Below are 144,179 nucleotides of genomic sequence, written 5' to 3'. Positions count from 1 at the left end.
AAGCTGGACCAGTGTCGCATTTATCAAGCCAATTTCAAAGTGCTCTCGGACTGCATGGGTACTACAACAGTGCCAATATTAATAAACAGCAAGAAGTGCTTCTAATTGGATCCTATACTCACCTGCAACGTATGATGGATGACTGTAAGAATCAAGGAAAAAAACTCAAGAGGCAGTATAACAATGGACTTAGGTTAATGCAACATGTTCAGCAAGTGCTTAGTGAACTGCCCAATTCTCTTGATGCTGCTCCCCGTTAAGTGTATGCGCTTTATTGGTCATGTAATTATGTCGAATGGGTATGTAATTATGTCGAATGGTCATCAGTATGGGCTGGTTTTGTTTTGTAATCGGCTATATCCTGTAATTTTTGTTCTTCTAATATAATTCACCAACGCCCCCCTTTATGGAAAAAAAAGAAAATATTGTCGAGTTACATCCACTTGCCTTTCTATGCAAATGGGCTACTGACCACTGCACGCCAGAGCTCCAGCCCTTGCGGGCTATCTAACAAAAACTCCAACGAGTTTGGATGGCTGTAGGGGGTGAATTTTTATGTGGGCTTTTGCCTTGCCCTTTGTACCAATAGTAAGTACAGTGGGTCTGTACCCCTAGATGATGTGGTCTATGGGGACACCATCTTAAACCTTCACCAGAAGGATGAAAAGATGCCCTTCAATAAAATTTTGAATGAAGTTTAGTTATGAGCCCTTACAATCTCTTCATTAAGAAAGGCAGGTTCAATCCCTGTAGTACCTCTACCAAAGTTGGGGAGGATGTGTGTATATGTGTGTGTGTGCACTTGCACGTGTGTGTGTGATTTCTCCACATAAATAGAAAATAGCTGTAAGGCAACATTAACAAATTAGTTAAAAATTTAAGATGGTCTGCCTTTAATATTAATTAAAATTAAAATCGAAAAGGAAAAGTAAAAAAGTATTAAAGAAAAGAAAAGGGTCTCAACTCTCATCGTACTCTTCCCTCCCTAGAGTCTAGAGTGCTATATTCTCTTCTCCACTGGTTTATTGAAATTTAATATAAAATTCAAAGTTTTTTCTAAAGAATTTGGATTCACTGCTGAATTTGAGACTTAATATCACAAGGAAGTTTTGGACATTTTCCCCTGTGTGAAAGAGGCCTCCTTCCCTTATGTTCCCCTAATAGTGAAAGAGGCCCCCTTCCCTTATGTTCCCCTAATAGTGTTCAACATCATGAGCTTATGTAGGACCTAGCTAGGTGCAGTGGGGGGCGCCACTCTTGGGGCCTCCGACGGCTGCCCCCCACTGCACCTAGCTAATTTTGAAAATGGGAAATTGCCCTAAAACTTCGTGTGCATTGGAAGGCCAATTTTGAAAGTGGTCTGTCAAGGAAAAAAAAAAGCCTTCTGGAGAAAAGAAAATGTACCGTGAATAGTCTGTGTGGGAAGTCCAGTATTCCTGAATGCCAGAAAAACTCCTCTCAAGCATCCGAAAATCTTACAAATCAACGCGCGTACAGTTGTTGTGAGATCTCTCAGGTTTAGAGACGCCATGCTTGGATGCGCCAAAGCTTAAAGAAATGTTCTATAAACTAGACTCATTGTTCGGAAAAAATGTGTGTCAGCTTAATATCGTGCCGTTTTCAATTTCAAAAATGCTGTTGAGGGCGAGGCGAAAAGGAGATATTCCGCCCCAAAAGAGAGAAAAATAGTGTAAAAATCTGGAAAAACAACCTAATTTTCCAAAATTTCCTCTTGGCAAATTCAAGGAAAGGAATTTTGTATGTTTGGAAAAATCATTTTTCCCAAACATTGACGCTATTCCACCCATGCTAACTGGCCAAGTAACTCCATTGGGATAGCCTCCGCGAAGACCACTCAAATTTTAGGGACATTTAAGGAGTGCGCGTGTGTGTGTAGACTACAGAGTTTTGTAAGCTCTTCGCTTCACCACGATATGAGAAGCAAATTGCCATTTTTGGGGGGCTATTCTCTATATATATCAAAAAAATCTGTAAATATAACTAAAAGCTATGGGATGTTTTTCCCTTCTCATAAAAATATGAACACATTCTTATAGGACATGGAAATTATTTCTAAGTTATAAGTTGAACTCATAATCCCAAGTTTTGCAACAAGGCTAAGTGACACGAAGCTTTTACTGAGGCTCCATAGTGGGATCAATGGTGGAGAAGTGAGGCTCCTATCTCAAGAGAATCAAGGTAGTCCGATGTAGTTGTAAACTAGAACAAGTTTACAACTTGTAAACTCATGTGTGCCGAAAAACTGAGAAAAATGGTTGAAATCTTCAAGAGTGTGCATAAAGGCCTTTTAAATAGATGGCCTTCACAATATGGTGTGTTATGCTACTGGTAAGTGTTGTCATTTGGATAGTGGGTGCTTGTGTTCGAGACTTGACTGAATAATTACATAATCCTTTGTGTATGTGTATGTGTATCTGTGTTTTGTTGATGTTATTGAGTGTGTGTGTGTGTGTGTGTGTGTGCGCGTGCGCACGCGCTCACGTGCATGAGTGTGTGTGAGAGGATAAATGTGCATGAGTGTGTGTAAGCTAAGGAGAGCAAAAAAAAAAATCTATAAGAGAAGAGAGAGCACTGAACCCAAACCCCCACATATAAGACATTGAACCCCAACCATTACATTACATGCTCCAACGTGACAAGTGCTTCAAAAAAATATATGGCAGTTTTTCCCTTCTTTCTAGCATGTGGAAGCCCACATGGCGCCTGGCCCCTCATTTTTGGCATGCCCTAGTTTACAAAAGCATGACTAGCTGCAACATCCTCTTGGGATTGGAGCCCTCACTTCCTCTCCAGTGATCCCATTACATGGCTTTGGTGTACCTTCCGTGTCACTTAGCCCTGAAGGATTAGATTGGGTTAGAAAATAGTGGTTGAATCGTCAAAATTATTAATATGATAAAGAAATATTTGAATGGATGTCTAGGAAATAGTGGTTGAATAATCAAAATTATTAATATAAATAAGAAATATTTGAATGGATGTGTGGAAATGCCGAATGATTAATATACTGTTAGGATTTAATATTTGCTTCACCATACCTTGTGATTTTCCATTTTCTCTCTCTCTTAACAAACACACTTTCTTTATCCATAGCTAGATTCATCACAATCATTGAGAGAAGCTTAGCACCCCACATCTTTCTATGTAACATGTCTTTTTGGTCCCATAGTGCATGTACTTGACCTCAGTGGAGAATAATAAAGTCTCTCTCTCTCTCTCTCTCTCTCTCTCTCTCTCTCTCTCTCTCTCTCTCTCTCTCTCTCTCTCTCTCTCTCTCTCTCTCTCTCTCTCTCTCTCTCTCTCTCTCTCTCTCTCTCTCTCTCTCTCTCTCTCTCTCTCTCTCTCTCACACACACACACACACACACACACACAAACAGAGAAACAAACAAACACACACACACACAAATACAAACACACTCGCTTAATGAGACTCTAACCTCATTGGAGATGAAGGCTCACCTCATTTTCAACAACAAAATTGTTGGAGGATTCCAGGTGCACAGGTCAATAAAACAGGGATGCCCCCTAGCCCCTCTTTTGTTTGCAATAGCATCTCACCCCCTAATATGTCTATTGGAGAAAGAAGCCAAAAAAGGAAATATTCATGGTCTCAAGCTTTCAAATAACAAGCAACTTTTGGTGAAGCCTTTTGTTGACGATCCTCTACTCTTTCTTCAGGCTAATTATGAGAGTCTAAGGAATGCCCTCCAATGTGTCCAAGTATTTGCTACAGCGTTAGGGTCCCGATGCAAAATAGAAAAGTCTAGGTTGACCTCTCTAATTGAAGGGGATTCATTTGATCAATCCATCATCTTAGGGAGAGGAAATAACAAAGGAAACATTTTCAGACACCTAGGGGTACCTTTGGGAGTCCAAGTAACTAACAAGCAGAGAGCTTCTTGGGTTTTACACAAAATCAAAGACAAATGCAGGAGATGGAAATACATTTTGTTACCTTTTCAAGATAGATTCAGAACTGACAGCACTTTTCTTATACCTTTTATCTCCTCTGTATCTCCAATCTTAAAAATTGCCAAGGTGCATTGAAGGAATTTCTAAAACTAGTTAGAGACTTACTTGGAGGAACAATACAAGGACTATCAAACCTTGGCATTGGTGTATCTAGGAGAGAGTTGCTTATCCCAAAGTTTGGGGAGGCATGGGGATCATCAACCCGATTAAACATTATGAAGCAATGTCTACTAAATTCCTTAGTACTCTAGCAAAAGAACAACAAGAATGGGCCATCATGGCAAACTATATGATTAGTCTAGCATCACTAACATCAAAAGGGGGAAAATACATGTATCTCCAATCTTAAAAATGGCCAAGATGCATTGGAAGGAAAGTCTAAAACCAATTAGAGACTTACTTTGGAGGAACAGTACAAGGACTAGCAAACCTTGGCATTGGTGTAGCTGGGAGAGAGTTGCTTGTCCCAAAGTTTGGGGAAGCCTGGGGATCATCAACCCGATTAAACATTTTGAAGCAATGCCTGCTAAATTCCTTAGTACTCTAGCCAAAGAACAACAAGAATGGGCCATCAGGCCAAACCATATGATAAGTCTAGCATCACTAACATCAAAAGGGGGGGAAATGGTATAATCTCACAAATCAGAGACAAAATGCTTGCCCCTTAGTGGACACATATTAAAACTTCAAAATGTACAAGTGAATTAATTAGGACTCCACTTGGCTATCAAATGAAAGTAGCTAGGACACTTTGAAAACTCAAGAATCAAGAGACCACATACTTTGAAAACCCACTATGCCAATGGTCCCCTTGGCTATCAAAGCTTAGAGTGCAACTGCAAAATGAAACATGGATTGAAATAGCCAAGTGTCTTAACAATAAAGGGATCACCCACATTGATTTCTTTTGGAACTCCACTCATAAACAATGGAAGCAAATGCAAGAGTTGAAGCTTCAAGTCCACCTTTCTCTCAATGAAGAAGTACTCAAGAATAGAGTGTTAACAGCCCTAGACAAGTACCACCCCCCACTCTCTATCACTAAAGTCAATTGGAATAGATGGAGATGGCCTTCTGATGTACCCTTCCATTTACCAAGAACTCAAGAGATTTATGTATCTCTAACATTCCAAAATGATTGGCATAAAGCCTTTAACAAGGAATGGAATATTGGTTGGCCACAAAATAGGTGGACCAATATATTGACCAGTCTATGGAATTCCAAAATATCTTTGCATATGGAAACTTTCATTTGGAAGGTACTCTCAGGGGCCATCCCATATGGTATAAAAGTTGTAAAAAGAGGAGTGGGGGGAGGTAGTTGTCCAAGATGTGACAAAGCTCTTGAATCGTTGAGTCACGTTTTCCTTGAGTGCAAAGCAATAAAAGCTCAAATCTGATGTTTAGTTCAATGGCTCAGAAATGATTTGGGATCAAAGTTTCAGCTAGAAACTTGATAATCGACAATGCATGCAAAGTTTCACTACCCGAAGGAGATGTTCTTTTTTTCACACAGTATTGGTGCATGCATGAGTGTTGGTTACACATAAATCACTATCTTTCTAACCAGGTAATTTAATTTGATAGTCAAGCCATGTATGGCCCATTCTACAGTGCACTGCTCAGATTTTTGAAAGACAATAACTATGAAAATGAATGCCAAATGAAAGTTTAAAAAGTACCTATGTTTTGTTGCCTGCCTATGGAGCTCACCTCTTTGCTCAGTAGCTACATCAATTAAGAATCATCATACCTTCAGGATTACAGGGTGGCAGTACATTGGAGAAAAGAGCACTTCATCAACATGATCAGGACTTGGGGAATCGGGCAAAAAGGCGACAAGGAAGAAGTAAAGAAGAAGCCATGCATGCAAGAGGGTGCATGCATGCAAAGTAAATGAAGACAGTGGAGTTGGTGGGATGGGATGTTAAGCCCAAGAGTTGAGCCCTCATTATGATTGTAAATATGTACTAATGTTTTTATTTTTTTGGTAATGCAAGGCCAGGTGGCACTTGTAAAAATAAAAAAGATTCGAGCCTCTCTTTAGTGATATATATAGAAATAGGAATGAACTAGAGAGAACAATTAAAGACTAAAAATAAATTCTTTTTTTTTGTTGCAATTGGGTCAATAATGATTCATGTAATCATGGGAAGCAATCACACTCACACATGTTCTCCCCATGTTTTAACATCATTCAGAGTAAACTCTACAGTGCTTAAACCCTCGACCTTGATGACACTATTCAAGAACCTTACCAACTAAGCTACTACCGCAATGATAAGACTAAAAAGAATTAACCATTCATTTAATTGTAAGAAAAGAATTGTAATACTAGGTGATACAGATAGTAAACTACAATTGAATACTTCACTTTTTTAATAAATATAATTAAAAATAAAACAATAGGAAGCATTACCAAATACACTTGGCAAGTTGTTTTTCTTTATATGATTAAGAAGTTTAACAAAAATCAAAAGATGCAGGGGAGAGGAGAGCTTGAGCTCTTGCAAGACACACACACATAAAACCCTAGAATAGAGTACACAAGGTGAGAAGCTAGAAACGTGCTTTTCTTCTTCTTCTTCACTAAAAGAGGTCTACAAAAGAGATAACATAAAAGACTCTCACACTAGAATATATACAAGGGGTCCATAATGTGAACACGATAGAATGAGGAGAGTAGATAGGATTAGTCGGTGTAGTCCAGCTGTAGAATCTCTGGCGAAAGATATATCTCATGTTGAGGTTGACATATCAACAAAAAAACAATAAATATGAGAAATTAAGATTAATAATAAGAGAAATAAAATTATTAAATGATACACTTGCTACAAAAATCCAAGAAAAAAGAGTACCAAGATAAAAAAACAAATAGAAAGATACCAAGGAGGAAAATAATAAATGAAAACTCATGATTAAAATCAAGCAAACATAGAAATTACTCAAATAGTAGAAAAGTAAAACACATTTCATGAAAAACTCAAAAGTGAAAAGAAAAGGTTTGGGGAATTAAAAAAGTGAAAATGGAGCAAAAATGAAGGTAAAATGGAGCAAAAATAAAGGTAAAATGAGGCTCTCAAAAAGTATGCAAGGCTTGGTCAAAATGTTTCAAATATCTCCTAAAGTGAGTGAAAGTCACATACAATAATCCACAATAAAAGAAGATAAAAATACCAAGGATTAGTCAAAAAATGAATAATACACTCAATAGTTTGCATGAAGCACAGCCACATGTGAGAAAGTAATCAAGTCAAATCTCCAATGTCAATCAACGAAAAGCTTAAAGTTTATTGCTTTAATGAAAATTGCAATTGAGAGACCTCCTCAAAACCGTCAACCTTAAGCAAAGATGAACTTCCTTTTTTTGAATGTAATGAGATGCTACACTCTTGTTGCTGGTGATTTTCATAGGGTTGTCTCTATGGATTTAATTTCATAATCCTATCAATTACTTTGAAGCCTATGTGCCTCCCATATGAACTTTTCCACCAAACTAGTACGATTTACTTGAAACCAATGTGATCCGGAAAATAGAATCATGTTCCTTCCTTCCCAAATGACTTGTATCACTCTTGCTCTAGTGTATCCCATATGATCTTCAAATCTGGGTTCATTCTACCTTTAATACCCAACAGATTTTGTCTCCAATTGAATTTATCTTGAACTCCACAAGTGTTAAGTATAGTAGTAACTCTCTTCCAAACTTCTCGAGGATATGGAGATTCCCAAAAACTAAGGTAACAAGATTCCACTTTGTTCATGCAAAATGGGGGTTGTTAAAAGCCAAGTTTTTAATAGTGAGCTTTCTAAAAGCTTGCCAAAAAAACTAGTACAATGAGCTCATTCCTTAACAAGGCTGGCTTCTAGTGACATTGACACATCAGCATCATATTTCCACATCAACATGACACATCATGGGGCTTTTTTTCTTGCGAACATTTCCTAGTGAGCGCTTTTTTGGCATCGGGTGAGCAAATTCTTTAAAGATTCATTTTTTGTTGCATGTCCTCTCTCTCTCTCTCTCTCTCTCTCTCTCTCTCTCTCTCTCTCTCTCTCTCTCTCTCTCTGTGACTATCTCCCTCTCTTTCACACACACACTCTCTCTCTCTCTCTCCCTCTCTCTCCTTTGATCTCTCTCTCTGCTCAAGAAGATGCATGAAGCACGTAAACAAGGCAAATGGGCAGTCTACCGAAGTGGCAAAGCAATCATCCAGGAATTTCAAAATCCTAAGCCGGTTATCCCCTCATTTGAACCCCCTTAGGTTTTGTTCTCTCTTTTATTTACTTTACCCTCTTGATGGACCCTCGGTCCTTAACTGATATGGATCACGCCCCACTCTAAGAAAAATTTGTTGTAGTGCTCCTTTTTGGTCCCATGGGTCATATATGACCTCCATGGACAATAATTCAATCTCTCTCTCTCTCTCTCTCTCTCTCTCTCTCTCTCTCTCTCACACACACACACACACACACACACACACACACATAAACACACTAATTGCATAGAAGATAGTGTAAAAGCACTTTCTATTTCCATTAATCCATTAACATTATAATTAAATTTGGAGAGAATACTTATTTTTTTAGCACACACATGAACTTGAAGGAGATTGTGAAGATTCATCATTTTTTAAAAAATAATTTTATTGGATGTTCTTTCATCTAGCATGTTATTGTTATTATTCACCATGCTTGAAGGAAGATGGTAAGAGTAAGCGTAAGGGATACTGTAAGTGAAAGTGTAAGGGCGAACAAGACCTTGAGAGAGTGAGTGATAGAGAGTCTCCCTCTTAGCGTGATTCAGTGAAGAATGTTAAGGTAATTGAGTGAGGAAAGCCCTCTATTTATAGGTTATGTGAGAATTAAAAGACGCAAAAAAGAAATATTTGATTCTAGATTGGATGCTACAAGTAATATTGATAGTGGTTAAATTATCAAAATTTCTACAACTACAACTCTCTCTCTCTCTCTCTCTCTCGTCTGCCATAAATCCAAAAAACATTTCCTTTTCACATCCATGACCTCATTGACACATTCCCAAAATAGGCATTGTGCGTTCATGTCTTCCTCTTTCATCTCCTCACAAGTTGCTATAGTATGGGGGGGATGTTTTTTTGCAAGCATTTTCTAGCAAACACTTTTTTGCATTTGGCCAAAAATTTCTTAAAAGATCCCTCTCTCTCTCTCTCTCTCTCTCTCTCTCTCTCTCTCAAAGGGATAGAGAAGGAGAGATCTTGAGCCCTAGCAAGCACGCCATTCATAGGGGGGTTTCATCATCTCATCGTAACCGCCTCACCATATCGCCCATAATGTCTTCGGGTCCGCTCCCATCTGATAGAATCATACACCAGTAGGATCGCCATGTGTGAGGAAGGGGGAGATGGAGAGAGTTGGCGCTTGGCAGTTAGAGAGAGGGCGTGAGAGAAGAAGAGAAAGAGCACGAGAGAGACGAAGAGAGACACAAGAACTTGCTCAAAATCTTCTACTTCTTCTTTTTCACACTAAGAGGATAAGAACGGTCTACAAACATAAAGGAGAGTACAACATAAATAGATAGTGTGTACAATGGTAAATGTGAAATCGCTAATAAGTGAGCTGGCAAGATAAGTGTGTCATCACTCTTGATAGGTAGACTTGTCGATGAAGTGTACTTGTAGTATCACTAGAGAAGATCCTTGCATCTACTATCACGTGTCAATGATAAATGTAGGTTAGAAGTCATCCCAACGAACCACGTGTTGAGCTTGATATCTCAAGACTCCTCCTCAAGATCAATGCCATCTCTCGTACTCCAAGCATCACATGAAATCACTACAGATTCTCCGCTCCAAGGGCATTCATGAAGATATCTGCAACCTCCTCCTCTGTCCTCACGTATGAAGAGGTCTACGTCACCAACTTAGAGCCTCTCCCTAATGAATTGATAGTGCACCTTAATGTGCTTCATCCTTGCATGGAACACTAGGTTCTATGCCAATTGTATGCTATTGAGGTTGTCACAATAAATGACAACCCATGTCTATACATGTATCCTCGCATCTCCAAGTAGCATCTGCAACCATGCTACCTCTCATGCCGCGATTGCAACACCCGTGTACTCTGCCTCTATACTCGATAATGCAACCATAGGCTACTTCTTGTTTCTCCAAGTGATAGTAGCACTCCCAAGTGAAAACATAAACCCACTGGTAGCTCGACGATCACAAACACTACCATCCCAATCTGCATCTGTGTAACCATACAACTGCAACTTTGTGCCAGCCTCATAGAAGAGTGCATAATCTAAGGTAGAACTCACATAGCACAATGTGTGTCTCACTACATCCAAGTGTGGCTTCTTGGGAAGCTGCATAAACTAGCTCTCCAAGCCAACTACATAACTCAAATTCGGTTGTGAGATAGTCAACTAGATCAAGCTACCCACAATCTTTCGATACATGGTAACATCCTCAAGCACTTGACCCTCATAAGTCCTCAAATTCAAATTATGATCTAGGGGCATATCAATAGACTTACAATCAACCATAACATATTTGGATAACATATCCAAAGCATATTGTCTCTGTGACAACCATATGCCCTCTTTCATGCATACAATCTCAATGCCCAAAAAGTATCGCAGCTCCCCCAAATTCTTCATGTAAAATTCTTTCTTCAAGAGAGTCTTTACGTGCTCTAATTCAATCTCATTATCATATCCAAAAATCAAATCATCCACATAAATGCAAATGATGACAATACCAATATCATTCTCCTGCACATACAATGAGTGATCCACATCAGCCATACAAGAACCAATGGATACTAAGCATGCCACAATTCTTGCATGCCATGATCTTGGAGATTGCTTCAATCCATACAAATATTTCATAAGCTTACATACATAACCTGGATGACTCACATCCTCATATCCCTGTGGCTGCTCCATATACACCTCTTCTTGCAAGTCACCATACAAGAATGCATTCTTCAGGTCCATTTGATGCAACACCCAGCCTTTTGACACAGCCACTACAAATAATGGCATGAACAATAGTCATCTTAGCTACAGGGCTAAAAGCCTCCTCATAACGTATCCCATAAGTTTTCACATATTTTTTTGCCACCAATCTAGCCTTGTACATGTTAACACTCACTTGAAGCCAATCACATTCTTGTCTTTTGGTAATGGTACCAAATTCCATGTTTCATTTGCATCAAGTGCAGCCATATCCTCATCCATGGCTTGCTCCCACTTTGCATCTCCAAAACCATCATCAAAGCAAGTGGGTTCTACATCCTCTACAATCTTCACCATATATGCGCAATGGCGAGCCACACAGCTATCATACGTCAATCGTTGCATAGGATTCCTCACTCTCCCAGATCTACATGGTCCTGGATCACTTCTTGATACCTTGTTACCCACTTGTGACCTTCTTACAACTGGTGTCTTCACAGAGGATATGCCAAACTCCTCATCAAGACTATGCTCAAAACCACTGAATCTCCATCTACATAAAAAATTTGCATATGATGACTAAAACTTTTTCCACATACGAATACAAGGTTTCAATAGGTTGATTTATATATATTTAACTGGTGAACCATATATGGAATACAATTCTTTGTAGTGTTTTCTAAGATTTACATTAAGGTGATTTTTTTTCAAAATTGAATGTTAAAGCCCTCTTTCCAGCTATGAAAATGGCTCTTTTTGGTGTGATAAAATTCAAATGAAGATGATAGTTTGTACATCTAAAGTGCAAATCACATTCTAGCTTTTACGTCTTAAGTTTAAGGTGTGTTGTAGCTTTTATGTTTGGCAAGAGAAAGGTAAGGTACATTGTGAATGCATGGGAGAGAGACAGGCAGGAACGAGAGAGAGAGAGAGAGAGAGAGAGAGAGAGAGAGAGAGAGAGAGAGAGAGAGAGAGAGAGAGAGAGAGAGAGTTCCACAACAAGCTTACACAATGTTGTGAATGGAGGTCACTTCCTATGCAAGAGGGAGGGGTTTTCTCAACATACAAGTGTGTCAGGCCGGTCTACCGACTAGCCTGGCACACTCTTTTTTGTTCCCGCTTCTCAATCACATTGTAATGTAGGCTCTCACATTAGTAGAATACATAGTTGTCTCATATGATGAAGACAACTATTCCCCCCCCCCCCCCCCCTCTCTCTCTCTCTCTCTCTCTCTCTCTCTCTCTTTCATGGTACCAGAGAGAGATAGAGAGAGAAGCTTTGAAGACCTCACGTATTTTGTGGTGTTGATCAAGGATACAATCTCAAAGGAGGTAGCTCAAAGAGCATGGTATCAATATGTCCCCAAAACCCAACCTCTCCTCTCTTTATCTATTTTAGTCTTATCTACTTTGTTTGTTGCACATCCCAAGGGTAGAGATGCCTAGAGTTGGACATTGAAAGAAGATGCTATGCTCCCCCCCCCCCCCCCCCCCCCCCCCGCCCCCAAAGTTTTTGCAGTGTTATTTATGTTGTGAACTTTGGTGGACATATATGTGTATATGTATGTGTATGTTTACTTATGTAAATGTACTTAATTATGCATGCACACCTACATGCATACATATACACTCATAAATATACAGATGATATCCATAAAATAAAAAATGGTTTATATATCATTGTATCACATACCAAGATGTTTAAACATTCCAATCCAAAGCCATAGATAATCGATCAAAGTGTCCAATCAAAAAAAGATACATGTGCTTGTAAGCCTACCTTTCATAAGCAACTCACTCATATATCTCTGCACTGATAATATGTGTGTGTGCGTGTCTTTATATATATATATATATATATATATATATATGTGTGTCACCCTTTCGCCTACATGGCATCCCTCTCCTTTCAGATTTTAAATTTTGGGAGTAGGGCTAATTGCCCTAACAAACGCTGCCCTACTAAATTCATTAGGCTATAAAGAAAGAATAATGTTTTGATACAACCTCTCTAATTGTAAGCTCTAAGTTCAAAATCATTACTTTGATATGTTGGCCTGCTCTAATTAATCGTAGTAACATGTGATGGTATGATGCAAATATGATAAATGAGGTGCTATTTTAAAACTCAACAATATTTGATCCCTCTTGTCTCTATCTTGATGAAGCTAGAGTAAATATCCTGCTTCTTGTACGTGATTGGGCACACAAGTAAAATTCACTGCCCTGATAATATGTTTTAAGACAAAGAAATGAATAAACGTGGTAACACTATCTCTAAATATGTTGACGAATACAACCTTTGTAAATGCTCTAAAATTGTCATGAAAAAAACTAAGATTTTCTTTTTGAAGGTGGGACTATGATGATATATCTCAAAAAACAAAGTGGGCTCATAGACCCTTTACCTCTGGTTGGTTGAGCATTTGGGGTCCAATGCAATGCATGTTTTGGCAAGAATTTCTTATATGTAATTTTGAATGGATGGTTTGTAATCCTTTGGTGTAATTCTAACTTAAGTAGTACACTCTCGTTCTATTCAAGAATGGTAATTTTTTCAAAGATGAGGTATTTACCTTGTCTTATAATACTATGCAATGTCTTTTCGTAATTATTTGACTAACCTAAGTATAATTTAACTTTATGCCTTGGGCAATGGGAATACAAAGGACCTCATCCCTTTGGGTTGAATTACTATTGGGTTCAAAGGTTATTGATATGGCATCTTTGTATGAAATGTATTCATGCATGTGTAGTTGGTGTATTGGATGCAATGTTGTTCTTTCTTCCTACAAAAAGTTAATATACTACTCATTAATAGGGGTGCTTTTTTAGTTGCTTTATCACTACTCCTATATGGAGATAGAGATACTATTATCTTTTGCTATGAATATCTAGCATCATATGAGTGGAGTTAAGTGACTTTTTTGACCTATCACTTGGTAATGGTATTTATAGTGATACTTGGATTAAGAAATATGTTGAGCATTGTATATTGGGGTAGAATTGATTATGTTGGTATGTTTTTCTTGACTATGTACCAAGTCTTATAGTACATATGAAACTACAAGCCTCTTGTCAAGTATACTATCTCTTACTCTTTTTGGCTATATTGAAGATTCCCTCCTGTCACGTATACTATCTCTTACTCTTTTTGGCTAGTTTGTGAGAGTAATAGTTGATCCATCTTATCTAGTAGTTTTTTACGATTGTGGTAGTTTGGCAAATGGTTACTAGTAACTTCTCCTTTTATCATAACATGTGTTTCCAGCATAGGGACATAATGGCTCAATGGGAGTTTGCTATTGAAAGAATGGGGCTACTACCCTTTTTGACATTTATCCTCTCTTTAGGTTGAGGAGATAGTGCTTTGTTAGGTATTTGATCTTAGCAGTATTAATATGCTTGATAAGCTCATGATAGATGTTATCGTCTTCTTATTCCCCTCTTGATTCCATATGAAGTATTGGTGGTTCTTTAGGATTGGCTGATGGTAATCCTTTTATATATGCTACTACCACTATTGTTTGATGGCTGCTATGATGCAATGTAGAGATTTTAGGCTATGATTTTCAAACAATTAGCTCTATTTGGTATTGCTTCCGCTATAGCTGATTGATGCTATGGTAACTATCAGCATATTGGCTACTCATTATTTTTCAACGGTATCTTGTATGTTCAACATTTTTTATAGTATATAGGTTTGATCTACTAGTAGAGGTTCCTTACATATTATTGGTATACTCCTTGCTCTGTTCATTGATCTACTACCAAAAGTATATTTGGGAAGATAGAAGGGTTGAATGGTGTTTGAATCAAGGTAAATTAAAACCCAAAATGGGTTGATTGCTTTTCAGTAGAGTACTACAGCCTGGCTCATACTGGGAAATAGCCTCAATAGATTATTGTGGATAGTTGCCTATGATAACCTTGCTCTGATTTTTGTTAGTTGTAGGTGGTTGCTTATTTGGATTGGAAATATACACACTAGATTGGGTGTATTCTATCTATCTATGAGAGGTATTTCCATAGATTGAGCTATAGCCGTGGAATCTCTAATAAATGTTTTTTTTCTCTGCCTTGTCCTTTTGTTTGACTGCAGAATTAGAACATGGCTTACTTCTTGATGCTCTTTCATACAATATAGTTGGCATGTAGTTGCAGGTAGAGATAGAATGGGCGCTAACTAGGTAGTATTTCTTTATTTTAAATAAGCATATTGCACGTTTACATGTTGAAGATTGTCTTGATGCACCTTTATTGGTATAAAATATCATATATTGATAAGCTTGACTCTAACCATATGTTGTTTTGATTGGTGCCACCCACTTATAGTGCATTTTTCGGTGCATGTTGAGTCCATATGCTTATCCCTAGCAGGTTTTGGCCCTGAACTTTATCTTGATAAAAACTTTTGGGATGTGAGTAACCCACCCACTAAAAAATATTTTTTGCTCTCTTTTGCTTTATACATGATAATGCACTATACGGTGTAATTGGATTCTGCATGGTTACCTTTGAGAGGTTCTAAAATAGAACTATACTTTGTTGTATGGTTTTGGAGCTCGAACCTAATATAATTTGATATAAGTTTTTAGGTTGGGAACAAGTAGCCTATGTAGTTTGCTTCTTTGGTTTTGTAATATACATTTTTATCATACACTATGTCATATATTGTTCACCTATTTGGTCGACATCTATGACACATGAAGGAGATCTATGACACATATAAAATACATTAGAGCTAACATCTTTGTTTGTTCTTCTATATGGATGTAGTTAACAAGGATCTCCTTACCATATAGGTTTTCAATTGTTTGATTACAAAGCAAGTCCTAGTAAATATATTAGGAATCTCATTATTTGAACATTTGTGGGACAATGCTCCCTGATTTTTCAATACTTGTATATTTACAATGACTAAATGTACCATATATGTTTTCAATTGTTTGACTACAAAGCAAGTCCTAGTAAATGTACCAGGAATCTCATTATTTGAACACTTGTGGAACAATGCTCCCTGATTTTTCAATACTTGTATATTTACAATGACTAATGTATAAATTTTTACCACTTGCTTGTTGGAATTTTTAGGTTTTATGATTTAATGACATATGTGTATATGATCATGTAATCAGTTAAACAAGGATGCACACACACACACACACACACACACACACACACACAATACCACTTTTCATATAACATTTTTACCTTTTATCTAATTATTAGGTTAACACCTACATGTCCTTGAAAGTTAGCACCTTTTAATTATAAAGGACAAATATCCCACCTAAATCTAACCATGTAAGAACCTCTTTATGGAACATTCAACCCATATGCTTTGTTTGGGTATTTTTTAATGGCATGGAAATGGATGGTTGCAGAGTTTGGGCACCAATACGAGTGGTTCTCTACGGACCAATGCAATGAAAAAGATCTCCAAATCTGGAGAGCTAAACTTATATGAAGAGGTGAGTGATTTAGGTAACTCACTTAGATCTTTGCCCTTGATTTATAATGTCTTAGTGTTGAACCATAAGGTGCACCACTCCCTAGGGTTTACACTAAGGTTTATGGGAGCCATGAAGAGTCACCTTGAGGGAAGTGCCAAGAGGCATGAGAAAGTTATAAATGTGAGCCTTGTTGTAAATGGAGGATGAATCACTAATGTGAATCAATGGAACTCCTCCTCGTGCTACAGAGATTTTGCCAAGATGTTCCTGCAAATCTGCAGGCAAAAGAAGTTTTCCCCACTTGCGCGATAGGGGATATTGAACCCGCACAATGGTGCATAGAAGCCAGGGAATAACCACCTCAAATGCATCATCTACGCTACGAGGCAAGGCTTTTCATGCGCTCGAATAGGGTAGCAGCACATCACCAAACACTGCACGTGAGGCTATGTACTGTCATCGCAATGGTTCGACTGGCTACGTGTCCTTAATTTGTTCATAGTTTGCAATTTACAGTAATTTTGTTTGATAAAGTTCCGCAGGACGATCAAGGTGAAGCATTTTGAGCAAGTGTGGAGAGACCATGCTGCACAATAGTTACAAATTTTGGGCATAACAAGATATGCCCAGGTTTCTTATTCAACATCTGGGATAGGCGTCGAATTCAATCCGTGCTTTGGTAATAGAAAATATAAAATTTCACAATGAAAACCTATTTTTGTTCTCATTTAAGGGAATTGAATTATTATGAAGAGTTTGTTCACACATAGATATAGAGGGAAATATTCCTCGCATTTGGAACAAAGCTTGTTTTGACACAATTTCAGGAAATTTGAATGCACATATTACATATTTGGAGTGCACTATTGATGTAAAATGATGGCATGGGGAAAAAATCCAAGCCACCTTGTATTTTTTGTTGAGAGTGTGACCATAATTGTGAAAAATGTTCTTGCAAACCGTCAATGCAATGTGATCATGAGAGTCATAAAAAGAAGCATTGCTCATTAGTACTTTTGGAGAAGTACTATATTCTTGAGCATGATATTGCATGCAATTGTTTGCATAAACCCAAAGCATGGGTAGAAGACTTTGCCAATGCAGTAGAGAAAGCTTATGTATGGTTTTACAAGCATGGTAGAAACACATATAATGTCTATCTGCATTGGATCTCATTGAAGAGTTGCAACAAAACACTCAAAAGTTGCATGAGTTGTTTCATAGAAGCAGATTTATTAAAAAATTATTGAGAGCATGGCATATTGTAGCCGAAAAAGGGGATGAAGGTTATTTTAGTCAAGAAAATGATGACGATCGTATGAACATGGGAATGGTGAGAATGGGATGGAGATTGGAGTGAGAAGAGAGGACCCTATGAGCCAACAGAGCCAAGGAGAGTCCCCAAGTAGCCCCATACTCACATCTTGCACCATACATCAACCAAAACATTGTGGGTCAAATTCCATCGGTTTTTGATGGTGGATTGCATAGTTCTGATGTCGTAAATGATGAAGATGACATCGACTTGTTTGTTGATTATCATGAGATGGATCAAGAAAATAACGTTTGCAACTCTAAAGAATGTGATTGCTTTGATGAACTTTTTGATCCAACATTGAAGACAACTCATGATGAAAATGAGGAACTTTCACTTCTTATTGACGAAGAAAATGATGTGATCAATGCTTTTTTTGAATTCTCTTGCACTAGGAGAAAATTTTTGTGTTGCTCATGATGTTGAAATGGCAACTAACCAAAATGAAGTTCTTCTTGATGAAATGTCCAAACATGAGAAACAAATTGTGATGTGTTTGAAGCAACCTATTTCACAAACTGAGGCTATGTTAAATGAATGTTTGCTTGAGGCAATGTTGTGTGATGGAATATGTGTATTTATCCACACAATTGGTGCCTATGTAAAGCATGATGGGGCTTGTATGCTTATCCATGCCAAGAAAGGTGATGATGGTGTGGTTTTGGGCAATCTAATGCTTATTTTTGTGCATGATGATGCAAAGATCTTATGGCTTTTTCTCATTGTAAGCCTAGAAGAAGATCATGTTTGGTGTCTTGAAGTCCAAATTTCATCAAAATGGAGTTTCTCTTTGCACAAATAACATGGAGATAATGTTTTTGGATTTTAATGTGCTTGTTGAAAGCATAGCTTTACAAATTGCAACCAAAGCTCACAATCTTTTTGAAGAAGTGTTTGTCAAAGCAAAGGATTTTTGGTTGAAGAAATTTGATCCTTGTTTGCAAAACAATGAAGCTTATTTTGAAGTGATTGGCTCAAAGATGGAATCTACTCAATGGAATGGAGATTTTCTCATTACTTTATGGTTCTACAAGTTTGTTTTGTATGAGCTCTCATGGATGTTGATTTAATTGATGGGTTCCCAGCCCTGGCATGTTGCCAATAAATGGTGCACTTGTATTCATATTTTTGGTGAGAAGGCACACTATACTTGGTTTGGTGATTGTAATGCAATGAATAGCTTTAGGGAATGTATTTGTGCATCTTGGATTAAGTTCCAGGCATTGTGCTTTGCATTTTCTAAATGCTTGGGGGGTAAAAGGGCGGTGTTTCAGTGTTTATTGTGGTGTATATGTGTACCTTGGAGTAGACTCCAGGCACTGCACTTTGCATCATAGTATTCTATGAGCAATGAACAAGGGATTCGTGGGTATCGAGTCAAAAGTTTTTGTCTTTGAAAAAACTTTCTACCACCGGACTGTGCGAGGTGTTGAACCATAAAGTGCACCACTCCCTAGGCTTTACACTAGGGTTTATGGGAGCCATGAAGAGTCACCTTGAGGGGAGTGCCAAGAGGCATGAGAAAGTTATAAATGTGGAGCCTTGTTGTAAATGGAGGATGAATCAATAAAGTGAATCAATGAGCAAGTTATCGTGTCTCTCTTCCTCTCTCTCATGCTCTTTCTCTTCTTCCCTCATGTTAACCCTCACTCACATTCCTATCACCTATGACGAACATTGTATTATTTATTTGGTAGAGTCAGGTACCGGGCTTGTCAGTCCAATAGGAAAAGGGTAAGAGTGATCACCGATGAGAGGCGCACTCTAACTGGAACATTCAAGGGATTAATTGGCTAAGCATGGGCGCCCAAGTGTGAATGGGGCGAGCTCATATAAAAGTCAACTAAACCTAAAAATCACTCATTCTCTCATTTGTGCAATTGAAGAGTGTTCTTGCTCCATCTCCATCTTCTTCTTCTTCATCTCCTTGTGTGTGTGTGTGTGTATGCGTGAGAGAGAGAGAGAGTGCGATCGAGCATTGTGGCGGCACGACGGCGACGAGGCGGTTGAGCGCGGCGTAGCGGCATCTCCCTCTTCTTCGCGGCGAGGAATCCTCCACGACAAGAAGCGTAGAGCGATGAGTGACACACCAACGCCATCTTTGAGCTTAATAGTTTATGCTTGTTGTGTGCTCGGAGCCATTTGTGGCTCGCACGCAGTGTATCGGCAAGTTCCTTGCATTTGACACGTGCGACATACGCGCACATTTTTGGCGCAGTTGCCGGGGAATGCCATACACTAAGCTTGAACGCCACTCTGTGCTTCTTTTGTGGTGCAATTTCAATTGTAGTAAGGGTAGGCAAGGAGGGTGTGTGTGTTGAGAAGAAGGATTTTATGTTGCTACTGTGTATTTCTTTGTTAATGGAGTTTTCAAAGGTACTGTGTTTTTTTCTCTGTGTAAGGTGTTAGTATTAAGGTTGTTAATTCTGTGTAATATAAAGTACAGTAAGTAGGAAGTAGATCTGTGAGAGATAATGAAGTGTGTTAGTGTGTAACAGTAGGTGTATTAGTTGTAAGTAGGTAAGTAGAGTGTGTCTGTGCTCGTACACAGGCCGCGACGACCTCCTTAAATTTTTTATTTGTTTTTAAACTTTTTTAAAAAAAAATTAAAAAAAAATTAAAGGTAGGACCGGGATTGGGAATATCTCCCAGATCTAAGCCCAAGCTCACGCTCAGGCTTAGGCATCTATTGCCCTTTAAAATTACGAATTTTAGCTTCACACGTAGCTAAAAATTGACTTTTTGGAGGACCAACGGAGCTTCAGGTGACTGAACGTTGTGTTGTAAAGCACACCGCGACCCTCTGAGTGATATGCTCATTTTGAGCTATCACACACTTTAATAAAAAAAAACGATCGTTAAAAAACATTTAAAACATTAAAAAAAAACGAGTGAAAACGGATGCCTAAAAAAGTAAGCGGTTAACCTTCGAGGCTATTCGCCAACGCTTGTAGGGTGCCAAAGACACATGCATCTGCGCTCTGGTCATGTGCTAGAGACAGAGCAACTAGAGAGAATTTTGACTTACGCGAGTTCTCATTATCCACCTACCTTAGGTTCCGGGCCCATGGCGGGGACCCAAGGTAGTACAAACCAAGACCCGAACATAGCGGCTAGTGACTCTTCCTCTGACTACGACGTCATGGAGGGTTTCTTAATGCCTAATCTCAATAGCTCAAGCCAAGACATGCATGCCATGGGCCCACGGTTTGGGCCGAGCATGCTTAGCTGCTTGAAGGAAACCTTTAGTAGAGCCACTCGCTCCGAACATGGGGCTAATGATGTAAATGAGGGGGGTGGGGAAGTAAATTCTCCATTCATGACCAACATAGACCCTATGCCCTTAGAGAATGTGCACGTGAATACTTCATTCACTGCACCTCCTGACTCTTCAGAGTTATTCCCCTCCGAGGTCATATTACCCGATGGTAGAAGCCTTGCCGAAGTGCAAGAGGTTGAGCGATATATCATTGCAGCTAGGGAAAAGGAAGTCAAGAGCTTACGCAAGGTGGAGCAACTAAGAGAGTTAAAATCAAAAGCTCCTATGTCAATATCTTTGCTAGGAGAGCAATCGAGTGCTCCTGACTTAGCAACCGCTAAGGGCCAACCCCTTGAAAGCAACATTGCATCTAGTTCAAAGGACACCCCTAGCACCTCAATCCTAGATGGAGCGTTCTTAAACGAGAACTTGGAGTACGAACTACAAACGGAAACTCTAACCGACCTATACATAGGTCACACCTATCACGTGGGTTGGTTAGATGTCCTACAATCCACAATGGGTGCTACTAGTGTGGAGGATCAACACCAAAGAGTTTGTGAGGTCATCCACAGGGTCATTGAGTTAGAGAGACAGAACAAGTGGATCAACATGCCTTCAACGGGTCTCATGAGATTTTGAGATACAGGAAAGTCTAAACAACCGACCTTATCGCAAATGGAGACTCCCTCGGTAAGTCCTATGGATCCTCCATATGTTGTTTCTCCAGGGGTCTCAATGCAATCTGAGCCCACAAGTGATAGCTTTACCTTTCCAAGTCTAGCTCATCTTTCCCTTGATGACACCATGGCTACCATGCCTACCCCAATGATGGGCATGCCAAGAAACACGCCATGGACCTCATTTGTTAGTAAAGCACCACTACATGGTAGCTCAATGCCTGCGATAGTACCTACAAGTGTGTACCAATCGTATACACCCATGGGTCATCGTACTCATGTAGTCCCTACTCCTCCCATTTTTTCAACTACCTATGCTCCACAACCACAACACCCAAGCTCTTATTTCCATGGGACTATACCGGCTAGCATTAGCATGTCACATCTGACGTCTGCTATGCCTAGGGCCACACATATGAACTTTGGACCGCCACATGGCACAACACCGTACCCAACGTGGAACCCAAGGGCTTCCTATGCACCAAGCCCAATGCCAATACCTACTCCACATGTAGTCTCTGGAGCGCCTTCATCCACGGTTCCTGCTCACTTAGGTGACTTGGCAACATTTGCTCAAGCTATTGGTCGATCTATTGCTGAGAATATGTGTAACATGCCTGATAGAGAGCCTAGAAGTGAGGCAGTACAAATAGCAAAGCTCACACAAAAATCTAGTGGAGATGGGGATGTGAGAAAGCATATCGAAGTGTTTGAACAAATATGCGATTCTCTAGGAGAACACAATGACCTGCATAAGAGCAATGCTTTAAGCCTAACCTTAAGTGGGAAGGCAGGGGATTGGTATAGAACCCTAAGGGTGGAAGAAAATACGATTTACCCTACTCTTAGGAGACTGTTCTTGAAAGAATACATACGAGAGGGAGTGATTTGGGGTGTAGCCTCTCAGCTTCAGAAAGCCCAACGAGAGGAAGGAGAGTCGGTGAGAGACTTTATTAGTCGCTTGAAGCGTTTGAATTCTCGTTGTAATCCAAATGAGCGCTTCAAAAATAATCAATTGCTTGATAGATTCATTAGGGGTTACGACATGAGGATATCTACAATGGCCTAGTCATTAGAGGTATCACCACTTGGGAAGCAGTCACCACCAATGTGATCCAATTGGAGGATAATTTAATGATTCAAGGAGAAAGAGTGTCTGTTGAGCCTATATCTATTAGCTCGCAAGCATCAGGGCATCAGCCAATGACCCTAAAGCCTATTGCTAAAGAGCCAAAGATATCTAAGATGACTTTAGCAGATCTCACCAAGGCTATTAGAGAGTCTTAGAGACAATCGTGCTCCGCAAAACAATCATATGTATCCAAGAAGGGAGCAACAATGGTGCTCGGTATGCTATGGACCGCATAGTACTAGTGAATGCCCTATGTTTAGAGTAAAATTCAATGGAAACTGCAATGCCTGTGGGAGGTATGGTCATCAAGCTAAGGATTGCATAGTATTTAAGCGCGCGATGGCCAATAGACCAACCTTAGCATGGACAGACACACCTCGAGTGCCTGCATTGATGCCGGCCCCACCTCTTGAACAAACAACACAACACATGGTCCCTAGGGCCCAAAATGTTGTTCAAACAACACCCTTACCACCTCCAGTGCTAGGATCGCAACCACCACATCCGAGAATCACTTCTATGAATCAAGTGGGTTGTGAGTCATCTATTGCTTGTTTGGAAGGCTGTGAGGAAGATATAGATCCTAATATTGCCTATGGGATAGATGTACTTGAAGAAAGTCCACAATACTACATGGAGGACTATTGGGGACAAGTCAAACCTGTATATCAAGTAGCTGCTCTTGCGGCAAGAGGCCAAAATATCAATTACATTGCTAAGAGACCACCTCTTCAATGCTATGAGTGTGGAGGTCCACATCGTGTAGCCAAGTGTCCTATTAGGCTACAAAACAACGCCACACTAATGCAAACCAATCAAGCGACCACGTCTACAATGCCGATACTCATGTGTAACCAATGTCGCATAGCTCATTTGATTGCCCAATGTGCAAATAATCCAAATGCACCGAAGATCACGCCATTAAACTTGATTGAGGTTATCGAGGAGCTATCACAAAGTACACTTGTTGTACCAGTAAACGTACTCACACGATCGATGCTCTAAAAACAAAATTATATTCTTGAGGAAAGAGACACGGCATCAATTGCCCAATCTCAGAAGAAGTAGAAAACTCGAAGAAAGAGATCGCAAAAAGCAGCGAAGTCAGACCCCAATTCAAAGACCAACATAGGGACTGGTGACGACCCCGTATATATGAACGACGCTGAAGAGGTTTCTGATTCAGGTGAAACCGTGGAGACCAAAACGACCACTAAGATAGAAACCAACAAGGAAGATCTTCATGAGCCACAATGGCCAGGATCCAAGAAGAAGATAGCAACTTATCCAAACTCTACAGAGGAGATTGCGTGAGTCAAGCAATTAAGGAGTTTGGTAGAAGATACCCAAAGGGATCTAGAACCAGCACCCAGGCAGATCCACATTACAGACACCGTGTTCCCTACGCAACAACAACCTCACCAAGTCCATAGACCCTTAGCCATACCTAGTGTCATCCAAGAAGAAAGTGACTTAAAGTCATGGGAAAGTGGGCGTACTCACTTCTTGATGGAATGAATGTTTACAGAGGGACTACTTGATCCTATCGAAGAAATGGATCTCCCATCTTCCCCACGTCAAGGGACTCAAGGCCAAAAGGTGTCGTTAAACATTGCCAAATTGATGGATTTCATGTCATCAGAAGTTAGAACCACCATCATGTCCAAACTATATAAAGACCATGAGCTAGTCTCAGCTCTTCGAGCCTTCCTCAATGGAGAACTAAAGTTTGGGCTACCACAATTTGCACAGATGGTGGAGCTGGGGAGATGCCAATAGAGGAGGAACACTTAGATCCACAACCCAACTTAGATGAGAACCTTGTTATAGAAATACCTGTTAACAAGTTGGGACAATACTTTGAGGGTGATGAATCCAATGCAACCATACCAATCACTACTAAGGGATTAACTGTGAAGGGAATCCTTGATGGTAGCATTGGGGTTAGCATTGTGACTAAAAATTGCTGGGAAACTATGAGAAGACCTCACCTTGTGACCACAACCATAATAGTGAAGATGGCCAATGGGTCTATCGTTAAACCTATTGGGATGCTAGAAGATCTCAAGATCAAGGTCTTTGGACATAAAATAAGGATTACCTTCATTGTTATGGATTTCTCCAAACACACTATGGCATCGGAGATGATCTTAGGACGTCCTTTCATGAGGGAAGCAAAAAAGGTGCATGACTGGTCTAAAAACCATGTCTACTTGCAGTTCCAAGATTCTGTCATTCGAGTGGATCTTGTTACTGGTTGAGCACATCCTCTAGGAAACACGTTTATAATTGATCATAGATCTGACACAACAGTTCACTCGGCCCCATTGCAGTATTGTTACACGTGTAAAGCGGACACTGATGTTGGGGAAGATTCTCCTTATATGGATGTACTACTTGGGATGACTGAGTCAGACAATGTGGATTGGGTCCACCTAGCAGCAACCATATACACTTGGGGGAATAGGGGGACGACGTGGGTAACACCTGAGGGGGATGAAATGCCACCACTCATACCCTTAAATATGCTAGAAGCAATGCATATAGCTTTTGATGAAAGTTTGACTGGCATTGGAACCAGTAGCGCCTCACAAGACTATAGCCCACACGATTTGGGGTCAGAATCATCAATTGAAATTGACTCTGAGGATGAAGAATCTGAGTTAAATCTTAGTGCAAATGTGGGGACAAACCATTCAGGGCCCAGTGGTAACTTAGATGACAATCTATCCAAGGGAGCAGAAGACACAAGTAGTGATTCATCTAGTGACTCTTCACTAGAGATCGGCCGTAATCGAGAATAAACAAGAAGAGTAAGAGATATAAGAGGCGACGATATCGAGCAAATGTGCGTGCTAGAATAAATGAAAAGAAATCTACCACAGAATGGCTTAATTATATAGGGGAATGTGATGCTCATCAAAAGTTGGTAGATAACTGGGGTGAATACCTTCAAAGCGTTATGTGGTGTAGTCCACAACCCATTGACATCGCACAACTAGAGGCTACAGAGAAGCCAAAGTTGAGCAGTACTGTAAGGAGACGACAAAATCCAGAGTTAGCTCAACAACAAAAGGAATCGGAAGTGAAATCACAGTCCACAGAACAACAGGACTCCACAGACTTACACCCTACACCTGAACATTTCAAATCCTATACCACAGAGGAACATAAGGTTGTGTATACAAAGGCTCAAAGAAAACCTATCGATGGGAGCAATGGAGTCTATGACGGTCCAGTGATAGTTAAGGAAATAGAGTTAGCAGACCCAGGAGAGGAGTCTAAACCTGTTTTTATTGCCAAGATTTGACCGAGACTGAGGTATGTACTTAAAGAACTTCTCAAAGAATTCAGGGATATATTTGCCTGGACATATCATGATATGAAAGGTGTTCCACCTTCTGTGGTGCAACACACAATCCCCATGAATAGCATGGCTAAACCAGTTCAGCAATGACCCTACCCAATGAATCCTAAATATACAAAAATCGTTCAAGAAGAGATTGAAAAGCTTGTGGAATGCGGATTCATATACCCTATTGAGCACTCAGAATGGGTGTCTCCAATAGTGATTGTGCCAAAAAAGAATGGGAAACTCAGAGTGTGCGTGGATATCAAGAAGGTCAATGCCGCCACTAGGAGGGACCATTACCCCTTGCCATATTCAGACCATGTGCTTGAAAGAGTTGCAAGGAAGGAAGCTTATAGCTTTTTAGATGGGTACTCTGGATACAATCAAATCACAATTGCGTTGGAGGACCAAGCTAAAACAGCCTTTATAACCAAATTTGGAGTGTTCGCATTTTGTGTTATTGCTTTTGGCTTAACCAATGCCCCTGCTACCTTTCAAAGATTAATAAACACTGCTTTTAGAGAATATTTGAGGGAGTTTTGTGAAGCTTTCTTAAATGACCTTTGTGTTTATTCCTCTTGGAAAGAACATCTATCATGCTTACGAAAAGTGTTTGAGAAGTGTAGATTGTATCGCATCTCCTTAAACCGTTTCAAATGCCAATTTTGGGTTAAACATGGAGTCATTTTAGGGCATATAGTGTCCAAAAATGGGATTTCCATAGATGAGAGCAAAATTAAAGCCATTGCTGAATTGCCACCACCTACAAACTATAAAGGAGTTCAAAGGTTCATGGGCCATGCTGGTTATTACCGACGGTTTATTTTAAACTTTGCCGAGATAGCTTGTCCTTTGTACAAGCTTCTTATTGAGTTTCAATGGACCGCGGAGTATGACCATTCTTATGAGTCATTCAAAAAGACCTTGACTAGCGCTCCTATTCTACAAGTACCCGATTGGAATGTACTTTTTCATGTGCATATTGATGCATTGAACTTTGTTATTGGGTGTGTTCTAACTCAACCAGGAGAACATAAACTGGACTACCCCATTAGCTTTGCAAGTCGTCAATTGAATGATGCCGAGAGAAACTACACGACTACAGAGCGAGAAGGTTTAGGTATGATTTATGCAGTGAAGAAATTTTGCTACTACCTTCTGGCCAACAAGTTTGTGTTCTATGTTGATCATCAAGCCTTGTTGTATCTAGTAAATAAACCATGTTCCACGGGAAGAATTACACGATGGTTGTTAATTCTCCTTGAGTTTGATTTTACCGCTATGGTGAGACCTGGTAAAAGACATGTCATGACGGACAATTGTCTCGCATACCCAATGGTGAAGCCCCTACTGGAGTGGATGATGAGTTGCCCGATACTTCTCTATTCCCATACCTGAATGGAGTGAGAAGATTGTGAACTTTCTAGTTAATGGTTTTCCACCCAAAGAGCTTCGTAAAGACATAGCTCGAAAACTATTAAAAGAATGCGAACCTTACTCTCTCATTGGAGGAACTCTCTACAGGCTAGGGGAGGATGATATTCTTAGACGTTGTGCCCGTGAGGATGAGTATTTATACATACTACAAGAAGCCCACATGGGTATAGCCGAAGGGCATTTTTCAGAGGAACTAACAGCTAGAAAGGTGTTGCAATCAGGTTATTGGTGGCCAATCATATTTAAGGATGCATCACTTTTTGCAAAAGGATGTGATAAATGCCAACGTTACAAGATCACACAACAAAAGGATAGGATGCCCTTACACCCTGTTAAAGTGACTCAACCATTTGAAAAATGGGGTTTGGACTTTGTAGGCCCAATTAGTCCGGCAGCTCGTAGCACTCAATCTCGATATATTATCGTTGCCATTGACTATGTGACAAAGTGGGCGGAAGCCAGGGCGACACATAAGGCCGATGCGAGGTCAACTGCCAAGTTTCTCTTTGAGAATATTATTACAAGATTTGGTTGTCCCTTTGAGATTGTGAGTGACAATGGTACTCATTTTATAAATGGAGTAATAAAAGAACTCACTACCAACTTTATGATAGCTCACCATAAGTCCACACCTTATTATCCACAAGCAAATGGCCAAGCTGAGAGCACCAACAAGACCTTAATCTCTATCTTGACCAAAATGGTGGAAGCTCATTGCACAGATTGGGATTTAAATCTTACATCAGCTCTATGGGCTTATCGTACTGCGTACAAAGTTGCCATTAACTCCACACCATTCAAGATGGTGTATGGCCAAGAAGCGGTTATACCATGGGAGTTTGTCGTTCCTAGTCTTCGAGTAGCTTCTCAAGAAGGTTGGGATGGTAACCCCTTAGTTGAGCGATTATATATCCTTGACAGGCTAGATGAAGAGAGGCAATTAGCTGTGCAAAATGCACTTGTGGAGAAAGATAGGAGGAAGAAATGGTTTGACCGTCATCTAAAGAACAAAGATATCAATGTTGGTGATAAAGTCCTTACGTATGGAGTGAGTAACGAAAAGAAAAAGTTGAAATATACAGGAAAAGGACCGTATAGAGTATGTGAAATCACCCCACAAGGAACCATTCGTATGGAGACTCTTGATGGAGTTGAAACCATTGGATTCCTCAATGGGAGAAAATTTAAAAGATACTATCATCCTTTAAGCCAAGAGGAGCTACGTGCCATCCATACCAAAAAGGCAGCCAAGGCACAAACAAAATTGAAGAAGATATAAGCTCAAGCTGAGGCTAAGGAGCGACACAATGCATAAGACAAAAACGAGAGGCTAACCTTGGAGTCACACATGCATTCCACCTTGAAACCTACAAGGATTGGTTGGACTCTGACACACCTCTATGATACCCTATCGAGCTAAACAGCACCTATGAAAAAGTGCTATATAACGCCTTATTGGACATAGGTGCTAAATATAATTTTCTATCATATGGGGTGTGGTGTCAGTTAGCGAAGCCACCTCTATTTGAGAGTATTATCCAAGTCAAGGGTGTCAACAAGAAAAAAACTTCGGTTTTTGGAATCTAGCACACGTCTGTCAGTTATGACAATGCGGTTGTAGCTCAAGACTTTTTGATCATGCATGTTGGAACTATGGAAGGTAATATAAATCTAGGATGCACATGGATGATAGCCACCAAATGCACTATTGATTGGGGGACAGGGGGTGTCACAACACAAAAACCAACTCTTAGCCCTGCCACGCAAGCCATAGTCCCTGAGATATTGCCTTTTAAGGAAATAAAACCCAAAACATTGCATGTCCAAGAGGTTGAACCATATGTCCCCATAGCCCCACTCTTTAGAGCTTCAACTGATGTAGTTGAAATAAACCTTGAGACACACAAGACCCATCCCAATATAACAAAGAAACATACAAGTGTGTCCCTAAAGCTTCTTTAGGGACCATAGCTAGTGCTAAAAGGAGGAGCCCGGTAAGAGACGTCCCATTCGCCCCAAGAAATGTAAAGAAACGTGGCGTTGGATTCCTAAAAAAATATTGGAAGCCCAAGGCTACTATGAAGGAACTGATCAAATCTGGGTGCCAAAATGTAAATTGTGCTCTTACTTGTCACCGTGCCCATGTGAGCTCAATCCTGTGGCTCCAAAACAAATTGAAGATCGCAAAAAGGAAAAAACGACATCATTCCAAAAGGTATGATCTACCCAAGGAAGGGGGGAGTGTTTGCTGACAGTCATCATTCATTCACTCCCCTCTCAACCTCCTCCCTGACCTCTCAATCTCCCAATCTTAGGGAATGTATATATAAAGCCTTATACTCACAAAAAACAAAAATAATAAAGCGCAAGAGCAATTGGCAAATGAGTATGCACTATAAAAGTCAAAACATTGACCCAGACCTACACATTCACATCCGATACACTGAAACAGAAACCTATGTCATAAAACACCCTTGATCCTCATCACTCGAGTGATGGAGGGTAGATAGAATTAGTACAATAGGAGTGTTTCTGTTTTAGAGTTGATTGATTAGTAAAGTACCTTTTCCCACTGATGTGCCTCCTAGAGGTATTCTTTGTGTTTCCTAGTGTGTATTGGAACGTGTTGCTGTGGTTAGGATTTGGACCTTCATGGGATCTTTCTCTCGTTCACACTTCAAATCAAGCGCGACCATCAACACAAACAAGTATTTCTTGTCCATTAGCATTGTCCCTTATCTTTTTGCATCCATGTTTGTCTGCTTTAATTGTAATTGGTAGCATAATATTGAGCATTTGCTTGGTATCAAACATTAAATTCGATGTAATTTTTTGTCATAATCACTTGTCTAGGTTTAAAAATCAAGCAGTCCGACTAAGCTAGTTGACCAAGCTAGGTGTTAGAGATCTTCTCTTAATACCATAGGGAATGCCTTCCTAATAATTAATGGTTACTTAGGTTCTTAATCCGATTTAGGCAGCATTGTGTAAAATGTACTAGGGCTTTCTAGTGGGCTTAGTCCCTATTGACCTTTAGCTTAAGTATTATAAAGGGAGTTTACTAGTGTGATGAGCCTGGGGAGGGTAACAGTGTTATATGATCCCCCAAAGTTACAAAATGAAAATGTTGAAAACGTACAAGAAAAAATAAATCAAAGTGCCACAATGTAAAATCTAAAGCGGAAAGAGAAATCCCAGCTTGATTTGGTACTTCACTCACATGTATCGCCTATGGTACTAGAGCCATAGAGGTTCCCAGTGTGGGTGCTTTTCCTTGAAAAGCAAAAAACCCAAGGCATACAAAATAAGCACACACATCAAAATTGAATCACTATGAAAAGACTTTGGAGGGTCAAAGAAAAGGTAATCAGTCAGGCGATGATTTCATGAGAAATTCCTTTTAGCGTAGCTTAACTACAAGGTCTTCTAGGTATAGCCTCTAGTCAACCCTCGAACATGAAACACTTGGCTCTCGCGATTAAACAACTTAATTGACCAAAGAAAATTAAGAAGCTTACCCATGGTATTAATAGTCGATCTTTAGTGCCTTTTGACCGTTAAATTAGCAACCCCATACTTGTTTAATTTTTTACCTTTACAGTTGTTTATGCGTTTGATTATATTGAAATTTAATGTTTATTGCTGACAAATGGTTTAAAATTCTTTTACCAATCAAATTTTTGGCCTACAACTGCAAATGCTTTTTAATTTCTTATGAGAATGCAATTACTGTGCCAATGTTGTTTGATTTTGTAGTGACTGAAGGAGGCTAAGGACATTCATCTCAAAAGCTCTTCCACCTCGACGAACGAGCTTCAACTCAATAGCTTCCGAGGACGGAATCTACATCAGGAAGGGGGGCATGTTAACCCTCATGCACATTCCTATCACCTATGACGGACATTGTATTATTTATTTGGTAGAGTCAGGTACCGAGCTTGTCGGTCCAATAAGAAAAGGGTAAGAGTGTTCGCCGATGAGAGGCACACTCTAACTGGAACATTCAAGGGATTAGTTGGCTAAGCATGGGCGCCCAAGTGTGAATGGGGCGAGCTCGTATGAAAATCAACTAAACCTAAAAATCACTCATTCTCTCATTTGTGCAATTGAAGAGTGCTCTTGCTCCATCTCCATCTTCTTCTTCTTCATCTCCTTGTGTGTGTGTGCGTGAGAGAGAGAGAGAGAGAGTGCCATCAAGCATTGCGGCGGCACGACGGCGGCGAGGCAGTTGAGCGCGGCGTAGCAGAGTCTCCCTCTTCTTCGCGGCGAGGAATCCTCCACGACAGGAAGCGTAGAGCGATGAGTGACACACCAACACCATCTTTGAGCTTACTAGTTTATGCTTGTTGTGTGCTTGGAGCCATTTGTGGCTCGCACACAGTGTATCGGCAAGTTCCTTGCATTGACACGTGCGACATATGCGCACACCTCACGCCCTCTCTCTAACCGCCAAGCGCCAACTCTCTCCATCTCCCCCTTCTTCACAATTAGTGTTTGTTACCACGAGTGTGCGTTCTACTCCCTCTCACGTGCATCATCCCACTTTTGTAATTAATCAACAATGATTTGACATCATGTATTGAGCACTTCTAGTCTAGTTTTTTTTATCTAGCTTCTCTACTTAATATGATTTGAATTCACTATGGTGAACTTTATGATCATGAATTAAAAAATCACGTGATCACTCAAAATGGCATCAGAGTGAACATTTTAATGAGAATGTCAAATATTTAATAATATTGACAAGTTGATGGATTTTAATTTGTAGAAAATGTAGGTAAAAACTATTTTTGAAAATTTCAAATTCCTATAGTTGTTAACGTTTCTTAATGCTTTATGATCACGTAAAAATTTTGAGTGATCATGTAAATATACAGTCCATGTTTATGATGTTGAATTCAGATAGCTAGATGTTGGCTTATATGCAGTGTTAGAAAAAAACCAGGGTCTAGTGTATTTTAACCGGCTGAAATTATAAAATCCCGGTTAGATTTTGAGCTTGCCTTTAAGAAAAACGGCAAATTTACACAAGTATTCCCTTATTTTGTTCGGTTAGGAAAAATGTAATGTTTCTAGCCCTGCAAGTTATATGGTGTACCACTCTCTCTATGTAGAAATAAATGTTTAAGGGTGAGTTGTTTTTCTTTTCAATCTTATGATACACAATAATAAATGTCATAATAATTGATGTGACTTGAATATTAAATCTTTCTTACTTCCATGAAGGTACTTAATGCGGTACCCTCCACACGATTAGGTAATAGGCAATATAATACCCATCAAAAGGTTTTCTAAGGTATAAAAATTGTCCTATAAGAATTTAATGATAAATTTATATAAAAAATATTTTTGTTGCAAAAAAATTCATCAATAGCATAAAGACTAAATACAATCAAGAGAGCTCCAAATATAATATGTATATTTATATAAGTTTAAAAAAAATAATGGGGGCAGCCCACTTTGAGTGCACAACCCTTATAATCTATAAACATATTCATGCATCTTTCAGCACCATTTGGTTAAATTATGGGTATTTGTTTTTATGCTAGTAGATGGTAACTAATGTGTATTAAAAAACTGTTGTTTGATGCTTAGAGTGCTGCCAATATGATATTGCTACAGTTTGGATGTAGATAGATATACATACTTAACATCTCTCTCTCTCTCTCTCTCTCTCTCTCTCTCTCTCTCTCTCTCTCTCTCTCTCTCTCTCTCTCTCTCTCACACACACACACACACACACACACACACACACACACACACACACAATGTTTAACTTCTGTGTTAGCCACAATTTGGAGTAGCTCTGTGATTAAATATGATGAGATTTGCATAAATTTAAATGCAGATAAACTTCTCTAAGCATACTCTACACATGGATTTTTTGAAATAAATCTCTATGATTAATGTAGGCCCAAAGAATAAGGATGGTAAACTATTAGTAATTATGCTACTCTGAACAGCCTAGGGTGTTTTGATATTGATTACTTAAGCACGATGATAGCATAAATATTTATAAATACATGTGAAAAAAAGTTTCATCGGAGATCGCTGACCATCCACCACTTTTGAGGTGCGATGGGCTCCTTGAGCCTCCCTTGCTTGCCTCTATTGGCTCCCCATGTATGGATTGTCATCAATAAATGTACGAAACTTAATCAAGAAATCATTGTCACACCACCTAGGCCTCCCTCTCTCTTTACTCACTCTATCATATAGCTTTGATCACCTACCATGCGTGATCTTTGCCATCCTCTTTAGTATTCTTCTAGTGTCAAATTGCTTATCGTGAGGCTAGGGAAACTAGTTGTATAGGAGTTATATGATATAATTCTTCCACTCATCAAGTTGTCATCCCATTTAAGGAAGACATCTGAATGGAAGTTAGTAAAGAGGTAGTCATACATTTTCTGAATCACCTCCTTCCCCTGCCTATTTTCTATAATGTCCCCCAAGTTATTACATACATATGAGTGTCCAAGGGGGTTTGTGTGGGGTCATCAATCCCTACCCGTCTATAGCCTAGGGATCCAATAAAATATTGTCTCTAACATACTGGAGGGCAAAAACAAAAATGCCCAAAAAATTTATAGCCATGTAGTACAAAGGGTAGGAGTGAATTACCCTAACTCATTGGTATCTTCCACATCAAAAACCTCTACAATAAGCGGTATATAACAATTGTATACAAGTCTTTTTTCCCTATGACCATATGCCATGAGTAGCCAACATGCTCCTCTGAAAAAATCAAGTGCTCCTCAAGTGGATTTGGGTGAAAATAGTGTGAAAGAACTAACTCCTAGACATTAGAGCAATTATCCATCTGTTTTAAAAAAAAAGAAAAAGGTATTAAAATGCACACTATATCTCTCCATCTAACACACACACACACACACACACGCTATTACACGAGTCGTTTCTCAAGTGTCACCACTTTATTTAGTTTGAAGGAAACTTGGTTTTTTCCACAAAAAAAAACCCTCCTTGCTCTTCACTTTTACATGTTTAGTAGACCATCCATGACATGATCACACAAACAGCTGTCACAGTAGAAACAGTTGTTTGGACGTTCTGACAAAGGTAGGATTCGAGTAGATAAGAGTACACCACACTCCAAGGTTCGTGGTGTGATATTGAAATACCCTCTGAGTGGCTGGCCATAATTGCGATACAAAAAAATCTTTCGACATGGAAGAAACTGCGCTAGCAGATATAATCGTTCTGAAAAACCTCGCTTCATTGAATATTCTACATAATAGTATCATGGCCCTATACCCATTGCTTCAGTTACCATCGCCAGACGAAAGTTATTCCTAAAATGTTCTCTACCCCAAAGTGTCACCCTGGTCACTCGGTTCTGATATGTCCACCACTTCGTCTGAGTCACATATGTGCCTAACTGCGGAAATAAAAGCCGTTCATAACGGAGGAGTGTGGCTCGCTTAGTAGACTCACTTGACTGTTGAAGATGTGCAATAGATATTTCTAAAACCTGTTCCTCAGTATGAGCCATAACAGATAAATATGTAGAATACACCCAATGACAATGTTAGATGTTTACTTTTAACTCGCAATTAGCTACTCTCAACAGCTGCTATACACTGGTTTGTTAAAGAGATGCTCGTCTTATATAGACTGATTAATGACTGAACCCAATGGTTGTGTTTAACAAGAAGAAAAGCACTTTACTTTGTAGGCCTCGTCTAGTTTTGCTTTAGCTTCTGTCTCTAAATCTGTCCTAATGGACGGAGCTTTTACCTTAGACTCTGAAGGGATAAGATGTTATGGATTACTGGCGGTTTGTATCCAACCAAGATTGAGAGCACTAGCTCGTATAAAGACCGTATATCGGTTTTTAAATATATGGGCTTACATACACTTGCTATCTATTGCCACTTGCAAGTTAACACATAAATTGGTTTGATAGTTTGTTATAGTGTGTTATTGTGAATGTGGGACCACCTTATACATAAAGGGAAAACATTCCTTGTATAACTCTCACCGTATGAGGTTTTCGTATTCTCTGTAGTACCCGATTGTGTGTACCGTGCACTGGCGTTCTGCCGCTTGTAAGGAATTCCCTTGCTTTGCTGAGCTGAGACGTTTCGTGAGCTCTCTTCTGGCTTCTCACTCCCAGATTTTGTGATGAGTATGATCCCGGAGTGAATGGTCTTTAAGGCCGGCCTCGATGGGGAAGCGTGCAGTTTTCATGCCCGTCTGTAGCGTGACATAAGCTCGCCTATAAATGGATCATCAGGTGAGCGCCTATGCTCACTTAGCACTGTGATTTGTGACCTCTGTGTTGCTTTCAATTCTGCGTTGCTGTGTGACTTCATCATGCCGAAAAAAAGTGATAAAGCTATCATGGAGGCTTCTGCTTCAAACTTACAGGTTATATTTCTGTTGGTTTCTAAATTTTAAAAAAAGAGGAGATATTGTAGATCGGATTCTGCCTGTTTGCTTAACGGGAAGTCATGCTTCAAATTTATGATTGATATATTAGTGAACATTGGTAAAATGTAACTGCTCTTGGATCTGATGCTTGAGGAATTGTTTGGACTGGGTACTGGATGAATTTTGAAAATTATGGCTGGGGCATTTGGCTACCGGATGATTATGACTCTAGAAGTTTACTGTTGGGCAGCCGAATGGGGTGTAATGTGATGAGGATGTTGATGGTATGCATATCATTAAATGGTTGGTGATTTGAAAGCATTTAAAACTGAGAAATTTTAAAATCTTGAAAATATCTGCTGACATGGATTTTTTGCCGGGGTTGTTGCTTACTAAGGTATAATTTGCGGGTTATATTTCTGTTGGTTTCTAATTTTAAGAAAAAGGGGGGATACTGTTAATCGGATGCTACCTGTTTGCTTGACGGGAATTAATGCTTCAAAATTATGATTGAGATATCAGTTAACATTGGTAAATTTTAAACTGCTCTTTCAACTTGATCTGGTGCTTGAGAAATTGTTCGCACTGGTTACAAGATGGAATTTTGGAAACTGTGGCTGGGGCATAGTGTTACCGAATAACTGTGACTCGAGCAATTTACTGTATGGCAGCCTAGTGGGATGTAATGGGATGAAGATATTGAAGTTATGCATATCATTAAATGGTTGTTGATTTGAAGCATTAAAAAATGTCTGATGACATTGCTTTTTGCCAGGGTTGTTGCTTACTAGTTGTAATTTGGAGGCCAAAATGAAACTTTTTAGGAATTGTTGTAACTCACCAAAGGTAAGAAACCCTAAAAATGGTTAGCTCAAGGGTGACTTACTCCTTCTCGCTTGGTTCTGTACTTGGAATTATGAGTATTTACCAGCATGGCTATGGATTTTTTACTCTCTCTAGCTTACTATACGGACTGAAGGTAAGTAGTCTTGTTTTAATTTTTTTAATAATAAACCCGGTTCTGGAACCGATTTATCTGATATAGGGAAAGATGGTATTTGTTTACCTCTGGACTGTTGGAAGATATGAGCCTCGTAGACTAAAGTTGAAGATTCCCGTTTTATAAACATTTTGAAAGAACAAATTCTTGGTTCTATAAATCACGGTATTTTTGGGATTTTATAAATATGACTCTGTTGGATTGGAAATGACAACTCTCTTGTCGATATATATGTATGGCTGTATTATGGTTTGGAAGGCATTCTGTCTATTAAGGAAAGGGTAGTTCTGACTGGCTGAGGATGCCGATTTCTTGAAGAAGGTAAGTATGAATCACTTAATGCAGGGATTTGAATCGGGCTGATGGTTTTATAAAAATATATATAAAATATGTATTGCTCAAAACTGGGAGCATAGATTGTCGGATTCCCTGATAAAGTTGTAAAACTAAAGGTTCGGTTTACAGCCCGATATCTCGTATTTATGTGAACTTTACTTGGCCTACTGGTATGCAATATCTACCACTGGAAGTTTATAGATGTTCTTGGCTTGATACGTTTACTTCGATTATATTTTGAAAATTGTCTGGACTTGCTCTATTGACTGAGCTATCTAAAAAACTATTGTATGATGTCTGGTTTTATTACGAACTTTGACAAAAGTTTGTCAGTCATTGCATAATGACAGTGGCAGTTTTTTATAATATTTTGGATTATAGCTTGAAAGGGCTTAGATTTGAAAAGTAGTTAAATATCTCTGGTTTATAAAAAATAGATATATACTTGGAAATTTTTTTGGATTAAGATCTGGTCCGTAAGTCGAATTTTTTTTTTTCTCATTTCGAATTAGGTGCTGTCCGTAACTGAAATCTGGCCTTTAATGGCAGTTAGTTTGTAGTTCTCTCTAGTCGTATTAAGAAGGTAGTTCGTGTCTGGCTTGGATAATCTGCCCAAAAAAACCTACTAAGGTTTTGAATTTTTTTAAAGTTTTTAGATCCTAAAATTAAACAGCTACACTATGATGAATTCACTTTCTGTATTGGATTGGCAATAATCCATGGATCTTTTTTATTTTAAACAAGATACTAGATAAGAACTGTGTTTTTTTAAAAGTGACATGGATAACAACTGGGATGCCCAGCATCACCTGTGTACAGTCACGTCCTAACGAATTGTTTTCTTGTGGCTATGGGTGCAGGTGAGGGCTACCTTCTTTTAAAGCATTCAGTTCTAAGTTATTGATGACTATGGATGTTCGCTTAACTTGAAGCTACATTACTCCGAAGTTGGGGACGGCTTCACCCCATGATTTACATTGATATCTTTACTACCTTGTACAAATTTTATTTTCAACTGCAAATAGATTATTGTACAATTCCATTGTATTGTCCTAGAATTAGTGGTCTGTGAACTGTAGTGTTCGTTTGCGTATATATAGGTTTATATATATATTTAGAACTACTACACACTATATCTCCCAATCTAACACACACACCCTTTCTCTCTCTCACACACACACACACACATAGATACCCAAACATTTTTTCAAATTTATACATTGTAAGGAGTTTTTAAAAGATCATAAAATGGTAGTGACTTATTAATAGAAATTCAAAGGAATATTAGATATTGCATTTCACATTTAACAAAATGTACAACACAATGATTATGCACATATTAAATTAAAGTGAATCTTACTAAACTATAGCCTATGTATTTTAAGGCATTTGTCACTTAAAAACAAAAGATCCCACAGCATGGGTAATGTCAAACATAAACCACATTGCCCAAAATAAAGGGCAACAATCTACATAATTTAAAGTAACACTCACTAAAATAACAAATGAGCCACAACATAGATACTACCAAACAATAAACCACATGGCCTTGTACGTGGATTAAGCATCTCTCTCTCTATCACATAGGAATCAACTTTACACAGTCACACACATTCTTTTAAGCCCATTTGAAAATTTATTAAAAAAAAGGCACTTACTAAATAAACGTGGAACTTTATTATTGTGGCATGTCTAAATAGACACACGTACAAATAAATGTACATAACATGTGAAGAAAGAGAGAGAGAGAGAGAGAGAGAGAGAGAGAGAGAGAGAGAGAAACACACACATACAAGCAGAGTAGGGATTTAAGACATGGAAATTGATTGAAAAATGTTAGATTGTAACATATTAAAAAGACATAAATAATAGAAAAACACACTCATGATTTCAAAAGATAGAGACATAATAGAAAAATACACTCAAGTAAATTAAGCAAAGTATTGATTCAACTCCGACTTGAAGATAATGAGCAGAAAGGCTGCTAAAATAGACTGAAGGTGATGACACTTAATAGAAAAGAATAATGAATCTACAAAAAAAAGATGAAAAGAACACTCAAGGAACTAAAATGAAAATTTTTATAAAATAAATTAAAGTATCCATAAAGCATAAGAGGAGCAGGTGTTAACAAAACCTGCTAGCCCATGAAAATTATAGGTGGTAGCTTACAATATGGGCCACAACTTCCCTGGATCCTGTAACCCTCATGGTGTTGTAATTTCTAAAAGGTTTGCTTGGGTTTTTTTTTTTTTTCCTAATAAATGAAGTCTATTGAGAAAACCATTACTTTATTTATGCAATTATTGACCCATGGGTTTCAACCGTCCCTTTAGGGAAATACATGTGAGTGTTCATTGGACACACAGACACACACACACACACACACACACACACACACACACACACACACACAGGAGGAAGGGAGGGAGGGAGGGAGGGAGGGAGGGAATTACCCAAAAAAAACAACACAAATAGAGAAAGGAAAAGAGAACATACTACATATACTTAAGGTGGATATTGGACTACTGTCATGGGCCACCTTTCCCTCCCTCAAAATATTATCTCTCTTCCATTATCATCTTCTTGTGTGATGCCTCTAAACGTCACAATGTAAGAATAAACACTTGCATCTGAAGACAAATATAACTTAACTTCACATCCTTCCAAGCGTGCTACATTAAATTCTTTAAATTGCAGGTGTGTGAATGTGTGCTATCATTTCTATCACCCTACACTATTAGTTAAGAAAGTTGGCATTCAATGTGCTATGTATTTGAATCCCACTCACATCAGCGAGGTAAATGCGATATCATTATATGTGCAGGCTCTCTATGTTATGGTTCCTATGCTACTAAATCCTCACAAAGATGACATGTTTTTACAATGGTTTGTTGATGAAAGGATCAAATACTCTAACCAACTTGAGCAGATTACTTCTTAACTGGCGCAACAAACAAGTGACAACCCATTGGCGTTTTGGGACAGAGAAGAATATTGGATCTCTTTGCCGGGTGATCCTAAGCCAACAAGGCTTAAGGCTACACATCTTGGTATGTCTCTAGAAGATTTAGTGTTATGCCATGAAGAGATTGATCGTCTTCTTGCGGATGGTTTAATTGCTCCATCCAACAATGAATTCGCAGGTCAGGCATTTTATGTAATAATCACTCTAAACAAAAAAGACGAAAAAGAGATTGGTGATTAATTACAAACCTACCAATGACTAGCTGGAACACAAAAGATTTCCTTTGCCCTAAAAGATGAATTGCTATGAAGAATAAAGAATAGTCGGGTCTTTTCCAAGTTTGACATAAAGAGTGGCTTCTCGCAGTTCAAGATCAAACCTCAGGACAGATACAAAACCAGTTTTGTTGTTCCCCAAGGTATGTACGAGTGGAATGTGCTTCCTATGGGACTTAAGCCAGCTCCTTCTCTATGTCAAGAATGGATAGAAATTCTCTTTGCTAATTTTAAAGAAGTTATAGAAATTCTCTTCTCTAATTGTAAAGAAGTTCTACTTCTCTATATTGATGATATCTTGTTCTATTCTAGAGATGTTCAGAGCCTTGTCAAGCACCTTTAACTCTTTATACAAAAGCTGCACAAGACAGGGTTGGTACTGAGCTTAAAGAAGATAGAGCTCTGTAAGCCACATGTAGAGTTTTTGGGAATTGAGATTGTTGTAGGATGTATTAAAATGCAAGAACATGTACTGCACAAGCTACAAAGTTTTCCCAATCAACTCAAGGATCGTAAAGATGTGCAATCCTTTATTGTATGTTTATAGTGGATTGCTCCTCATTACCCTCAAGTGGCCAAGGACTTATTACCCTTCAGAAGTCTTGAAATAAGTAAACATTTCTTTTCGTCTGATGAGCTATCACAGGCAATGATGAAGATCAAGCAAGTTTGCCAGAATCTTCCTCCCCTCAACTGTAAAGAATGAGAATGCAAGAGAGCTACACGACAAGCACAAAGCACACAGAGATGGAAAGCTTCTTCTTCTTCTTTTGCACAGAAAAGAGAGTACAAAATGACTAAGTGCTAAAAATGAAAAGTAGCACATATGTACATGCGGTCACTAAGTGTGAACTCGCTAGAAGCGTACTAGGCTGGCACTATAAGTGTAGTCCAGATGTAGAATCACTGGCAGATATCTTCCGTGTCGGTCACCTAACGCGCCAGTGAGTAAATGTCGTAAGCCGCCAAGACCCGTAGTGGATGCCAGCTCAAGATGTAGAGCTCGACATCTCAACACTCCCCCTCGAGCTCTGCATGTTGCAAAGTCCAAGCATAGTCCGGAAACATTGAAGCTTCTCAGCTCCAAGGGCCTTGGTAAAGATATCCGCTATCTGCTCCTCTGTGCTGACGTAGACCAAGTCTATGTCACCCGCCAACACTCGCTCTATAACGTAGTGGTAATGGACCTCTATGTGCTTGGTCCTGTCATGGAACATTGGGTTCCTAACCAACTGCATGTTGCTGAGGTTGTCACAATGGATGACAATCTGCTGGTCCACCTGCACTCCCAAGTCCTCAAGTAATGTGCGTAGCCAAGCTACCTTGCACACTGCAACTGCTGCACCTCTGTACTCGGCCTCTGTGCTCGATAAAGCAACCGTAGGCTGCTTTTTGCTGCTCCAAGTAACAGCAGCACTCCCAAAAGAGAGCATGAAGCCACTCGTAGATCTCCTATCAACAATGCTACTTGCCCAATCTGCATCTGTATACCCATACAATGCTAATGGCGTATCTGCTGCATAGAACAATGTGTAGTCAAGAGTCCCTTGCACATACCAAAGTGTGCATCGTACTCCATCCAAATGTGGCTTCCTCGGAAGCTGCATGAACTGACTCTCCAAGCCTACTGTGTACTCAAGTCTGGCCTCGTGATAGTCAAGTAGATTAGACTACCCACAATCTTCCTGTACATCTTGACATCCTCAACAACATCACCCTTCTCTGCACTCAGCTTTGCATTCACATCCAAGGGAATAGAAATTGGCTTACAATCAGCCATACCATGCTTTGACAACATGTCCAAAGCATATTGTCTCTGTGACAGCCATACACCCTCTGGAGTCTTGATCACCTCAATGCCAAGAAAGTAGCACAACTCGCCCAAATCTTTCATTTCAAACTCCTGTTTGAGAAGACCCTTCACATGGTCAATCTCCATAGCATTGTCACCCACAATAATAAGGTCATCTACATATATGGTAATGACCACAATCCCCACATCACTCTCACGTACATAGAGTGAATGATCAGCATGAGCTCTCCTAAACCCAATACTGACAAGATACTTGGCAATCCTGTCATACCATGCTCTAGAGCCCTGCTTCAAACCATACAAAGCTTTGAGAAGTCTGCATACATAATCTGGGTAACCTGGATCGACATAACCAGGTGGCTGATCCATATACACTTCCTCTTGCAACTCACCATTCAAGAAGGCATTCTTTACATCCATTTGATGCATAATCCATCCTCTAGATGCAGCCACTGCTATGACAGCTCTCACAGTCGTCATCTTTGCCACTGGAGCAAAGGTCTCCTCATAGTCTATGCCGTACGTCTGTGCATAACCCTTTGCGACCAGCCTTGCCTTGTGACGCTTAATGTTACCATCAGCCTTATGCTTGGTTTTATACACCCATTTACAGCCAATAGCTTTCTTGCCACTTGGCAATGGCACCAACTCCCATGTGTCGTTTGCTTCCAATGCAGCCATCTCTTCATTCATTGCATCATCCCAATGCACATTTCCAACTGCATCCTCAAAACATGTGGGCTCCACATCCTGTATCACCTTAGCCATGTAGGCTTGGTGATGCGCTAAATACCCATCATAAGTCAATTTTTGAACTGGATTTCTAACTCTTTTAGATCTGCGCGGTCCTGGGTCACTCTTTTGCCCTCTAGCATCTTCTTGTACTTTCCTTACACTAGGTGTCCTGACAGCCGGAATTCCAAATTCCTCATCAAGACTTTGTTCAGAACCATCTGAATCCATGTCTACATGTGAAGAACCTGATGATGCATCAGCCATAAAGGGAGGTTCATCAACCTTTTCCTTCCCTTTTCGTGATACATTCCCTGTACCTGCTGGTGGAGTGACCTGTGTACGTAGTCTACCATTCCATGGCTTCTCAACAGATCCACGAGAAGAGGACTCTTGTGGTCCACTCAAAACCTGTGTCTATGGCCTCACATTTTGTACAACCACATCATCTTTTACATCAGCCCCAATAGTGCCATGTGCAGTACTGTACCAACTACTCATCTCATCAAAGATTTTATCTCTGCTCACTCGTAATTCTCGTGTAGTAGGATTGTAGCACCTGTACCCCTTTTATTCAACTCATTTGGTACATGCACGTAAGCTATGCATCCAAACACTTTCAAGTGTGCCAAATCAGGCTTTGTACCTGTAAACTTTTCCTCAGGTGTTACATCATGCACCGCAGCTGTAGGTGTCCTGTTCATAATGTACACAGTTGTATTTACAGCTTCAGCCCAGAAATGATGAGGCATGTTCTTCTCATTCATCAATGCACGTGCAACCTCTGCAATGTGTCTGTTTTTCCTTTCTGCGACCCCATTCTACTGTGGAGTATATTTGCATGTAAACTGTCTGCATATACCATGCATTCGCAGAAAATCTGAAAAATCGTTGGAGAAGTACTCTCCCCCTCCATCTGACCTCAATGTCTTGATTTACATATCTGTCTCCTTCTCAATCATGACTTTGAAGTCCTGAAAGTGACCAAACACATCACTTTTGTTACGCATGAAGTAGACCCATACTTTCCTTGTATGGTCATCAATGAAAGAGACATAATACCTGCAACCATGTATACTTGCAGTATCGGTTGGACCCAAAACATCTATGTGCACCACCTCAAGTGGCTTTTTACATACATTGCGCTCATGTGGAAATGAGCCCTTTGACTGTTTTCCAAACTGGCATGCTGCACACACTTTATGCATACCATCCACCTTGAATTTGGGCAAACCTTTTACAATCTGTTTTGATTGCATGCTGCGCAATCTCTGCTCATTGACATGGCCAATGCGTTTGTGCCAAATGTCAACATCAGCCATAACACCTGTGCCCTGTGAAAATAATGCATCTTTTACCTCAGGCATGTCTACATTCAGCGTAAACATTCTGCCCACACATTTGCCCTCTGTGATCAGCTTACAGCCATTCTGGAAATCTTCTACATAACAGCCATTTGGATTGAAGCGAACCTGCAAACCCTGCTCAACCATTTTTCCAACAGAAACAAGATTCTTTGTAATGTTTGGGACATGAAGTACATCTGCTAAGTACTTTGATTTCCCACTCTTCGTATTTAGAGGTATGTCCTCTACATGAGCAATGGGGTGAGTTGTGTCATCTCCTATCTGCACATAGCCTGACACATCTGGTTTGCGCATATCTCTAAACCACTCTCCACGAGACGTCATGTGATTAGAGGCACCTGAATCCACATACCAAACATCATCTTGGGTGGAATTCTCTGCAGTCATTGTATTCATTACATGTTGCATAACAAACATGCGCTCGTTTTTGCTGTCATCTGCATCTCTGCTAGTAGATGCATAGTTGCCTTGTTCTCTCTTTCCACTTGCTTTTCCCTTTGGACAGTCACGTCACATGTGACCTCTTTCACCACAAGTCCAACATTCTCTGCTATCTGCAGTATGTTGTTGCCTGCTTGATCCTGCACCATGACCTCTTTGACTCCCCCTGCCTTGAGACTGGTTTCCCCTACCACTTGTATTGTTTTGATTTGATTGACCTTCTTGAAATTAGCCCCTGCAACCACTTGGGCCTCGACCACAACCTCTACCTCTACCTCTGTTGGAGTTAGAATAGAAGACCTATTCATACCTATTTCTGCCACGAGAAGAAGACGTGTCAAGACCAAGGTTCTTCTCCTCAAGTATAAGCATAGAAATTAAATCTTGGAATACGGGGATGTCGTCTCTTGTATTCATGGAAGACCTAAAATGTACATACTCATCTCCTAGACCATCCAAGCATGCACGGACAATGTCATCGTCTTCCACTGAGACTTTAATAGATCCAAGAGCCTCAATGATACTCTTGATCTTCAAAGCATAATCATTGATGGAGAGGTTGTTCCTCTTAACTTGATTTAGCTCCGACTTTAGTTGAAGCTTCCTGGCCTTGGTGTTCACCTCGAACACTCTGCCTAAGTTTTTCCATGCAATGGCGGGGGTTTCAGCATCCTGTAGTAGATAGCCCATCATGCCATCTGTGATGCTCATAGAAAGCCAACACATCACTTTGCTCTGGTCTTGTTGCCAGTCCCTCAAAGCTTTCCTTTGTTCTGCTGTAGCATTTGCCTCGGAAATCTCTGGTTCCTTTTCATTGTCTCCTTCTACATAGTCCCAATAACCTTTTCCTTTTAGGAAATTTGTTATTCTGAACTTCCATGCAGGGTAGTTATTTTTCTCAAGCTTCTCAGTAACAATCTGACTGAAACCGTCAAACATCTTGAAGCACTAAGACAAAATAGCTGCAATCTGCAAAAACTTGCAAATCTGTTGAACCTGCTATCGTGGTACGTGTAACGCTTTCTACACTCAACGAGTGTCCACAATCAAGTGTACATACAACCACTGTACTTGTACAATAAATCTCTGTGTACTGCACTTTGGAGACCTATTTAGAAACTTGTACGAAAAACCCCTAAAGGGATTGTGGATTGCGAACGAAGGGATTGTGATGCTCTTGCTCTCTTAGCCTCTCTTGCCTGCACCAGGCTCTGATACCATGTAAAGAATGAGAATGCAAGAGAGCTACACAAGACAAGCACAAAGCACATAGAGATGGAAAGCTTCTTCTTCTTCTTCTGCACAGAAAAGAGAGTACAAAATGACTAAGTGCTAAAACTGAAAAGTAGCACATATGTACATGCGGTCACTAAGTGTGAACTCGCTAAAAGCGTACTAGGCTGGCACTATAAGTGTAGTCCAGCTGTAGAATCACTGGCAGAGATCCTCCGTGTCGGTCACCTAACGCGCTAGTGAGTAAATGTCGTAAGCCGCCAAGACCCGTAGTGGATGCCAGCTCAAGATGTAGAGCTCGACATCTCAACATCAACATCCCTACTGATAAACCTCTTATCATTTATTTCGATGCGTCTAAAGAAGCATGGGGTGGCATTGTCTGCGAAGATCATAATGGAACCCCCATAATATGCCGATGGGCTTCAGGGCGCTTCAAGGATGCAAAGATCCAGTATCATTCTATTCAAAAAGAACTTCTAGTGGGAGTCAATGCTGTTTTATCCTTTCACCTATTCCTTATGGGAATTCCTTTTACACTTTGAAGTGATGTTGGACGGGAGAGACTCACACACCCATGAAGTGCATGCAAACACTACCTAGATCAACATAATGTCAATCGAGGACATAGATGACACGATAGGCACACGGAGGAAATCTTTTAAGCTTGTCAGGCTGAGACCATCCTACACATACAACACTCTGGAAGGCCAACTAAACCACAATCAAGAACCTCACTGCTCTCAACTACACCACCTAACCACATACACACACACCGAAGGTTACTCACCTAATCATGCCAGATTCGTAGGAAACTTAAGGAACACCATCCCCTCACTAGGATACACCTGTCCCTAAGCTTCTACACTCAAAACCCTCACTCTAAACCCATCTGCAGAAAACGCGTAGGATGACCGAGCTGAAATTTGAAAGTGCCCGAAACTGAAATTTATGAGTACCTATGCGTAGCTTATGTCGCCACGATTCTATAGACTACTAGCACGCAGAAAACAGACATCGTTTGATACACTTACGGCCACAAATAGCTCGTAAATGCGTCGGCGTGTGCGCTTCGTCTCGCGTGGAATGCTTGGCGTTGTCGCGTAGCTCTCCTCAAGCCTACAGCAATGGTGCAATCGGATCTCCAATGCATTGAGTGAGCCGGCCGTAGCGGGAGGATGAAGCTCACACTCACTCTCTTTCTCTCTCACACACAGTAGACGGCAGCGCTAAAGTTTGATTATGATCAAAGTCTTTTTACAAAATGACCTAGGTACCTTATATACTAAGGCTACCTTAGGTTTAACCAAAAAATGGGGTTGAAAAGGTCAAATGGCCTAGTATTTACAATCTGGAAGTGCCATTGCACCTCGGCTTCTGAAACTAGAATAACTACTCATTACAAATGACGTTTATAGCCATAATCCGCAGCATTTCATAACTCGCAGAAGATAAGACTTTGGTACGAAACTTGAGTTATGTTGTGTTGTTGACCCAGCGGTCAACATCCCCCCCTTCCGCGTTCATGTCATCCCCGACATGACCTGATTGTCGATGGCGATGTGGTCTTTGCTGACGTTTTGTTGTTGTAAAGAAAGTATAGACTATAGCCTTTGCAGTAGCTTGTCTTGTTCGTCCAATCCGATGTACATAGTCTTCACATGATTCAGGAAAATCATAATTGATGACGAACTTTATGTCTTTCACATCCACACTCCGAGCTGCAGCATCTGTTTCTGTCATTATAGGTCTACTGCCAGATCTAAATTCAAAAAGAATCCAATGTCGTTTAACTTGACTCTTATCATCATGGATAGAGAAAGCTCCATCCATCACTTGCTCCAGCAAATCTGTCAATTCGAAGTATTTGTGATTCTCAGAAACAACTTCTACAATCTGTAGAATTGAGTGACTGGCTTTCTGATCTTGTGAGCCAATGACAACTTTGTAAGGATTTTGTAGAAATTGTATGGCTAAACCCGTAACTTCTTTAGGCCAAGTTGCACTCCAATGCAAAGTCTGTCTGTCAGGCCGAATCCAGGACTTAATTATGCTAATTTGAGGTTCAAAACCCTACCGAGCATTCGATGCGCATTATCAAGGACAAGCTTTTGAGATCCTCTGATTACCCTTATGTCTGCTCTTTGTCATTGAGGACTTCTTTGTTCTTGAGTTATGTTGTGTTGTTGACCCAGCGGTCAACACTTTGCTATTGTTTTGGCTTCATCTGTTGCACTGCTTGTATCTTTGTCGAACCACAACAAGAACTATGATCCATTAGAGCGGACGTCTATCATCGTAACCATTCATCTTTTGCGATCCTCTGATTGCTTTTATGTCTGCTCTTCTTCATTGGGGACTTCTTTGTTCCTGTGCAATCATGTTGTTAGTGTTGTCTGCAGCTTTGTCATTGTAAGCCATTCTTCGACTCGCCATTGAGGAGAAGTATGCTATGATCAGAAATTGGTGCTCCAATTCATTTGTCAATTGATTTGAGTAGTATTTCTTTATTGTTGATGTAGAAGGAATATGTACAAGAGGATGGTGATAGGTGTCTTTAGATTAGGGTCTAAAACCAGGATGACCAAAGGGAAAAAACCCGGTGGGAAAAAAAATGCCTTTGGTATACGCTCTTATTGGAGTTGAGCAGTTGAATGTGAAGTACATGTTCATGAAAGGTGAGTGCTTGGGTGAAACACGGAAAGAGTGCCTGATGCAAGTGCCAATTATGAGACACTCTATATGCATATGAGAAATTTGCCAACAAAAGCATGCAATGTGAAAGAAGGAGATGATGGGTGTTTCGAGGAATAAATGTAGCACATGTGACATCAAAAGATGTCTCAATAGCTTCCACCTTTCCAAGAAGGGTTTTCGATGTAGAAGTTTCTCCACTCGTATCTCATTGTGCTCAGTACATGAGTGTCTTTTGGACCTTCTCCTTCACTTTATTAGACTTAAGTACTTAGACTTCGACTCTTTTGCTCACCTATACCAGCATGAGCGACACAACGTAAATATGCTCAACTCTTCCAGCTTGAGCAGTACCTAGAATAGCTAAGACGCTTAGACCACAGATAATATTACTTGAAGCTTTGAGACTAACACCTCACGCATTTTGTGGCTTAGCTACTCGACTCTGACTTGTATAACTTGTCGGTTGCATGTTGACACTGCTTTGTGACAAGTTCTTCGGCTGTTGTAGTGGCTGCTGAGACATACTTCGTGAAGTTTCATCGTTTCCCTATACCTTCTTCTCTTTGTAGTGCTCAGGCCTCTCATCAGTCTTTTCTTCATGTGGATTATGGATTTTTTTATTTTTTCTTAATAATAAACAAAGAAAATCTTAAAACAACTCAAGCAAAAGAAAAATCATTCAAATAGAAATCTAAATGCTATGTACACTGTACACATGTCCCTAGGGGCTCATATATGGATTTTGTCCCCATACTCCTCTGTAACACTACTATGAGGGCATATACTCTAAATTTTGTCAAAAAATTATCACAATAAAACGCAAAAATTCAATGCACCTCACAAAACATTGCCCTCTAATAGTCATAATGTTAGGTCCGCATTCAGAATGCCTCCCCCCTTCCTATTTGGAGTCATCCTTTACGACAGGGTATCGCAAAGGGTATGTCATGTGCTTGGGCAATTAAAAGTTGTGCCTATGCAGGCCTTGTAATGTAGCCCTATTATGCATACACAGTCAATGCATGGAAAAGATTTATGTTGTGCAAGATGTGGGTATAAGCAATTTGCTTATTGGCATTTGTTGGCGAGGCTTCCTATTCTAAGCAATGTAATGGTATTTGAAGCTCCTGTATCGTTGCTTGATTGAAGCGACTTGCTCTCTTCTAACTGTACTGTAATCGTAGGAAGAATTGTAAGAATTCAAGCGGCGATGCACTGACAGCAGTTTTGTTGTTCTTCTTTGGGACCCATTTCTTTGCGATTATCGGCTGTTTTGTTGCTGGCTCTCGTTTGGGAACCCATACTTGCCCGTGCTTCGTTTGTGTTTGAAGAGACTTCTTTGGGATCCACCTTTTTGTTGTGTGAGTCAACAGTGGTATTTGCTTCAGCCCTTGTACGCTTGGTTGGTGACGGGATTCAGGCTTTGAAAGTTGATACTGTGGTTGTTTTGGAATCCAAATGAATTCCTGAGTTTTTTGTGCTTGAATCAACTTCTTTGGAGCCCATACCTGAGTTGTGAAAGCTTGCGATTTTGTGATATTCTTACCCGTTCGTGCACGCTTTCCTTGTTTTTGTTTTGGTGTTGGATCTAGTGATTTGTCATTAGAGATCTTTGTCTTCTTGATCCATATCTGTTTTTGGCCGATCTAGCTTTTTGGTATCCAGATTTGTCTAGATTTTTGGCTTTGACTTGTTGTCCTGTTCTTTTGACCTGTCATGGTTGTTGCTGAAGGGGTTGGTGATAGTGATGGCCTGAGTTGATGATAGGGGATGTCGTAAGATTCATCACTATCACTACCATCCTCAGCAAGGTTGACTTCTTGTACTTTCCCTTGATTTTTTGGCTGGTAGTGGAAAGTTACTGTCTATTTGCTCGTGAGTGGTAGTTTCTTGGAGGACTTTTCTAGCCCATTGATTAGAGCATTGTTAGCTCGTTGCTCTGGTCGTATTCCTCCTAGCTGAGTCTTTGCATCCTTATTAGGAGCCATGTATGAGGATGCTTGTGGTGGCTGTGTCTTCACCGAGGACTTTGGAATCCACTTTTGATGCACGTTATTCGTGTAGCGATGACATTGATTCCCGGGTCGTTGATCTTCTTGAAGCTCGAAATGTTCTACAGAGTCATAGAACTCGTCGTCTTCTTCATCTTTTGATTCTACACATTTCTTTGTTTGCTCCTTATTTCGAGATCTTGTTGATGTCTAGTTCTCTTCGTTTTCGTGGATTACACTCACTGCAAAATAAGGAACGACATCATAGCCATTTTCATCACAAAACTTTGTTGTGGGAGCATCCTCCACGACGCACACGTCCAGAGTAGCCAAGATGTGTTCCCATCCAAAAGGCTCTAACTCTTCTTCAGGAAATGGTTCTGGGATATAGTCCTTATCCTCTATAACCCGCTCTAAGATATATTCCTCACGTTTCAAGCTGCCGCATTGTGAAGCTCCACACATCCACAGTTCTTTAGGCTTACCTAACCAACCTAGAAGTTCTGATCCTACTACTGTGGCGGAATCAAACTCCTCAACCGGTGTTCTCGTCACATCCCTATAGCTATGGTCCCTCAAGTTTATCTTTGTTATGGTTTCCATATGTCTCGGGTATATATGGTCATAACCCCAATCTTGGACCATTTTCAATTGACGCATGAATGGTCTTCCCAGAATGATTTCATAGTTGTTCTTCTTGCCAAAGTCAACAACAACAAAAGTGTGTTCATATTCAATGCCACAAGAAGTAACAAGTACTTTTTCTAGCAGTCCTAGGGGCTTTTCCTTGTGTCCGTCTGCAAACTGCAGGGTCATTCGTGTGGATATCAAGGCAGGTTTTCCCCATTTTTTCCAAACCTCTTTGGTTGCAATGGCCACACCAGCTCCACTGTCAAGGATTGCCATGTTTTTTACATTATTGAATTCCACAGGAAGTGTGGTGTTTCCATCTTCTCCCTCATAATACTCGCCTACCTTGTTTAATGGCACTGGCCTAGTATTTAGTTGAGGCATTTCAAGCTCTTTGATGCCTTCCTCGATTTGAGTCATTGTGGTTTTTACACCAAATGTCTCTAGACATTTACCCACATTAGCCCACATGTTTGGTCTTATTCTGAGCAACTCGGCTAACATTATTGTACAGGTGACTGGGGCAGATAGAATATCTACTAGCCCCTTTGAATCGATGGCCTTGTTGGGAGACAGTCTCTGTGATGGGACTGCAACCACATCTGACTTGGTCTCGTACTCTCCCATGTAGGATGGTAGTGTTCTTAGCGAATGGGGTTGACTATCCATAGATTGTACAGATCCTTTCTCGCCCCAATTCGATTGCACGTCTAGATTCATTTGAGATCCAGTCTCAAATTCCTCTATTGGTGGTAGAAACACTCCTCATTCATCACCAATCTTGTCTACTAGTCTTCTTAGGTCATCGGCTTCATTGGCCTCTCTGACTTGTTTCCACAATTCGTTAAAACCATCTATCTCTTTACAATCCTCAGGTATAGCTTGGTGAAATCCCTCAGAAGAGTTATCCGTGGTATTCAGTACTATCCTTGGTTCTAATGTTGGGTCTTTGAGGTTTGGTCTGTGCTCATGACTAGAATTTGGCTCTTTTAGTCCCTGGTTTGGTGGGATTACTTGTGTAGGCATGACACGGATCACATCCTCAGGTTTTGCAACTGGTGGTTCTAGTAAAGCTTGGGTTGTTTGAATCATTTTCTTGCACATTTCAAACCTTTGCTTTTCTAGTCCCGCATAGGGATATGTCATCCACCTGTGTTCTTGGGTTTGGTTGTTTTTAAGCCTCACATCATAGGCTTTCAAGAGGGCATCTAATGTCTCATTAACCTTCTCTGCCAACACAGATCCTCCTGAACTAGCACTTCTCGGTTTCTCATGCGTGGATGGTTCTTCTAGAAGTTTAACCATCTGTGTAAGAGAAGGTGCCTCCTTTTCCTCATGTTGTTTTATCTTCTTTTCAGCTTCAGTAAGCTTCTCAACTAGGGATTTTTGCTCTCGTTCCCTGCGTGCTTTCATCCTAGTCTTTCTAGCTTTCCAACTATTTTGTTTGCTCTTGGTTTTCTGACTAGGTGCGTCTGTCTTTGGTCCATCATCTGTCTTTGGACTCATGTCACTTTCCGTGTTCTTTGTTTCTGGATTCTCATAAGCTTTCTTTTGAGCTTGTGCTCTCGTAACCACTTGAACTGGTATGACATTCTCATTTTCTGAGCTACTAGGGAGCTGAACAATCCCTGCTACATTTGTCGTGATTTTCCTAATTTGGTTTGGTTTTTTCGGGCAATCGGGGATCAAGTGAGTGATGCCACACTCGAGACAATAGGCATTTACTTCAATGATCTCCGTATGAGGACATTGTTTGACCAAGTGGTTGTCACGACTTTTGTGACAATCTGTCTCTGGTTGAGGAGATTCTTTTAGCATTTCCTCTTGGCTATAAGCAAGCTTTGACCTAGATAAGCAGCTATTTGCAATGAATCACAATGTCCTTTCGTCCATTTCATACCTTCTTTCTTTCGACTGAAACCCAGGAGGTGGAGGTTGTACCGGCCTCACCACTCCATGTGTTTCTCTCACATTTTGTTGCTCCGAAGGGTAGTACTCATTTTGGTTGCTATACCACATTGTAGCTGGTACTGGCGTTAGTTTATTTGATGCTTCCATCATTGGCATGTATCTCATGTCTTCCTGCATTCTAGCACCTCGCAGCGGAGGTTGTTGTCCGAAGGCAAGCTGTGGCCTTAAAACTCCTACTAGTCTTGGCGCATTCCCCGTAATGTATCTAGGTGGAGTAGGTGCTTCTGGAACAAGTTGTACATACCTCTCCCTAGAATTTTCCATGCTATAATAGCACTCTTCTCCCGTATGGTTCGTACATTTTCTCTCAATTTCACACCACTTCGGCTCTCCCGAATCAGACCTTACAAGAGGAATGAACCTCTTGACCAAGTCGTCGATAAGCTTTTCTTGATCAATAGGTGCCATTGGCTTGGCAATGGACTCACTTATCTGTGAAACACTGTGCTGAGAGGATGTGTCATGTCCTTGAATCTTTAAGTCCTTCTCTTTGTATGCCTCACAGTTATCCACTAGATAAAGAGCTTCTTTGATCAACTCGTTTAGCGTCATCCTCCTTATCATATGCAAATCCTTCTGAAGGCCTGCATGTCTCATTCCCTGGATAAAGATCAGCATCAGTCGTGCTTGCGTAGGTAATTCCGCTCTCGGACAGAGCTTAACATATCTCTTGAGCCGTAATGATGCTTTGCGTACTGATTCATTCTCTTTCTGTTTGAATTTATGGATTTGCGAGACCGTGTTGTGAGCAATGCCTTTTGGCGAGAATTCTTCAATAAACTCCTCAAATAGCTCATCTAGGGTCTCAAAATCCCATTTTTCCACCGAGTCGAACCATGTAGCTACATCATCTTCTAGAGTCAATTCAAATCCCGCAAACTGTGTCGCAAAATCTGAAACTTCCTCTTCTCTAATCACTCTTCTAAAAGCCACTACGTGATCTCTCGGATCTTTATCTCTGGAGTATCTTATGTTTACCCATTTCTGGACTTGGGATGGTCTAACTCGTTGAATTTCTACAAGTCTAACCAGAGACTCTCCCAATCCTTCTCTCATTATTGCTCTTGAAGGGAATCTTGGTGGCTCTCTTCTTGGAATTCCTATAGGAATTCTCGTGTTTGGTGGAGGCATTTGTGGTCCTTCATTGACCAAATATCCACCTCTTTCTAGTACAGTATGTGGATTTGTGCTTTCTACAACTCTGTATTCTCATCCATACTTGTCGACAACTATAGATCTCCATTGACAGTCGACTCCATATGTGTAGACATATAAGAGCTTGTAATCCGTTATCTCTTCTAGGTATGGATCTGAGCACCTATAAAGATTGACCTCATCCTCATTGTCGTCAATGTATCTATATAGTCCTTCACTCTCATGACCAATCATCCAAACTCTCTCAACAAGATGGGTCTTTATCAATTGCAAGTTTGGAAGATCCATTATGGGAGGATATTCCTCTATCGTCGGGATCTCCAAGCTTGTGTAAGATGCGTTTGAATCTAGGGTAGACATGATTTCTGGGCTTAAGAGCTTTTGCTTGGTTCAAGTAGACTTAGTGCACTATGTTCAAGTGCTTTGGTTAGGGAAGAGTCGAAACTATGTCCAAAACCGCATCCGTTTCGTCACAATTCTCGCAAATTGTCGCTTTTAGACACCCCTGACTTCCGGATGAATTTTGAGGCCTCAAACGATGATTTTTTCAAAGTTGAACTAAGTGGTTGCCGTGGGCATATGTACAGTTCAAGTTTTGCTCTAAGATCTGTAGAGCCGCTCTCAGGCTACGTTTTGATATAAAAACTTTTCTGATCCGATACCGTTTGTGAAAGTTATGGCCAAAACAGTGAATTGCAGTTTAGAATGGTCAAAATGAGTCCAAATTCAATTTTGAAAAAAGATTTGGGATCTCTGTGACACTGTGAACACTTATGAATGGTCAAAAGCACAGTTGGACCCTAAAACTGGCCTAGAGACATCCTACGCGTAGGATGTCTATATGCTCAGAATTTAACAAAATTTGGTCCAGAGACTCCCCTTAAGTCCAGCAACACAATGGTAGGCTCAGATTTTAATTTGGACCTAAAAATGGCCTTGAGACATCCTACGCGTAGGATGTTTTTTTGCTCAAAATGACTTGAAATTTTCACCCCAGCTTCTCCTTGATGTGCTGATCAGAGTGGTGTGCTCATAGGTTGGTTTGGAGTCCTAAATCAAGCTGGAGACATCCTACGCGTAAGATGTCTAACTGCTCAGATTTTGTCCAAACTTGCACTGTAGCTTCCCCTTGATGTGCTAAGCTCACAGGTATTTTTTCTTTTTGATTCTGACACCTATAGGTTGGTCAAATGATCAAGAATCTGCTCCAGAAGCCTGATGTCTATTCTGATGAATTCCCAAGTCAAATCAACTCCAAATTGGACCAAATTTGCCTAGGAGGCTTGCCTAAGGCTATACAACAGCCTGCTATGTCCACAATTTGAATTTGGCCTCTAAATCATGCCTTAGACATCCTACGCGTAGTATGTCTAACTGCTTAGAATTGCTCCAAATTTGAACCACAGACTCTCCTTAAGGTGTTGATCATTGGGGTATGCTCAGAATTTTGTTTAGAGTCCAAAATCACACAGAAGACATCCTACGCGTAGAATGTCTTTTTGGTATGCTTAGATTTTAATTTGGATGTCAATAGACCCCAAAACTAGCTATCCTTGCCTTTTTCAGTCAAAAATGCTAAAGTCTGTTCAATCTTCCTTTCACTGACCCAAATGAGCTGAAAACTCTCACATGCACTCAAAACATCATGTATAACATGCACATGAAGTCACCCTATGGTTTGGTCTCAAAATTTATGCCTTGGGCACAATTTGGGTAGGATGTCTGGCAATTTTCGTCTTTTGGTCTTATCCTGACAAGATATGGTCAAATTTTCACTTTCCAGGTGAAAATAGGGTAAAACCTACCTTCTAAACACACTGGTAACCTCAAAATTTCAAAAAAGTGCCCAGATTACCCTGTAGACATCCTACGCGTAGGATGTCTACTGCTGATTTTTTGAGACTGAAGTGTCCCTGATGCTTCCTTATGCTCTCAGCAAGTGCAAGTATGCTTCACAATTGCAAAAACATGCAAAAATCACTCAATTTAAGCCTTTTCTGAAAGTTTACGTTTTCTGACTCCACCTTTTGGCTTTTGGTCAACAAAAATAGGGAAAAACACCCAAGTCAATATGTTACTAGGGTAAAACCTACCCTCTGAACACAATGGTGCAGTCAAAATTTTCAAATTTGGTCTCCAGAACCCCCTTGAGACATCCTACGCGTAGGATGTCTATGTTTACAAAATTGCAGGTTTTCTTCACAGAACCCTTGCAAATGCTCTTTTATATGCACAGCATCAGTCAGTCATACAAAAATATCCACAAAAGCTTGTTTAATACATTTTTACCCTCAAAAGCACACTTTTTCATGATTTCAAATGCAATCATGCACTTTAGCAAATAAGTCAATGTTGAATAGCTCTAGATCAAAATCGGATCACTTACCTAAAGCTACTCCTACAAATCATATGGGGTTTTGCATCTATGAGTAGAAAAATGCTTCACTGCCACACACGGACTAGTAAACGCTTTTATCACCTCACAAATCACTCGACCACCAACAACTACTCTAATCCACAGATCCTAACTAAATTTATCTAGTCGCAGACCCTCGGCAAGACACACGCTTCTTGGCTATCCACTTGATCGCGAAATATCCTCTTCCGGATCCACTTAAGAAAAACGCTTTCTTTAGCCGTAACTAAATCAAGCAACCATCACACGAGTGTTAGTAGGAAACCTACTTAGGTCCTTGAGTCCCCGGCAGCGGCGCCAATGTTGGACGGGAGAGACTCACACACCCATGAAGTGCATGCAAACACTACCTAGATCAACATAATGTCAATCGAGGACATAGATGACACGATAGGCACACGGAGGAAATCTTTTAAGCTTGTCAGGCTGAGACCATCCTACACATACAACACTCTGGAAGGCCAACTAAACCACAATCAAGAACCTCGCTGCTCTCAACTACACCACCTAACCACATACACACACACCGAAGGTTACTCACCTAATCATGCCAGATTCGTAGGAAACTTAAGGAACACCATCCCCTCACTAGGATACACCTGTCCCTAAGCTTCTACACTCAAAACCCTCACTCTAAACCCATCTGCAAAAAACGTGTAGGATGACAGAGCTGAAATTTGAAAGTGCCCGAAATTGAAATTTATGAGTACCTATGCGTAGATTATGTCGCCACGATTCTATAGACTACTAGCACGCAGAAAACAAACATTGTTTGATACACTTACGGCCACAAATAGCTCGTAGATGCGTCGGCGTGTGCGCTTCGTCTCACGTGGAATGCTTGGTGTTGTCGCGTAGCTCTCCTCGAGCCTACAACAATGGTGCAGTCGGATCTCCAATGCGTTGAGCGAGCCGGGCGTAGCGGGAGGATGAAGCTCACACTCACTCTCTTTCTCTCTCTCACACAATAGACGGCAGCGCTAAAGTTTGATTATGATCAAATTCTTTTTACAAAATGACCTAGGTACCTTATATACTAAGGCTACCTTAGGTTTAACCAAAAAATGGGGTTGAAAAGGTCAAATGGCTTTGTATTTATAATCTGGAAGTGCCATTGCACCCCGGCTTCTGAAACTAGAATAACTACTCATTACAAATGACGTTTATAGCCATAATCCACAGCATTTCATAACTCGCAGAAGATAAGACTTTGGTACGAAACTTGAGTTATGTTGTGTTGTTGACCCAGCGGTCAACAAGTGACCTCAAACACTTTGATAAATTTCTAAAAGAAAATAATGCTGGTAAAGTGGGGAATGCTCAAATTTACTAATGGGCCTACAAGCTCAGTCACTTCGATATTTCCTATGGATATATTCCCGAGCATAAAAATAATATTGCAGATCTTCTCTCTAGAATAAAAAGTGACCAAAGCATTGATCTCATACAAAAGGAATAAAGCAAGATCAGCAAGATGTAAGCAAAACCCACTACTATAAAAAAACACTTGACCTAAGAATGTAACACGTCGCCTCGCGTGAATATCACGCAAGTGCCCAATCCTCTATAAAAAGGAGGCCTCGCGTCATTGTAAAGGGAGATGTTTTTGAGCGAGCTTACTAGCCTTTGGTAACCATCTCCATAGCCCTCTGGCTGTTATCCATTGTAACTATTTTCCGACCATTGTCAATATAAGTATCTTTAAGGTTTTACTGTGTATCCATTGTCTCTGTGTTCTCTGTATCGTCTCTTGTCTTCAGTGCAACAAAATTGGTATCAGATCCATTGGTGTTTATAGATTATGATTAACCGTGTGAGGTATTACTAGCAAACTCTGAGTGCTCGTGAGGATTGCCTAGAATTTGTGGTTGGAGCTTCCTTTGTTGTTTAGTTACCGTCGCTAGGCTTGGTGCCGCTTAGACACAAACATCATCAGCTCTTTCAGACTCCTTTTATCCCACTATCTAGTGCTCTGCATATCCGCAATCCATTGACACCCTAGAGAGCTAGCCACTTCTTTGGCATAATCCAGTATTCAACATGGCAATGATCATATCCTCCTTCAAAAGACTCCTCTTTGACAACGTCGAGATTGAAGAAGCCAACCCTACCAGTAAATGGAGTTTACCTAAGGTTTCTACTTCTCAGGTATATAAGCATAACAAAGTTCTTGCTCTTTCTCCTAACACCCTGTACCATGAAACTCATGGTTAACTAACCATTAAAGATAGTGATACTGATAATCGCATAATCCATATGTTCAAAGAACTCTCTGAGTTTAGGAAGAAGGCATTAAGCAAAGGAAGTCAGTTTGTGCACATAGGCTATATTGACGTGGGCATAATACCTTTGTTTCAAAAAGGCCTTAATGCTTCTTGTGTAGGAGCTCTACTAGATACTAGGCATAGAAACTTACCTGACCAGACAATTAGTGTCTTATAGGGAAGCTTGTCTAATGGGCCAATCTACATAGAATGTTTTCCTAACTTTCCTTGTAGTCTCACTGACAAATATTTTGATGAGGTGATCTCTCTCCTCATTCAAACACATGGTTTAGATCTGAAACATAACTCTGACCATCTTCAGATAGCCTATCGCATGATAATCCGCACTATAATTACTTGTCTACCTTCAGTATATAACTTTGGTTATTTGCGGGATAATGATTCTCAAATCCGCGGTCAAAATATTGTTACAAAGGTGGACGATACAACTTTAGGCAGTTTGCCTGAAATGGTTAATTGGCAAGAAGTTGAATTCCCTGCAAAATGGAAATTGGATATCTCTAAGACTCTGCTCAATGAGGTACAACAACCAGTAGCTTTAAATATTCAACAGCTTGGATCTATTGCACAATACAAAGTCTTAGGCAAATCCAAATCCAAAAAAAAAAGCTTCTGTCATTGAGAAACTAGTATACCAAAGATCCTTTGGATCATCTAAATATCCAACTAGTCAAGCCTCTGCTTCAACTTCTCATAGGCGCCATTCTCCTCCAGCATTGGCATGTATTCATCCACAAACCCATAAAGGTTATGAAGGGCTGTTTCAATGCAAACTTTGTAATCACATCATGGCCTCTGAATTTGTCTCTAATGGCATTGATCTCCTTACAAAGTCGTCGACAAAAAGGATCTTACTCACAGTCTTCCTTTTATCGTCCCGTCTCCGAATACTCACCTGCAACCATTAGAGTCCACTTCTAATTAGCATACCAATGCCCAGAAAGAGATCGCACTCCTGCAAAAGTGATATGCAGCAGACAACTTTGCAACAAGACATCAATTTTGGTGGTGGCTCGCAACATAAGGATTTTCCTCGCATGTTTTCCATAGTGTTAAAAGAACCTGTGATTACTTTTGTCTCTAGCTTCTCTCCAGACATGTCGCCTTTTATTGCAGAAGACATTGAAGATGGGTTTAATCCCTATCACCGTTGGGGAAGAAATGTTGAAATACAACCATGGCAGCAAAGGCATGCAATGGGCGAGTAGTCATAACTATCCTACCTGAAGACATGCAATGGACAATTTTTCAAGATGACAGTTGCGTTGATTATGAAGAGAAGGAATTGGATGAACTGGACATAATCATTCCTCACATATTCCCAACTCCAAAAGAATCTTCTGATAATTCTTCAGACATCAGTTTTGAAGATGAAATTTGAATTCTGAATTCAGTCGAAATACAGACTGAGGATGCCAAGATTGAAACCCCTTCATCATCCTCTTCTACGACTCTAAAAGGAGTTTCCAAGATTGGAGATATGACCACTCTTGACATTAATGGATTAAATCAAGATCAGGTATGGAAAGTCTTTGAATTCATCTATAACTCTGCACACTACAAAATTCATTACAAAGATTTGATGCAAAGCAATTAGTATCTATGATCATAGCAGGATTCCAAGGCATGCTGAGAGCATGGTGGGATGATCTAAGTGCAGATAGCAAAGCCTACATTATGCAAGGAGGTCCTGATGGTCATGAAAACTTTGACAATGTTATTTCACTATTCTTTGCAACTTAAATAGTCATGCAGTTCCTTGGGTCAACCAACCAGATTCAAGAAAGGAGCAAAGAAGCCTTCTTCAGAAGCAAGCTATGTGACTTAACTCAGATAAAAATTATAAGCAACATATGACTCATTTGATGTACTAGTTCCCTGACAGATACTTGAAATCTGAATACAAGTAGTATTATCTGAATTCTTTCCCAGAATCATTTACAAATTTAGTAAAAGAAAGAATCAAAGTAGATGGTTTACATATGAACAGAAATATTTCCATAGCTCAGATAAATGATTTCATTGATGAAGTTATTGATCTAGAATGTGCCAGAATCAGAATGAAGAAGGATATCAAGCAAGTGAAAGGATTTAGCTCTCACTTTTGCGACAAAGGTGAAGACGTTTGGCTGCAGAGATAAAAGTAAATGCAACTGCAGGATTAAGCCCAGACAAAACAAATATGGAAAAAGATTCAAAGTAGCACGCCGCAAGCGCAAGCTAAGAAAAGAAGAAAGAAAGCAAGTGAAGTGCTACATTTGCAACAAGCAAGGGCATATCGCCCCAAAATGCCCTCAAAGGAAAAGAAAATTTGGAAATGCAGTATTGAAAGATAAATATGAGTATGAAGTAATCTACTGCAATACTCTGCTATAGAACGACATTCCAATTGCTGAATATGCAGAGTATGAATATGATCAGATCAATCTAAAGACGATTCAACATCGACTTCATCCTCACACGATATTGAAATGCTAGATTTCTCTAAGGATAGTGAGCCAAGGATAACCAATATGGTGAAGAAACCTTTTTGATTCCCATTAAAAAAAAGGTATATTCCCTCATCTGCATCAAGCTCTAATCATTACTCTTCTGATGAAACCGAATCCTGGCAACAAGAGCAACGTCCGTTAAAGCTTAATCTATCTCGCAAGGAGCAACAGAAGTATACTCCACTGCCCCTATTCAGAAATATGGTTGAGCAAGCAAATACCATCGCTCAACAAGAAGAATGGAAAGCATTTATGCATCCAGGACGTAGGCCTACCACAAGAAATCAAAGGCAATAAGTCATGCATAACTATGAAGGTTGAAGTCATCCTCGCCATCAAATCCCTACTTCGATAGTCCATCCGAAAACATCTACATCAACTCTACATCCAATAAACGAAGCAGCTCACTACATACAAATTTGTAGTAAGAATGACAAAGCCATCTTGGAAGCCATCCAGTAGGTAAGCACGCAATGTGAACAACTCCATCTTCAATTGCTATCTATTCAATCCCAACTTGCAGCTACTGAAGCTAAAGTAGATCAAGTCTATGGGATAGTTCAACATTTGTCTGAGATTGTTGCATTAGCACAAATTGCTAATGAACCTACAACAGATTGGATCCCCGAACGCAATATCAATGGATGCCATATCCTTCAGTTTAATCCAGCCTACAACAGAGCATACTATTCTGAGGTATGAACTAAATTCCCCCAAGCACAATCCTTTCAATTAGATGCTCTTTGGGATTTTGGCTCTGTTATTTCCTATATCAACCAAGCATTGGTTCCAGCACATCTTGTCCAAAGTCTGTCTTATGGCATCACTGTTTCATATGCTGATAATTTAAAAGGACGCATCAACAAAATAGTTATTTGTAAGCTGGCATTAGGGACTGCTAAAATACAAATGTATTTGTATTTACATCCTCATCCTAATACAGATCTTACCATTGGCGCTGATCTGATTTCCCAGCTCACCCCATTTACTATTCACCCTGATGCTTCTATTAACTTTCTCTAAATGATCTTCCCTATACTTTTCTCACCAAGCCACGTGGATCTTTTTTACTGAGTGGAGTTGTTCCTATGCTACCAAATCCTCACAAAGATGGATTGCTATTGTGGAACGTGTGTCTAACCTCACTATCCTATCTTATTGCAGTTTTAGCGAGAACCATGATTAAATTGTCAATCCATGGGATGAAGCTGAATCAACTAGTGCATAGAGGCTACAAGAGGTTGTCAATCTCTTGGAAAACAACAAACAACTCAAGCTATACTCAAGTGACTGAAATCACCAAAAGCCAATCGCTCATCGGCAAAAAAATCACATCCATTACAACATCAAACGACATCCAAACGTAACAAAACTTCGAGGACAAGTTTATAAGACCTAAGCACACATGCTTATGGTCTCAAACCCCACTTTAGGTCAAGTGCCAAAATCGTGATTATTAACAGCAATGGATTTTTGACCTAGTCGTTTTCGACCCAGAATGCACCTAAATGCTTAGCAATGATGCCCCAGTACTCCGCCTATGCTTAGTTTTTTATTTTGAAGTGTAAATTCCTACTTATGATGAAATTAGGCCACAGGTCGGCGACGCCAAAAGCTATGAAATACTGTGATGTGTTTACGTCAATGTGTAGAGCTCTTACCTGCGGTTGCAATGCAACAAACGCGACTGCAATGCGACAACCAGGGAGGGAGTAGGAAGCGCGAGAAGGAGAGAAGTGAGCACCATTAGCTCACTTTGTGTATTTCATTATCCAAAAACTTACAAATAACTTACAAAAATTGGCTTTTATACCTTAGCCAAGGTTTTTGGTGGTCAAAACTAATAATCTGGGAGCTCTACCTAAAGATAGGTAATGACAAGTTGATACAACCTCGAAGCTTGTAGCCCCGGCTCAACTATTACAAGGTTTACTCAAAAAATAGGAGTTACAATATTCTCAATTTATAAAAAATAATAAGTGTTTTTACATGGGAGCTCTGAAAAATGGTATCCGTGTTAGCTTGCTGCTAATATTCCCTCCCTCCTCACCTGTGTCGTCCCTTGACACAGCTTTATGGGTTAAAGTAGTCTTCGGGTTGACAGCTAGCGAGGCGGTCTTTAAGTGCATTTAGTGCCTTTTGGTATCTGATCTTTCTCTCTTTCCTTGAGTGAAGCTACGGCTGGGTTTTTCCTAATGTGCTTTAGGAATACTGCTTGGTCATTGCAATGAAGGATTTGCTACATTTAATTGCACTTGGAGCTTTTGTACTGGCTGAGTAGTGATTAAAAGTTTGTTGGTTACTTCAGTTAGATGTTGGTACTTGCTTTTGCATGCATCTGACAACTTTGTGAGAAGCTCTCCTAAATCTTCCATTTCTTTTTGTCGCTTCTCCTTGACACTTTGGTGTTGCTCTGCTTTGTTTTTTGGCTCTTTGATTTGTTCTTGAAGATTCTTGATGATGATCATCCTGTCTTCAAGCTCGCCTTGGAGAGCATCGATTACCTGTTCCAACTCTTTAGCTTTAGCACTGCGGCTAAGAGCTGTTGTTCGCATCTTTTCTGTCATCATCTGCTTCTGCTTTGCATACTCATTAACATGGATGATCACTTCATCCGTTTTTTCCCATTCTTCAGCGTCTACATGAGGCTGCTTAGAAGTTCCAGCTGATTTGGCTTGCAGCTCTTTTGACTGTGCAGTAGATTCTGCTTATGGCTTGGTAGATGGTTCAATTGATTCTTCTTGAGGCTTTGTTGATGCTTCAGCTGATTCTGCTTGTGTTGTTGTAGAAGGTCCAGCTTCATCTTTGTCTGCTTCCTTGGGCTGTTCAAAACTAGCTTCCTCCTGTTGTTTCTCTTTTCCTTTTGGTTCCTTGCCTTCATTGGATTTGCCAATTGGTGAAGGGCTTGGACTCGGCATTGGATGGTCTTCTGGTTCCATAGTGGGTGAAGCGGGTCTGGGAGACATCTCTCCTTGTTCATATTGTGGTTCACTTTGTTGTGCGGCTTCTGCTTGCCTTTGTTGCACATCCAACTCTTCTCTTGCTTTCCTTTGCGCTTCTAGAGCCTTTGTACCTTCAAGGCTTTGGCTTCTGCATACATTCACTCAAGCAGATCCTTTGGATCTTCTTCAATCTTCTTTGCGGGGTTCTTGGTCCTAGGACCCTTGATTTCCCTTGGACTCCATGAATGCGGATTCTCTCCTACAGCTCGGTGACTTCTTTCATACGATTCCTTCTCTCTTTCAAACCTTGCTTTTTTCTACTGAGTTTCTTCCTAATGAGCTGCTACTGCCTTCTTCTTCATTTCTTCTCTCCTTGCCCTCTTTTCCTCATTATGAGAGCTTTCACTGATGTATGCTTCAGGCGAGCTTTCTATTGATTCTTCATCTGATTTATATACCCTTTTCTTCTTTGATCTAGTGGTTTGTGGAGAGGGTTAAGCTGGTATTCTGATCCGAGGCTGGCGACAACTTGTTGGCCATTCCAATAGCATGGTATGCAATTCATGCTAGAACGTTTGGAGCGCCCAGATATGTTATCTTTGCTTCCTTCTTTGCGATCTTAAGTGTTGTAAGTACGTACTATGTGTGATCTATTGTTTGCCTTGTTGTTGAATTCAACACTTGCGTGAAAGTAGTTGCAACTGCATAATTTGGAGTAGTGTATCTTGGTGGTCTCTTTGAGAGGAAATGGAAGTGTTGGTGATAAAGCCGGGCAGGATCCTCCACTTGCCATAATTAGGTCAGAGAAGGTGGCAATAGTTGTATCCTTGGTGAATGTACCATCTGTTTTCCTATCTCTGGCCCTCATTGTCATTCCTTCAATTAGCAACTTTAATGCCTCAGCCACTATGTCCTTGTTAATGACCACGTTGACTTTCTGGCCTTGCTGATCCGTGATCTGAGCAGATCCATCCTCTTTGATTGTATACAACAATTCATAAGCTCGCTGGAAATCTACTCCACTTGGCTCTTGGTCATAGAATTCTCAAAGCCCTAGCTTTCTGTTGGCTTCTTTAGTGGCTGGCTTTGCGACGACATCATAAATTTCTTTTGGTAGCATCTGCAACTCTACCTGATTTCCATCTTCACTTTTGAATCTACCGGGAAGACTCTTCTTCAAAAGCTATTCCTTTGCTAGGTAGGTTACCTTTGCTGTTTTTCACTGAACTCGGCTCCAATTGGTACGGTGGCAATTCTTGCAGCTTTTCCTTCTCAGTCATCCTTTTCTTTGCTTTCTCAAGAGAATACAGTTCGTAGTTAGAATATTTCACAAATTTCGCTCTGAAATGTCCTATGTCTGAATTGTTGGCAAACGATGTCCATTTTGCTTCAAATCAATTTTGGAGCATGCATAGATGCATAAAAACATGTAAAGATCAAAACCATGCTATCCAGGTAAGATTTGCAACAGAAGTAAATAATCGCAATTATTTACAACCGGAAAATTTTTCCAACTTTTTGCATTTTTGACATCATAGGCTTGAAATATATGTGATTTAGATACTCTGAGTGAAGTGTGGACTCATTTGAGTGCACTAGGTGAAAATGGTACCAGATTTAGGCTTTAGACTTTGAAATAGTAGATGTGAAAGGATTTTTAGTTTTTGTGATCCAAATGTGATCAAACTTGATTGGTGGGCTCGTCACGTCAAGTACTTTGGTCCTATAAGGTCAAAGTTAAAATTTAGACTCATTCTGGCAAAAAAGTAAATAATCGCGATTATTAACTTTTTCATCAAATTGGACATTTTTGGCTTTCTAAAAGAAACCTTAGCGTTGTGTTGGGTTAGGGAGACTTTCATTGTTTTCAGTGCCAAGATGGAGACTTACCTTTCATTTCACATCTTGACATGTCTTTACTTTTCTTGCATTCTATTGTTTTACAATGCTAAAGTGAAGCTTCACCTTGCATAATTTTAGTAGATTTTACACACACACACATATATGTTTTTTTTTGCATTCTATTGTTTTAGAATGCTAAAGTGAAGCTTCACCTTGCATAATTCTAATAAATTCTATACACATGCACACATATATTAAGTAGTCCTTTTTATTTCACCTTTCATTTTGCAACTTCACATGGCTTTACATTTCTTGCATTCTATAGCTTGATTCCAGTGAGTGTTATCGTTCAGAAAGTCTCTTTTATTAAGCGGCTGTTGGTCGAGTTTCCTCCTCACAAAGAAGAAAATTGGAAATACTAGCAAAATTTTTTAGATTTGCAAAATTTTTGAACGACTTTCTCACATATTTCATCGGTTTTTCTTTCATTTACCATGGTGTGCAGCTAGCTAGTCTCGATTTTCAATCGGCTCAAGACTAAGTTGAGGTAATCCTTTCCCAAACACTGATACCAGTTTAATTCAACATAACAATTTTATCACTTTCTTATTGTTTTTTAAAGCCGTCGTGACCCTTTCACTTGTTTGTTGCAAGTTGGTTCTAGACATGATATAGAGCCTTTGTGTGAGATATGGGATGATTTGGATCAAAAAATGTGACAATTAACTCAAAATTTGGACAGAACAACCTTTAATGCGTTTTTTGACAAAATCTGAGATTTTCTTGATCTTTTGGAGTCAAAGTTGACATGTGGCATGAGATAGATGTGTACAAGTGATAGATGAAGTGACATGATGATTTTCAAGCCAAATGTGCACAAAAGTAAAATCGTGATTATTAACTACGGCTGCATTTTTTGCTTGAAAAGATAATTTTATGACCTACACATCTTCAATACATCTAAAACAAGTCCTAAAATGGATTTTGTAAGATTTCGTCGTGTCGGCATCACTTCATGCTCTTGTCGACTCTGAAATCAACAGTTTTTCTTACTACTTGGTGTGCAGAGTTGTTTGGTCACTTTTGAAGCCATGGACTTGTCCGCTGCATAGTCATGATGCTACTCATTCAGTTTGGGCTCATTCGGAGTCAGTTTGACTTCATATGTCAAATTTGACACTTTGTAGTCTTCGAGCTGTTTCCTTCTGTTAGAGAGCTTGCCTTGACTGTTCTCCTGAAACCATCTAGGTACATTGTGTATAGACCTTGTCTATAAGTTATCCGTGGAGTCAAAATCCAATTCTAGCATGTGGTAAAAACCTAGATTATTTACTTTGAACCCCCTCGACCCCTGCCAAATGGTCATCTGATGATATGGAAGTGTTCTACTATCTAGGGGCATACTACAATTCAAGTCTCATTCAATTCGGTTGAGCTGACATGTCGCTATGGTCGTTTTTGTGTTGTAGGAATTCATACATAGCTGAGATGCTAGGGTTTTTTTCATGGGCCTAGACTTGCTACCCGACTGTATAGAAACATTCTTTGATAAGTTTAGAACTTACCCCTCATGTCTCGTGTGAGACGGCGCTGAAAATAAGCGATTGTGGACTCCAAAAATCGCGCACGAAGAAGGTAGAGAGCTCTCTTCTCCAAGAGTGACTAGTGAAAATGAGGTGATTTTGGGCTACCTTGGATATCTATACTCGGACTTCTCAAACTATTTTCCCCCCAGATTCCCCTGTTAGTCCTACTAGGCCGTGAAATCTACGTTAGACTCAAAAAATTTCTCAATCAGACTTCGTTAGCTCATTCTGCAAGAATTTGCAAAAACAGGCCTTGGCGGCCTAATTTAGGCTCTCCGCTTTCATTTTTATTGAAAAAATCAAAGAAAATAATAAATGCACAAAAATAGCAAATTGAAAAATCAATAATTAAGGAAATCCATCGAAAAACACTATCTTATTACTTTCTGGCGGATTCCTCCATTTTTAAGCTCCAATATCAAGAAAAATTGATGGAAATAAGCAAAAAATATTTTTTTAAATGTATTTTCTAATAGTATATACACTATTCACACTCATCGGGGAGATGTTATCAATTGAAATTCCCCTATTGATGATTTTAAGGGCATAAGTAGGTAATTTTGCAAAAAACCACACGTTAACATCCAACTTTTCCTCCCTCTTCAAACATTGCCCTTGATTACTGAAGTTTCCTTCCACCCCTCCTAGATGGAGTACTTTGAGATGACTGTGTGCATGGGTTGAACAATGTGTCTATGCGTAGGTTGGCTCTACCGTGCTTTGAAGGTCAATGCAATTCAAACCAACATACGATGCAAGAGTTGGGTCTTGAGTAGTTAACTCAAGGGTTTCTGTTGTCGAGGTTTCCTGCTGCTATTTTCTAAAAGAGCAAATTTTGTAATGTGTGTGCTCTTTGCTTAATTGTACCATCTAGATGCTTTGGCATACTGATTTCTTGAGTTGTAGGTATCAATGATGACAGTTCTTGATCTTTAACTCTCCATTGGTATTTTGGTTTTCCGTTGGTGAATTGTTTTGGTTGGGTTTTTTGAGATTTAACCTTGCACTGATTCATCGGCTTTACAGTTGGTGGAGAAGATAAATGCTCCTTTGGTTTCCAAACCCATCGAGTGCTAGTGTCTCTTCTGGAAGATGTTTTTCTCTCAGTTGTCAGATGTGAAACTTTCTTCAATATGGTAGATGAGTTTTTGGACACTCAAATTTGAGACGTGTTGTCCTTAATTTGTGCTTTTGGTACCCAAATTTTCCTGACTCCTTGCATGCTACTTGTAGCATTTGCTTGTCTAGAGGATGAAGTAGATTGATTACTCCCTGGTGTGGCCGACCTCTTTTCCATTCCTCTTTGCTCGGTGCAATTGGAACTAAGAGTTGTCCTTCTTTAAGTGATAGGTTGACTTGATTGGTGTCCCAATCTGGTATTGCCTTGTATGTCCGCATCCATGAGATTCCAAGAATCATCATTTCATTCATATGTTCATTTGGTATGCATACAAATTGATATGGGCAAGAAAATCCATCTACTATCACATTCAAGTTGACTACTCCCAATGCCGGTGTTGGGATTTTATTGCATCCTTTGATATCAGATATTCCCGATGCTACAGACTGATTCGTAGCTTTCTTGTAAGTGGAATAACTGACTGCATTCATTCGAGCTCCGATATCTACTAATGCATTTGTGCTATAATTGTTCAGTTGTACCTTGATGCGAAGGTCAATTCCATCCAACCATTCATCATCCGTTGATATTGCATCATTCTATAATTCCCATAGTCTGTCATCTGGTTCCAAAGTGTCGATGGGAATAGGTGTTTGTTGATTTTTGAAAACAGCTTTTCTCTTGAGTACTTGAAGTCGAGATTTTTCTTGAGCTTCATCAATAACGTGTTGTCGTTTAATCTTTCTCTGCTTTGTTGCATGCATTTTCTCTAGCAAATCATTGGTTAGTGGCAAATGGTACTTCTTTAAGCGGCATCCACTAATCCATTTAGCCATTGGTTCACCATCTAGAGTGGACAACTTAACTGCTCCACTTGGAGATATGTCTTCAATGATAAATGGTCCATTTCTCATTTTCTTGAACTTGGGAATGTGTTGCTTAAGGGAATGCACTAAAAGTAGGTTCCCTTTTTTGAAGATTTTTGTGACTAAATGTGAATCAAAAAATTGTTTTTGCTTTTGTTTTTGTGCATAAATGTGAGCTACAGCTATTAACCTTTGCTCATCAAGCTTTTCTAAATCTTCCAGCCTTTCTGAGAATTCATGTTCGGTCCACTCAAGATCTTTTGCTACCCTTAGTGTTGGCAATAGAAATTCTATCGGAAGTATGGCATCAAGACCATAAACAATATTAAAGGGTGTAGCATTCAAAGTTGTCTTGAATGAGACTCTAGAAGCCCATAGAGTGGCATGTAGATTCATTTCCCAATCAGCTCGTCTTGAACTAACCACTTTAGTCAATACCGAGCTAAGACTTTTATCTGTGTGCTCAACTTGTCCATTTGCTTGTGGATGATATGGAGTGGATTTGTTATGGATGACCATAAATTCATTCAGCAAATACTCAATTACCTCATTGAGGAAATGAGTTCCCCTGTCACTGACAATTTCTATTGGAAGTCCATATCTTGTGAATACATTCTCATACAAGAATGCGGCTGTGGTTCTAGCATCATTCTTCCTGGTTTCCTTAGCCTTTACCCACTTGGTCAAATAGTCTGTAGCTACAATGATATATTGAGCTTGAGTTCTATAAGCAGGTGATTGTATTGGCTCGACAAAATCTATGCCCCATTTTGCAAAATCTCTAGCCTCCATCATTGGTCTTAAAGACATGCTATCTACCCTTGTTGGCATTTTTGCTCATTGGCATGCATCACACCTTCGAACATATTCTTTGGCATCTGCAAAAAGTGTTGGCCACCATATATGCCTGCCCTTAAAATTGCTCTAGCGATGGTTTCACTAGAAAAGTGACCTCCAGCTAATCCAGTATGTAAATAATCTTAGTTTTTTCAAACTCTTGAAAATTTACCTCAAATGCTTCTTAAGCTTACCCAGTGGTTCATACAAATTTTATGAACATAATCTCTGATGGGATTCAATGGTTGACAGTTTTTTGGTGTTGTTTCAAGTCGTAGACCTGAAATTCTACAACTTCACATAAACAACTCATAGATGATTCTTTTGGAGTGATCAATGATTTAAGATCCCATCTCGGATTCTACTTACCCTACTCCTAGGTTCTCTTGCAATTGGGCTGTGGAAAATGTTCACAAACACTTGTTTTCTTGTTTTTTATGGTTTTTTGAGCCATAATCTTAAGACTTGTCTTGTCCATCGATCATTCTCAAAATTCTAACCTAATCCTACAAGATACTTAGCAAGTACAATCTACTTCCAAGCTACCTTTACACAGCAAAAGGCGACACTCTTAAGCTATGCCGTTTTAAAGAGAGAGTTTTACTCCTAGGTGATCTTGGAGGAAGTTAAAGTAAAACTACACAAGACGCTCTTGTTTTTCCTAGTTGAGCTCTATTCGTCCCCATCAACGGTGCCAAATGTGGATGGGTTTTCTAACATCACTCTTATCTTATTGCAGACATAGCAAGAACCACAAACATATTTGTCAATCCATGGGACGAAGCTGACTCGATTAGTGCATAGAGGCTACAAGAGTGTGTCAATCTCTTGGAAAACAATAGATAACTTGCATCTAATACAAGCTACACTCAAATGACCTAAGTCATCAAAAGCTAGTCACAAGCAAACAAAACATGATCTTACAGCATCAAACGACAACCGAATAATACAAAACTCTTAGGACAAGTATATAAGACCTAAGCACACATGCTTATGGTCTCTTATCTCACTTTTGATGAAGTACAAAAAACGCAATTATTAACAGCAGTGAGTTTTTGACCTAGTCATTTTTTACTCCGAATGCATCTAAATGCTTAGCAATGATGTCCCAATATCCCACCTATGCTTACTTTGTGATTTCCTAGCTTAAATTCCTACTTATGATGAAATTAGTTGGCAACACCAAAAGCTACAGTTTACCATGATATGTTTACGTCAATGTGTAGAGCTCTTACGAGCGGTTGCAATGCAACAGACGACACTGCAATGTGACAACCGACATGGAAGTAAGAAACATGAGAAGGAAAGAAGTGAGCGCCGTTAGCTCACGCTATGTATTTCTTATCCAAAAACTTAACAATAACCTACAAAAATTGGCTTTTCTACCTTAGCCAAGGTTTCTTTGGTAAAAACCTAATAATCTGGGAGCTCTAACTAAGGCTAAATTGTTACAATCTGGAAGCTTATAGCCCCGTCTCATCAATTACAATATCCACTTGGAAAATAGGAGTTACAATATTCTCGATTTATCAAAAGAATAAGTGTTTTTACAATAAAAGCTCCCGAAAAGCTTGCTGCTAATAGCTCTCCAATGCTACTTCCCAAGATTAGCCATATGCCGACTAATAACTCCTTTTGCAAATGCGATGTCTGGCCTTGTAGCTACCATGGCATACATGAAATTGCCTACAACTAAATAATATGACACGCTTGCCATTTCTAGTCTCTCAACATTTTATTTGGGAGAATCATCTTTGCTTGGTTTCAAAGATGATGGTAGTGGGTACTCATTGCCTTCCCCCTTTGCATTTTGAAACATTGCAAGACCTTGTGGATATAAGATTCATGAGATAACTCAAGAATACCCTCTTTCCTGTCTCTCTTGATACACATGCCAAGAAATGACTCTTCACCCAAATTCTTCATAGCAAAGTTTTTTCTCAACATTTTCTTTAATTTGACAATCTCATCAGTGGAATTTCTTGCAATGAGCATGCCATCTACATATAAGATGAGAATGATGAATGAACCATCATTAAGTTTCAGTGATCCTTTTAAACCTCTGGGATCGCATAAAAGCATTAAACTTTTGATACCACCACCTTGAACCCTGATTTAAGCCATAAAGAACTTTCTTGAGTTTACATACAAGATCCTCTCTGGTAGGTTATTCAAAACCTTTAGGTTGCTTCATGTAAACATCCTCTTCAATATCCCCATGGAGAAAGGCTACCTTCACATCCATTTGGAAAAGCTCCATGTTCTCAATGGCTACTAGTCCAAGCATTGTACACAGTGTAGTCATCTTGACCACGAGTGAGAAGATTATATCAAAATCAACTCCCTTCTACCTTCTTGAATCTCTTAGCAACCAGTCTACCTTTGTACTTAAGCATAGGATCATCAGATTGGTTGCTAAGGGATTCAAGCAACAGAAGGGATTCTAAGGGCCTGCTAGCAATTCAACCAAGTCCCATGGCTCATTCTTGATAATCAAGCTTTACTATAACTCCATGACCTGCTCCCACTTGACCTTGTCATCCATGTGCATGGATTGCTTGTGACAAGATGGGGCTCACCACAATTTGTCAGCATGACATAGTCCAACCCTAGCTGAAACTGCTCAGGTGGATGTGAGGATCTAGTAGATAATGTCAAAGGCTAACTCTTGCTCTCCTCCATGTCAATTGGAGTGTTTTTAGTGGAAGGCACATCACTGGTCTTCAACATTTTTACAAATTCTTAGGCAATGTCCTTGAATGTGACTTTTCTACACTCAACCTCTTTGATAGGTTTCTTGTGCATCTTTGACTCGTTGAAGATAAAGTGTGAACTACAAATAACTTTACAAGATTGCAGGTGCTAGAAACACTTCCTATTCATTGGTCATAATGTGTTTCTAGTTTCTTTACCATGGATTAGCCATGGATGCAATGCTCACACATAGAAAATTTGGAATAACTTAACACAGCAAATAACCAAAATGTGCTAATGTTTTCATTTCCTTTCAGCTCATATGGACTAGCCAGCTATGCCACAAATCAGTAGATGGCAACTTGGTTATGGACATACAATTCTTTTTACACACAAGGCAAACCTAGAATAAATTGGTCCATACTTCTTACCTTTGAGAATAACTAGTTTGCCCTTTGTGATTTTCCATGAACCATTCCGAAGGTGACTAGTTGTATCAAACTCTTTGCTAACTTGGGGACATGTCTAACATTCTTGACGATGAATTATATGCCATTATGAAAAACTAGCTTGATGTCATAGGCATCACTGAGATTCACTTTATCCCAAGTATGTGCATACATAGAGAACCATTGTCTATGAGGTGTCACATGGAAACTAGCTCCAAAAACTATGACCTAATTTTGATCAAAGCTAGCATCTGGACTAAGATCGTCTATATATACGAGGAAGTTTGGACCTCATGCACGGTTGCATTCTTAGGAGACCCTAACACATTGAGCTCCTCAATCTTAGCTTTGCCCTTTTCATCATCGTCAGATTTCTCGTTGACTTGAGACATCTTCTTTGCCATGCACGATTGTCGTTCATTGAATGCCCTTTTTTGTGGTAACGGTAGCACTCAATATTGCACGAAGAACCTTTAAGTTTTCTAGAAGAATTCTCACGGTCCCTGATTTTGGCATGATTATGAGTGTGACCTCTCTATCCTTTGACACTAGCAATATACACATCACCTTGCTTTGCATGTTCCATAGACTTCTTGCAAATCTCTTCATTGAGTAGATTGGAAACTATGACATCATAGGCCAATTTTTCCTTAGGCTCACAGTTGCTTATGGTTATGCAAAATATGTCCCGTGAAGTGGATAGAGAGCACAACAAGAAGATAGACTGCACTTTTGTTATTTAGATCTAGTCCCTTTGATGTCAATTAATTGAAAAGTACATTGAATGTTTTCAAGTGCTCAAAGACTATGTCACCTTCCTTCACACAAAGCTCAAATAGCTTCTTCATAAAATACACCTTTTTACTTGCACTCTTGCTCTTGAACGTCTTGCACAACTTGTTCCATAAGGCTTCAACAATAGCTTCACCCACGATAGTGAAGTACACAGATTCCGTGAGGTGTCAGCGAATAGTGGACCTATCTTTGACATCAAGCATCTTCCATTGTGCAATTGTGTAGCCATCACCTTTTGGGCACTTAAAGAGTGGCTCTCATTGGCCTTTTGGGTTAGCACATCCTGAATCTTTTCTTTCCACATAGAAAAGTTTGTGCTATATAACATTCGTACATTGTAAATGTCCTTGAGGCCACAACTGCAAGGCTTGAATGCTGAGAAAATATAGCAAGAAAATCGACAAAATTTTGGCAAAATCTAGTTCATAACATGAACAAAATTTGCATCAAATGCACCTATCTCTCTAAAAAAAACTAACCAATGGCAAGGATACCAAAATGGAGAACTCTAGCAACTTGTATCACTAAAGGTATCTCAACATTTGAGAATATCCAAGCTCAAAGAAAATCTCACCAACAATCCTCCAAAAGGCTAAGCAGACATGACTAGAGTCCAATCTCAAAATGGGTTGTCTTCTGGATCACGTCAGAGAAATGGCATGGACTACCAAAAAATGGCTCGACGTACACGAGTCAAACCACGTACAAACAGGCAGCGAAGATTGATGCAAGTAGTAAACAAAAATATTGGCGAGGATCTTGCTCTTGAAAGAGATTAATGGCACTCTAAGTGCTCACAAAAAAAAAAAGCATAACATCCCTCAATGAAAGTGGTTCTAAAAGACAAAGCCAAAAGTGCCTGTGAAAGGCGAATATCAGGGGATATCAGTATCCGGCATGAAATTTTCTACTTGAGTCCGTTTGGAGCCTGGAGATAAGTGTGTGCATCAAATGTGACCACAATAGGCATACACAAGTTTGATAGGGCCACAAAAGGTAGACGCATGCAAGCTCAAATGCTCCAATGTAGACATGTGAGTAGAAGACTTAGAGTTGCCTGTCGATGCCAAAGGTGATTGAAGATATGTTGAGTGGGGCCACCGATGTTGAGGGTGCTGTCAAGGTCAATGTGATGCCGAAGATGATGTGAGCCAATGTTGTCTTCCACCATCAAAGGAAGTGCCGAGTCTCAATGCCAAAATGCAGGGCTCACCGATGCTTGAAGAAGCCAATGTAGAGAGAGTCCAATCCTCTCTCTCTCTCTCTCTCTCTATATATATATATATATATATATATGTGTGTGTGTGTGTGTGTGTGTGTGTATGTATGTATATACTCTATATATACTCTCTCTCTCTCTCTCTATATATATATATATATATATATATATATATATATATATATATATATATATATATGAGAGGATGCCAAAATTGGATGGCGGTGTGTGTGGGGATGAGGACAACCCCCACTTTTGTTTTCTTCCTCTTTGATGTGTGTGTGTGTGTGTGTGTGTGTGTGTGTGTGTGTGAGAGAGAGAGAGAGAGAGAGAGAGAGAGAGAGAGAGAGAGAGAGAGAGAGAGAGAGAGATTGTCCAACCATAGAATGCGATGGAAATCAAGTTTTTTTGGCTATTTTCACAAAGCGCATTCAAACAACCTATGACTATTAATAATGGTTGCTACAAAAAAAATTATAACGGGTGATCTTGTATTCATTTGAGGGTATAAACAAGAAGGTTGGTCATACATTTGGAGATTTTTCTTCTATATGAAAGGCCTTGATCACAACTAAGATCAAGCCTAAATAGAAGGTAAGATGATAAGATATGACACAAATGGTAAGTCCTGTTTTAGTTAGACTTAATCCAAACCAAGGGCTTCTCTCCACATGTGGCGAATATGCTTGCATTTCCAAGGCATGTGGCATTATGCAAGATGTTGATAGGGGAAATCAAAGTCATGTTGAAATTGTATGTCAAGCTACTAAAAAGAGATGTGATTGTTGGCAATGCTTTGGTTTCACATGTAACGTACCTTAAAAAGCATAACAAGTTCTTTATGAGTGACGTACCCAAGATGCAAAAATGTTGTGGTAAGATTTTTTATGAAATGCATGCATGACATTCACATAGTCAAACTGTTGAACGATATACATGTCTCGTTTATAATTGACGCATGTTTGCATTGCATTGTCGCTCATTCCTATAATAACTTCGGCCATCAATCTTGAGAATAAATTCAACAAGCTACACCAACTTTGGTAAGTAGCAATAACCTCATAGTATTTCTTAGTGTAATTGCACAATGAAAGATAAAAACAATTCTAAAATGCAACTTGGTACGATCTTTCATCTAGTCCTTTTTTCTTTTCTTCCCTTACTCTTGTGTCTTTGCTCACATCATTTGCATTATGAGTTTAATGTACCAAGATCAAGCACCTTAAAAGAACAAGATAAAGTCAATTTTCAAAAAATTTCAAAGGCTTGAAATGTAGACCATTTGCTAACCAGCTTACCATCTTTGGGAAAATTCAACCACCAATCATAATCGTGCATGCTTGGAAGAACGATATCACGTAGGAATCAACCATCTCTATGTCATGAATTAACTTCCTACCTCATTAACTGTAGTCCTTTGTTACCAGTTTTGTAGCATGAACACATCTCTCTCTCTCTCTCTCTCTCTCTCTCTCTCTCTCTGTAAATAATATATTTTGACCCATCGCTCATGCCATTTGCTAGACCACCTCAACATCTAGATTCAAGTCTTATTGCAACAATTGATGTCATCGATTTGAGTCTTATTGCAACATTTGACATCATGCCTTCTTCGTTTAAATTGACTTCATGCATTTGAATAGAGCTCACCTACAATCACATGGAATTATATATGTAAAGATGATAATGCCCTTTCTTGCCAGCATAACGCTCACGTTCCTAAAGGCCCTAGATAGAACTCTCACAACGCATTGGGTTATACAACTATGGCACAAAAATGTGCATTAAGATGATCATTCAACTCATTTTTGCTTCACGGTAAGGAATGGCCATAGCTTGTTGTCTTTACTTAGTACAACATAGAGAGTAGCCACACTATTAATTCATACTCTATGTTGTATTGATGCCACACATGAAATAGAATTTATTTTGGATAAAACTAACAGTGAAATTTACATTTTTAACTTGATAAGACTTTATGCATGATCACCGTGTATGCCCTCATAGAATCTTTTACAATGCGAGACAATGAAGGATCCAAAGAGTGGCATATCAAGCATCATACCAAATAGGACCAAATTGAGTGATTTACTCCTCGCTTTTATTGTTTTTTCTTTGCTTTTTCATATTTTTGCAATAGTACTACCTACATATAGATTCAAGAAAATTACCTAGATATTAGCATACATTCCTCAACACTCCCTAGATATACCCCTACCCACCATGTGGCTTGTTAAGACTTTATGCATGATCACCGTGTATGCCCTCATAGAATCTTTTACAATGCGAGACATAGGTGACAAGAGAAACAATCTTGTTCAATGCATGTGCATAATGATGCAATGAAGGATCCAAAGAGTGTCATATCAAGCATCATACCAAATAGGACCAAATTGAGTGATTTAAGCTTTGATTGTTTTTTCTTTGCTTTTCCATATTCTTGCAATAGTACTACCTACATATACATTCAAGAAAATTACCTAGATATCATCATACATTCGTCAACACTCCCTAGATATACCCCTACCCACCATGTGGCCACCCCACATCGCTTTTGATACTCTTTCAAAGGTACTTGTTGTATTCTTGAAGGCAAAGCATTGCCAAATAATGTAAGCTAGTAAGAGTTGACTTTATGCTAGCTTAAAAAGATCACCGCGTGTTTTCATGGTCTTACTTGAATAGCAAATCAAGTTTTTAACAACATAATAGTGATAAGAGCTATGTTGAATCTCTTGATATACTTGATGCAAAATTTGGAAAAAGTCCATTGAAATATTAATCATTGTTGTGTTTAATTGTGTTGAATCTTTTGAGCTTAACAATAAAGGATTTTGTTGATCTAAAGATACTCTTATTTTGGGGCAAGCTTAGGAAACACAAAGCACATATGGAATGTTGAGACATAGACTCTACACATGGAATGTTAAATCACAGATATACTTGCTGTAATAAATTTGCCTCCAAGTAGTAGTTGGCATTGACCAAAAAACTTGTTTAAGAAGCAAGTCCCATCATAAAGGTTTCAATCAACAATATTGCACTTGTCTAGTCGACTGACAAATGAATGCTTGAATAGGAGGATAAGCAAAAAATTCAAAATTCTCTTCTAGGTCGAATGAATACATCGAACAAACACACTTGAAATTTTAAGTTTCCATGGGAATGGCATATTCCCACATGCTATAAAATTTGGGAAGGACTATGCAAACTTCTGGTGCAAGGAAAATTACATTTATTTTTTTTCAAACATAAAGATGGACGATCACAAAATAATTGATAAATGTGTCAAATTTATTAAAAACTAAAACTAGACAAATTCTGACTCATCTTTTGGTTTACTTTTTTTGTGAAGTACACATATTGGACTTGCCACATGACTACAAAGTACAAACCCAGTATAGACTCTGCATCATCTCCAAAGCAAGCTACCATGCTTTGCTGAAGAGGAAGGACAAGCTCTCTCTCTCTCTCTCTCTCTACCAAATATGTGTCTTGCCTACTATTAACTTCTATTACATTCCCGCATGGTGGCTCCACGACCATTGTCCTTATCTACAACCCCATGTGTCATCGAGTGGGGCTATTGTGTCTACTACAACCCATCGCTTGTCACATGGAAGCATTCTTGCCACCATTAAGCTCATCAAAGCTACCTACATCTGTATTCATATGTTCTTACGTGTGAGAACTCCCAAGCCCTTATCACCTACCATGTGAGCCGTTAAGGACCAAATAATCTCAAAAATAAACAATACAATACAAATCCAGCAAACACCTCCTCAACTTTCATTTTGCACGATCTTCGAAGAGGCAACGAAAGATCGAGCCAGCAGTCGTCTTTCGCACATCGCCCAGCATGGTTAGATCTTGTGTGTGTGTGTGTGTGTGTGAGAGAGAGAGAGAGAGAGAGAGAGAGAGAGAGAGTCACGCAGCGTTGAAGCCATATGCATTGATTAGAAAATATGGGTCCTTCCCACAAAACCTTTGCTGACATAGATATACACAAAGTAGTTGATGGGGAGTGTGGTTTCTTTTTTAATGGAGAATACGAATAAGGCAATGTATTGCCGTGTGAGATTCAATATGGAGGCGTGCTTTTTGTCTGCAGATTCACTTTGTGCTGCTCATCAGTCGCCAAGGCAAAGTTCGCCTCACGAAATGGTATTCACCATATACACAGAAAGAGAGGCAGAAGGTCTGATGTCAGAGCTGGATTGTGCATGTAAAGTTGTTTTGTTGATGCCATTTGTTTTTTTGTATACTGTCAAGGGGTAACCCTCATTTTTTTGTAATGCAATATCCAGGCTATTCGAGAACTTAGTGGCCTCATACTAACGAGGGGACCAAAGCTTTGCAATTTTGTTGAATGGAGAGGTCTAAAGGTTGTTTATAAACGGTAATGCTTGTCATTTGAAGTCAGCACTGCACTCCTACTGAAAGATGTTATAGGCACATCTCTTTTATTCCTGAAAAAGTTATCAATTATTGTGTTGGAACGTATCTATCTTGTTCGTGTGCTGAATCCCATGAGGAGTATTTTAATATAGAAGGAAAACATGCAATGGTTTTTTGGATGATGGACCAGTCAAAGTTTCTAAGCCCCCTCTAAATCCGGACCTCCTAATACAACACCATGGGAACAAGATCCTCCCTCCTTGAGAGAGAGATGCATCATCAAGATGTTGCCTTCCAAAGATGTCCACTTCCCTGTCAGAAGTATCACCCGATGCATCTCATGCATTTGATGAAGGTTGAATAGAAAACTCTATGCTTGAGAGGCAAGATGGTTCCGAAGAGATCAGCTTGTTTGCGTGAAGTATCACCTGTTGCATCTCCAAAGTTCGCAATTGTACCTCAATGTGAGCTCATTCATAGGCATTATCCTATCATAGACTTTATCCAAGTGGTTCAAGATCTTCTGACCATTGGTCATGAAACAAGGAGGTTGCTAAGGAGGTTTATTCCCTTTGTGTGAACAAACACAAGAGGTATGTCCCGACCGGAAACATTCGAAGCACTTGCCTTCTTGTTAAAAAGTTTCTCGTTGACGAACAATAAGGCGAGGTCGTGCAGATGGAATTGAATTGTCACAAGAATCCCTGAAATTAGAAGGTTGTGGTCGAGGATTTCTTTAGGTGCTAGCACATCTTCAGTTGTAAATTGAAGTCTCCTCTTCATTAGGGTTATAATTGAAGTGCGTGAGTGAGAGAGCGTGTGTGTTTACAGCAATGGAGAAGAGAGAAGAAGAGGAGATCTATGTTTGCTGGGGCAACAACTAACTATGAATATGTGAGTCCCCTTATTCTATTATGTAAATAATGAATAAGTGAAGTGGGCAGGCGTTTGCCTAACTGGCCACGTGGGGCTTTACCCCAACAACCTCCCACGTAAAGGCCAATGTGGCCATAAGGGAGAAAACAAAAGGAAACCGTACACATTCAGTCATTCATGGATATGCTTAGGCCAGAGGCTGATGTGTGTGAGTTGGAGCTGAACATTGCTCTTGACTCACACGGTTCAAGACAGAGAGATGCATCAGGGCTTCTTGATCTTTCACTTTGCCCCAAGTTCGACAAAGTTCTGTACTTTGATCAATCGTGCTTGGGTCAATACCCATGCAATGTGGAATTAGTCTTGCTTTCATCTTGCCTTTTTGTCCACGTTCCTTAGCTACTCTCGAACTCTCTGCCCTATCTTCATTCTGTTCTCGCTGTGCCTTTTTAGGGCACTTTGTGGAGATGTGTCCATGTTCCCTGCATCCGAAACACTTTCCCTCTTTGATGTAGTTGGCCCTCTCTCGAAGAGCGAGCCGGGTCGTGAATCCTTGTCTTCTTTTTCTTGGGAGCTCTTTCACTTTTTACTTTCATTATTAGAAGTCTGTTCGGTTCTCTGAGTCAAGATCTCATCAGTGGGGTAAGTCAGATTGCCTGAATGTATGGTAAAACCCCGTTCCGCATGACCCATTAATTCTTGAATAGAATTTGACTTTTGTTCTAAGCAATAATCTCGGATCTTTGTAGGAAGTCCGCAACAAAATCGCTCAATCAATTCTTTAAACGAGACCTTCTTAAATGAAGAGGCTGGTAGAAAAAGCTCCAAAATCGCTCGCAATACGCATCCAAAGAATCTCTCTTGGTCATCCGCAGATGATTCCAAGCAGTTCGTATATCTCGTTCGTACTCCTGAGTCAGCCAAGAAGAATAAAAAGCCTTTTGAATTTCAAACATTTAATCGAAGCTTCCTTTCTCAGCAGAAGGGTGGACCACTATGTTCGAGCATTTCCCTTGAAGAAAGAGGTAGCCCTCCGAATCTTGGAGTGCTCTAAGTAATGCCCTCCAGAGAAAGCTATATCAAACTGTTGTATGAAGGCCAAAGCCCTCGGAGCATCTTGAAATCCAGAAAAAGAGTCAAACTTAATTGACTGTCCGCCTTCTTTGAATTCTCTAACTTTCTTGCTTTTATCTTCGAGGAAGTCATACTGGTTGGCTTTATAGAAATGCTTCTTCTTTGCATAAAACATGTGATTGTCGGAGTCAGAACTACTTGAGGATGAGTCCTCTGTAGAACTGTCAGAAACTGGGCGAAACTTAGGCTTCTTTGCCTTTTTCTTGCCCTTTCCGAAGCTTTGCTTTTTGCTTCGCTTTTTCCCTTTTCTGTCTTCTTCGCTCGAGTCAAAAGAGCTAGAAGATCTGTCAGAAGAAAAAGAAGAAGAAGAAGAACTGGGTAGTCCTTCAAATCGTACACGCTTCTTCTGCTTTCTTGGCGATGCAAAAGGAGATTGATGACCCAAATAACCCGGGAAGTGAGTTCCTTTCTTCTGCTTTTTGTCGTGCTTTTTGGCTTTATTGTTCGCGTCCAAAAGCTGGCGGAGCTGTGTCTGAACCACCTCTTCTAATTCTTGCTCTGTAAACATCCTTGGAGAAGGAGGTTTCTTGAGTGCCGGTTTGATGGGTGGCTTTGTGGCCTTCTGCCACTGGGTGTGCACTTCTTCAAAGGATTGGTGAGTCAAAAATTTTGCAAATTTTGGATCCTTCGTAATGTTGATCAGCATCTTTGTTGCGTCGTCAACCAATTGTCGACGTTCCATCTCTTCAATCTCAGCCTGAGTTGGCCGAGGTGGGCCCTACTCTTCATGAGAATCTTCTTCCCAGATGCAAAAGAAGTCGACTGATCTCTATTGGAATCCATAAGTGTTGCGAGAAAAGGATCTAATTTCCCGGTAGAAGAGAAATCGGCCGTGCTCTGATACCACTGTAACAAACTTGGACACCCCAAGTCAATATTCTACTGCGACACAATAGAGATTCACTTCAAAAATAGTTCACAATTCACACTTGAGTCGACACGGCCTGGCGTAGTTCCGTGCCTATAGATATTGGCCCTAAAGACTTGCGTCCTTTTCGGTATTTCTTTTTATATTAATGTGTGTTCAAAGTACAAGAGAGTGGGTAGGTGCTCACTCTTAGACTCTATGTCCAGATGCTTTGAGAAGTGAGGCCCTGCCCACTTATTTATTGATACAAGGGATGCCCAAAAGCGCAGAGCCTCAAAATCAAAGCTTAAAAGCTTCTAAAAATAAAGCAATAAGCCCCAAAAGCCGTTAGTGATTTTTTTCAGCCAATGTAAAACCAGGAAATTCGTACGGTAGGCCATGTCAGCGGCTCCGCGAATTGCGCCGCAAATTTTGGGATTTCTGTACGGCAGTCTGTCAACGCTTTTTACGGGTTCGTACTGCCACGTGTGTGTCTGGGGTCTGCTGCCACGTCACCATTTTGTGACAATTGGTACTCTTCTAGTGACTATCCAAGATTATCATGGAAAAGCAGATTTCCACATTATGAAGTTGGGCAATTGCGATGTTCTCTTGGGCATGCCCTGGCATGACAAGAATGATGCGACTCTCCAGGTTCGCAACCGAACCATCACCGCGCAAGCGAGTCGTCTTCAAAGTTCGGTTGTCCGTACAAAACCTTGTGTCACCAGGAGGTGTATTTTTCTTGTTGCCTTCCATAAATAAGTATTAGATATATTTATTTTATTTTTACTTGTTTGTCCCAAAACCCTTGAAAAGGTGCAAGTGGACATTGCATGGCCAATGTGAAACGGCTGCAGCCAAATGGGTTTCTCACATCGGGGATCTAGGTCGATCAGACAGGGACTGCCCGGGCCAGTTAGCACTGAATTCTGATGAGTATGGAAGCTCGTGTGCGCCAAACTGGAATTTGGGCCACTCGTCGAGTCACTGCAACTTTATAAGTTGAAAGGGGCCAGTAAATTAACCCACATTGTAGATGTTGGTCAAATGGTAGTCTTCAATGATGGTCAGGAGACCGATAGGGACGCCGTGGAAGCATCTCCTAAAATTTAGGGAACTGCTATTTTTGACCGGAAAATGTGTTTCGTCATTAGCTCTGGAATGACAAGGGGAACATTTTATTGCTCTGCTGCCAAGTCAACTGACGCACCAGTTGAGATATTTTTAGCAGGGAAAGCCCAAACTCGGAAACTGGGCGACGTGTCAGCCTGTGAGCGATTCTGCCACTCTGGGAGGCAAAAACGAGCTGCATATCAACAAAGGGGGCGCCATTTTCAGCCTCAGGTGGATTGTAGCAGGTACAGAAGCTATGGAATGCTTACCTTGCCCTCTATGCACAGTATGGTGATGGGAGTGATGCCCCGCACGCTACATACTGCTCTCTTTCTCCCCTACGTACAATATGTTATGCCCCACTAGTGGGCTTCTCATTTGACCTATGTACAGTTCTGGGGGTTTATGCGCGTTTGCCAAGGCAAGAGCCTTCTGAACAGGAACCGGATTAGCTAATTGCTAATCCCCCACAGGTACGCACAGTTCCATCACGAAAGATTGCGAGTTTGGAGAGTTTTCTCGTGTGAAAACTCGTTCAATTCACAGGGGAACCGTCCCATTGCGTGCGGGAGCCCTTGGGACACGCGTAGGCGTGTTCGCTCCGCTAAAAACGATCCGAAACAGGGAATTACAGCCTGCTGTGTTTTTCTGCAGGTTTAGGGTTTCGCACCTAAACTGCAAGGGAACATCGGGGGAGCCTCGTGAGAGCCTTGGGATGCGTGTACAGGATTTTGGGCTCCCGGCAGTGAAAAACAGAGAATTACAGCCCGCTGAATTTCTGTGACAGCTGACCAGAAAGCTTCCAGATATCGAGGGAATCCGTCCTAGACAGGTGTTTTTGACCTACAGGGGTTTTTGCGCCGTTATGTTGTCGAAATCCGGTCGAAAACCTGCGTTTTCAGCCCTCGCCAGGTTTGGACAGCTTTGTGAAAGCTTGTGCTAAGTGGTCGGATCGTCTACCTTAATTTGAATAAAGAAATACCGAAAGGGGCGCCAGTCTTTGGGGTCTACAGGGTGTCGGTCTCGTGTGCGCAGTGACATTCTAGTCGCTGGACGCAACTGTGTTCTCTTCCCTTCTCAGTGCTCTGTGTAAAGTTAACAGGTAATTGAAATAGTACCGCCCTCTACGTTGTACGGGCCGGTTATATGGTTGCATCGACGGGATAGTCACTTTTTCTTCAAAAAGTGCAGTGTGGATTGTTGTGGGTGAAATCAACACAGAGCTTGTCGATATGGCAGAGAAGAGAGACCAAGTACCTCAAGAGGGATCTTCCTCACATGGCACAGAGAAAATTCCTTCAACTCTTCAAGAAGAGGACAGGTTGTTTAGAACTCAACTGCGTTGTTGCATGGACATGTTTCAGCAGTTGGCTAACAACCCAAGGATGCAGGAATTCTTACAGGCTTCGACACAGGGTTTTCAGCCTCCTACACAGGGCATGACTGAGCCGTTGCAGGAAAAGGAGATTTCCAATGCGCAGAGGACTCGTGATGCTCGAGGGAAAGCCCATGTGGTTGAGCAACTAGCGGTGTCCAATGATCCAAAGCAACTTGCTTTAGCTGGACAGGAACCGTTTGTGAATGGTCAAGGGAGCAATGAACAGGCTATGCGTCAGACCCTTCCATTACCTAATACTTATCCTGGTTATTTTGGAGGTGGTTCAGTGTTTCAAGCTATGGCTGGACCTTCCACAGGTTATATGCCAGAGAATGTGTTCGGGACAATGCAAACAGGCATGGGTAACCCTATGTACGCGAACATGGGTGTCCAACCAGGTTTTCAGGGTGCCTATGGCCAGTTTCGAGTGCCTGGAACACAATTTGGTATGGCTGGTTTTTCGCAGCCATGTGTACAAAATGCAGATATGACAGGGAAAACAGTTGATGCGAGTGCTGGAATGAACACTCATGGAGCACCACTGTTACAGGCACCTGTTTATGATAATGTGGCTCCTTTGAGTCAGCTTAAGGATTACAAGGAAGGTGGGCAGGGAGTGAAGTCTGAAACTTTCAGAGGAACTGAGGACCAATTGAAGGCTTTGACCTTCATACAACAGTTCGATGCAGCTTATGCTGGAGGAAACTTCACGGAATCTTCAAAGATACGCAAGGCTGCCACTTTCTTGAAAGGGAATGCGCTCCAATGGTGGACTGCATTGTTGAACCAGGGTCAAGCCCCAACAACGTGGGTCCAATTCAAACAGCTTTTTGCGCTTGCATGGTTGACAAACACTTTTGAAGTGGATGTGATGACAGAATGGCACGAGTTGAATGCTAAACAGTGTGCGAATTTGGAAGAGTACAATAAATAGTTTTGGGCCGCACTGTTGCTAGTCACCTCTTACAGGTTTGTGCCATTGTCAGAACAGATTGAGAAGTACTGTTGCGGATTGCCCAAGAAAATCAGGGACTACTGCACAAAGACCACTGTCATGAATATGTTTCAGTTGATAGAGAATGCAAGAGTGGCCAGCAATCTGTCGAAGGGAGATTCCGATGGATTTAATAGCCACAAGAAAGGGTCCCAGGGCAAACAGTTTTCAGCCAAGGGAAATGTTGCAGCAAAGCCTTCTGAGCCTCCCACAAAGAAGCCCTCCACTGAAGAAGGTGATACGTCCAAGAAGCAGTCTAAGTCTTCTTCGGGACGAGGACAAGGACAAAAGAGGCATTTTTCTGGCAAAACTTTTCAAGAAAGGAAAGCTCTTAGGGAGGCCAAGAAATGCTACATTTGTGAACAGGAAGGACACTTTGCAAATGAGTGCCCACAGAAGAAGTCACAGGATAAGGATGACAAGTCAGACCATAAAGGGAAGAAGCCAAAGCCGAGTGCAGGACTTGTTCCTGATTTGGTTGGAGATCAGCCAAACACAGATGCCACGGAGCTGTGCAGAGCTTGGGGCAAAGTTAGAGACCAGACAGTGCTGGTTTTCTTTGATCCAGGAGCCCGTGCAAATTTCATATCACCTGAATTGGCATCAAAGTTGGGCATTCGTGCAGAGGAGATGGGTATGACAGGCGAAGCAGGTTTGGCATGCCCAGGACATTCAGAGCCTGTTACTCCCATTCAAGGAAAGCTTCGTCTGCACATTCAGAGCTATGTGGATGCGGAAGAATTTCATATTATGCCGCTTGAGGGCTGTGATGTGTTATTGGGTATCCCATGGTGTTACAGGTTGCATGCTATGGTGGATACTTACAACAAAAAGATTACCCTTGTACATAGAGGAAAGACTCATGTCCTTGATGTAAAGCTTAAAGGCGAGTATGTTCCAGTTGTTTCTGCTTTTGCTATTTCATCTGTAATAAAGAATCATCTTTCTGCGTACTTGATCTTTGCAAAAGAAGTACCTCAAGTTGTATCTAATTTGTCTACCTTAGATAAAGACAGGCCAACTTTTTTGAGTGGTTTTAGTGATTGTTTTTCGGACTCTTTGCCAGGGGAGTTACCTCCTGAGAGACCTGAGGATCATACTATAGATCTTGTGCCAGGTTCTAGTCCATCGAATAGACCCACCATACAGGGTTAGTGCAGCCCAGCAGAAAGAGATTATGGGTCAGGTCAACGAGCTTTTAGAGAAGGGGCTGATTCAGCCCAATTCATCCCCTTTTTGTTCGCCTGTACTCTTAGTGCAGAAGAAGGATGGTTCATGGTGCATGTGCATTGACTATCGCGCCTTGAATAAGAATACTATCAAGAACAGGTTCCCCATATCAAGGATAGATGACATTCTTGATCGGCTTGAGGGAGCGTCATTGTTTACAAGAATAGACCTAAAGAGCGGGTATCATCAGATACGCATTAGACCAGAAGATGTCCATAAGACTGCGTTCATGACAACATTTGGTCTCTATGAGTTTCTTGTCATGCCATTTGGTCTCACAAATGCTCCTGCCACATTTAATAGAATGATGGACATAATTTTTAGACCACATAGAAACTTCGTGGGTACCTTCTTTGATGACATGATTGTCTACTCAAAAGTCTGAAGAGGAGCATAGGGATCACTTGACTGCAGTTTTCAATGAGTTACGTAAGAACAGGCTGCTCATTAATGCGAAGAAGAGTGAATTCTTTTTGCAAGAGATTCACTTCCTTGGGCACATTGTTTCAAAGGATGGGGTACGCATGGATCCCGCTAAAGTGGAAGCAATTAGGTCATGGCCAGACTTGAAGTCCGTACATGACATTCGAAGCTTTCTAGGCTTATGTTCCTATTACAGGAGGTTCATCCGAAATTTTGCTGAGATTGCTTCTCCACTCCATGCACTGCAAGGAAAAGGAGTTACTTTCAAGTGGACAGCCAAGGAAATTTTAGCGTTCAAACACTTGAAAGAGAAGCTGACTTCAGATCCGGTAATTATTTTGCCAGATCTTTCTAAACCTTTTGTGGTTCAATGTGATGCGTGTGGCCATAGTCTTGGTGCAGTTCTAATGCAGAATGGCCGAGTAGTCGCATATGAGAGCAGAATTCTTTTGAAGACTGAAAGGACCTTGCAAGTCTATGAGAAAGAATTGCTGGCAGTAATTCATGCTCTCACTAGTTGGAAACACTATTTGCTAGGGGCTGATTTTGTTGTCCAAACGGATCATCAAACCTTGCGATATTTTCTTACACAGACGAAGTTGTCTGAGAAGCATATGCGATGGGCAAACATCTTGTCAATGTTCCATTTTCAGATTGTGCATGTGCAAGGGAAAAAGAACGTGGTGGCTGATGCGTTGTCACGAAAGCCCCAAATTTCAGCAGTGTCAATTCCGTACCATTGTGAACTAGACGAAATGAAGACACAATATGCTGAAGATTCAGATTTTGCAAGGATCTATGACCAGCTTGTTGATGGGCAACATCATGAGCACTATATGCTTAAGAATGACTTTCTCATGATGCATGGAAAGTTATGCGTTACTAAACAGTTACGGCCAAAGATTTTGATGGAAAGTCATGCTCCACCTTATGCTGGGCATCGTGGAATTGATGCGACAGTGAAAGGGGTTGAGGCATTCTTTTATTGACCAGCTTTGCGTCAAGATGTTGACACATTTGTAAGATCATGCTGAGTATGCCAAAAAGTCAAATTTGACAGACAAAAGCAACCGGGATTGTTGCAGCCATTGCCGATCCCTGATAGGCCATGGGAAAGTATAGCAATGGACTTTATCTTTGATCTTCCAAGGACGCAAACAGGAAATGATGGGATTTGGACTATCATTTGTAGGTTCAGTAAGCAGGCCCATTTCATTCCTGTTAGGAAGAAGATAAAGCCAGAACACATGGTCAAGATATTCATGAGCAGTATCTTTAAATATCATGGGATGCCTCAGTCAATTGTCAGTGACAGGGATCCACGTATGACGAGTCTTTTCTGGAAGGCATTGTTTGAGAACATGGGCACTACGCTCAAGTTCTCTTCTTCGTTTCATCCGCAAACTGATGGACAGTCAGAAGAGGCAAATTCTACTGTCTTGGACCTACTCAAATGTTATGTCTCAGAGCACAAGGCAACTTGGGAACACCATCTCCCATTGGTTGAATATGCTTACAATAACACTGTGCATACATCAACAGGTAAGGCACCATTTGAGATAGTGGAAGGAGGAAAGAAAGTCCCACCCATTTTGCAGACTAAGGACAAGATATTTGAGGCAGACAAGTATGTGCAAGATATGGATGAAACATACAAGAAGATAAAGATTGCTCTTGAGAACACTCAAGCTAAGCAAAAGAAAGCTGCTGATCGTCACCGTCGTGAACTTGTATTTTCACTAGGTGATTGGGTACTTTTGCGCTTTGAAAAGGCCAGGTTAAGGAAAAGGAAAGGCAAGGAACGCTTGTTTCCTAAGCTCAGTATGCGATATTATGGTCCTTTTCAGATTTCAGAAAAGATTAGCGATGTAGCTTACAGGTTAAAGCTACCAGAAGGCTGGAAAATACATAATGCTTTTCATGTCAGCCTTCTAAGGCCCTTTGTTGGTGATGTGCCAGAGAATATGCTTGATGAGGAACAACCCGAAGTGGAAGAATTGGATGAAATCCTTGTTCCTGAACAGATATTGGCACATAAAGAAAGAAAGGTTAGAGGAAAAGTTTCAAGACGCTATTTGGTGAAGTTCAAGAACTATCCATCATTAGATGCCAAATGGATGGAAGAATCTGAATTGCTTGATTCACCTCAGCTATTGCAATTGTATCTTGAAGCCTTTCAAATGGAACCCACAGTGACTTGATGCAACCTTTTTGGAGCAAGGCAAGAGCATGGTTCATGATGCTCAAGAGAGTAGTTAAGCAATTGTATCTACTCTTTCCATACAGAATTTAGCTAGAGAAGTTTGTGCTCAAGAGTACACTAGAAGACTTCTATGCTTGATATATGTGTCGTAGCCAGGTTGGTGGGATTGTTTAATCGTCCAACGCTACATTTCCGGAAGCATGTATATCTTGGATTCCCATCATAGAATATATGTGATATTAGGAGATATCTGCATGTATTATTGGCATGCAAGCGAGGTCGCTTGCAGTATTTCAAGGGTGGGGTGTGTCACCAGGAGGTGTATTTTTCTTGTTGCCTTCCGTAAATAAGTATTAGATATATTTATTTTATTTTTACTTGTTTGTCCCAAAACCCTTGAAAAGGTGCAAGTGGACATTGCATGGCCAATGTGAAACGGCTGCAGCCAAATGGGTTTCTCACATCGGGGATCTAGGTCGATCAGACAGGGACTGCCCGGGCAAGTTAGCACTGAATTCTGATGAGTATGGAAGCTCGTGTGCGCCAAACTGGAATTTGGGCCACTCGTCGAGTCACTGCAACTTTATAAGTTGAAAGGGGCCAGTAAATTAACCCACATTGTAGATGTTGGTCAAATGGTAGTCTTCAATGATGGTCAGGAGACCGATAGGGACGCCGTGGAAGCATCTCCTAAAATTTAGGGAACTGCTATTTTTGACCGGAAAATGTGTTCCGTCATTAGCGCTGGAATGACAAGGGGAACATTTTATTGCTCTGCTGCCAAGTCAACTGACGCACCAGTTGAGATATTTTTAGCAGGGAAAGCCCAAACTCGGAAACTGGGCGACGTGTCAGCCTGTGAGCGATTCTGCCACTCTGGGAGGCAAAAACGAGCTGCATATCAACAAAGGGGGCGCCATTTTCAGCCTCAGGTGGATTGTAGCAGGTACAGAAGCTATGGAATGCTTACCTTGCCCTCTATGCACAGTATGGTGATGGGAGTGATGCCCCGCACGCTACATACTGCTCTCTTTCTCCCCTACGTACAATATGTTATGCCCCACTAGTGGGCTTCTCATTTGACCTATGTACAGTTCTGGGGGTTTATGCGCGTTTGCCAAGGCAAGAGCCTTCTGAACAGGAACCGGATTAGCTAATTGCTAATCCCCCACAGGTACGCACAGTTCCATCACGAAAGATTGCGAGTTTGGAGAGTTTTCTCTTGTGAAAACTCGTCCAATTCACAGGGGAACTGTCCCATTGCGTGCGGGAGCCCTTGGGACACGCGTAGGCGTGTTCGCTCCGCTAAAAACGATCCGAAACAGGGAATTACAGCCTGCTGTGTTTTTCTGCAGGTTTAGGGTTTCGCACCTAAACTGCAAGGGAACATCGGGGGAGCCTTGGGATGTGCGTACAGGCTTTTGGGCTCCCGGCAGTGAAAAACAGAGAATTACAGCCCGCTGAATTTCTGTGACAGCTCACCAGAAAGCTTCCAGATATCGAGGGAATCCGTCCTAGAAAGGTGTTTTTGACCTACAGGGGTTTTTGCGCCGTTATGCTGTCGAAATCCGGTCGAAAACCTGCGTTTTCAGCCCTCGCCAGGTTTGGACAGCTTTGTGAAAGCTTGTGCTAAGTGGTCGGATCGTCTACCTTAATTTGAATAAAGAAATACCGAAAGGGGCGCCAGTCTTTGGGGTCTACAGGGTGTCGGTCTCGTGTGCGCAGTGACATTCTAGTCGCTGGACGCAACTGTGTTCTCTTCCCTTCTCAGTGCTCTGTGTAAAGTTAACAGGTAATTGAAATAGTACCGCCCTCTACGTTGTATGGGCCGGTTATACCTTGAATGAACTCTCTAGTTGTTTTATAGTTAGATACTTTTGAACACTGTTTGACAAAGTATTGTTTGAAATAGATGCTATCTGTTTTAAATCTGTCTTGGTGCCGATTTGAACTGTTTGACTTTGGTTTTAATCTGGTTTCAATGATTGGTAATTTTTACTCCTAGGTAGAGTAGTGAGAAATGATGTTTGAGAATGCTTGGTCATACTCATGGCCCGGACCCTTGTGGTTATTTGCAGAGGGAGTATTGAATGATTGAAAACTGTTGTTTTTACTCATGGCTCGGACTTGGATGGTTATTCACGAGGGGAGTATTAAGAAATCTGAGTAGTCGTTACTCTCAGCACCTCCAAACGATGCAGGTTGCGGTCTAGGGGGCGTTTGGTCTCATGGCTCGGACCTTTTTAGGTTATTTGCGGAAGGAGTGATGAGGGAGTCATTGAACAGCTCATGGCCCGGACCTGGATGGTTATTTGTGGGGGTGTGTTCATCAGCGACTTTATGTTTCTATGTCTTGTAAGATGCATATGTGAGCATTTATGTTGCATTGTGATGTGCCAACCATTGAATATCCTTATTGGATGAGATACTTCTGGAAAGTCAACAACCCAGGATATCAAGGGTTTCAATCTAGAATGAGACTCCTTAATGGATGAGATTCTTCTGGGAAGCCAATGACTCAGGAAATCACGAGCTCCGATTTGGATTGAGAAACTGATTGTCCCTCCGAATGTCCCTCAAATATTTTTGAGCTAACTTGAGTTGTTTTGCAGATATGCTGTAATCACGGCGATTACTTTCTTTCAAGAAAGGGGGATGTCACAAACTGCTGACATGTCAAGTCACTGAAGAATGGAGCCAACCTTCAGATTCCGGCCGGGGGGCCTAAACCCTAAGTGAAGAATCTGAAGCAGCAGGAGAAGTTTTACCGACTTACAAAGTCTTACCGAGTGGCCTATTTTTAAAGAAGAAGAAGTGTCACCAACTTTTGGGACCCCGTTCGATGGGGCCCAAAGGACATAAAGGCCCTCACACACGCGTAACTAGTTGATGACGTGGCAAAGAAGTACGGAATCCCGGATTTTGCATTGGCTGTTGATGTGGCAGAGTTGTACGGATTTTAGCTTTTGGGCATCTGCTTTTGAGCCAGTTGCTTTTGAGTTTCAAGCTTTTCATGTAAACTGCTTTTCAAAGCCAAGGGCCTTTAAATAAGTGCAAAGGGCTCAATCTCTGGCATGCTTCAGTGTGAAGGTGTAGGGATTGGAGTACCGGCATTGTACACGGTTGAAGCAATATAAAGAAATATCGAAAGGGTGCCAACGTTTTGGGGCCAATACTCTCTGGGGTGGAATTCCGCCACTCCATGTCGCGTGTGCTCTCTCTCTTTCAGTTTCAGTTGCTATTGAAGTGCTAAAAGTTTGTTTAGTATGTTCTTTTCTATCGGCACGTGGTGCCTCATGTCACACCGTCTTGTGACATGAGGCACAAGCTGTAGGTGTCCTTGAGGAAGCTCAATCGGCAAGTTCATTCCTAATTCTCTGTCTTTGGATATCAAGAACCTAGTTGCCAGTGAGATGAGTTACATGATGGGGGTTTAATCATTCATTCTCTTTGCGTGCACCTCTTTTTTGATTTGCCCCCTCACGAAGTGGATTGAAGGTAGGAGTGGATGTCCACCTCTAATCGGGCATCTTTGGTAGTATGATGAAGACGAGTCACCATGGACGAATGTTTGTGGCATGAAGATAAGTAGGGATGCAAGAAGCATGGATCTCAGAAACAATTGAAGTGGCTACCGACCATCCATGGGAGCGAGCAGCTTCAGGCTCACTTTAAGCTGGAGGCATGTCACATGCACACTCGTGTGCCATGTGGACATTGTAGACCAAGGAAGTCTTAAGGGATCTTAGTCTTGCACTGTTGTGAGCCTGCTTAGAGGATTTGTGTTTAGAATATTCCGTTAGGACCCCCGCATGAGCCTCTTGCATAAATTATAGGCGTGGTCGGGTGTCATTGCACTTTTTGGGGCATTTGGCAATGTCAACTTGTAGCCTAGGATTATTAATGTGCGTAGTCTGGATTTGTAGCATGTATCTTTGGTGTCATCTCTATTGGATTTGCAAAGTGTGTAATGAGCCGTGCTAATTTGAGCATACTTGTCAGATTTTAAAGCTTTGGACCATTGACAAAAACGAGGATTTTATCAAGATTTGTAGCGCACTTCAATGTGTTAAAAACATAGGAGTTAAATTGTCCCTTGCCAAAACATGCATCAACTTCTCTTAAAAAAGAAAGAGATGTGCCTTGAGAAGGTCTTGTTCATTGTCATTGAGGTTTATTTTGGAATCATTTTTAGCTACAAAAGTATCTAGGTCGGTAACTATTTAGCTCACTTCAGCACAGAAATTGTAATGTGTCGTTGAATAAAATTTTCCATCTCTCAAAATTCAAAGCTGCACGTAATTAATTGGAGGTGTCTATTTTTGCAGGTATGCCAGCCTTTATTTCTGCATGTGCATCGATCCAGAGGATAATGAGTTGGAATGCCTTGAAATCATTCATCACTTTGTCGAGATCCTTGATCGATACTTTGGCAATGTTGGTGCTTATTTTCTCACATTAGTATTCCCATCTCCAGATCCGTCACGCAATTACACCTGAGTTTCTTTGAGCATTGGGTTTAGTTTGATAAAAGAGAGTTGACTACTAAAGAGGCGCTTTTTGTTTTATGTAGGTTTGTGAATTGGACCTGATTTTCAATTTCCACAAGGTGAGAGACGTTTTATGTACACACTGCTCGTATACATTTATACATGTGTTCTTTGTCTTCTCCTTCTTTATCTGAAGCTTCAATCTTTTTGTAGGCATACTATATTCTTGACGAGGTTTTACTTGCTGGAGAATTACAAGAAACTAGTAAAAAATCTGTAGCTCGTGTTATTGCAGCACAGGTTGGTTAGAACTTAATTTTAAAGAATTCGTTTTAGCAAGATTTCTGAATAAAAGTGTTACATTTGACCTTGGGTTTACCAGTGTGTGCACATCCCACAATCTAGAATTAATTTGGAATGTTATGTATGTGTGAATAATGCAAGATTTGCCCATTCATTGGCGATTTGGAATGTTTGGTTAAGCCTGAGGAGAGCTAGACCATGCTAGTCTGTTCTTGAAAGTGATAGTTGTCCTTTGATCATGAGAAAATAAGACAATGTTATTATAAAATTAGCTCACTCTCAGTTTAGGAACTTAAAATCATTCTGGGCATGACAATGTTAGTGGGGATGTCGTAGAAACTCAGTATTCAGGTTTTTGTATTGATGTATGCTCGTGTATGTGTGTGTGTGTGTGTGGAGTGTTTGCTGCTCTGGTTGCGTGAAGATTCTCTGCGCGAGCTTTCTGTCGCCAGCGAGCTCCTCTGCCGAGCCTTCTTTCTCTGGGGGGCTCTGAGCAAATTGCAGATTCGCCTTCGTCTGCCCTGCTGCTTCTCGTGCTCCTGCTGCAGATTGAGTGCGGCAGCTAGAGTGAGTGTGTGTGCGCGCGCGTGCGTGTGCGTGTGTGTTGTCAGCGTGCAGGGATTCAGTCTGCGCAGAGGTTTTTGGTCAGCCCTGCAGCGACTTGCCGCTGCAGTGAATTGGGTCTCAGAAGAGCGAGCACTCGTGGTGCACCCTTTTGTGCCAATTTCTGCAGAGCAGAAGCTCGTTCATGTACAGCTTTGTGTTTTGTACAGGAAACTCTGATAAAACAAAAAACTAAGTGAGTTGTTTCAAGCTAGTGCTCTCTATTTGAAGAAGTCCTTCGTCTATAGAAAGTGCAGTACTAGTTGGTCATGGCAGAAGAAGCTGTATATAAGTGTAGGAAACAGGTTGATTTGTGCAAACATGTATGTCGGAGGATTTTGTAGATGCTCGGAATGCCTGGGAAAGCCAGCAACCTGCTACTGAAGCGGTTATTCTGGTTCAACAGCTTATGGATCCGGTTGCACATTATGCGTTGAATGCGGTTATTTTGTTTTTCCGTGGCAAGATGCCCTTGGCACAAGATGTAGGTCAATGGGTTGATTTCTTGTTGAAAAGAGAAGCAGCCTGAGGGGTGTATTTTGGCGCCTGTGGGTTTTATGAGGTGTTATTGGCAGACATGGACGTTCGTTCGCGTTTGTTGGAAATGTCGCCTTTGTTTTTCAACATGCAAATGACACATGTATTGCCATGGGTGCTCACTAGAGATTGTCAGAGTTTAATACGACATAGGTGCCCAATTTGGGTTGAAATAGTTGGATTTCCACGGACTTGGAAGCATTTCTTGCCTCTTCTGGCTGCTTAGTTGGGCAAAGTGATATGCCCTCCAAACTTGGATACTAATTCCAATAGATTTTGCGTGTTGTGGGATACGGATAAGCCGACGCCGTCTGGAATTATAGTTGACTCTCGTGATCCAATGGTAGGCAAAAGGCCGTTTAAACTTAAATGGGGAAGTTTGCAGGTGCATGTTTTAGCTGTGGCAAATTTGGCTATATGCAGTCTGAATGCGAAGAGTCTTTGTTTAAATTGCCACCTTTGCAGCTCCTACTGTTGGAACTCATGTTGCCTCTCCCTCCTCTTCATCTGTGAGCCAAAGACGAGGGATCCTAATGGAAGTATGTAGGTCAAATGAGGTAAAGACTCGGCTAATGTGCAGCCTGCTACAAAGGCTGATATCAAAGCTAAAGCCAAAATGGGAAAGTCCACTGACGGTTGGCAAACTCCAAAGAAGGCTGCAAAACCTCGTGTTTCGCCTGTCTCAAGAAATTATGTATCTGCTGTGGATGGGAGAGGTGGTGGAACTTTTGCATCTGCATCTTATGGTCGTAAGTCGCTAGTTGAAGCATGGGATAGAGTGGTTCACTCATATAAAGATGCTCTACTTGGGTCGACATTTGTGTCGCTGCCGATGCATCAAAATCCCCGCAAGAAACGTATATGGAATCCGCTTTATTGATTGCTAACATGGAGGCGGATGTGCCTATGGGCAATTCTACTTGATGATTGTGCCTCGTGATTCTCTTGTAAAAACTATACAGGTGCATTCTCCTCTTAGATGTTTTACGTACAATGTGCGCGGATTGTGCAACCACGACTAGTGGAAGCTAATCTGGCATTATGTACGTACAAACAAGGCAGATATAGTGGTATTACAAGAGCATAATCAACATAACTTTGTTGGTCAATCATCGTATTACACGGGATTCTGGATTTCTTATGATGTTACTGGCTCTTTTTCGGGTGTTTTAATGATGGTGTGTCATGAATTGCAGTTGGCCCATAATGACTCGGCGGGGCGTTGGATGGTTGTTCAATGTCTCGTGCAAGGGAAGTGGAATTTGTTGGTATTTATGTTTATACTGCCTCGGCACAAAGAACTCATCTTTGGCAAGATTTGGTCAAATACCCCTTTTTGGTGTGGGGATTTCAATAATGTGCTTGCAAACACAGACAATACGATTGGCCACTCGCAAATGTTGAACTCTGAACGTTCTTCTTGGGATGCTATGGTCAATAACACATGTGCTTTGGATCTGCGGGTTAGTACTCACTCTTCGGAGCGGGGTTATATTTTTACTCATGATGCTCAGTGTGGATATAAATTTCGCTTGCAATCTGTGTTTGAGAAGGATCTTCTCTTCACTCGAGTTCTGCTCTTTTCCGCGGGCGCACCCTTTGGTGGCCTTGCGCTCACACCAAGGTTGCTTTTTCCCACCTCACGTCGATTGGCTGGCCGCTAAGTGCACGGTCCGCTCTCAATGAGTGAAAAGAGGCACAAGGGGAGGCTGGACAAGTCCTTCCTTGGGTTTTTTGTCACTCTTCAAAAACACGATTAGGAATCGACACGCCTAAGCGAACTTGGGTTCGTGCGACCTCAACAAGCAAAAAAAAATTATGTGGTTCTTGTGGTTCTTTCCTTGAGTGATACAGAAGACTGCCAAAGCTTTGATACCAATGTAAGGTGCAGCGGTAGTGATTGTTGAACTTTGCTCAAGATGAGTGCTCCGAATTGTGCTCAAGGGTTCCTTTTACTTATGGAAGGGAGAGCCTTCCGTTCTTAATGAGAGAGTGCAATGGACACAAACAAAGTGAATGGACACTATGAATGGAAGTGCATGAGACTAAGAGATAGAGAAGAGAATACGACACCAGAGACGTAAAACCCTCCTCCGAAGGCCCCACTCTCTATGGCGAGAGCGGTCTACTTATGATTGCACAAATCTCTACAATGCTTGGAGACGATGAGGACGACGACGAGACTGGCTGAAATCTGAAAACGCTAATGGCTGAAATCTGCAAATCTTTATTTGCTGAATTCTGACTCTATGTCGGTGATGGTGTCGATGACGACGATGCAACGACGACGCGTTGAAAACGCAGATGCTGAAATCTGCGTTTTCCGGGCTGAATCTGCAAACCTTGCGGAATCTGACCGTGTGGCGAGGATCTACTGCGGGAAGGTGAGATCTGCGAGGTTCGGGGGTTGTTCTGTTGTGTCTAAAGGCTGAAAACTGAAAACACTGATGCTTCTTGGTGTTCCGTCGCGGTGAAACTGCAAAACGCTATGTTGATGCAAAAACGCTAGGGCTGAAAATGGTTGTGCTGCTGCCGTTTGTCCTGCAAATGCAAAACGCTACGCTTCTTGATGGGTCTTGTTGCTGCCGGGGCTGATCGGCTGTGCACAAAACGCCAGGCTGCCTGTGGATGAAAACGCTAGGTCCTTGCAGATGCAAAAACGCTAGCCTTGTTGATGTGGGGTGTCTTGCTGAGAAGTTGCCTGTTGAACGCACTGGTTCTTGCTGCCTCTTCTGCCAGAAAGCGCTAGCGCTAGGTTTCTATTTATACAAACTTAGCAAAATTGCCCTACCTACTTTCCAACAAAAGTCACTTAAAAATAATATGTGAAAAATGTCAAAAATAGGGAAAATAGGTCTATTTACTGTAAAAATGCTCTTGATGGGTTCTGACTGGAATCTGATGGTCATGCTATGTGCAACCAGAGGATATGCATCTAATTAAGTGTCTGGACATGCACGGTCTGCGAACAGACTCACAAAAGTGCCAGATCACTTCCTACTCTAGACTGACTTGATTGAACTGAACCCTGATCATGCTGTAGCTTGTCCACGGACACATAGGGTTGGATGTGTCATGTGACATCGTATGTGGACACAGAAGAGTTCTACATCATGCCGCTAGAAGGATGTGATGCCTTGTTGGGGATCTCGTGGATGTTTCAAGTGCATGGAGTCTTGGATGCCTACAACAAAAAGATTACTGTAGAGCATAGGGGCAAAACTCACAACTTGGATGTAAAGCTAAAAGGAGAGTCAGTCCCTATTGTATCTGCTTCTGCTATCACTTCTGTAATAAAGAATCATCTTTCTGCGTACTTGGTTTTTGCACGTGATGTTTCAGACAATTGCCAGTCAAATTTATGTGTGTTAGATAAAGACAGGTTAGCATTTTTGCAAAAGTTTATTGGCTGTTTTTCTGATTCATTAGTGTCTCAACTACCACCGGAGGGGCCCGAGGATCATGCGATTGCTTTGGTGCCAGGTTGTAGCCCACCAAATAGGCCACCGTATAGGGTTAGTGAAGCGTAGCGGAAAGAGATTATGAGCCAAGTGGAGGAGCTCTTAGAGAAAGGGCTGATTCAGCCTAGCTCGTCACCCTATTGTTCTCTAGTGCTCTTAGTACAGAAAAAGGATGGTTCGTGGTGCATGTGTATTGACTACCGTGCGTTAAATAAGAATACCATCAAGAATAGGTTTCCTATTCCAAGGATTGATGATATTCTTGACCGCCTAGAGGGTGCAGTGTTTTTCAGCAGGGTCAACCTTAAAAGTGGGTACCATCAGATTCGAATTAGGCCTGAGGATGTGCATAAGACTGCGTTTAGAACGACATTTGGTCTCTACGAGTTCTTAGTGATGCCATTTGGTCGTACAAATGCTCCTGCTACGTTCAATAGGATGATGGATAGGATCTTCCGTCCATATTAGAACTTTGTTGGCACATTCTTTGATGACATGATAGTCTACTTGAAGAATGAAGAGGAGCATAGGCATCACTTGACCATTGTGTTCGAGGAGTTGTGCAGGAATAGATTGCTCATCAATGGCAAGAAAAGCGAGTTCTTCTTGGAAGAAATCCACTTTCTCGGACACATTGTGTCAAAGGATGTTGTCCGAATGGATCCTACGAAGGTGGAAGCAATCAAGACATGGCCAGCTTTAAGGACTGTGCACGATATTCGTGGATTCTTAGGGCTATGTTCTTACCACAGAAGATTCATTAGCAACTTTGCAGAGATTGCTTCACCTTTACATGCTTTGCAAAAGAAAGAGGTCACTTTCAGATGGACCCAAAAAGAGATTTCAACTTTTAATCTCTTAAAGGAAAAGACGACTTCAGATCCAGTCATTGTTTTGCCAGATCTCAGAAAGTCATTTATGGTCCAATGTGATGCTTGTGGTAGTAGCATTGGTACAGTGCTAATGCAAGATGGCTGGGTAGTAGCCTATGAGGGCCAGAGATGACCATGCAGGTCTATGAAAAAGAATTACTGGTTGTGATTCATGCGCTCTTAAGTTGGAAACTACCTGCTAGGTGCTGATTTTGTTGTCCAAACGGATCAGACCTTGTGATACTTTCTGACACAGTAAATAAAAGCTATCGGAAAAGCATATGCGATGGGCAAACATTCTTTCCATGTTTCACTTCCAGATTGTGCATGTGGAAGGCAAGAAGAAATGGCTGATGCGTTATCAAGAAAGCCACAAATTTCCGCTGTGTCAATTCCTTATCATCATGAGCTTGATGACATGAAGGAACAGTATATGCGAGTGACGAAGATTTTGCAAGGATATTCGAACAGTTATAGGAAGGACAATGTCATGAGCACTACCTCCTCAGAGATGGTTTTATGATGATGCATGGCAGACTCTGTGTCACTATGCCATTGCGACATAAGGTCATGGTAGAGAGTCAGGTCCCACCGTATGCAGTGCATCGTGGTATAGATGCTACAGTGAAAGCGGTTGAGACATTCTTTTATTGGCCTACCTTGAGGAGAGATGTGGATGCCTTTGTGCGAGCATGTGTGATTTGCCAAAAGGTCAAGTTTGACAGGCAAAAGGCACCAGGGCTGTTACAGCCATTGCCGATTCCAGATGTAACAAACTGTTGACTTGTCAAAGCCTAAAGAATGGAGCCAACTTACAGATGTGGTTGAGGGGCCTAAACTGTCACAAAGTAATGACGTGGTTGCCCGAGAGCAGAAACCCTAACCCTAATTTTTGCCAAAAATCCTAACCTTAAAACCTGCAAATCCTAATTCTAGAAACCCTAACCCTAAAACTTGTAAACCCTAATTCTATTGCCAGAAATCCTAAAACTGCATAACCCTAACTCTAACCCTAACCCTAACCCTAACCCTAACCCTAAGGGCAGCAAGGAGATTTCCACGTTTTGCGCTAGCTGATGATGTGGCAAGTTGTACGGGTTTTCGTGATTTACGCTGGCAGCTTTTTGGCTTTGCTTTTGGACCAGAAGCTTTTGAGTTTTGAAGGCTTTTCACTGTAATTGCTTTTTAGGCCAAGGGCCTTTAAATATGAGGTTAGGGCTCATTCTCTGGCATGCTTCTTGGCGAAGGTGCAGAGTCTGGAGTACCGGCTTGTACTATGTTGATGCAATATAAAGAAATACCGAAAGGGGCGCCAAGGTTTGGGGCCAATACTCTCTGGGTGGAATTCCGCCACTCCGTGTCGCGTCTCTCTCTCTCTCTCTCTCTCTCTCTCTCTTTCAGTTCAGTTGTTGTTGAAGTGATAAAAGTCTGTTCAATCTGTTCTTTTCTATTGGCACGTGGTGCCCGTCTTGTGACAGTGGTATCAGAGCATTCTGAAAGCATACCGGTCCTACAAAAGAGCAGACAAAGCTTTCGGAATTTTATTTGAGGTATCTTCGCCCTCCAACCCGGACTTATTAGCCACTCCCACCCTTACTTCATCACGCATCGGGCGCGCTCCCGTCTTCACCGCTCATGTCTTACATGGCATAAGCTATTAAGATCACTTGCAAAGAAGGATCCGATATTTGTTTCGAGTCACTGTTTTTCTCAAAAGCAGTGCCATGCAGATGTTGATGTCTACAGCTACCAAGGAGCATACTCCAAGTACTTGGAAAGCTTTTAAGAAAAATTTTGCCCAAAGTTATATGGTTTCTAACATCTTCCTTTGGAGTGCAACTTTTGGCAGAGTGGGGTATCCTGAAATGCTTGTTATGGAAACCCTAGCAGATTATAACTTGAAATTTCTCGACATCTCTCAGTAGATGTCTGTTCACGAGCAGATGACCTTGGAGGTTTGGTATGATTGCTATCTCTTGGGACTACCATCGCCGCCAAAGAAACACTGTCTGTCCAAGAGCTGATGGACCATGCTGTGCTCCGCTATGACCTCATGGAAGGAACCTAACCCTAATTTTTGGTGCAGGTTTCAAGATGGAAAGTCAATCGACTTTTCGACCTCGGCTGATGTCGAGATTGCTTTTTAAGTTTGAGTTCTGTTTGATCTTGTTTGGTGATCTTGTTTGGAATTTGTTTGAAATGGATGATCTCTGTTTTGAACCTGTCTTGGTGCCGATTTGAATTGTTTGACTCTAGTTTTAATACTGGTTTCAATGATTGGTGATTTTACTCCCGGGTGGAGTAGTGAGAAAAGATGTTTGAGAATGCTTGTTCATACTCATGGCCCGGACCCTTGTGGTTATTTGCGGAGGGAGTATTGAATGATTGAAAAGTGTTGTTTTTTTTAAAACTCATGGCCCGGACCCTTGTGGTTATTTACAGGGGGAGTATTGTTGTTGTGACTCCTGGCCCGGACCTGGATGGTTATGTGGGAGGAGTATTAAGAAGTCTGAGCAGTGGTTACTCTTAGCACCTCCAAACGACGCAGGCTGCGGTTTGGGGGACGTTTGGTTGTAAAAGGCCTCTATATCTCCCGGCCGGGACCTTTTTAGGTTATGCGGGAGGAGTGATGAGGGAGTCGTTGAATATCTCCCGGCCCGGACCCTTTTAGGTTATGCGGGAGGAGTGATGAGGGAGTCGTTGAATATCTCCCGGCTCGGACCTTGTTAGGTTATGCGGGAGGAGTGTTCATCGGCGGCTTTATGTTTCTATGTCTTGTAGCATGCATATGTAAGCATTTGTGTTGCATTGTGATGTTCCAACTACTGAATATTCCTAATTGGATGAGATGGCCTGGGTATGTAATTTTAGTGCATCAAGATACCCGTGGAAGATGAGTACGGTCTGGGTGTGATGGCTAATTTTACTACGCTAGAATATCAAGAGTTCCGATCTGGACGAAAGGAGAAGCTAACTCCTTGATCAAAAGAGCAAACTGATTGTTCCTCGGAAATTTTTGAGCTAACTTGAGTTGTTTTGCAGATATGCTGTAATCGCGGACGATTACTCTCTTTCAAGAAGGGGAGATGTAACAAATTGCTGACGTGTCAAAGCCTAAAGAATGGAGCCAACTTACAGATGTGACCGAGATGCCTAAACTGTCACAAAGTGATGACGTGGTTGCTCAAGAGCAAAAACCCTAACCCTAATTTTTGCCAAAAACGCTAACCCTAAAACTTGCAAACCCTAATTCAGGAAACCCTAACCCTAAAACTTGCAAACCCTAATTTTGTTGCCAAAAACCCTAAAACTGCAAAAACCCTAACCCTAACCCTAACCCTAACCCTAAGGGTAGCAGGGAGATTTCCTCTTTTTGCGTTGGCTGATGACGTGGCAGGCTGTACGGATTTCCGTGATTTACGTTGACAGCTTTTTGGCTTTGCTTTTGGACCAGAAGCTTTTGAGTTTTGAAGGCTTTTCGCTGTAATTGCTTTTTAGGCCAAGGGCCTTTAAATATGAGGTTGGGGCTCATTCTCTCGCATGCTTCTTGGCGAAGGTGAGTACTGGCTTGTACTATGTTGATGCAATATAAAGAAATACCAAAAGGGGCGCCAAGGTTTGGGGCCAATACTCTCTGGGATGGAATTCCGCCACTCCGTGTCGCGCGTCTCTCTCTCTTTTAGTTCAGTTGTTATTGAAGTGCTTAAAGTCTGTTCAGTCTATTCTTTTCTATCAGCACGTGGTGCCCGTCTTGTGACACTAGATAAACCTTGGGAAAGCATAGCTATGGATTTTATCTTTGATCTTCCAAGAACACAGACAAGGAATGATGGAATTTGGACCATTATTTGCAGATTCAACAAGCAAGCTCATTTCATTCCTGTCAGGAAGAAGATAAAACCAGATCAGATGGCACGTCTCTTTATGTACAATATATTTAAGTGCCATGGTATGCCACAGTCGATTGTCAGTGACCGTGACCCACGAATGACAAGTTTGGAGAGGCATATTTGAGAATATGGGCACTACGCTAAAGTTCTCATCATCGTTTCATCCGTAGACAGATGGCCAGTCAGAAGAGGCAAATTCTACTGTCTTAGGTCTGCTTAAGTGCTATGTGTCAAAGTACAAGGCGAAGTGGGAGCAGTATTTGTCGTTGGTTGAGTATGCGTACAATAATACAGTGCATTCTTCAACAGGAAAAGCACCTTTTGAAATTGTCGAAGGTCATGTGAAAGTTCCTCCCATTTTGCATACCAAGCAAAAGACCTTTCAGGCAGATCAATATGTTCAGAATATGGATGAAATGTACCAGAAGATAAAGCATGTCCTTGAAACGACTCAGGCAAAGCAAACGAAAGCTGCTTATCTCCACCGAAGTTTGCAATTGCAGCCCGGAAAACGCAAATTTCAGCACCGTTGTGAATTGTTGTTTTCACTTGGTGATTGGGTACTGTTGTGGTTTGAAAAGGCACGCCTAAAGAAGCGAAAAGGTAAAGAAAGTCTCTTTACAAAGCTTAGTATGCGTTACTATGGGCCTTTTCAAGTTGTAGAGAAGATCAGTGACGTCAGTTATAGGTGGAAATTGCCTGAGAACTGGAAGATTCACAATGCTTTTCACGTGAGTCTTCTCAGACTATTTATTGGTGATGTGTCGAGGATATGCCAATTGAAGAGCAGCCGGAAGTTGAAGAGCTCGATGAAATTTTGGTCCCAGAACAGATCATGGCACACAAGGAAAGAAAAGTCAAAGGCAAGGTTACAAGGCGATATTTGGTGAAGCTGAAGAACTATCCACCTATGGATGCAAAGTGGATAGAAGAGAGTGAACTGTTAGAATCACCAAATGTATTGCAGCTCTACCTACGTATTCTCCAACTCAAGTAGAGCAAAGGGGAAAGCCTAAGGAGAACAAGACTTCCACAAGCACCTCACAAACTTCTCAGAACCCTCCGAACGGTAAGAACGGTAAGAATGGCAACTCTTCTAACCAATCTTCCAACAGTCTCTCAGAAAAGAATTCTTCCAATGAATCTAAGGGTAAGGCTAACACAATTGCTAAACCTAAGCTTACTCCAGATGAAAAGGTAGCACAAAGAATTATAGGAGGATACATCACGTCGGAAGAGCAAAGCACTTATTCTAAGGAAGGTCGTTGTTATCATTGTCACATTAAGGGTCACATAAAAACAACATGTCCTAAGCTTGAATCGAATGAATCTAAAGTATCCACAGAATCCACTTCCTCTGTCAATGCAATTAATGATAACACGAGTGTGCCCCAAGTTTCTCATGACCCTTCCATTGATGATTTTCTCATTAAATGTTATGGTCGTACGTCGGGGCAGCGTTTTGTCATATTGTTTGACCCAGGTAGTATGCATGATGTGATCAGTCCCTCTCTTGTTGAGAGAGCCCGCCTGAAGTTAGTCCGAGATCTCTTATGGAGGTCTCTGGCTTTCTTCCTGGTATGGATGCTCTCATCACGGAGGAGTGCCTTGATGTGTTGTTTGCAACTCAACAAGCTGCCTTCACTAGAAGATTTGTTGTTTCTCCTCTCTCAGGATGTGATATGATTTTGGGCATTCGTTGGTTTCGTGATAATAACCCTCTCATTGATTCTGAGACTAATACCTCAACTCTCCATGCCAAAAGTGATTCTCCCATTGTCATTCATGGAGAGGACATTGTTCATTCTCCATCTCTCATTGCTAATATGCAGGACAAGATTGAAAGGATTCAGGAGAAGCAGACTCTCTCAGTCTCTTCTTCTCCAAAGCATGACACACAGGAATTGCATGATTATGAGAAGCATGATGAATTGGATGACAATGACAAGCATGATGATTTGCATGATCAAGATGTGATTTCTCACAAGCATGATGATTTGCATGATCAAGATGTGATTTCTCACAAGCATGATGAGTTGCATGAAGATGAGGTGATTGTTCACAAGGATGATGTGTTAGTGGATGCTTTTTCTAGCGAAGCTAACCTCGTTGTAGATTCGATCAATCACGAAGGATCGATCTTGGCTCTCGAGCCTAGGTCCAAAGAACCCTCACAGGAAGTATTATGTGTTCGCATGATTGATATGTACGCATTGTTCGAATGTTTCATTTGTGATCGTTTCCTGTATTTTAGTCAGCATCGTTATGTGATCCCTTTTCCTAGGCATGACATATTGTATGTTGAGCACGTTTCTCTCATGGATGAGCACGAATGTATGCGGATTTTTCATGAAAAGCTGAAAAGTATGTATGTAAGGAAGTCACATTCCATGTCTCTTCCTTGGCATGATACAGTTTCCAAATGAGCACATGAAAGTATGAGCACCAAGCGTGGGCATTTCCATTGTGTTTTGCCACAGTTGATTGCGTTAGATCAAAAGAATGATACGATTTGATCTCATTGTTTGGGTGTATGTGGTGAACGGTTTAGCACTCCGTCTAATTGTTCATCTACATTGCATGCACAGTCTTTGAGGAAGACGAGATTTTTTCCACTCACTTTACATGGAATGGGTATGTTCATGGTTTTGTGTTGGAAATGGATTCAGGAATTTTCAGCCATGGAGATTCTTGAAGAAGAAGGAAGCATGACTCTAGACGAAGTTGAAGCAAGGAAGGAGCCACAAAAGCCTTTGTGTCGCTTTCGGCGCGGCCCAAAGAAGCAAGCGTTGCAGACCTTTATGAAGTTCAAGTACCGCACGACCCACACATTGGAGTGGGCCGGCGAAGAGTCTCTTCTAGGATTCCGGATGCTATTGGCGATCTTCCTTGACGCCATACAGTTCGGTACCAGTACCTCACGTTGAAAAGGAGGGGATGTCACGTGACACATCCAACCCTATGTGTCCGTGGACAAGCTACAGCATGATCAGGGTTCAGTCAGTCCAGTCAAGTCTAGATTAGAAGTGATCTGGCACTTTTTGTGAGTCTATTCGTAGACCGTGCATGCCCAGTCACTTAGTGTAGATGCATATCCTCTGGTTGCACACAACATGCTCATCGGTATTCCCATCAGAACCCATTAGAATCAATCAGGGGACTTTTCTAGTGCATTTAGCCTATTTTCCCTATTTTTGACATTTTTCACTTATTATTTTTAAGTGACTTTCCAACAAAAGTAGGTAGGGCAATTTTGCTAAGTTAATATATAAGCAACCCTAGACTAGCACTCTTGGGCAGATGAGCAAGGAGCACAACAGGCCCTCAGGCAGCAGGTACCTCTTCTCTCTCAGCAAGACCTCTCCAAGCTCCCCTTGGCGAGCCACTTCCCCACTTCAGCCCAGTGTTTTTCTTCATCGCCAAACACCTCCCCTCACTTGGCGTTTTCAGCATTGCTTGACCACCCCGATCTCCTACATCCTAGCGTTTCCAAGATCGCCCTCAAGCTGCAGTTCCTAGCGTTTCGGATCGCCCTCAAAGCTGCAGAAACACAACATTTTTCAGCCACAAGTGCAGCAGCAAAACGCAGCCATAGACCTGCAGATATTCAGCGTTTTTTTTCAGCCTTAAGACAGTAGACAAACCAGCGTTTTTCAGCCTCAAAAACGCAGCCAAAACAGTCATTTTCAGCCACCGAAATCAGTCCCAGATTTTCAGCCATAGTGTTTTTATGGACAGCAGTTAGAAGGCGGCAGATTTCAGCCCTAAAGTCGTCGTCGTCATCCCCGTCGTCGTCCCCGGCATAGTCCTAAGCTGCATCAGTCCATTGCATCGTCATTGTACCATTTTGTGCAATCATAAGTAGACCACTCTCGCCGACGAGAGTGGGGCCTTCGGAGGAGGGTTTTACGACGTCTCTGGTGTCGTATCTCTCTTCTCTCTCTATCTCTCAATCTCATACACTTGCACGCAGAGTGTCCCTTCACTTTGTTTGTGATCATAGCACTTTCCATTAAGAACGGAAGGGTCTCCCTTCCATAAGAACTAAAAGGAACCTTGAGCACAGTTCGGAGCACTCATCTTGAGCAAAGCGCAAACAATCATTCTGCTGCACCTAACACAAATATTATGTGAATACTTCTCACATTGGCGTCTGATCACACTTATGGCGGTCATTTACAAATTGTTGTCGAAAATGATAGCTGCTCACATTAACGATCATTTGTTTTCTGGCATACATCCGGCCTAGTATGGATTCATTCCTCGCCGACAAATCATGGACAATATCGCTAATGTCTTCATGGGAACTTAGTATGCAAAATATACTGAACAAGATGTACTTATCATGCAGGTTGATATAGAGAAAGCATTTGACACTGTTCATTGGGACTTCATTGCTCATATCATGACGGCTTTGGGCTTTGGGTCCAGAATGTGTTGGGTGGTCTATTTTCTTTATGAGCATAGTCAATTTGCTGGAATTCTTGATGGTGAGTTGACTCGGTTATGAGATCTTGGTAGATCGGTCAGGCAAGGATGCCCTTTGAGTGCTATGCTGTATGCTATTGCTACTCATCCTTTGTTGTTGTATCTGGACTTCTTAATGGCATTTGCCTATTTGTGTTAGGTGCAACGGAATGCATGTTTGCGCTTTGCTCAAGATGAGTGCTCCAAACTGTGCTCATGGTTCCTTTTGTTCTTATGGAAGGGAGAGCCTTCCGTTCTTAATGAGAGAGTGCAATGATCACAAAGTGAATGGACACTGTGCGTGAAAGCGCATGAGACTGAGAGATAGAGAGAGAAGAGAGATACGACACCAGAGAAGTTGTAAAACCCTCCTCTGAAGGCCCCACTCTCGTCGGTGAGAGTGGTCTACTTATGATTGCACAAACTGTATGCATGAGATTGATGCAAGTCTAGGCTATGTCGGCGATGACGACTGGGATGGCGAGACCGACCTAAGGGCTGAAATCTGCAATCTTTTATCTGCTGTCCAAAAACGCTATGGGCTGAAATTTGCTACAGTCCAAAACGCTGGTTTTGGGGCTGATTCTGTAGGTCTTTGTCGCTGAAAATCTGCAGGTTTTAGGGCTGAAAATGTAACCGACTTGGACACTCCAAGTCAAGAATCAACCGCGACAACACCAAATAACCACTTCAAAACAAGTCACAGATCACAATAGATGTACACTGGCCCGACGGAGTTCCGTGCCTAGAGATATTGGCCCCAAAGATTGGCGCCCCTTTCGGTATTTCTTTTTGTATTAATCAATCATCAAAGTACAAGAGAGCGGTTAGGGTTTCACTCTCAGACTCTGCGTCCAGATGCTCTGTGAGAAGTGAGGCCACTAATTCAAAGGTTACAAGGGATGCCCAAAAGCAGAGCGCCAAAAGCTTCAAATCAAAAGCAATTGCTCTCTCTCTCTCTCACAGAGAGTCAAAACTTGAAAGCAAAAGCATTCTCTCTCATTTTCTCATATTGTAGAGAAAAAGCAAAATTTGCGTCGCTCATCATTTTCCCAAATTTTTTTTTTTAATAGCCTCCGTGATTTCTGCAATTAGGGTTTTTGGCAAAAATTAGGGTTTGCAGGAATTTTAGGGTTTCTGGCAGAAATTAGGGTTTTTGCTGTCTGTAGCCACGTCATCACTTTGTGACATACCCCCCTCTTGAAAGCATTGTAATCGACCGCGATTACGCCTGCAAAACCGACAAAAGCCATAAACCGTCTTAGCAGACACTGACTGTTAGTACCTACGTACTAGGAACACACATCTAGCACATGTACAAAATCGACAGTCACATCACAAGACATCACAGGACATCACATGACATTCAACATTCATTTGGATCTTAGACCATGATTTATCGGCAATGTAGCTAGCAATGACATCTAAGTCCAATCGGGACCTCAACGATGTCCGATTGACTAACCCCTATTGCAGCCATGTCTATTCGAGATCAATCAGACCGAAATGCTGCAGTCATCAGTTCCTGCACTCACAAGAAGTCAAGAACAAATCAGTATCATTATCAGGAATTCCATTTCATAAAGTCATCTAGCGGAATACTGTCAGCTCTCAGTATCCCTGAAGCTCAAAGAGACATCAGTGACTTTAGTATCAAAATCGAGGCATCTGTTGACAAAGGAGTGGAGTAACTCCGCTCTTGTGCATCCCACTGCACCAGATCTCTGGCCAAGCTGAATTCTGGGTTTTGTTTGGAGTAGACTATGCTAAACCAAAGCATCGAGGTAAAGTTTCACAATCCGAGGAGTATCTGCTAGGTCCTCCTCCTTCATCCACTTCGCATCAAATGCAAGAAAGTTCTTGAATTTAACCAAGAACCGCCTTCGGACTTTACCTTTCTTCGTATCGTTATGTGCCAAAATCTGTTCAGGAACAAGGATCTCCTCGTTTTCTTCCACTTGGGGTTGCTCATCAGGCTCCCCATCATCAGGCACATCACCCTTAACAGGGTTCAAGAGACTCACATGCAATGCATTATGAATCCTCCAAGTATATGGTAGTTTCAATCGGAAGGAGACATCATTTATCTTGTCAGTGATCTGGAAAGGTCCGTAGTATCGCATACTAAGCTTTGGAAAAAGCCTCTCCTTTCCCTTTTTCTTTCGTAGGCGTGCCTTCTCAAAAGTAAGAGCACCCAATCATCCTCCTTCAATTTCAATTCGCGACGACGGTGATCCGTTGCCTTTTTCTGTCGTTCTTGAGACTCTGGCAAAGTCTCGCGAACCTTGGCAAAAGCCGTATCCAAATCTCGCGAATATTCATCCGCTTCAAATATCTAATCTTTCGTGCTCAGGAAGGATGGAACCTTCGCAACACTTTTAACAATCTCACATGGCGTCTTCCCCGTTGAAGAGTGTATCGTGTTATTGTAGGCAAATTCCACCAAAGGTAAGTTCTTTTCCCATTGAGTCTTCTGATTCGAGATACAAGACTTCAATAAATCTAAAACCACTGAATTGGCAATCTCAGATTGCCTGTTAGTCTGCAAGTGGAACGATGACGAGAACTGCAACCGCGTGCCAATGTTCTCCCAAATTGCCTTCCAAAACAAACTCGTAAATCTGGGGTCTCTGTCGGAGACAATTGTCTCAGGCATGCCATGTAATCTGAAAATCTGGGCCACAAACAGTCTCGCTAAGTGATCCGGCTTGACTATTTTCTTCACTGGAATGAAATGAGCCTGTTTGCCCAATCTGTCAATAACAGTCCAGATACCATCGTGACCACTCTATGTTCTCGGGAGATAAAAAATGAAATCCATCGCTATGCTTTCCTAGGGGCGGGTGGGTATGGGTAAAGGCTGTAACAATCCCTGTGCTTTATGCCTGTCAAACTTGACCTTCTGGCATACCAAGCAACTGCGCACAAACTCTTCCACATCTTTCTGGAGTCTCGGCCAAAAGAAATATCTCTCTACCCCTTTCATGGTGGTAGCAATGCCGTGGTAACCCGTAAAAGGTGGACAGTGGCATTCAGTCATAACCTTCTCCCTCAATGGCTGTGTAACGCACAACATAGTCTTTTTCATCAAGTAGCCTTCCCGAAGGGAGTATCCAACTACTGTCTCCCCATCCCGTAGCCGTGTGAAAATATCTGCAAAATCTGTATCTGTGGCATACTGATCGACCATATCCTCGAAGCTCCTATGATGTATCGCGGAAATAGCCTCAATCACGGATAGTCCCTATCTTGGCCGGATCCATTTGCAGTCTTGCTACTGACACAATGTGTCCCAAAAAGTGTATCTCTGGTAGGAAAAATTCACTTTTCTTTGCATTAATCACTAACTTGTGATCTCGTAATGCCTGAAAGACGTGAAGCAGATGATCTCTGTGTTCTGCCTCATTCTTGGAGAAAACAATGATGTCGTCAAAGAAAGTGCCAACAAATAGCCTGTACTCTCGAAAAATCCTGTCCATCATCCGGTTAAATGTCGCAACAGCATTGGTTAAGCCAAAAGGCATCAGCAAAAACTCAAATAACCCAAAAGTCGTCCGAAAAGCTGTCTTGTAGACATCTCCTGGCGCTATCCTGATCTGATGATATCCACTCTTCTAGTCAATCTTGCTAAAGCACGAGGATCCCTGTAACTTGTCGAGTATATCATCGATCCTAGGAATCGGAAATCTGTTCTTGATGGTGATTTCGTTGAGAGTGCTATAATCGATGCACATTCTCCAAGATCCGTCTTTCTTCAAAACCAACAACACTGGAGAGCAATACGGTGAAGTACTAGGCTGGGCAAGACCCTTTTTCAAGAGGTCTCTCACTGGGTTCATAATCTTTTCATTCTGTACTCGGCTCACACGATAAGGTGGCCGATTCGGTGGCCTGCTTCCAGGTATCAGATCAATGGTTTTATCTTTAGGCCCTCTGAAAAGCAATCGGCATGAGTGTGGAGAAAAATCTTGTCGTTCTTTTGATCAGGTCAAAACATATTCAACCTTTATCTAGCGTTCAGTTCTCTCCCAAAAGAATGAGTAAGAAACTGAAGTTCATCAAGTACAATCTCTAAGCCCTTCATTTATCAAAGTCGCTTTCTCGGCCCGGTAGTCAACCACGGCGTAGTTCTTGTGGTACCAAGAGATCCTGAGTAGAACGTCACTCGCGTGCCCTGAACACCCCTGTCATTGCAAACGAAGTTTGCCAATGCTCGGTGTAATGGCAACATCCCATCCGGGTGCCAGTCGAACTACCTCCGCGTGTGGCGTCAGTCTGTCAGGCGTAATTCCAAATCGAGCCGCCAATTCCAAGTGAAAAGAAGTTGGCCTTGGCTCCTTCAAAAGAGCTTCCTGATCCTTCACTTTGCCCCAAAAGCGGCAAAGTTTGTACTTTCATTCATTTGATTCGGTGCAAGTCCCACGCCATGTGGTACCAGTTCTACTTTTCTATCTGCCTTTTCTGCCACATTCCTCAGCTGCTCTCGAACTCTCAGACCTGTCATTGTCTTTATCATTCTGTTCTTTCTGTGCCTTATTGGGGCACTTCGCGGAGATATGTCTCTGTTCCCCGCATCCAAAGCACTTTCCCTCTCTGATGAAGCGAGCTCTCTCCTCGGGAGTAAGCTTGGGTCGTGCATCATTTTTCTCTGGGTTGCTCTTTTTCTTTCTACTTTCATTCCCAGAAGTCTGTTCGGCTCGTTGTGTCATGGCCTCATCTGTGGGGTAGGTCAGACTGCCAGAGTGAATGGCAAAGCCCCGGTTCGCATGACTCATCAACTCCTGAATAGAAGCTGACTTCTGTACCAAGTAGTGATCTCGGATCTCTGTAGGTAGACCCAAGGTAAACCGCTCAACGTGTTCTCTGAACGAGATCTTCTTGAATGAAGAGGCGGGTAGAAAAGAGTTCCAGAATCTTTCACAGTAAGAATTCACTGTATCGCTCTTGGTCATCTGGAGATGGTTCCAAGCAGCTCGTATATCTCGCTCAAACTCTTGAGTCAACTAAGAAGAAATAAAAAGCCTCTTGAATTTCAGCCATGTAACTGGCACAGTCTTGCTGAATAGAAGCGTGGACCACCAAGTGCGAGCATTCCCCTTCAAATAAGAGACAGCTCTCCGAATCTTGGAGTGCTCTGAATAGCGTCCTCCCGCGAAAGCGATGTCAAACTGCTGTATGAAAGACAAAGCCTTCGAAGCATTTGAGTATCCTGAAAAAGTATCAAACTTGATCGAGTGGCCACCTTCCTTAAACTCTCGGACTTTCTAGCTTTTATCTTCGAGAAAGTCATACTGGTTGGCTTTGTAAAAATTCTTCTTGTTCGCATAAAACTTTCCGTCATCGGAATCTGAGCTGTCCGTAGACGAGTCCTTTGTAGAAGTGTCAGTCTGTGGGCGAGATGTAGCCTTCTTTGCCTTTTTCTTGCCCTTTCCGAAGCTTTGTTTCTTGCTTCGCTTTTTGCTTTTTCTGTCTTCTTGGCTCGAGTCTGAAGAGCTAGAAGAACTGTCAGAAGAAGAAGAAGAGGAAGAACTGGGTACTCCTTCAAATCGAACACGCTTCTTCTGTTTCTTTGCCTTGTCAAAAGTCGACTGACGACCGAAATAACCTGGAAAGTCAGTGCTTTTCTTCTGCTTTTTGCCGTGCTTTTTGCCTTTCTTTTGCACGTCAAAAAGCTGAGCAATGTGTGCATCAACCACGTTCTCCAGTTCCTTCTCCGTATATTTCTTGGAGGCAGAAGGTTTCTTGAGAGCGGGTTTCAAGAGTGGTGTTGTGGTTCTTTGCCGCTCCATGTGTATCTCTTCCAAAGAGGTCTGGGTCATATATTTTGCCATCTTCGGGTCCTTGGCAAAATTGAGCATCATCTTTGTTGCATCGCCAGTCAATTGACGACGCTCCATTTCTTGCTGCTCCGCCTGAGTAGGCCTAGGCGGGCCATACTCTGTGCCGGAATCTTCGTTGTGATCCCTGCCTGCATCTCCAGATGCAGAGGGAGTCGACTGATCATTGCCTGAAGCCATAGGTGCCGCGGATTTTTTTTTTTCGGGGATCGGATTTCCCGTAGAAGAGAAATCGGCCGTGCTTTGATACCACTGTAATAGACTTGGACACTCCAAGTCAAGAATCAACCGCGACAGCACCAAATAACCACTTCAAAACAAGTCACAGATCACAATAGATGTACACTGGCCCGGCGGAGTTCCGTGCCTAGAGATATTGGCCCCAAAGACTGGCGCCCCTTTCGGTATTTCTTTTTGTATTAATCAATCATCAAAGTACAAGAGAGAGGTTAGGGTTTCACTCTCACACTCTGCGTCCAGATGCTCTGAGAAGTGAGGCCCTCACCACTAATTTAAAGGTTACAAGGGATGCCCAAAAGCAGAGCCCCAAAGCTTCAAATCAAAAGCAATTGCTCTCTCTCTCACAGAGAGTCAAAACTTGAAAGCAAAAGCATTCTCTCTCTCTTTCTCATATTGTAGAGAAAAAGCAAAATTTGCGTCGCTCATCATTTTCCCTTTTTTTTTTTTTAAATAAAAATTTATAATAGTCTTCGCGATTTCCGGAAATTAGGGTTTTTGGCAAAAATTAGGGTTTTCAGGAATTTTAGGGTTTTTGACAGAAATTAGGGTTTCTGCTGTTCGTAGCCACGTCATCACTTTGTGACAGAAAACTGAGGTTCTTAAAGGCTGAAACTGATGGTCTTTCCGGGTTGAATGTGCTACTCCTTAGAGGCTGAATCTGACTGGGATAAAAAATGCTAGTCATGGGGCTGTGGATGGCGATGGCAAGGGCTGAAAACGCTAATGTGTTGCAGCTTTGCCGGCGGTGACTACCTATTGCAAAAATGCCAGGGCTGGGACTTGCTTGGCGATGATGCCTTGTTGAGAAAACGCTAGGGGATGCTGATGAAGAAAACACTAATGCTGCGTCTTGCTTGGAGGGGAGAACCGCCAAGGTCTTGCTTGAGAAGTTGCCTGTTGAGCTTGGCTCCTGTTGCCTCTTCTGCCATTTAGTGCTAGCCTAGGTTTGCTTATATACAAACTTACTCAATTTGCCCTACCTACTTCCCAACAAAAGTCACTTAAAAATAATAAGTCAAAAATAGGTAAAATAGGCTAAATGCACTGGAAAATTCCCTTGAAGGATTCTGATGGATTCTGATGGATTCTGATGGGAATGCTTATGATCATGCTGTGTGCAACCAGAGGATATGCATCTACACTAAGTGATTGGGCATGCATGGTCTACGAATAGACTCACAAAAGTGCCAGATCACTTCTAATCTAGACTGACTGGACTGACGGAACCCTTGTCGCATTGTAGCTTGTCCATGGACACATAGGGTTGGATGTGTCACGTGACATCCCCTCCTTTTCAAAGTGAGGTACGGGTACCGAACTGTATGGCGTCGAGGGAGATCGCCAATAGCATCCGGAATTCTGGAAGGGACTCTTCGCCGGCCCACTCTGATGTGTGGGTCGTGCGATACTTGAACTTCATAAAGGTGTGCAAAGCTTGCTTCTGTGGGCCGCGCCGAAAGCGACACAAAGTCTTGTGTGGCTCCTTCAATGCTTCCACTTCGTTGAGTGTCATGGTTCTTTCTTCTTCAAGAATCTCCATGGCGGAAAATTCTTGAAACCATTTCCAACACAAAACCATGAACATACCTATTCCATGTAAAGTGAATGGGAAAAATCTTGTATTTCTCAAAGACTGTGCATGCAATGTAGACAAACAAATAGACGGAGTGCTAACCCGTTCACCACACACACAGAAACAATGAGATCAAATGTTGTGTTTCTGATCTAAATCAATCAACTGTGGCAATTCACAACGGAAATGCCCATGCTTGGTGCTCATACTGTCATGTGCTCTTTCTACAAATGTGTCATGCCAAGGAAGAGACATGGAATGTGGCTTCCTTGAATGCATACTTTTCAGCTTTTCATGAACAATCCGCATACATTCGTGCTCATCCATGAGTGAAACGTGCTCAACGTACAATATGTCATGACTAGGAAAAGGGATCACATAAAGACGCTGACTAAATTACAGGAAACGATCACGAATGAAACATTTGAACAATGCGTGTGTATCAATCATGTGAACACACAATACTTCCTGTGAGGGTTCTTTGGACCTAGGCTTGAGAGCCAAGATCGGTTCTTCCTGAATGATCGAATCGTTTTGTGGGGATTCTTTGGACGTCGACTCGAAAGCCAAGATCGGTTGTTCGTGATGGATCGAATCTACAACGAGGTTAGGTTCGCTAGAAAAAGCATCCACTAACACATCATCCTTGTGAACAATCACATCATCTTCATGCAACTCATCATGCTTGTGAGAAATCACAACTTGATCATGCAAATCATTATGCTCGTGAGAAATCACATCTTGATCATGCAAATCATCATGCTTGTCATTGTCATCCAAATCATCATGCAAATCATTATCATTCAAAATATCAATGCTTATCATCATGCAAATCTTGTGTATCATGCTGTGGAGAAGAAGAGACTGAAAGAGTCTCCGTCTCCTGAATCTCTTGCATCTGTGCCGGCACTTGAGAAAAGAGTCGCAAGAACTCTTGCATTTGTTGGTCGCTCTGTTCTTGTCTTGCTTTGGTTGCTGCCATTCTTTCTTGGTGTTTGTGTTCCATTTCTGCTTGTCTTTCTACTTGTTTGCGTTCCATTTCTGCCATTCTTTCTGCATGTCTTGCTTCGCGTTCTAACTTCCTTTCCATAAACATCTGGTCCAACTCCTCATAGGAGTTAGTGCAATCCTTGGCGTAGATGGGAAAGGGGGAGGGTCGGAAAAACCTCCCGGTGGGGAAAATTCTTCTTCGCCTCTCTCATGCTCATCACCTCCAAGCGAAGTATCCATTCCGCTTCGAGTGATGACCATCCTGAAGTCGTGGATTCTTGTGGGTTCTTGTGGTCTTGGGTTCTTAAGTTCACGAGGAACTTGGGTTCTTGGGGGTTTTGGTTCTTGGGTTCTTGAGGGTCTTGAGGTTCTTGAGGTTCTTGAGGGTCTTGAGGTTTTCTTTCGCTTGCAAACCGTGTTTGAGAAAGATCTTCTCTTCACTCGAGTTCTACTCCTTTCCGCGGGCGCACCCCTTAGCGGTCTTGCGCTCACACCAAGGTTGCTTTTTTCCACCTCACGTCGATTGGCCGGCCGCTAAGTGCACGGTCCACTCTCGAAGAGTGAAAAGAGACACAAGGGGAGGCTGGACAAGCCCTTCTTTCTTGGGATTCCTGTCACTCTTCAAAAACACGATTAGGAATCGACACGCCCAAGCGAACTTGGGTTCGTGCGACCGCAACAAGCAAACAAAAATAAAAATTCTTGTGATTCTCGTGGTTCTTTCCTTGAGTGATACAGAACACTACCAAAGCTCTGGTACCAATGTTAGGTGCAGCGGAATGAATGTTTGCGCTTTGCTCAAGATGAGTGCTCCGAACTGTGCTAGGCTCCTTTTGTTCTTATGGAAGGGAGAGCCTTCCGTTCTTATTGAGAGAGTGCAATGATCACAAACAAAGTGAATGGACACTGTGCGTGAAAGTGCATGAGACTGAGAGATAGAGAGAGAAGAGAGATACTACATCAGAGACGTAAAACCCTCCTCCGAAGGCCCCACTCTCGTCGGCGAGAGTGGTCTACTTATGATTGCACAAATTGTATGCATGAGACTGATGCAAGTATTGGCTATGTCGGCGATGACGACCGGGATGGCGAGACCGACATAAGGGCTGAAATCTGCAATCTTTTATCTGCTGTCCAAAAACGCTATGGGCTGAAATCTGCTACAGTCCAAAACGCTGGTTTTGGGGCTGATTTTGTAGGTCTTGTCGCTGAAAATCTGCAGGTTTTAGGGTTGAAAACTGAGGTTCTTAAAGGCTAAAACTGATGGTCTTTCCGGGGTGAATCTGCTACTCCTTAGGGGTTGAATCTTGCTGGGATCAAAAACGCTAGTCATGGGGTTGTGGATGGCGATGGCAAGGGCTGAAAACGCTGATGTGTTGCAGCTTTGCCGGCGGTGACTACCTGTTGCAAAAACGCCAAGGCTGGGACTTGCTTGGCGATGATGCCTTGTTGAGAAAACGCTAGGGGATGCTGATGAAGAAAACACTAATGCTGAGTCTTGCTTGGAGGGGAGAACCGCCAAGGTCTTGCTTGAGAAGTTGCCTGCTGAGCTTGGCTCTTGTTGCCTCTTCTGCCATTTAGTGCTAGCCTAGGTTTGCTTATATACAAACTTACTCAATTTGCCCTACCTACTTTCCAACAAAAGTCACTTAAAAATAATAAGTGAAAAATGTCAAAAATAGGTAAAATAGGCTAAATGCACTGGAAAATTCCCTTGAAGGATTCTGATGGATTCTGATGGGAATGCTTATGATCATGCTGTGCAACTAGAGGATATGCATCTACACTAAGTGACTGGGCATGCACGGTCTACGAATAGACTCACAGAAGTGCCAGATCACTTCTAATCTAAACTGACTGGATTGACGGAACCCTTGTCGTATTGTAGCTTGTCCACGTACACATAGGGTTGGATGTGTCACGTGACAATTTACATGGATTGGAACTATCGTCTTGTGATCATTTTGTGGTGCAAGCGTATGCGGACGACTCCATGTTTTGGCCTAGAAGTAGACCTGAGGATATTCAATGTATTATGGAAGCGCTATATGTTTATGGATTGGATGCAAGTCTGCAAGTGTATTTCCGAAAATCTAAATTGTTACCGTTGCATGAAATGGATTGGCACTCTGTATTATGGCCAGGTGAGATAGTGAAGCCCGATCAAATTGTGAGGCATCTTGGATATTCACTGGCTTAGTCAGTTAATAATGCAAAATTATTAGATTGGGTTGAGAATAAATTGAGGTCTAAATTACACTATTGGAAATTGTCTACTTGGCCGCTATATGTAAGACTCAGAATAGTGCAGTCCATCTGATGAAAATGGGATCGTGCTAGTTAGGGTGGATGAAAGAGAAACATTGTGCACACAAGTGTGTGTGTTGGCTAGATTGCCATTCAATCGAATTAGGTTCCAAGATAAATTAACTTGGACTCATAAACACGATCTTGAGTGTTCGCTAAGCCATCACAAGCTCACCATAAACAAGGGAGATGTAATGCAAAATAGAGTTGTGTTTATTCATTCATGAAATGAGCTTTAAGTAGCTCTAGAGCCTTGCAACACTGCGTGTGGGATAATTTCACCTTTTCTCTCCTTGACTCATGCTCTAGTACTCTAGGACAAATCTTACACCATCTTGGTGGCATACATGCAATTTTTCCTACCAATGTTGCATTGGCCACCCCGTCGTCTTCGGGCTTTCATGTCTCGGATTCTAGAGCACTTCTGGTCTACTTCCTCTAACAAAAGGTCCTGCGTTTGCTCGTGATGGATAAGTTATGTACTCCAAAGCGTTGTGGTGGTTTGAACATTCTGCATTTGTGTTCTCATGTTACAACAAGAAAGCCAACTTTATTGTTGGTGCTGGTTGAGCAAAAGCAGCCTTGGATGCAAATGCTTGCGTTTTTGTGCTGTGATGCAGTTTCTACACCAGCCTTAGATCGTTGTCAGCCGTCATATTGGAATGTGGTTTTTGGTAAGTTTGAAGCCACAATACTTGGATGCCCCTTTTCTTTGAGTCTTGTAGCGGATTGGAAATTGGTTACGCGGGAATTGTTGTGGCACGATAGAGAAATGGCAGACTCGAGCTCGCCAACAAGTCGTACAGATAAAGGTTGTGCTTCTAAGCGATTCTTCCAGGATTTCCATCATTCTAGGCAATCTCAAGCTATTAAGAGAATCAAACTTCCATTAGGGGAGTGGACCTCCTCCTTACCGGAGTTGGCTCAGGTTCTGCAGTGTCATTATGGCAAGATCTTTGAGGCTCCTTTACCTCCCACACAGGGAGGTTATCAAGCACGTCGCTTGTTTCTTTCGCATGTTACTCCCATTCTTTCGATTCAGCAGGCTCAAGACTTAATGGTTGCTGTTACGGAGTTGGATGGTCTTACTATGGAATTTCTCTTATCTTTTTGGGATGACTTGAAGTTGCCACTGTTGATAATGATGAACACGGCCTGGGAGCAGCAACAATTGCCCTCTTCTTTGAAAGGCCTCCTCAAGTTGATACTTAAGCAAGCACTATGTGAAGAGTTCTCTTATTGGAGACCAATTACGCTCATGCCTGTGGTATATAAATTGATGGCTGAAATGATTACTATTCGTCTCTAGGGCTTTTTGCATGATATCAATCTCATTATGGCTTCATTCCGGAAATCATGCCGTGAATTGCGTTGACACGTGGCAGTTGTACGGATCTGCTTTTTACGACGTTGGTTGTACGGAAATCCCAGATTTGCGTTGAATTGCTTTTGGATCCTATTGCTTTTATTTTAGCAAGGCTTTGAGGATAAACTGCTTTATTTTCAGAAGCTTTTGGATTACTGCTTTTGGGCATCCCTTGTAACTTATAAATAAGTGGGTAGGGCCCTCACTCCTCAGAGCATCTGGACGCAGAGTCCGAGAGTGAGAACCCTCCCACTCTCTTGTACTTTGAACACAGATCAATACAAAAAGAAATACCGAAAGGGGTGCCAGTCTTTGGGGCCAATATCACTAGGCATGGAACTCCGTCGGGCCGTGTCGAATCAAGTATGAATTTAATTGTTTTGAAGTGAATCTCTACTGTGTCACGGTAGAATCTTGACTTGGAGTGTCCAAGTTTGTTACAGTGGTATCAGAGCGCGGCCGATTTCTCTTCTCTCGGGAAATCCGATCCTTTTCTTGTCACAAACGGGAGCGCATAACAATATAAAATACATTCGGATAAATAGGATTTATCACTTATTATTGAAGCCAGAGGATATAGAGAGAAATAGATAGAGAAAGAGAGAGAGAGTGAGAAGATCGAGACAGTACTGGGGACAAGAAGATGGGCTGCTCCCCGCCCCGTAATAGTATCTTTATTACTGAGGAGAAGTCTATACAAGCACTTGAACCGAACGTATTACCACGTTCGTTCTAGAATAAGACTTGATGGTTCCTAGAAGCCTCAGCTTCCGATTCCTAGGGCAAAACCCTATTCCAAGGAACTTCCGTTCCTTATTCCAATTCCTCGAGAATCAAGGTTCTCGCCTCTGGATCTCACCTTCCAGACTCAGGGCATGGCATCCTTGCAACTCTTTTCCAACTCTTTCCAGAGTCCTCTTCCCGCAGAACAACTCTACTTTCCCGGACACGAAGTCCTTACTTGGGAATCCCAACTTCCGGATCACAACTTGAGAGACTACCTCTCTCCGATCCGTGGATCTACTTCCCAAACTCGGGCACGAAACCCTTGGGCTGATCTGGCTCTAGTTCCTCAGAGCACTTTTCTCCTGCAGAGGCTCATGCCTTCCTCTGCTCCTACTCCTTCCTCTGCTCCTACTTCCTCTGCTCCTACTTGGAGTACACCTGCAATCAAATACTCAAAGATCATAACATGAAAATCGTTACCTTCAAAGTCTCGACGCTCGAAACGCAACTCGATTCTCGAAAAGCAATTCCCCGGAAGAGATCTCTACATAGAAAATTCCTCTCTTCCAATCCTACACACAAAAGAGGTGTGTTCTCGGGTTCCTTCTCGTAAATCAGCCCCGTCTACGACGTTTATGGGCTGAAAACAGAGAAAAACAGCAGCTTGTCGCGATGGAAACACGCTCCGTAGGCACTTCTTCGCGAGGGAACTTGCGCACTGGGTCTTGACGACATCTGGTACATTTTACGGCTGAAATCTGCAGCAGCATCTCCTCCTTGCAAAGATTGGTCCTCCCCTCTGAGTGAGGGCATGTGATGCTTTTATAGCTCCTAGCCACGGGCACGAATAGCTGCTCGCGTAGAGATCACCTTTAAAAATGGTCTGAATCTGTCCAGAAACTCAAGAAAACCTTATAAGTTTAAAACAATGCTTTCACAACACTTCCCAGGCGTCCCTGGATGCAATCACATGCACAGTTGCAATGCAGACATAGACTTCCTCGCGGGAAAGCATCTGCTTTCCCGAAAAGCAATCCCGCTTTCTCAGAAAGCATCTGTTTTTCCTCACAGTTTCCTCTGAACCCATCTTCATTCAAGTGCTTGCCTTTCCTTGTGCACAATTCTAACACAGTTCGGAATTTCCTCCCGACTATGGATATTCCCTTTCCGATGCACCTTAATTTTCAGATTTTCAAGTGCTCGTGTACGCTCCCGTTTTGTGACAGTGGTATCAGAGCTCGGACTCCTCTCTTTCTCTGCAAAGAAGGACGATTCCGGGAAGAACGGGAAGAACCATGTCGAGCCAAGGGAGAAGCGTTGAAGAGGAGCTTCAACAAGTGCAAGCTCAGCTTGCGGAGTTGCAACAAATTTTACTGCTGCCAGACGTCCAAAAGCTTTTGGGCGGAATGAAGAAAACGAATGGAACTGATGCAGCCAAGCATCCAGACAACACTGTTGGTGTGAGACCACAGGAGGCAAGAGAAGAAGCACGTGCCGAGGTGCTCAAAGGATCTTCGGATCGAAATGAACGGCCTTCTTCAAGGAAAGGCCAGGAAAAAGCGCTCTCTCTGCTAGACGAGAGCAAGGACATCTCTATCTCATCTCCATCTTACTCTCCTGATTATACTTCTACTTCTCGATCATCTCGTCAGAAGAAGGAAGCAGCTACTACCGCCACTACCATACATCAACCTAAAGATAAGCCTCGATTCAAGAAGCAAGGTCGCAAGTCTCAACATCGCATGAGAGTCTTCAAATCAGGCGACAAGGACATCAAGTTCAAAACCTACAACGGACGGAGAGACATCTCCAAAGCACTGTCCTTCATCAGACAGTTTGAAGTCGCCTTTACCAATGGGCACTTCACAGAAAAATCCAAATTACGCCATGTGGGGATGCACCTCAAGGAAACGGCAAGTAATTGGTGGTTAGCTAAGATTCTGGAAGGTTCTCAGGCCAGAACTTGGGAGAGCTTTAAATCTGAATTTTATGAACAGTTTCTTCCGCCTGACTTCGAGCAGGACATACGGAAGGAATGGGACTGGCTTGCCCAGAAGGAACATGAAAGAGTAACGAATTATGTGGACAAGTATTGGTCGGTTCTTTTGAAGGTCACTCCCTTCATGAAGATTGCCGACGAGGAAAAGAAACGAAAGTTCGAAGCGGGTCTCCAACCGCAGCTTCGAAAGAGTATGAAGGTGTATCCGCTTGATACTCTTCAGAGGATGATGGAGTCAGCAATCATTGCTGAGGATTTGCACTCAACTGGGACGCCCAGAAAGATGGAGCATAGCACTTACCGTGCAAGACAAAGAGGGGTCTACGATGACCAAGGGGGCCAAGGAAGAAAACGTCCTCCATCTAGAGATTCTAAGAAGCCAGAGGGCACTGGCAAGCGAACTAAGTACCTTTCTCCTACTCAACTTCAAACTTTCAGAGAGGAAGGAAGATGCTTCTACTGTGGCGAGAAAGAACATATGAAACCGGACTGCCCGGTAAGGCAACAACGGCAAGAGCAAGCCTCTACGAGGCAAGAGAAAGCAAGGAAGGAACCCGCACCACCAAGCTCGAACTCCATTCCAGATGTTCAAGGAAACACATAAATGGAGAAAGGGAAGCGTCATCTTCTGAAGGGTTGGGGGTCTTTGAACAACCAGCGAGTACTGATTCTTTATGATCCAAGATCCACGGATAACTTCATCTCCCTGGATACTGCGGAACGTTTGTGCCTCACACCAACTCAGCTTGGCACACCGGTTACATCCGGATCGGCATTCGAGGGGTTGACAACCAATGCAACTCTCGTGCAAGGATAGCTCAATCTTCGGATTGGCGAGTACAAGGACCGCGAATCATTTTTGATGGCACCCATCGAGGGATGTGATATCATCTTGGGTATGCCATGGCACTTTCACATGACACCTATTACCGATTATGTGGAAAAGACCCTCACTTTTGATCATGGGGGTAAGAAAATAAAGATTCAAGCTCATGCAGGAGATTGGCAGTTCCCAATTGTAAGCCATATCTCCATTAAGAAAGAAATGAAGAAGTGTGTTTCCGCTTACTTGATTTTTGCAAAGGATAAAACTAGTAGGGACTCTCTCTCTAGTATGGAAATTAAGCGTCTTCAATTTATTGAAAAGTACAAGGATTGTTTCACGCAAACACTTCCTGATGAACTCCCTCCGGTACGCCCGGAAGATCACCGCAAGTCAACGAGCTTCTAGAGAAAGGGTTAGTACGGCCAAGTGCTTCACCCTACTGCTCTCCAGTTCTACTGGTGCAGAAGAAAGATGGCACGTTTCGAATGTGCATAGACTATCGGTCTTTAAACAAGATCACAATCAAGAATCGCTTTCGGATCCCTCGGATTGATGATATACTTGATAAGTTGCAGGGTGCAAGTGTCTTTAGTCGCATAGACTTAAAGAGTGGGTATCACCAGATACGGATCGCCCCTGAGGATGTCCACAAGACTGCTTTCCGCACAACCTTTGGACTATATGAATTTTTGGTAATGCCTTTCGGCTTGACAAATGCTCCTGCGACGTTCAATCGCATGATGGACCGCATTTTCAGCTTGTATCGAGCTTTTACGGGAGTATTCTTTGACGACATACTCATCTTCTCTAAGTTAGAAGAGGAACATGGGAAGCACTTGGACTTAGTGTTTCAAGAATTGCGAAAGCATGAGTTGCATGTGAATGCAAAGAAGAGCGAGTTCTCTCTCAGAGATACACTATCTCGGCCATATAGTCTCTCACAATCAAGTGAGTATGGATCCTGCCAAGATCCGAGTGGTAGAAGATTGGCCTATTCCCACTACGGTACATGATGTACGTAGTTTCTTGGGATTATGTTCGTATTATCGAAGGTTTGTTCGAGGATTTGCTCATGTAGCAGGACCACTTTATGACTTGACAAAGAAGAAGATTCCTTTCAGATGGGGATCGAGACAACAAGGAGCTTTTGATCGGCTCAAGTACTTGCTAAGCCATGGACCTATTTTGATAGTCCCTGACTTAAGAAAACCATTTGAGGTTCACTGCGATGCTTCAGGCGATTGCATCGGAGCAATGTTAAACCAAGAAGGCCATGCAGTGGCCTACGAAAGCAGACGGCTTAAGGATGCAGAGTTGCATGCATCAATCTACGAAAAGGAATTCACGGCTGTGATTCACGCCTTATCCAACTGGAAGCACTATCTTCCAGGAGCGGATTTTGTGATCAAGAGTGATCACCAGAGTTTGCGGTATTTTCTTACGCAAAGGAAACTATCTGAGAAGCAGATGAGATGGGCAAACTTTTTGTCTATGTTTCACTTCTAGATCCTTCACACGGCTGGGAGTAAGAATGTGGTCGCGGACGCATTGTCTAGGCGGCCAAGGGTGAACGCTATCACTTCGGTGTATCATCAAGAATTAGAAGCACTACCGGATTTGTATCCGAATGATCCAGACTTCTCCACCGTTTGGGGAAAGCTACATCGTGGAGAGAATGAGTTTCCCTATTCCATTCGGGACGGTTATCTCTATCACCATCAGGCCATATGTGTGGCTGAACCATTAAGAAAGAAGATCATGGATGGAGCACACGCTTCGCCTTATGCGGGTCATCGGGGTATTCTCCCTACGACCTTAGCAATGGAAAGATATTTCTTTTGGCCTAGCCTTAAAGCAGACATTGATAAGTATGTCACGGAATGTTTGGTTTGCCAAAAAGTGAAGTATGATCGGCATAAGACGCCTGGGTTACTACAACCATTGCCTGTGCTTAATGAACCTTGGGAAAGTATTGCCATGGACTTCATCATGGACCGCCCTAGAACTTAGACTGGAAATGACGCGATCTGGACCGTTGTGGACAGGTTTAGCAAGCAAGCACACTTTATACCAGTCAAGAAAACGATCAAAGCAAATCATATGGCTAGGGTTTTTCTAGCACAGATCTTTAAGCATCATGGAATGCCTAAGTCTATTGTGAGCGATCGAGATCCTCGCATGACAGGAAATTTTTGGCGTGCCTTGATGGATAATCTTGGTACAAAGCTGAATTTTTCATCTGCCTACCATCCTCAAACGGACGGGCAAAGTGAGATAGCCAATTCCACAGTATTGGATATGTTAAAAGCTTATGTGTCAGACCGGCAATCTGATTGGGAGAAATATTTTCCTCTTGTCGAGTATGCGTATAACAATACCATACAGTCATCGACGGGGAAAGCACCTTTTGAGATTCTCTATGGTAAGCCTTTGCTTCCACCCATCCTTTTAACTAAGGATAAGATCTTTGCAGCAGATGAATTTGTCCGGGATTTGGACACCGCCTACGGGCAAGTTAGGAGAGCTATTCTACGCTCTCAGGAAAAGCATAAGAAAGTTGCAGACAAGCACAAAAGGAATCTAGACTTAACAGTCGGACAATTAGTCTTACTCAAGTTTGAGAAGGCAAGACTTAAGAAACAAGCGTCTCATAAGGGGAAAGTGGTAAAACTTTCTACCCGTTATTATGGGCCGTTTAAGATTACTGAGCGAGTGAATGATGTCGCTTTTCGATTAGAGCTACCGCCTAATTGGAAGATCCATAATGCCTTTCCATGTGAGTTTACTCCGGCCGTATGTGGGACCGCCTCCGAGCCAGCCGAGCGCTGAGGAACCTCCTGAGGTTGAGGAAACAGAAGAAATACTCCAACTGGAGCAGATAGTAAGTCATCAGGAGCGGTCTCTCAAATCCGGAAAGATAACACGGAAGTATTTGGTTAAGTTTAAGAACTATTCGAATCTAGATGCTCAGTGGATGACGCAGGAGGAATTAGCAGCTTATCCTGAGATACTGGAGGTATATGTCCAAGCACTACAGTTGAGGTCAACTCTTTAGAAGCCAGAGGGATGTTGCTAATTGGACTATTTTCTTATTTTTAATGATTAAATCTTTTTTTTAGGATATTTGATTATGTGCACTAAGAACTGTTAAAAGATTGTAGCTACAGGAACTGCCATTAGGAACGGACAACTCTGATGTGTCATTTGATGGGTGACGGTAAACATCGCGAAGGAGTTTCCGTAAGTTCGGTGGAAAGGGCCGGGTTACGAGTGCCCCTGATGTGTCACATGATGGGTGATGGGTGCATCAGTAAGGGGGCATCCCGTAGGCTAAGGAGGAAATCCGAACTGAGTAAGAAAATACGCGTAAGAACGCAAGCACAAGAATAAAGATGGGTTCAATGAAGCTTTTTACGAAAAGCAGGAACAATCGCGGGAAGGCAGATGCTTTCCCGTGAGGAATCTATGTTTGCATTGCATTCGTGCATGTAGTTGCATCCAGGGACGCCTGGGAAGTATTGTTAAATGCATTGGTTTTAACTTACGGGAGGTACCAACATCAGGAAGAGAAGACTCTGCCGCAAGAGATCGCGAGACTACGAAGCACAGAAGCCGCTTTTCCCGCGCAAGAGCGACAGGTATCTATTGTGGATTCTCCATACGAATTGTTGTCGCGTGTTTGTGTGGTTTGTTTTGCAGGAATCTTCCGTCTTACGGGAAGGCCCTTCACGGGAAGTACGGCTTTACGCCTAAGTCCCTTACGGGAAAGTACGGCCTCGCGCCTAAGTCCCTTACGGGAAGGAACGGCCTTGTGCCCAAGCCCTTTACGGGAAAGCACGACCTTCGGGTCTAAGATTACAGAACGGAGGGGTTTCCTCGGGTTCTCGTGCTTGTATACGAATTCTCCCTGAATAAAAGAATACTCTTAACGGGGGGGGGGGGGGACTAGCCCATCTTCTGGTCCCCAATACTGTGTCGATCTTCTCCCTTCTCTCACATTTGCAAAGTATTTTAATTTTCAGATTTTCAAGTGCTCGTGTACGCTCCCGTTTTGTGACACTCCGAGAATGTTTATAGAGCAAGAATTGGAAGAGGTGGTTGATACACGGATTACTTAGCTTTTTGACGCGAACAACAAAGCCAAAAAGCACGACAAAAAGCAGAAGAAAGGAACTAACTTCCCGGGTTATTTGGGTCGTCAATGTACTTTTGCCTCGGCAAGAAAGCAGAAGAAGCGTGTGCGATTTGAAGGAGTATCTAGTTCTTCTTCTTCTTCTGACAAGTCTTCTAGCTCTTCGGACTCGAGCAAAGAAGACAGGAAAGGGAAAAAGCGAAGCAAAAAGCAAAGCTTCGGAAAGGGAAAGAAAAAGGCAAAGAAGCCTAGGTTTTGCCCAGCTTCAGACATTTCTATAGAGGACTCGTCTTCAGATAGTTCGGACCCCGACGATCACAGATCTTACGCTAAGAAGAAGCATTTCTATAAAGCCAAGCAGTATGACTTCGTCGAAGATAAAAGCAAGAAAGTTCAAGAATTTAAAGAAGATGGACAATCAATTAAGTTTGACACTTTTTCTGGATTCCGAGATGCTTCGAGGGCTTTGGCCTTCATACAGCAGTTTGATATAGCTTTCTCTGAAGGGCATTACTAAGAGCACTCCAAGATTGGGAGGGCTACCTCTTTTTTCAAGGGAAATGCTCGAATATGGTGGTCCACCCTTCTATTGAACAAGTAAGCGCCAGTTAAATGGCTGAAATTTAGAAGGCGTTTTATTTCTTCTTGGCTGACTCGGGAGTACGAAGGAGATATATGAACTGCTTGGAATCATCTTCGGATGACCAAGAGAGATTCTTTGGACGCATATTGCGAGAGATTTTGGAGCTCTTTTCTACCAGCTTCTTAATTTAAGAAGATCTCGTTTAAAGAACAGATCGAGCGGTTTTACTGCGGACTTTCTACAGAGATCCGAGATCACTGCTTAGAACAAAAGTCAGATTCTATTCAAGCATTAATGGGTCGTGCGAAACGGGGTTTTGCTATACATTCAGGCAATCTGACTTATCCCACAGATGAGATCATGACTCAGAGAACCGAACAGACTTCTAATAATGAAAGTACCAAGAAGAAGAGCCCCCAAGATGTGGGGAAGATGGGCACATCTCCGCGAAGTTCCCTAAAAAGGCATAGAAAGAACAAGATGAAGAAAGGCCAGAGAGTTCGAAAGCAACTGAGGAACGTGGACGAAAAGGCAAGATGAAAGCAGAACTGTTTCTAGATTGCTTGGGTACTGACCCAAGCACGATTGATGAAAGTACAGGACTTTCCCGAGCTTGGGGCAAAGTGAAAGATCAAGAAGCCCTGATTTTCTTTGATGGAGGAGCCAAGGCCAACTTCATTTCACCTGAATTGGCGGCGCGGCTCGAGATTACACCCGACATAAGCATAGGTAGTTCTAGCGGCACCCGGTAGGACGTGGCCATTACACCTATCATTGGCAAACTTCTGTTGCATTGTCAGGGGTATTTGGGGCACGAGGACTTCTACATAATGCCCTTGGAAGGTTGTGATGTCCTCCTGGGAGTCCCTTGGTACCATAAGAACAACGCCGTGGTCGATTATCGGGCGAAGAAAGCGACATTGACTACTGAAAAGGGCCGAAACATTGTACTTGATGTGAAACTTAAGGGCGAGTCTATCCCTATTGTATTGGCTTCGATCGTTTCAAAATTAATGAAATCCAGTCTGTTTGTTTACTTGATCTTTTTGAAAGAGTTAAATGATGAACATAGGACAAATATGTCTGAACTTGATAAAGAAAGCCAAAATTTTCTCCACACTCATGCCGATTGCTTTTCTGAGGGCCTGCCAGGCGAGTTGCCACCAGCTCGTCCTGAGGATCATACCATTGATCTCATACCTGGAAGCACACCACCGAACCGGCCACCTTACCGTGTGAGCCGAGCCCAGAATGAAGAGATTATGAACCAAGTGAAAGACCTCTTGGAAAAGGGTCTTATCCAGCTGTGTACTTCACCTTATTGCTCTCCGGTGTTGTAGGTTTTGAAGAAAGACGGATCTTGGAGAATGTGCATTGATTATAGAGCTCTCAATAAAATCACCATCAAGAACATATTTCCGATTCCTAGGATCAATGATATTCTTGACCGACTATAGGGATCCTCTTGTTTCAGCAAGATCGATTTGAAGAGCGGATATCATCAGATTCCAATCGCGTCGGGAGATGTCTATAAGACAGCTTTTTGGACGACCTTCGGTTTATTCAAATTTTTGATTATGCCTTTTGGCCTTACCAATGCTCCAGCAACCTTTAACCGAATGATGGACAGGATTACCAGAGAGTACAGATCTTTTGTTGGCACTTTCTTTGATGACATTATTGTTTTCTCCAAGGATGAAGCAAAACATAGAGAACATATGCTATAGGTCTTTCAGGCATTGTGAGATCACAAGTTGGTGATTAATGCAAAGAAGAGTGAATTTTTCCTACCAGAGATGCACTTTTTGGGACACATCGTCTGAGCAGTAGGAGTGTAGATGGACCGGGCCAAGATTGAGAGTATACGTGATTGGCCCGATTTGAAGAATGTCCATGAAGTTAGAAGCTTCTTGGGCTTATATTCTTACTACCGGCGGGTCATTAAAAAGTTTGCAGAGTGTAAGGTGCAGCGGAAGTGAATGTTGAACTTTGCTCAAAGATGAGTGCTCTGAACTGTGCTCAAGGTTCCTTTTACTTACAGAAGGGAGAGCCTTCCGTCCTTTAATGAGAGAGTGCAAGTGATCACAAACAAAGTGAATAGACACTGTGCGTGAAGGTGCATGAGACTGAGAGATAGAGAGAAGAGAATACGACACCAGAATGTTGTCAAACCCTCCTCCGAAGGCCCCATTCTCTATGGCAAGAGCGGTCTACTATTGATTGCACAAATCTCTACAATGCTTTGGACTTTCCGACGATGTCGACGACGAGACGGGCTGAAATCTGAAAACACTAAGGGCTGAAATCTGCAAATCTTTATCTGCTGAATTTTGACTCTATGTCGGTGACGACGGCGATGATGACAATGCGACGACGACGCGCTGAAAACGCAGATGCTGAAATCTGCATTTTCCGGGCTGAATCTGTAAACTACGCGGGATCTGACCGTGCGGCGAGGATCTGTTGCGGGAAGGTGAGATCTGCGAGGTTCGGGGGTTCTACTGCGGGTACTGAATGCTGAAAACTGAAAACACTGAGTCTAGGGCTGATTCTGTTGTGAAGATCTGCAAAAACGTTGAGGGGTCAGGCTTATGCAAAAACGCTAGGGCTGATTTGTCTTGATCTGCAAAAACGCTGCGGATCTGCTGGTGCAAACTGCTAACGCTAGGGCTGATCTGTCTTCTACTGTCGCCAGGTTGGTGCAGATGCAAAAGCGTTGGCTGATCTGGGTGCAAAACGTTAGACCTTCTTGCAGATGCAAAAACGCTAGGCTTGTTGGGGTCCTGCTGAGAAGGTCATGCTGCCTCTTCTGCAAGAAAGTGCTAGCGCTAGGTTTCTATATATACAAACTTAGCAAAATTGCCCTACCTAGTTTTCAACAAAAGTGACTAAAAAATAATAAGTGAAAAATGTCAAAAATAGAAAAAATAGGTCTATGCATTGTAAAAATGCTATTGATGGGTTTTGATTGTAATCTAATGATCATGCTATGTGCAACTAGAGAATATGCATCTAATCTAAGTGTCTGGACATGCACGGTCTGCTAACAGAGTCACAAAAGTGCGAGATCACTTCCTATTCTAGATTGACTGGACTGACTGAACCCTTGTCATGTTGTAGCTTGTCCACGGACACATAGGGTTGGATGTGTCACGTGACATCCCCTCCTTTTCAAAGTGAGGTACTGGTACCGAACTATATGGCGTCGAGGGAGATCGCCAATAGCATCCGGAATTGTGGAAGGGACTCTTCGCCGGCCCACTCTGATCTTGCGGTACTTGAACTTCATAAAGGTGTGCAACGCTTGCTTCTTTGGGCCGCGCCGAAAGTGACACAAAGTCTTTTGTGGCTCCTTCGATGCTTCAACTTCGTGTAGAGTCATGCTTCTTTCTTCTTCAAGAATCTCCATGGGTGAAAATTCCTGAAACCACCTCCAACACAAAAACATGAACATACCCATTTCATGTAAAGTGAATGGAAAGAATCTCGTCTTCCTCATGACTGTGCATGCAATGTAGATGAACAAATAGACGGAGTGCCAAACCGTTCACCACACACAGGCAAACAATGAGATCGAATCTTGTCTTTCTGATCTAAATCAATCAACTGTGGCAAATCACAATGTAATGCCGATGCTTGATGCTCAATCTTTCTTGTGCTCTCTCTACGATTGTGTCGTGCCAAGGAAGAGACATTGAATGTGACTTCCTTGAATGCAAGCAGTTCATCTTTTCTTGAGAAATCCGCATATATCTGTGCTCATCCATGAGTGAAACGTGCTCAACGTACAATATGTCATGCCTAGGAAAAGGGATCACATAAAGACGTTGACTAAAATACAGGAAACGATCATGAATGAAACACTCGAACAATGCGTGCTGACTAATCATTCGAACACATAATACTTCCTGTGGGGGTTCTTTGGACCTAGGCTCGAGAGCCAAGATCGGTTCTTCCTGAGGGATCGAATCTGAAATGAGGCTAGCTTCACTAGTGAAAGTATCAACTAACATATCATTCTTGTGAACAATCACATCATCTTCATGCAAATCATCATGCTTGTGAGAAATCACATCTTGATCATCATGCAAATCATCATGCTTGTCCTTATCATCCAAATCATCATGCTTATCATTATCATGCAATTCATCATGCAAATCCTGTGTGTCATGCTTTGGAGAAGACGAGACTGAGAGAGTCTCTTTTTCCCGAATCTCTTGCATCTGTGCGTGAACTTGAGAAAAGAGTCGCAACATCTCTTTCATGTGTCATGGCTTTTCTTGCTTTGTTCTCGCGATCCATTTCTGCTTTTCTTTCTAGGGCATTCACGATCAAATTCTGCCATTCTTTCTGCTCTTCTTGCTTCGCGTTCTAACTTCCTGTCCATCATCATCATGTCAAAAGCCTGCATAGGAGTTAGTGCAATCCTTTGCGTAGATGGGGAAGGGGAGAGGGTTGGAAAAACCTCTTGGTGGGGAAAATTCTTCTTCGCCTCTCTCATGCTCATCATTTCCAAGCGAAGTATCCATTCTGCTTCGAGTGATGACCATCCACTGAAGTCTTGGGTTCTTGTGGTCTTGGGTTCTTAAGTTCACAAGGAACTTGGGTTCTTGGGGTTCTTGAGGGTCTTGAGGTTCTTGAGGTTCTTGAGTTCTTGCGGTTCTTCTTTTGCTTGCAGTCTGTGTTAGAGGAGGATCTTCTCTTCACCCGCGTTCTGCTCTTTTCCGTGGGCGCACCCCTTGGCGGCCTTGCGCTCACACCAAGGTTGCTTTTTCCCCCCTCACGTCTATTGGCCGGCCGCTAAGTGCACGGTCCGCTCTCAATGAGTGAAAAGAGGCACAAGGGGAGGCTGGACAAGCCCTTCTTTCTTGGGATTCCTGTCACTCTTCAAAAACACGATTAGGAATCGACATGCCCAAGAGAACTTGGGTTCCGTGCGACCGCAACAAGCAAAAAAAATTCAATGGTTCTTGTGGTTCTTTCCTTGAGTGATACAGAACACTGCCAAAGCTCTGATACCAATGTAAGGTGCAACGGAAGTGAATGTTGAACTTTGCTCAAAGATGAGTGCACCGAACTGTGCTCAAGGTTCCTTTTACTTACAGAAGGGAGAGCCTTCCGTCCTTTAATGAGAGAGTGCAAGTGATCACAAACAAAGTGAATAGACACTGTGCGTGCTGGTGCATGAGACTGAGAGATAGAGAGAAGAGAATAGGACACCAGAATGTTGTCAAACCCTCCTCCGAAGGGCCCACTCTCTATGGCGAGATCGGTCTACTATTGATTGCACAAATCTCTACAATGCTTTGGACTTGCCGACGATGTTGACGACGACGAGACAGGCTGAAATCTGAAAACGCTAAGGGCTGAAATCTGCAAATCTTTATATGCTGAATTCTGACTCTATGTCGGTGATGACGACGATGACGACGATGCGACGACGACGCGCTGAAAACGCAGATGCTGAAATCTAGGGGTTCTACTGCAGGTACTGAATGCTGAAAATTGAAAACGCTGAGTGTAGGACTGATTCCGTCGCGAAGATTTGCAAAAACGCTGAGGGGTCAGGTTGATGCAAAAACGCTAGGGCTGATTTGTCTTGATCTACAAAAACGTTGTTGATCTGTTGGTGCAAACTGCTAACGCTAGGGCTGATCTGTCTTCTGTTGTCGCCAGGCTGGTGTAGATGCAAAAACGCTGGCTGATCTGGGTGCAAAACGCTAGACCTTCTTGCAGATGCAAAAACGCTAAGCTTGCTGGGGTCCTGCTGAGAAGGTGCGTGTTGAAGTAAGTTCCTGCTGCCTCTTCAGCCAGAAAGTCCTAGCGCTAGGTTTCTATATACACAAACTTAGCAAAATTGCCCTACCTAGTTTCCAACAAAAGTCACTTAAAAATAATAAGTGAAAAATGTCAAAAATAGGTCTATGCACTGTAAAAATGCTACTGATGGGTTCTGACTGAAATCTGATGATCATGCTATGTGCAACCAGAGGATATGCATCTAATCTAAGTGTTTGGACATGCACGGTTTGCGAATAGACTCACAAAAGTGCCAGATCACTTCCTATTCTAGATTGATTGGACTGACTAAACCCTTGTCATGTTGTAGCTTGTCCACGGACACATAAGGTTGGATGTGTCACGTTACATACAGGTTGCTTCCCCTTTGGATTTGTTGACACAGAAAGGAGTCCCTTTCTCTGACAATGTCATAGTATTTATTCAATACTATGCATGATGGAGCTGATGGTTATATTGTTATATGGGTGACTACCATGAGTCTAAATCTCCTTCCCTCTCCCCCTCCCTCCATCATAGTACTTAGTCAATACTTTGCGTGATGGAGCTGATGGTTATATTGTCTTATGGGTGACTACCATGAGTCTATACCTTCCTTCCTTCCTTATTTGTATTGGTCTTTTGCATGTGTTGGATATCTCACACATTGCAAGGTTGAATCAGTACGTAGGTACTTGTCTGTACAAGACGGTTGATACATACAGTATGGATGAGTATGTACAAACAGGTACCATACGGCTTTTTTGGGGGGTTTTGTCCAGCATGTGTGTGCAACTAGGAGAGACAAGCGGTTTTGTGAGTTATATGGGTTAATTGGGCTACTTTAGGGATTGCAGACTTCCCAGATATTTGTAAAGAGCATAAGGTTTTTGGAAAGAGTGCTATAGGGTGCCGATTTTGAGGACTTACAGATCAGCCGCCAGATATTGTATTTCATATGGGGTTTATCTATTGACTCCGTTTTCCTAGTTTGCAAATTTCATTATCATGTTTCTAATGTGTTGCAATTTAAATTCGTCACTGTGTAGTGTTCATATGGATTTTGAAGTGATATGCATAGATTGCTATCAACATGCAGCATGCTTCTTGTCTTGTGCTAGTGTTCACTCTTTCGTGCTTAATCTATTAAGTAGGTTCTTTGCTGGCAGTGTGCAATGGATACATGACTAATATGTTTGTGAAAATGTTGAATTAATCTATAATTCAAACTTTCAAAAAAGTGGTTTGTACTGATACGTGTCTTAAGATTTTATTAGTACAAAAGTATGTACCTTATGTACTCAATCCATCCCGTACACCATGGCACATTGTCTTCTTCTTGATAGAAGGTAACCTGCTAAATTGCTAATCAATTCAACCCAGACTAGAGTTAATACACGAAATGCCCTTTTCTGCAGAGTTTCCCTATCATCTCAAGCCTCTCATTTGTCTAAGTAGCTTACTAGCTTGCACAGCATGGATGACTTACCATACCTTCTGTTTTCTACAGGACACGCTGGTGGAAAATGCGAAGGAGCAAGCGAATACATTGACAAATATTATAGCACAAGCCACAAAATAGCAAGGTAACAGGAACTCACATCTTTTGAGCATCGCATTCTGGTGGTGACAAAATGCTACTTCTGCTCTTCTTGGAAGCTGAGTTGTGGGATGGGGAGAATGGCTGGAAACTCCTGTCAAGAACCAATGCGGCTTAAGAATTACCTTGGTTGTGATACCATATGTTTTGTTCAAGGCTTCTTTAGTATTAACTTGGTTGTGAAACCATATTTGTTCATTACCTACGTGTAAATCAATTCTGCTTACATACGGAGCTTTGTTTGCTTAATGCTTTGGAGGCGAGGCCTTTTCATTGCATTGGAAAAGCACTCCTTATGACTAGCCCTGTGAACAATTTGGACATTAAATTGTTTTTTGTTTTTGTTTTTTGGGTGGGCGGGGGGGGGGGGGGGGGGGGGGGGGGGTGATAAGCTATTCCCGACTATTCATGTGGCGGAATTCTCTTGTGAAAAGGCAATTTTAATTGTCAACATGGTTCAAGCTACACGTCATCATCTGTTCACTTTTGTAGTTTTTAGATAGCATTTTGTTCTTGCAGACTGCCAGCAAGAATCCTTAGGAAGTTGAGATAGATAGATAGATTGAATAGATAGATAGATTGAATTATCGAGTTCTTCTGCGATCCAAAACTTGGTGCCTTTGAGAAGACGTGATTGTTGGAGAAGCTTGAGCCGACCTTCTCTACTTTCGAATTCAAGGATGGCATGTCCACTTGGTATAGGCATGTCAGGGCCTCTCCAAGTGATACGGCCTATTGCGTTGTGGTCGACCTTGATCGGCTTGAGGGTTTCATTGAGGAAGTTGATGCATTCCGAGAAGTCGTACTTGGTCGTTTCCCATGCTTGAGGTAGCCCACCAATGCGGATCTTGAGGGTATTTTCTGTTTGGAGTCGTTGTTCTCGAAGCTCTACTGTCACACATGTCTTCACCTGTGCAAGGGTTGCCGAGTGTGTTTCGATGGCCTTGGCTTCGACTTCTTTCACTTTGTTGGTGGTGAGATCGACCATGGAATCAAATCGTGCCTCAAGCTTGCTAAGGCGAGCTTTGAGGTCGCGATTTTCTTCCATGACCCGATCGAGATCTGCTTGAAGGCGTTTGATTCGGTCAGATTTACTTGGCGCTGCTAAAACGGCAGCAAAGCTTGGTCGTGTCTTCGCAAAGCTCTTCGGAGTGGTGGCTTTGGTCGTCATGCTTTCGATGCTAATCTTCTTCTTGTTGAGAGCACACACAAAATTGAGATTCTGTGTGAATCTCTGCTTAGTTAGGGTTTGTATGCCTCGGCAGAGAACTGTGGGCTTGGTTGGAAAAGCAAGGGTCGAGGCTTGTGCAAGAAGCTTGTGCAAGAACTAACCCTTGATTAATTGAAACAAACCTAACAGGAAATCGAAAACTCAAGCTTAACTGAATCGAGTAGTCAAGCACGAGCCAGTCGAATAGTCGAGCTTGAATCGAGTAGTCGAGCCAGTGGCGAGCAAAATCGAATGCACTATCGCTGTCGAAGAGATTCGAAGAGATGCTCACTGTCGCCAGAGAATAGATGCTCACCGTCGGGCAGGTCCGAACCAACAGGTCCGAACCAGGCACTGTTGTCTGCAGGTCGCGTGAGGGGAGCTCTGACGTAGTCGGCTGACTGTGTTAAGTGGTCAAGCTTATGTGGGAACCGTCTGAGAATCGATTCTCAGAGAATCGACACAAAGGATTAGATTGTGCAGAGTATCAAAGGTCGGCTTGTGTTGCTTGAGACCGAGAGTGGCTCTTGTGTTGCAGAGCGGGCTTGTGTTGCTTGAGACCGAGAGCGGCTCTGGGGTTGCAAGGCGAGGACGACCACGACCTGTGTTTCTCGAGGTCGGCAGGGCGATGCAGAGCAGCTGCAGGAGACGAGATGTGTGAGCTGGGGAGGGGAGGGCGAGGCTTCTTGCTAACGCCCCCCCACAGGGCTGCCCTCTCCCAGGGGGGGACTGTGTAAGCGGGGGCTGAGGGAACTAGGGCACGGCAGAGAGAGAGAGAGAGAGAGAGAGAGAGAGAGAGAGAGAGAGAGAGAGAGAGAGAGAGAGAGAGATTCATTCCATTATCATCTTCAAAGGTCAATTATGACCTATGGGACCAAAGAAACATATCATATGGTGTGCATGAAACTGATTAGTGGCTCCCAATGCTCAAGATTTGTGAAAATGAGCGTCGCTAGTGAGTTGAGAGCCGACATCGTGGTTGGGAGAAACGGTGGCTGAAAATGTCTTTTTTCATGAATGTATTGGGTGGATTGACATGGCCTTCGTTATCTGACGCTCATTCCTGTAGAGTGGATTGTGCTGGATATTCCTAGAGCTCATAAAAAAAAAGGAAAAGACAATCAAGGAAAATGGAGCTGGAGAAGAAGAAAATTTTTTGGTGCTCTTCAAACCATTCAGAATGCTTCACTAACTTTCGATACTTTTTTGGGACATGAAAACCAAGAATCAATGCTGATTTGTTTCTAGTGTAATTAGGATGTAGAAAATGCGAAAGTATATACTTGTGAATGCAGCACTTGGATGGATTACTACTTTCCTGATCCTTTTTGGGATTGGGAAAATTGTAGCGGTAATGCTTTGGCTAAACGAATCACTCTTATATGGTCTCACAATCAAGATTGCCCTTGGGCTTCATACAGCAATTCTACTGAGAAATGTATGTTTAAATAATACTCCCTGTTTGCCCTTCCATATATCCGTAATCAAAAGGGATGTTTGTCATTGTCAAAATATTGTTGATCATGCATAGCTCTTGTAAAATGTATAGACAAAGTCACTTTTTGGCTTTTTAAAAGAAGCCTTAAGAGGGGAAGAGAGTTAGGCAAACATTTCACTTCAGTTGTTTCCTTACATTAATTGAAACTACCTTTTCATGGACATTTTGTAATTGTACTGTTGTTTCCTTACATTGATTGGATCTGCCTTTTCATGCTAACAATTGACATGTTCTCTTGTTTTTAGTCTGTAAATGGGTCCTTTAATTTCACAACATTACATGGCTCGACTTACCTTTTATTCTTTTAGAGAGCCAACGTGAACTTTCACCTTGTTCTTAATTGGTACACCAATGTGGGAGGTCCTATTGTAAGTCTGCATGCGTGGCAATAGTGGTAGGATGGATGACCTCCAAGAAAATCTCCCCCATGTTTCCACCATTATTTTGCCATCTAGTTTCCTATGTTACTGATATATAAACTCTTTAACTATCAAAAATGTGTGAAAGGCGACGTGAGAATATGCAAATTTGTCATTTGAACTTTTCTAGTTTTTTGAACCAACACAAGTCTTAATTGGTGTCCTCATTGCCTACTCCTGAATCAACTCACAAGCTTGTATTTGAGGGTTGCATACAATTGTTTGATGTAGAATTTGTCCTTTCAAAATGATGGTTTAATGATGCAGTCCCGCGTAGACACAATCTTTTGCCAATTAATAGCACTTCAAGACTCTTAATGATAGTTGCTTTAGGCATGCATGGGTGTATCCTTTCCAAAATAATATTGAAGCGCTTTTCCCTTTAACACTAGGTTGGTAATTGGACATTTCTATGTATCTGTAACCAACTAACTTTTGAGAAATATTATGAGAGATGCATGATGAATTTAGTAGATTCGGTGCAAAATCATTTTAGCATGCCTCAGAAGGGTGTCTTTAGGTCCCCTAATTTTTGACATGATCTATTGCTTTCAAGAGAGAAATGTTCATAAAATCAATTACATCTAAATATAAGTATTTGAAGTTAACATGAAAAATTTAAAACTATAATGAAACTTCAAAGAATTATACAGAGTAAAAGCGCCTTTACTTTCTATCAAGGATTTGCTATCAAAACATCATACATCCTTGATTATTCTTTGGATATGTGCATTTTGACATGATATGCATACTAAGAATATTGATCTCGTCACAATGTCATGATGAGCCCAACCCGACCTGAGGTGGTCCGGGGACTTTTCGGCAATTTTTCAAGTTAGCTCAAAGTGGCCTGAGAGAGTTCCCGAGGGACCTCTTAGATATACGCTCAAGGCTCGAATAGCCTTGTTCGCTCAACATTGATCCTAAAGACGCTTCCGCACTCAACTCAACTTCATGTCCACGCGGTACCACAAAGGCTCCCGCGCGCGTCAAGGTAGACGTGGTCTCGGGCCGTTTTCTGGACGAGCCCCTCAACGAGCCGCCAAAGGGACTCAAGTCAATGGACGCGAGCTTCCCAGCGCCCGAGCTCCAAGTTGCGGGCCCTTGGCCTCTAGGTGAAGGTGTTCATCTTGAGTGTCCCGGGCAGCCCCGTAACACTGACATTTTATATATGTAGACATGTATGTAGTTTTAGAGAGCCCCAAACATGTTGTAGCTTGTACTGTGGATGGGATTAGGGGTTAGTTGAGCGCTTTGTTTCACTTTCTTTCAACAAGGGTTAAGAGAAAGCACTCCATCGAAAGGGTCGAATTTTGTTGTGATGGTCTTGGAAGGGTGAGGATAAGTGCTCATGGACCTCCTTCCTTTCAGCATAGCCAAAAATATGATAAAGGCGTTCAAGATTTCTCAATTTTGAAACCAATAAAAGCATCCGCTTGCACAAGACAATATAGGACTGCAAGGCTGTTTGATTCGGTGACTCAAATGGATAGGGAACTACAAAATTTGACTGATTACAAGCTATCTAACATTTGTTGATGAAAGGTTGGACTTAGCTCATGAAGGCAATAAATGAAGATTTTGGGCATTTCAAGGAGTACAAGGAGGTGGAAACTTTCAATGGCCTACATAAGTGGATAAGAAAAGAGAGTGTGACCCAACACTCAATACCTTTTTATAGAAATCAGCAAACAAATGTTAACTATCATTGACATGGCCTACATATACATACTACAACACTTAGTTAATGCATCTCTTATAAGAAAAATGAAGAAAAAAGGTTTGCCATCATTAGCTTGCCATGTGTTACTAATTGACAAGCTTTATCTAACGGTCCATAATTGTTTCCAATAATTCTTTCATGAGGCCTTATCTAGGTCAAAAATCACTTTGAGAGAGAAACAAAGATGCACGTAACATATTTGCAATAGCATGGTTTGGTTAAGTACTTTTACTCATGAGCTTAATATTATGTATAACAAAAAACTTGCACGAGGATGTATGCCGCAATAAAAGGGGATAGATGGAAGGAAAATCGAGCATATTCAAAAGTTATTAGTTGCTTGGTGATGAATGAGAAGGAGAAGCCACAAAATTTTGGCCCATATACTATAGTTATAGGTGTTTATATCATACTTATGACTCCTCTTGCAACAATTCAAACTATGAATGCAAAGAAGAAGTTTGAAGTTGTAAACCATTTGAAGGATATGTTGCACACGTTCCGAATGATTTGAGGGCCAAGTCAAATAAAAAAGGTAGAAAAGCGTGTGTATAGAATCTCACTTGACAATTCCGCTATGTGCGCTTTTGAGTTAAATCCACTTTCCTCTTGAGTATCAATTCTTGAGTTCAAGACTCGTTGGAAAGATCTCTGAGGTCTCTTGGGATTGTTCATACAATGTTGAAACTTCTTGTAGGCTTTTCAATTGTCATCCATTTTGCACAAAAGATTTTGGGCAAGCGAAATAGTTAGGCTTTTTAACTATGGGTCCTTTTCATGTTTTGGAGCACTCATGGCTATAAAAGAGATTTTTTGGGTACCATAAATTTTTCCTCAATCAAAAGCCCTATTTGAAATTTTTGCCTCCTCAAAGCAAAGCCTTTGACTTCAAGTTTCAAGGCCGTATAATGATTTTTTATTATTACCAATCCCTTTTGTTCTTTATGCTCAACCATCATGGCTAATAAACAAATTCCTTTTCCATTTTTAGTTGATTCATGTAACGAGAACCAAATATATGACACCAACTGGTAAGGAAGGCAATGTGGGAATTGGCAATTACTCTGCACTTTCTGTCATCCACATTCTTTGCCTCAATTACATTGCCATTTTTTTTAATCACACTCTTACCTTCTAGAAAAACAAGCTACTACTATTTAGTCTTGTCTATGTCCTCCATCACATTAGCTAGCTCTATAAGAAGACCATACAACTTGAGGTGCCCATCTCCTCAAAGCCTTACGTAACATGACCTATGCTTGACCTTATAGACAAATAAACCCTATTTTAATCCACCTTAGATTCCTTGTATTTCTCTTATGTGTAAGAGAGTTCTATCTATGTAGCCGATCTGCCTTCTACTAAGTTGTGGCATAGCCAGCCTAGTCATATGAGTCAGAAGGGAATGAAGCAGTAACAAAGTTTTGGTTATATCCTGGTGTTAAACTATTCTAATTTTAGTTTTTGTGAGCATTGCATATATAGACTAGGCTTACCACTCTGCCCTTGAAGAGAGAGTTAGGGAATCCTCTAGAGTTGGTTCATAGCGATCTATGCGGGCCTGTGCCACATAAGTCTTCAGGGAGAGCATTATATTTCCCAAATTTCATAAATGACTCTACTCGAAAGGTGTATGTCTTATCTCTTGAAGAGGAAAGATGAAGTCTTTAGTGTCTTCCAAAGTGCCTATCTATGGTAGAAAACTAGTCAGGTAGGAAGTTAAAGGCCTTGTGTACTAACAATGGGGGAGAATATGTATCCTCTCAGCTTAAGGACTATTGTAGTTGCTAACAAGGCATTAGGAGGTAGCTTACTACACCGAAAAAACCTTCTCCGAATGAAGTTGTTGAGCACATGAATACGACTATTCAAGAAAGGATCGCTTCCATGATATCTATGGTAAATTTACCTCATGAATTTTAAGGAGGGGTTGTTATGATAGTGGTCCACATAACCTTTAGGTCGCTTTGTACACCATTGAACTACAAGATTTTTCATGAGATTTGATAGGCAAGAAGCCTAATTATAACAGATT

The 144,179-nt window shown here is 41.6% G+C and overlaps 1 protein-coding gene across 1 annotated transcript; it reads left to right on the top strand.

Annotated features, from left to right (window-relative positions):
• Window positions 1-79,825: 79,825 nt before the first annotated feature.
• Window positions 79,826-137,641, top strand: LOC147436286 (AP-1 complex subunit sigma-1). Its single transcript, XM_086488130.1, has 7 exons — window positions 79,826-79,977; window positions 80,227-80,313; window positions 80,423-80,514; window positions 95,043-95,151; window positions 95,288-95,323; window positions 95,418-95,504; window positions 137,205-137,641. The coding sequence occupies exons 1-7, from the start codon at window positions 79,975-79,977 to the stop codon at window positions 137,274-137,276; spliced, it is 486 nt and encodes a 161-aa protein (XP_086344256.1). The 5' UTR covers window positions 79,826-79,974; the 3' UTR covers window positions 137,277-137,641.
• The last annotated feature ends 6,538 nt before the right edge of the window (window positions 137,642-144,179 follow it).

The sequence above is a fragment of the Adiantum capillus-veneris genome, chromosome 18 (assembly GCF_014529385.1).
Source record: "Adiantum capillus-veneris isolate H3 chromosome 18, ASM1452938v2, whole genome shotgun sequence".
Taxonomy (NCBI): domain Eukaryota; kingdom Viridiplantae; phylum Streptophyta; class Polypodiopsida; order Polypodiales; family Pteridaceae; genus Adiantum; species Adiantum capillus-veneris.
The sequence above is the reverse complement of the archived record's forward strand: the minus strand, read 5'-3'. Positions and strand labels throughout refer to the sequence as shown.

Excerpts from the sequence above, each read along its gene's own strand:
- LOC147436286 (XM_086488130.1), top strand. Across the intron at positions 80,314-80,422 it reads CACAGAAAGAGAGGCAGAAG|GCTATTCGAGAACTTAGTGG; the intron begins GTCTGATGTCAG and ends TGCAATATCCAG. Across the intron at positions 80,515-95,042 it reads CTAAAGGTTGTTTATAAACG|GTATGCCAGCCTTTATTTCT; the intron begins GTAATGCTTGTC and ends CTATTTTTGCAG.